The sequence below is a fragment of the Sabethes cyaneus genome, chromosome 3 (assembly GCF_943734655.1).
Source record: "Sabethes cyaneus chromosome 3, idSabCyanKW18_F2, whole genome shotgun sequence".
In the NCBI taxonomy this organism is placed as follows: domain Eukaryota; kingdom Metazoa; phylum Arthropoda; class Insecta; order Diptera; family Culicidae; genus Sabethes; species Sabethes cyaneus.
In genome coordinates, this window is record NC_071355.1 from 209,355,174 (window position 1) to 209,477,069 (window position 121,896).

At 40.5% G+C, this 121,896-nt stretch overlaps 4 protein-coding genes across 6 annotated transcripts; 3 read left to right on the top strand and 1 right to left on the bottom strand.

The window, feature by feature from the left end:
* The first annotated feature begins 50,834 nt into the window (after positions 1 to 50,834).
* LOC128744616 (protein held out wings) lies at positions 50,835 to 103,101 on the top strand. Of its 3 annotated transcripts, none has more exons than XR_008412399.1 (4): positions 50,835 to 51,703; positions 51,776 to 52,850; positions 90,654 to 91,356; positions 101,767 to 103,101. XR_008412399.1 is itself a non-coding variant. In XM_053841753.1 (3 exons), the coding sequence occupies exons 2-3, from the start codon at positions 51,879 to 51,881 to the stop codon at positions 89,250 to 89,252; spliced, it is 1,029 nt and encodes a 342-aa protein (XP_053697728.1). In that variant the 5' UTR covers positions 50,835 to 51,703; positions 51,776 to 51,878; the 3' UTR covers positions 89,253 to 89,266. The 3 variants fall into 3 exon arrangements, 1 of the variants encoding a protein (XP_053697728.1); XR_008412400.1 differs by having other exon boundaries at positions 90,672 to 91,356; XM_053841753.1 differs by lacking the exons at positions 90,654 to 91,356; positions 101,767 to 103,101 and adding an exon at positions 89,196 to 89,266.
* A 5,965-nt stretch (positions 103,102 to 109,066) lies between these two features.
* LOC128743075 (protein cornichon) lies at positions 109,067 to 110,310 on the bottom strand. Its single transcript, XM_053839593.1, has 5 exons — positions 110,201 to 110,310; positions 109,943 to 110,125; positions 109,767 to 109,879; positions 109,541 to 109,684; positions 109,067 to 109,482 (listed from the first exon to the last, which is right to left on the bottom strand). Exons 2-5 carry the CDS (start codon positions 110,090 to 110,092, stop codon positions 109,455 to 109,457), a joined length of 435 nt encoding a protein of 144 aa, XP_053695568.1. The 5' UTR covers positions 110,093 to 110,125; positions 110,201 to 110,310; the 3' UTR covers positions 109,067 to 109,454.
* Positions 110,311 to 111,899: 1,589 nt separating this feature from the next.
* Positions 111,900 to 115,558, top strand: LOC128742677 (SET and MYND domain-containing protein 4). The gene is made up of 8 exons (XM_053839112.1): positions 111,900 to 112,081; positions 112,381 to 112,799; positions 112,862 to 112,955; positions 113,009 to 113,185; positions 113,252 to 113,579; positions 113,638 to 114,150; positions 114,210 to 114,378; positions 114,446 to 115,558. The coding sequence occupies exons 1-8, from the start codon at positions 111,957 to 111,959 to the stop codon at positions 114,844 to 114,846; spliced, it is 2,226 nt and encodes a 741-aa protein (XP_053695087.1). The 5' UTR covers positions 111,900 to 111,956; the 3' UTR covers positions 114,847 to 115,558.
* A 2,437-nt stretch (positions 115,559 to 117,995) lies between these two features.
* LOC128742916 (MOB kinase activator-like 3) lies at positions 117,996 to 119,383 on the top strand. The gene is made up of 3 exons (XM_053839412.1): positions 117,996 to 118,355; positions 118,416 to 118,910; positions 118,977 to 119,383. The coding sequence occupies exons 1-3, from the start codon at positions 118,236 to 118,238 to the stop codon at positions 119,094 to 119,096; spliced, it is 735 nt and encodes a 244-aa protein (XP_053695387.1). The 5' UTR covers positions 117,996 to 118,235; the 3' UTR covers positions 119,097 to 119,383.
* The last annotated feature ends 2,513 nt before the right edge of the window (positions 119,384 to 121,896 follow it).

A 121,896-nucleotide genomic window follows, 5' to 3' on the forward strand; every position in this document is an offset into this window, starting at 1 on the left:
TTTGGAGGAGTTTGTCTTTAGGTACATAGCTTAGGTATATTTTTTTAAAAATAATTTCGTACTCTGTGTTGAATTAGAACATTTTTATGGGAAATTTATAAATTAGAGATTCTAATAACTAATGCAAACATCACCTTAATGGACTTGTAACTTTCCACGAACAAACGATTTACCAGCCGTGCTGAGCCGTCGATCGGTATGTGCGATACCGGTAATTGATGCGTTAGCGCCTGCTGTAAGTTACTCTGTGAGTCGAGCTTGCGCAATCATCCCGAGACACTAATGCGATAGCCGTACGACGCGCTAACACTGCTGTATTATTCATCATGAAAGCAATCGTTAGTGCTGGTTTCTAATCGATGTTCAAACATGCTCCTGTTTTAGTAAATCTATGAAGCTGGAAGACTGGGCGGTAGCACTGGGCAGCAGCAGCAGCAGCAGCAGCGAAACCTAGGCTGACAGGCGTCATGCCAAATCAGGCGCAACTGTGCGCTAAATACGTCCAGCATGCGGGTGTCGTCCGTCAGGCCAGCAGCAGCAGCCGGCCACGGATGTAGGACGTTCAGCATTTAGCAAGCGGAACATCGATGGAAACGCCGCTCACTCGCTCGTTGCATCGGTTGGTAATATCGTATGCCTACACGAAGAAACGCACGATCGAACATGTCACAATCATCCCTTGTATGATACATTCTCATTATGCTTATGAAAAAAAGCTAAATTGCAAGATATCGTTATGAATATGCATTTTCTCGATTACCGACAGCAGACTTTGAAGAAAGGTACATGTTGAATCAAAAATATTCATAATTCATGTTTCAGTCTAAGCGCAGCAGAGAGTCAAATGCAACAATGTCATGCATACGATATTATCGCAAAATAGATTCGCAACTCTAGATTGGAGTTTTTTTATTCAGTATGTTACTTAATTGAGCGTCACTATATGAATGATGAAAGTTTTAAAACTTTAAAAATTATAATTGAATAATTGTAAATAAATGCAACGGACCTGTTACGTGGATTGACGCTTAGCAAGCGATAGCACTTCCAACGCGCTCGTTAGGTTAGTAGACATATCTGATAATTCTTAAGTCGACTTCATTCATATTTGCAATAATATTGGCTTGCAAATGAATTCCCAAGTTCGTATGATTACTAAGTTATTACTATTATAGTATTTTAGATCCACGAGATATAACGCTTTATATGGTTTGGCGCGATTTACGCAAATGAATCAGAAATATTTTTCAATTAACGGTGACAACAATTGAAGGTAATGCATGTGATAGATATTAGTTTTGATTCAACGGACGCTGGACTTTATGGTTTAACGCCATGCTAGCATACTAGTAAAAGAAGGTATAATGTACCAAACAACTAAAAAACCTTTGTTTTTAGAACAGACATATGACGTAAAATTTTCGTGTCCAGTATGCAAATGTCCGAAAAGCATAACATATGCGAGCACACAAGCGTTTCGATTCTGCTGCCATAAATCAGTTTGCTGGCTAAGAAAATACGTCCACCTACCATAGATATGATTTACATAATCCACACACTCCCATACCCATTTAAGGAGCATTGGAACCTAACAACGCATATTTTTCGGCATTTTATTAGCAAACTGGCCAGATTTGAACAAACATTAGTGTAAATAAAGCGCTCCGTTGTACGACGACGGCACAAAAGGCTCCGTGGCTGATGTCACCACGCGATGTGATCTCCCATCAGTCATCATTCATTAATCTATCAACTTAACTCTGCACACCACCGTGATGATGGCGTTTGGAGACGACGGCGACGACAACAACGGCCGGAGATAATCGTCAATCACTGCATCACAGCTTCTGGACGGGAAGGTGGAGCCGATATTCTTTGAAATGAACTGCTTGGTTTGCCATTATTGCGATCGCCGCGTTATGCCTAACAATGCTTAAGGTGTACGTGTACACAATACTTACATTGTCATCACCGACGACGCCCGACGACGGACAGGTGCGAGAGATCGAGAGGTGATGCAAAGCTGTTAATATCACCCCTTTTGCTTCAAAAAAAAAATCGACAACACCAAACGATCAAACTATTGACACACAGGCTCATCAAATAGTCGTCAGTCGCCCGGTACGGTACGTTGACGACCGGTACGGGATCTGCGCCATTTGTCATTCACTTTAGTATGGGTATTACGAACACTTCGCGGTGGTGACGATTTTAAGATAATTTATTCAAAAAAATATCGCCGCGAAAATACGGTCATTTGGCTTAGAAAGGATATTTCACTCGGATACCAGAGTGTTGCGTTGTACAACCTTATTTAAAACTAGGTGCTAATAGAAGATAGGTTTTATATACACAATTTATAACTGTCACTTAATACTTTTCTGTGTAATTTCACTCCGCATAGAGGCATCACACTGAAAGGTCATTTTGGTTGTAATTTTTGAAAGTAATATAGATAATTATCTACACTCAAACAGCTTTTCTAAAGCAATGACAAACACGAAATGCATTAAGGTTAAATTTACGGCTAAGTATTTCTACCCAGTCAACCGAAGGTTGCTTCACGTTGTACAAATAAGACAAATCGAGTGCGCGCCGCGCCGTTTGAATTGGTACGGGTTAAAAGCAAAGTTCATTAAGTGGATAATCAATGATATTCAATTAGCCTTACCAGCCTTTTTGGGATGTAGAAATTGAAAAATGTCATTGACTTTTCCATGTTTTATTGCAGTCTCATCAATCACCACAATTTTAGTTTTATATTGAGTCGATGCATTTTGCAGGCTTATCTGCATTTTGATTTACATTTACATTTAATGGGGTATTTCATCTGACATAAAAATTGTCTTAATGAATAAAATTTATAACAAATTACACCTCTTCAATATCTGTGCAAACAAGTGCGATAGTTCGCCGAACTCAAACAGTTCCTCCGCCTTTGTAAAAGTCCGAATGCATTCCGTGATTGGTTCGTTATATCCAAATGCTGTTCGATGAAATGGAGTTTGTAGTAGGCCCGTCGATCGTAATGGTCGTTGTGATACCCGGAAATTCAGCAAGGACAACAGTTTTAGAGAATTAATTTCACCATTGATTAGTTTAGCCACAAATATCGCCTGATACATTTTGCGTCTGTGGTCAAGCGTGTCTAGGTCGATTAAACGACATCGGTTTGCATACGGTGGCAAGTTATCGGGATGACGCCAAGAAAGATGTCGCAAAGCCATTCGAACAAATCTCCTTTGCACACGTTCGATACGTAGATTCCAAGTGATCTGCTTAGGAAACCAAACTAAATTACAGTTCTCCAGCAGTGGGCATACTAGCGCGCAATACAAGGATTTTAAACAGTGGACATCCTTAAAGTCTCGTCCAATCTTAGAAATAAACCCAAGCTGTCGAGATGCCTTTGAAATGATCAATTCACGGTGTAAATTAAATGTTAATTTAGCGTCCAGCAAGACACCCAGGTCACTAACTCGATCCACTCTGCGCAATTCAATATGGTCAATTGTGTAATTAAAGCAGATAGCGTTTTTGATGCGGTGGAAACTAATAACTTCACATTTTGGTATGCTCACAATAAGCCAGTTCTGTCTACACCAATCGGCAAATAAATTCAGTAAACCTTGTAATCGACGGCAGTCGTCTACATCACTTATCGCAGCGTATAGTTTCAAATCATCGCACAGTGGGGAATCGCTGGCCAGCAGCCAAAAAATGAAAGTTCATTTCGACTCTCTGTTGTATTTTTCCTGTGATTCTATACTATTGAAGTGTTCAAATCCAAAATTTTAGATCAATATGACAAAATTTGAATTTTCTATGTGTCTTGAAAGTATGCTATCTCAGCATGTTTTAGCGTTTTTTTGAAAAATAACCCAATATTTCAAAACATGCTAGAGGTCTAATGGTAGCTCGGATTTCAACGGTGTCTAAGGAAAAGTTCTTCAAAAAATAGTGCTGAATAAAGCCCATTGATTGAGTATGCAGTAATTTTATCATAGTATGCCACAATTTTAATTATCTTTATAAAAGTGCCTTAAAAGTTTTGAAGCCAAGGTTCGCCACTATTGACACTACCGGTAAAAGTTAGCGTAAAATATGAGCTTTCAAATGGATATAGTCTCATTTAGCGCAGAGTAGCGCAGAGCATAGATGTTACGCTTGTAAGGCTACTATATCAGAATTCAACAATATAGACAAAATGCAAACACTCAAAGTAAACGTAGGATATCTTAATTATGGGATATCTCCTTTACATAGTTGGATAAGCTGCTTCGAATGTTTGGTCCATATTGCTTATTGACTAGATTTTAGACGTTGAAGGAAATCTGGAGGATACAGCGATAGTAATGACGGAAATACAGCTTATGCCAATTCTGGTATTAGTTCTGAAATCAGGGGTAAACATGTGAAATTAATTAAAAGGTTGAGAAATTTTCTTATAGCAATTTCTTGAACATATTATTTCAGAAAAATTCGAAACATATTGTTTATATACCAAAAACCTTTATGTCAGGGTATAGTCCTCATATAATGCGTCCACTGCAATACAAAGAATTTGAATTCGCAATCATAAATGAATCTAGACAATTATATTGCTGATAGGACGAATGACAGAAGAATCACAAAAATAAGTTTTTTTTTTGTTTAATTATAGTCATTTTAACAACTCGGGTCATTCGTGACTTCTGCGGGGTTGGGAATTGAACCACGATCCTCGGTGTGAGAGGCGCGAATGCTAGCCACCCTCATTAAACCCATTGACCCTCATTAAAATAAGGTTATTGCCTTATGCTAAAAATAGTGATAAAAATACAAGACAATATTTTACATGCAAAAATGAGCGTGAAAATACAAATCGTGATAGAATTATTCGTCTTCTTATTTCTCCGGATAAAGCATATAGCTTCTTCGAAACGGAAAAATGTAATTAGAAAAATCTTCCTGAGAACGCTATATTACTGTAGAAGACGAAACGATAAACGAGGGATTCTGGAGAAGAAGAAGAAGAAGAAGAAGAAGAAGAAGAAGAAAAAGAAGAAGAAAAAGAAGAAGAAGAAGATAAAGAAGATTAAGAAAAACTAAGGGGAAAAGTTTTGATTTTTGATTAATATTAACTTATATGGATTTTGTGTTGATTATTAAAGCTCATACTTGCTTTGTATTGTTTTATATAATGTTTTATCCTATAAAAATCCATCTGCAATAGTTTTCTAAATGACCCTCATTTCTTATACGTCATTATACTTAAAAAATACTTGAAAAATAGTTGAAAATTCTCCTTAACACAAAAAATATACGTTCTAATGCAAAATAAACCTGAAATTCGGGCTCAGCACCCCAAAATTACTTAAGAACCACATATTATCCTTGATTTAAAGAGATTTTTTTGCTTGGCCAGCATTTGTATGGAGTCGCCCCACTGTGCATCGGCGTAAACTAACTTGCTGCCGGATTCTAGTAGTAACGCCACATCGTTGAAGAACAGTAGAAAAAGCAATAGACCCATGTTGGCACTCCAGATTTATTGGAAAATATTTTTCAAATCAGCTTAGCTCCACTAATCCCATTCCTAGTTCCGGCAACGGGCGTCGAATGCATTATGCGGAAGTAACAGGCTATCAAATATTAAGTAGGCTATTAAATATGTGAGGATTCGGGTGAACCCAGCTATTTTTTTTGTCAAAATTGAATTGACGGATTGGTTCCAGGCCTTATGAAGAAAATTCATGATCCCCGACACAAGGCGTACAAAATCAGCAAAGGTCATCGCTTAATAGAACATAAAAAGGAGATAGCTATAGAGTCAATCGAAGTCGCAGGGTCGGACATTTTGTTTTAAAATAAAAAAACGCCGTGACTCGCCACGACGAGTCGAGTCATTTAGGTGACAACCGTGTCATCTAGGTAACAAACCCAGGTGACAATTCTCACCTGATTCTCGGGGACTCCAAAATAGTCACGTCTCTCGTCTCGCAGAATAAGGGTGACTGACTGACATCTCACAAGATTTTGGAGAAATATATGCTTCCTAATGAGCGAGAGACTGTGGCTCAGACAGCTAGGCCGTCTACAGTACGCCGAACTGGAGAGGCAGGACCTACGCTGTAGCATGGATTGGCAATACTGGCCCGTTACTGGCTGACTGGTGGTAATTGTAAGCTGTAAAAAGGGCCTGAATTTCATTGAAGCACTAGCAAAATATTCTAAAGGGTGTCCCACATCAAATTGCATCACGAAAAGAAACGCTAAAGAAAATTACCCATTGGGTGTTTTCTTTTGAAAACTTGAGTTGAAGTAGTTTACAGTGTATTGTTTACACTGTATTTTTATCGCTGTCAGTTTTTCGAAAATTGGAAAAATGGCGTCACCCGGAGAACAACGTTGCAAATTGATTTTGCGCAAGCACCTGGAAAATCCGCAGCTCTCTCATCGGGACATCAGAAAACAACTCGGAGTCGTGCAGTTAACGGTGAGTCGTGTGATTAAACGTTACTACGAAACTCTTCTACGAAGGCTCCAAATCGTGACGAACGGTAAATTGAATTAAATTTGAATTAAATGGCTTGCTGTACTAAGTCAAAGCCTGTTGAACAAGGTTTCTCCATATAACTCGGTTGTGGGCTGCCGCTCTCCCAATTCCTTGGACACCGAGTACTCTCCGCCAGATCTCGCTCCACCTGGTCTAACTATTTTGCTCGCTGCGCTCCTGGTCGTCTTGTTCCTACCGGATTTGAAGCGAACACCATCTTTGCAGGGTAATTGTCCGGCATTCTTGCAACATGCCTATCGTATTCGTACAGCTTTAGTCACCTTTTGGATACTGGGTTCGCCAAAGAGCTGTGCGAGGTCATGGTTTATCCTCCACCTCCAAACTCCGTTACTCGACTCCACATTACTCGGTCTGGGGCTGCCGCTCTCTAGTCGCCCCTAACACCTTCTGTTCCTGCATCCTTGTCAACAGCGCTCATCCTACGGGTACAGGGTCTGCCTCGAAGCCGTCGGCCTCTGTCAGGTTCTCTGCTTAATATTCGCCTCGATTCCACATACCAATCGGGCTCGTTCCGATCAGAAACGTCCCGATCAACGTGTGTTATAGCATACGTTGTATTCCGATCGAAGCACAATTTCTGATCGGATCCGACTCCGATCGGTATGTAGAATAGAGGCGATTGTTTTCGTTGGTCTCTCATCCGGCATCCTTGCTACGTGACCAGCCCATTGTAGCCTGCCGTATTTTAATCTTTTCACAATATCCGCATCTTTGAATACTTGGTATATTTCATGCTTTAAGCGCCTGCGCCACATTCCTTCATCTAATATGCCGCCAAGAATTGATCGCAGGATCTTATGCTCGAAAACGCCAAGAGCTCGTCGGTCGCTCTCTTTCAAGGTCCACGCCTTGTAGCTGTAGAGTACCACCGGGAGAATTAGCGTCTTATAGAGCGCGGATTTTGTACGGACCTCAGCTGGCTACGTAATCCGTAGAAGGCCCTGTTGGCAGCCGCTATCCGCCTTTTTACTTCACTAACGTACCAAGGTAAACAAATTCTTCGACCGCTTCAAAACCCCCGAAGGGCTACCACGCTCTCTACTAGCCACCATATACTTTGTTTTGGTAGAATTCATGATAAACTCTATACTCGTAGCTTCCTCCGCAGCTTCCTACGCAGATGCGTGTACGCTTCCTCTACAGTTTTACGGTTAACATCGATGATGTCGATGTCATCCGCGGAAAACCATGTTCAAGCATCATCTGCCACAGTTAATTTCGTTTAACTGAATCGTACGCCGCCTTGAAGTCAATAAACAAATGCTAAGTCTGCAACTTGAATTCGTGGAATTTATTGAGGATCTGTCGCAAGATGAACTTATGGTCCGTCGTGTAGTGTCCCTCTCGAAAACCGCACTGGTATTCGCCAACAAAGGTTTTCTTGCAACGGCCTCAATCTGAGAAACAGGGTGCGGGAGAGAAATTTGTATGCAGAATTGAGGAGAGTAATGGCTGGATTCGAGTCGATGGCCCTTTTTGTAAATAGGGCATATGAGACGTTCCAACCAGTCCGTAGGTAATTCCATCTCAGTCCATACCTTTAGTATAACCTGAAAGATTGCACAATACAGCCGTTTGCTCCCGACTTTCAAAAGTTCGGCGAGGTCGGGGAGGAAGCGACGGTTACGAACGAGGAACTCATTAAGATTGCTAAATCCCTAAAGGTGAGCAAGGCACCGGGTCCAAACGGAATCCCGAATATGGCCATTAAAGCGGCTATTCTAGAGGCTCCCGAATTATTCGGAGCAGTAATGACTAGATGCCTGTAATAATTTTTTGAGCTCATTGATAGTTCACAATGACAATGAGTGTACTTCGTTTGAAAAGTTTTCTTTAATACTTAAAAATATGAAAGTTTTTGTTACTACAGTCACAGTGAAGCACAATCACATATCTACCAACACGATGCAGTGAATGACTTCAACCAAATAAGAGAAAACTTTCGCAACTATGTAGTGCACAAAGTACAGAAACCCAAAAGGTGTCGTAAAAACTGAAAATAACTCGACCATATATTACAAACGCTTGGACCTATAATCATTATCTTCACCTGAAGATTCGTGGGAGTTAATCCACATGAAGCTGATTTTCACAGAGCGATGAGTTAACCCTTTTCTAACCGTTGCAAGAATTTATTGCTCAATTTGCATGAACTAATAGTAGTGGCGGAAATTTTTATATACCAAAATTTTGTGCGGTTACTAAAAACTCAATTCTTGTAAGTTTTTGATACATGTTTTAAATTTTTAAATATTCCCGTTTATTTTTGATTACTTTCCTCTTTTCAAAACATGAACACATTTTAATTTAAATACTTTTGTTATTTTCACAATGTCGAAAAACACACTCACGATAAAAATGCATCAACAGGTAGCATTTTTCTACTCCTTTGGTCAGAAATGGGTTAATCTGCTTTCACTCGCCGATCCTGCCTCCTGCCGCAGTGCTTCAAAGTGATTTCAAAAATAATTTATTTTATTTCCCGTAATTCGGTACACTATAGAACACATTCATAATGGTGTGATTTGCGACACATCATTTACCGTAAACTAGAGGCTGTTGGCGTGCACCACTGACCGTGCTTGATGGTGCGGCTGACGGTACGATGTTTCTTCGGCACTTTTGTAGCCCCAGCCCAGCATGCCAGTTAGGGCGGGAGCGCACCTGCGATTTGACTTTTAACTTTTGAGACTATGCCTAGGTATTGCCTGTTTAAAAAAAACTTGGTGCTACGATTTGGTAACCGCAAGGTATACCTTACACTTGCACAAGTCACTTTAGTCGCACTCTCTCCTGGTTGGTGTCACCAAGTGTACGGTTGGTGCAAAATTTCAGCAGATCACAGTTTCGCTCGAGGTTCGCCCCCGCAAACAGATTTAAATAATAAAAATGGGTTCAGTTCGCGGAACCGACAGGTAAAGTTATGTTTACCTGCACCAAAATAAGTGTCTTGCATTTTTTTAGTTCGAATCTTGATTGTCGGCTGTTGATTTTCAACGGATCTCCAGATGATTCTTGAATACTGTGAATGCTACTAATCTCACAGAATACTTATTTTCTGCTGTCCTAATTAGATGTTTCCTCTACAGAGGAATCCAAAGTCTGTGGTCCTGTTGATTGTTTAGATTATCAGTGAGATATATCGCATCCCCAAACGTCATACCCAGTAAGTCTTTCCGTTGGGTCAAAAATTTAGAACTAAAAAACAAAAGCAATGACACCGGCTGATTCAGAGAAAAAGCAAATAACAAATATGTTGGCAAGGCAGTTCAACTTGTGAAGTGAACGAAAACCAGACAGCAATAAAAATTTGTAGTAATTCAACCAGTAGAGAAATGATGGTTTTCTCGGTCCAATTGGGTAAATGTTTACTTACATCAGTCGTGCATTATTCGACATATTTCGAAAAGAAGGCATAAACGAATCCAATACTATTCCTGGTATCTAACCGAAAGTAAGTGAAAAAAGAAAGCAACAGTTACAGCAGTCATCGTCCATTCCTAGGAATATTTTGGGGTTTTTTTCCGTGCGGTGACTTAATTTTCGTTCTATGTTTATAAGCGATATGGTCATGTAAATTTGAAATTTTATTTTAAGGTGTAGCTATATTTAGCACGTGGTGGCAGCAGCGTGTGTCTTGTGTATGTTTATATATATTTTCAATTCTTACTCTGCACTGTGGCACATGGTTTTCCACCCGTCCGGGGTATCAAATAACATAGACTTTACACAACAGGAGGTAGGATGTTTTATGCAGAAGCATCCGTCGTCAGTGGAATTGTAATGAAGACACTGTTAATATTAGTCATTCGCTCTAATTTCATTAGAGTTTTGTAAGATTTTTATTCAGTTAAAAAGTGTGTCATAGATTCGCAAACATATTTGGGGTAGTTTGCCAATTATTGCACACTCTTCGTAGTGCTTGCATCTTTTCTCGGCGGTTTATTATGTTAAATGTAATTTGACAAACATCGGCTATACAATTTCATTATCCATCCAATGTTACGATTATTTTTTGTAAATCAACGTGATTTTTAAGCGTAATAACAAAATCTCTTACGCGCGTCCCAATTTCGCCTTCACCAAACAATTTTCCTATCAAAGTTATCCAGAAAGTTAATTTACAAAATAAGCTTTACTTTGGAGTAAGGAGATCCAACGACGCATTCAAGCTGGAAATCGAGCCTACTTTTCCCTTCGCAAGACGTTTCGATCAAGGAGCATACGCCGCCGCACAAAGCTGACGATGTACAAAACGCTAATCAGACCGGTAGTCCTCTACGGACTTGAGACAGTAACTTTACTTACGGAAGACACACGTGCACTTGTCGTTTTTGAACGAAAGGTGTGGCGGACTATTTTTGGTGGAGTACAGACGGAAAGCGGAGAGTGGCGGAGACGTATGAATCACGAGCTACAGGCACTGCTTGGAGAGATTCCCATCGTACACCTGGCGAAAGTTGGGAGACTACGGTGGGCCGGCCACGTCGCAAGGATGCCGGACGACTGTGTAGTGAAATCCGTTCTCTTCAAGAACCCCACCAGCACCAGGAAGATGCTAGATGGCTCGACCAGGTTGAACCCGACTTGCGTGTGTCGAGACGCGCAACGAATTGGCGACGAGTAGCCCAGGACCGAGTACAATGGAAAGGAATTCTTGATACGGCAAGAGCCACCCCGGCTCTCGACTGAATAAGTAAGTAAGCTTTACCCGAACGTTAGATGCATATAAACATGTTCTATGGGTTTCATAGCATTGATAGAAACTTAATATACTCAATAAGTGAATAAAATTGGGTCTTTATGACACAAATTGCAGATAAATTCGTAAGTTCAGTAATTGGAACTACGTACGACACTCCTTCCAATTTTATTGCACATCTGTTTTACTTGTCCTAACCCCTGTTTTTCTGCAACGCACGTTCGACAGTTCTCTTCTCTACGGTGTTGCTTTTTGTTTATCGACGCAAGCGGTTGGAGCCATAGTTTTTCGTATCGCGATTTTCCCGTTTTTCACTGCTCATTGCGAGGTTTTCAGGTCCGTAATGGATGCTAAGGTAATCCTAAAGTATGTATATGTAAGTGACTTTATTCACAAGTAAAACAACTTGGCAATTAAGGCCAATGTAATAATGAGGAAAAATCAAAACAAAAGCTGTGCAACAATTGAGCGTTTGATGTGCAATAATAAAATTTGTGGGTTATTTTGGTGTGCAACAATTGGGTGCAGAGTTGCTATGCATAGCAACGTATTTTACACAATTTTGTAAGGAATTCCACGCAACAGGCTATGGGAACCGATTTTATATTAGTCTACCGGCATAGTAAGCGGTTTTTCCAAAAAAATCTGCTTTCATTTGTTCAAAATCATCAAATTGCTGTAGACGAGTGCTTAGCTGTGCAACAATTGGCAATTTACCCGACACCGTAAGTTAGTTCTAAGGAATCTCGACAGTTTGGCTTTATCATTAATATTGAACGAAACTTTTACAGCCAGCTGTTAGATTGCGAGATAATTGCGGGGCCAAGTAGTATTTATTTACCCTAATCGCCACTTTTAGTCAAGATTTGAATGTACAACGACTGGCTTATTAGACCAGTGTCGTATCTTGGAACCAACTGGGAGATCATTTCCTTATAAAAATATGTTAAATTTCTTGAATATTGTCCCATGGTACAACTATCGAAATTAAAGTCTTTCGATTTTTTCGCAATTTGTGTATACACTCAAGTCGTTTTTTACGCGAAGGATACGTTCCGCGTAAATGAAAACCGCGTAAAAAAACCGCGTAAATTCCGAAAACCGCGTAAATTCCAAAATTCGCGTAAAAAAACCAAAATTTCGCGTAAAAAAAACTTTGTGGATTTCAACACTACGCGAAAAAATAGACATTTTGAGCACATCCGCGTAAATTACGAAAACCGCGTAAATTCCGAAAACCGTGTTAAAAAAACCGCGTAAAATCCGAAAACCGCGTAAAAATAGTCGCGTAAAAAAACCGCGTAAAAAGCGACTTCAGTGTATGTTGCTTTTCGAAAAAATTTAGATCAGTTTTTTTGGCGCTTAAGGTGCCCCTTACTGAGTTACTGAGATGGTCATAAAAATCGTTATTTTTCTTCAATCGTTTTTTCCTTAAAATGTCAAAACTTTGAACCACGATTTTAATGATTTTGATAGGTACCAAATAAAACATATTGGAATGAGATATTCAGCAAAAATACTTGATTTGGCGATTGGCGGAACATTGTTATGTTAAAGGACTTCTCACCAGGATAAATAAGCCTTCGATAACATCAACCACCAAATCGGCTTAGCCAAATTGGGAAACTGAGGTTTTGTTGGCACATTTGGTTACGTTCGTATTTCACTGGTCGCCAGTTGATGAATTTGCTGCTTCATCTGAGAATTCTCAAGGTAGCCGCTTTGGACCGTTGATATTCCTTTTATACTTCAATGATGTAAACTTTATACTGATAGTTTTTCGTATGCTTCCGACGTGAGTTAGTTGGCCTAACGTCTTATAACAAGGCTTGCATAGTATAATTTCTCCATCTGTTTCGGTCCATGACAGCTGGTCTCCAGTTCCGCGGGCACATAGTACTCGCCAGATCTCGCTCCACCTGGTCTTACCACCTCGCTCGCTGTGCCCCTCTTCGTCTTGTTTCTACCGGATTCGACGAGAAACCCATTTTTGCAGGATAGTTGTCCGCCATTCCAGCAACATGTCCTGCCCAACATATCCGTTCAGCTTTAACCACTTTCTGACTACTGAGTTCGCTGTAAAGACGCGCGAGCTCGTTGTTCATTTTTCACCTCCATACACCGTTCTCTTGCATGCCGCTAAAGATGGTTCTTAGCACTCGCCATTCGAAAACTCCGAGTGCTCGCAGGTCCTCTTCTAACAGTGTCCACGTTTCGTGCCCGTAGAGGACAACCGGTCTAATTAGCGTTGTGCACTTTGTACGGGGCCCGTAGTAGGCCCGTCTTCCGCTAATAATACGCTTTTTAATCTTACAGCTGATATTGTTGTCCTCTGTTGCCAGTGAGCCAAAGTGTATCAACTCGTCGACTAGCCGGTACTGCCCAAGCGGGCCCTGTCGCGCTCGATCCCGCCCGCCAGCATATACCCTTCCGAAGTCCCTTGTGAGATTCGAATGGGTCCGACAAACCACCCGAGATTCTCACACAGCACCCATCCCATTCATCGTACCCATGATAAGTCTAGTACGCAAAAATTTTCCTTATCTCTTGTCGGTTTACACTATCATATGCTGCTTTGAAATCAGTGAACAGCTGATGCGTCGAGACTCGGAATTCGCGGCACTAATGGAGAATCTGCGGCAAGATGAAGATTTGGTCCGTTGTAGACCAACCCTCCAAGAAGCCGGCCTGATAACTTCCCACAAATCTATTGGTTACTGGCGATAGTCGATGGAAGTTGACTGGGGACAACACTTTGTAGGCGGCATTCGGAATAGTGTTTCTGACGTATGGCCGACGATTTGCAAATCTTCAATCAAATCAGCTCTGTCGCCGACGTCCGCATGCTTCAGCAACATTTAGATAGCTTTGTAGATTGATGTAGCACAAATCGAGAAAAAAGAACCTAGGGTTTATTTCTAATTCCCGTCGTAATAAGTAAAGCCATTCTAATTTTCATCATTTGTTGGATGGATTTAACGAACACTCCAAAAGTTCTTGTGCTGATTTGACTAAAACACACTTACCTTCCGATCCGTGAACTTTGAAATCACCGAAAAGCGATTATTAAAGCATATGATTGAAATTACGTAACTGACTTTATTTCTTAAATTCGTCGTACTGTTTTAAAATCCGTCCATCAAAATTTTTCATCGTCCGAACTAAATATCACAACAATGTTTACGAAGCTAACGCGCATGTATTTGTGTAGGACGGCATGACAAATGTTATTCTGCAAAATTTCTGCAGGTCAGGCAAGTTTTTCTGGCTGTAGAATAACGACAATGCCTAGCGTGAGTTATGTTCACGATTAGTCGACATTTTCTTCTTCTTCGCTCGAAAAAACGTAGGAAATTTGATTGGTAGGACTTCTTTAATGATAAAAAGTATTTAAATAGATCTCAGCTCACTTTGATTGATCGCGTATGATAGACAATAAACTAAAATATTAGGGAACAACTTGTTTTGCATTGTGTGTCATAAAAATGCTGATATTTTTATTAATTTATGTTGGATAGGACAGGAATAGGCAATTACGACGAAGCAGCAACATACCCTATCTTTCGTCTACAAGATCCAGCTGTGCCGAAATCTTGGCGTCCGTTGGAGTGGCATATTTCATACGGAGTCGGGAATATAGATATAGAACGTGAGATCTTTCGAAAATTCAAGCTCTGAGGCTGACACCATAGGTGACTCCTACCTAATTCCAGACTCAAGTAATCTTGCATTCAACTTATGGAACGTGGAATTATTGTAGTTTAAGTGTAGGTTGTGTTAAATATAGCTGTAATTTGATCAATTTATGTTTCTCATTGAAATGAAACGTAGTTTAAATTTATTTGAAATAAAAGAGATAAGGAAGCTTCTTTATTATTTGTAATAGATAAATTATTTATTCATATTATATATCGGTCAATTTGAGAGTTTAATGAACACATCAAAATGATTAATTACCTGTATTATTTAACATTGTCAAATGCAAGACCTTGTTGGCGATAGTCACGAGATGGTTCTTCAAAGTTAAAATGTAAAATCATGTAAGCGATGGAAAAGTTGGCATCGTTGAGTAGGAGTCTTCTTGCAGTATCATTCTGAGTTGCAGAGCTCCCCAGCCTAAATATTGAAGACAAATAAAGCTTACGAAGCATGTCTACGTCGACTCAAGGCCCACCAAACAACAACAGTCTTCATACGCTATTGAATATTGCTGATCTCTTCACGGAAGCTGCATTACGGAAAAAAACGTTGTAGAAAATTACCCATTGGGTATTTTTATACTTGTGTTGTTTATACTGTATTTTGATCGCTGTCAGTTTTTCGAAAATTGGAAAAAATGGCGTCACCCGAAAAGCAACGTCGCGAATTGATCTTGCGCAAGCACCTGGAAAATCCTCAATTCTCTCAACGCGACATTGGAAACAACTCCGAGCATCGAACGGAAGGAGAAATGCGGTCAGAATGGATGTTCTATTAATGATCAGGATCACAAGCGTGTCGTGAAAGCGTTTAAGCGGAATCCCAATGCTTTGGTTAGGAATGTGGCCAAAAAGTTGAATCTGTCCAAGTCTTTCGTTCAGTGAACCAAGGACCGGGAGGGACTGCATATGTACAAAGTGCAGAAGGCTCCAAATTATGATGAACGGCAAAATACGGCGGGAAAGTCACGGGCCCGGAAACTGTACACCCAGATGCTGACGAAGCCGTATTGTCTCATCACGGATGATGAGACTATCGTCAAGGCGGACTTCCGGCAGCTTCCGGGGCTACTGTTCTACACCGCCTAGCCCCGCCCTAGCCCCGCCTACCCCTAGCCAAATTTGATGTTCCTGAGGTAATAAGGAAGCAGAAACTTTCAAAGTTTGCCAAGAAATACATGACTTGGTTAGCGATCTGCTCATGTGGCAAACGGAGTGCGCCGTTCGTGACTGCCGAGACAGTAAAAGGGCAAATCTACCAAAATGAAGAAGCACACTTCAGATCGATTCGCTATTTCACGCAGAACGCATTTATATTAATTTTATGATCTAACGAAATTAAAAGAAAATCATTCACATCAAGAATACCTGTGTACGCTTAATTACTAAACCTTCAACCGTTCAGCTGCATCCATTCATAAATCATTTTTATTGTCCACCGATAAAAAGCAACACGCAAAAAGTCTTCATCGGCCGATAATTTCCCGTGTACTTTTTGTTGGCCGGTGATTTATTCTTCATGTAATTATGAAGTGCTTATGCAAAACTCATCGGTAGACAACTGATCAAACTGATTTGTGCACTACAGCTTCTAGGACTCGTTGAAATGAAAAGTACCAAACCAAGATGTAATAGCTACGATAAGTCTCCTTCGCTGATGATCGTCACTTGATTACAGAGAACGTACCGACGACGCACCTTGCCAGCCAGCGCAATCAACGGACGACGTGGACGTTAGAGAGGCCAAACCGGTTAGCTGTTTGTTCTCCCACGATATCATGATGATGAATACCCGCTGGACAAACCCTTAAAGATCAGCCATGGCTATAAGGCTAGATATTCGTGCGGTTGCCTCCGGGCTCAGTAGCGAAATATGCGAAGGGCTGCCATGAGAGTGCATCATCATCTGCTTTGAAAAGAAAAAAAAACTATTGGACCAGTGGTTTGTGCCAGCGATCCTAAGCCGAAATGAAAAACATATGTGCGGTATATTCCGTGACTGCAGTAGGTGTCTGCAGTAAAGATGCTACTTATTTATACTCACATGGTGCACAGAGGTGCCTAAATATACATTCGAATATACATGTTTTCTCGGGAAAGTAACGTGAAAAGATGGATAATTTGTCATATATTTTTCAACGTATCATCTACTCTACATTGTATGAACCTTTTTCTGCATGATGGAAAGTGAGAAAATTTTGAAAATAAATCTAATGATTGTCATTACGATGTGTTAGCTTTGGCGATGAAACTAAAATGTTCTTGGTTTATTATAATTATGATGAGTTGTAATGTATCGCTACTGTTTGTGGAAACTATTTAAACTAATATTTTTTTATAGTTGGCCATAATACAAATCATCTATTAATCAATCGAATGATTAAAACTGTAAAAGAGTTTCAACTAGTATCAACTATACTAGTATCTAACACTTTCACAGTAAGTTCAAACAATTCTTGTAGGTTGAATCGTATTATTTACTTGGTATAGAATAAGACAAGATACAAACGTGATATTTTTTTCAAGTATTCTTTTGATCGGGTTGCCACAATCAAAAACATTCCATAATATTTCTCACATTACAATGCCCGAATAGATAACTTGTTAACATTATTAGAAATAACTTTTTGTGTTATTTTCAGCCTACCCTCTCCTTTTTATTATGAAAGCCAGAAGGATTCGTTGTCAACCTTTGTTTTATTATTATTTATAGATGAGTAGTATTTTTTTAATCATTTGATTTACCAAATACTCCCAGAGGGGTCAGTCCCGGTGTAGCGGTTAGCATTCCGTCTCACGCCGAGGACACGGGTTCAAATCCCAACCCCACAGAAGTCACGAATAACCCAAACTGTTAAAGTGACTATAATATAACAAAAAAATACTCCCAGAAAATAATTGTCTTTACTGATAAAGCTGTATGGTTACCACTCATAAAATTAATAACTTAAATTAGTAAATTAGAAAGTCATATTAAATACCATTTATCTGTAGTCGTGACCTTTACGAGTTATTCATAAATTGGATGAAACCAATTAAATTTTCATTTATCCCGTTGACCAAAGCTTCCTAAGTGATCAATTCACACCCAACCCGATGCACACAAAAGCATTAGTTACCGTATGTCATTCTTCGATAGCTGGCAATTAAGATTAATTATCTAGCTATTTTATTACCGAATAATATCAATTTATAAAAGGAAACCGTATTACCAGGCAGACTCTCACTTCCTTGCTCCCAGCCGAACCGTGCTAAAGAAACCTGTGTGACCGACAATGTGAATAGTTTTGTTTCACTGAAAATTTATGAATCATTTTTACATTACATCAGCTAGCAATGTTGCTGGCAAATGTGTTGTGGAAGCAAAAGAATAATTATATTTGTTCGCGCATGCGTCAACGTTTGCCAACAGCACCGGCTTATAAACGTGATCTCCTTTGCTAGAAAACACCTCCGCACTGTCAAGATCACTGCTTTTTTTTCTTGCTTGCTGTAGATCCACCCAATTCAAACTGGAAAACTGTTTTTTTCATGGCTCTCGCTCTCGAAACCAATGCGTGGATGAACTTGTTCCGATACCTGACTTCATTCCTTCATTCATTCACAGCAATTCGGCTCGCCTTGGCGATTGACGATCGCCGCAATCTCCGATCGCCATGTTCAGTTTGAGATCATAATAATAAAACCATTGAGGTAAGGAGCTTGTTGGCGCAGCAGCGGGCAGAGAACTGACTCCATTCATGAATATGGTAAATGGCAAATTGCCTTGTGCACTACCCACTGTTTCCCGTCCCGATGGCGCATGGTCGGTCGTCATATTGATACACAATTCCTCTGAAGCGATAAAAGTATTGTCACCTTGGATTCACCTATATCCCTCACCTCCTACGGCCGCAGGATGTTACAGATTGTCTAAGAGTGTAAAGGCGTTCTTGATAAAACATTTCATTCTAGTTTTGTACGTTAACAATAGCATGTTCAAGGAACCAGGGCCTCACAATAAAAATTAACTAGACTAAAGTAGATTTTGAGGTACGTGGGATGACGCTTTTATAGGGACAAGGTTTTCTGTTGAACTGATTCATTTTGATTTGTTTTTCTCGCATGATACGCTCTTATAGTGATTTTTTTTTTGTTAAATCTTTTGATAAAGCAGCTTACTTGGGTATGGTTGGTATACTTTGGTTGACATTATGGTGAATCTTATTGTATTCACCATAGTTGAAATATGATTATCTCAGAAGCTAATCAAAGAAATGAATTTAAAAAAGAATAATTTAAAAATGCTTTCTTATTTATGGATTTCTTCATTCACATTCAGTTTTTCGACAATTTTAAGCAGTCATTTCTTTTCGCCACTTTTCATTTTATCAAGAGTGTCTTGATGCTGGGGCTTAAGGAAAACTAATAAGAACTAGAGGTCGGTAAACCTAGGAAAGGGCTTTGCTCGCATTATCGTATGCGCCATTTAAAAATTCAGAGCAAGTACCCTGAAATCACTAATCGATATAATATTCAACTTGTCGTTGCAAAACCAAAAGTTTTCTGAGGCCTGGAAATCGTCGGATATGTTTTCTGTTTTTCCTAAAAAATATCTATGATCTGCTGTTATTTTGTGCAAAAAAATTATTTTCATTTCGTCACATAGTTTTTATCCTGGCCATTCTCCCATTGATTAGAATTTACCTCGCTGTGTCGGTGCACCATAAAACAGGGCAACCAGATCCGTGCAGTTTATACTAATTTGAAAGCAGCATTTGATCATGTCGACTACCAAATCCTGTTAGCCAAACTTCACAAATTGAGAGTTTTATCTAGCATGATTTCCTGGTTAAGCTATGCATAGGGGTGTATTTCGAACGAATCTTTATTTCGTTCGACATGTTTAGAACGAGATGTTTTGCCCATTTGATTTCGCTGGCGGAAATTTCGTTGTCGTTGTCTTTTCAGGTGTCTGATAGTATCATATCTTCTAAGGTGCTCAGCAGATTTCCCTACTCGTAAAAAAAAATGCAGGCACCGTCCGCTTTCTTGATTTATCCTCAGCCTTGTGCGAGACAAACTTCGCCTTGACAATGATGGGCTGATTTGGGATGTGTCCCGTTCCCAGCAGTTTGAAGTACCCGAATTTCACTAGATCCACAACCGGCACCTTGGTCTTGTCCTTCTTGCACTCAATACCACTCACTCAATATGACCTCGTACCTTCCTGGTCTTCTTTCTTTGACGTAAATTCATCATTGTGGTGGAAAAATCGAAAAACTTTACGCTGATTCCACTGAAATGTGTTCGACATCAGCTAAGTTCGCCAGAAATGTACTTCCAATAAAATTCTGTTGGGTTCATTTGATTGTCCTGCTGTTTTTATCTAAGGTTATTATGTTGTTTATTTTTAATGTATTTTATCTTAAATTTTTGTTTGCTGTAAACAATATATAAAGTAAATTGTCAATTCTTGCACAGCTAAGCACTCGTCTACAGCAATTTGATGATTTTGAACCAATAAGAGCAGTTTCAAAACCGCTTATTATATTGATAGACTAATATAAAATAGGTTACCATAGTCATCGGTATAGAATTCCTTACAAAAACCGTGTAAAATACGTTTTTTGCATAGCAACTCTGCACCCAATTATGGTACACCAAAATTGTCTTCAAATCATATTATTGCAAACCTCACGCCCAATTATTGCACAGCTTTTATTTTGACTTTCTCATTATTACAATTACCATTACAATAAAACAACTTTATTTGTGGACAAAGCCACTTACATGTACATACAGCAGTTCCCCGAATAACGCAGTGGGTGGTGGTGTACGCCCACGGCGATTTCTCAGTTGTCCGTTAATCAATAAAGTTGATTTTTGGTACATTGTTAGTATGTAGTATAACCAAGTCAACCACCAAAAATCAATTTTATTGGTTTATGGACAACTAAGATATCGCGATGGGCGTACAGTACCACCCATCGTGTTGTTCGGGGGATTCCTGTACATTAGGATTATTATAGCATCCATTATGGAGCTGGAAACCTCGCAATAAACTGTAAAACGCCAAACGTAGCTTTGAAGCTCTCGTGTACGCGCATATTTTTGTAGAAGGAATCATCGTTCTAGGTGGTAAGGATTTCGTGATATAAACGTCACAAATCTGAAAAAAATCGATTCGACTAGCTGAGTGCCCCATCTTACTCGGGGCGCCTCTGTCTCACAGCCACTTATACATCAGTTATTGTAGCCGAAATGCTTATAATTCAAAAATATAATATAACGCTTGTTCCGCTTTTGGACGTTTCTTCCCATTTATCAGCATCTCTATTGTCTACTCAGCCACTTGCACATCTGTTTCTGGAAATCCCTGTAAAACCCTATAAAGAAAGAGAAACAAAGACATATTTCCTATTTGCACCTTCCGCTTTTAACAATAGCCACCCCACCCATAGGAAATGAATAGTTTTGTTATTGAACTTTTTTAACCACAAATTTTCATTTATTCATTAGCTTAGTACTAATTGCTATCCTACACTCAAAAAAATCGACACGTCGCATCCACGTGAAAAATCATGTAAACTTCTGTACAGCAACTTACGTGAACTTCATGTACTAGTTAATGGGAAAATTGATCAAATTTACCGGGATCGCACGTAAACTGGTTAGTATGAGTGCGAGTTGCCAACAATTCACGTGAATGTTACATGAAAAGTGTGATGGATGAGAATTACCTATGTTTTCACGTAAACTTGTCGTGCTGATTTTTTTTAGTGTAATAAAAAAACTAGAAGCAGGACAACCATACGAACCCGACAGAATTTTATTGGCAGTCTAAGCTATGAAATCCTTGCAATGCTGCTCAAGAAGTGCAATGCAAATTAGCTGACAGAGATCCTCGTAGGGTGGAAGATTCATCAGGTTTTTCTAAGGCAACAGTTCCTACGGATGAAATATTCTTGAATCCACAAGTATGCACAAATTATACGCTGAGCCCACTTTGGAACATGCCACATAAAGTTGACTATGAGAAAAACAGGGTGGTCTCAGATCAACTCCTCATTGTTTGAAAGATTGCCACTGAAACTCAAATAGAGTCGGCCAACAACACTTAGTACGTTACTCCATCGATCCCTGTATAGACGTGGCTCTGGGTGACGATGTATCCAAAATTAAAAGACTGTTGGAATACCTTAAAGACACAAAATTACTATACGAAATATAAATAAGATTTTATTAGACTTACTTAGATTTAAACGTATTGTAAATATGCTTTTATAGACGCGAATAACCACTATTTGGTTAAAACGTCTTTAATAAAACTAAAAAAAAAACAACACTTAGCACTAATGATCGAACACTTTTTATACGTGTCACTTTGATTTGGTACATAATAACGCTTGACAAATCTACAACTGCGAGTATTGCGGTTTAGTGTTTCGTATCCTGATTTTTTCTGTTGTACGGATAAATTGTTATAGTCATGTGGGCGTTGCTCCCCCCTTCCTGTCAGCAATCTCTGGTCATCAGCTCCCCCTTTTGTCCCACCGTTACTTATGGCAGACCTCCCCCTGTTATGAACCCCCTCCATTTTAGTTTTGATTACCTTATGTCAAGGAACATGTATGCCAAGTTTGATAAAGAACGGTGAAGGCATTTCGGAGTTATGGTCTTCCCCCCTTATTAGCCCTCCTCTTTGTCAACCCCTGGTGCCGATTCCCTGATGTCAATGAGCATGTGTGCCAAGTTTCATAAAGAACGGTCAAGGCGTTCCGGAGTTATGGCTTCCCCCCTATTCGGGACTCTCCCTCCTTCCTATTAGGGAACCTCCCCCCCCCCTTTTTTGTTAACTCCCCAGTGTTGATTCTCTAATTTCAAGGAATATTTTTGCCAAGTTTGATGGAGATCGGTCAAGGCGTTCTGGAGTTATGGTGGAACATACAAACTCACGTTAACTTTTATATATACAAGAAGATAGAAGATGTGGTTTTTGGGTCTCGGATTTCTTACGAAAACTTTATTTGACGCTTTCGGCTGACGTTTCGAAGATTTATGGATGAAGACATCTTTTTGTATTGTCTCCGCCAATTTAGTATGCCTCTTCCAGACTGCTCGAAAACCCTGCATCCTAAGTCCACCTCTGAGCAAACTGTTGACAATAGAAGTGATTTTTTTTCCTTGTTGGGGACCTTGGACCACTGCGACCAGTTCTTTGATCTATTGTGGTGACAATAGAAGTGATAGCTCTCCAAGTCTTCGGACGGAGAGATCACTCTCCGGGGAAAGTTTACTGCCATGCGGATTGCGAGTATCCATCCCCGCGCGAGCTGTCATCTGTGTGGTGACAACCATTCTCAGATGGAATGGGTGACTCTTAACGATATGGGTGACCTGACAACACTCCACGTTTTCGGACGGAGGGATCACTCATACACATAAAAAATTTATGTCGATTTATAGGGATTACCGAGAAGTCAGATTTACAAGTGGTTGGGGGACTACAAAAAGGCAATTGACAAAAGGAGTAGGCACATTCAAATGACGAATAAGGGTTTTGTTTCTTGTAATATGAGAATTTTCGTTACTATAACAGATGTACAACTGACTGAGAGACAAAAGGGGGCCCTAGCAAGATCGGGCAATCAGCTAGTAACAAAATAAAACCAACTTTTCTATATTTTCTTGGTAATTAGGAAATCAATTTTATGATTTTTCAGATTTGTGAACAAACCACAAGCTTGTAAAGAAAAAGAAGAAGAAGAACGAAAAAATGCAATATTTTCCTTTTTTTCAGGTTGTGTTTTGTTTATAAAGCTCCAAAGTTGTAGATGACTTCTTCAAACGTTTGCCCAAACTATTCGACTGGCTGAAGTTTTTAGAGCGTCTATTTTTATTTATCGCAAACCTCCGGTGCAGTGATAGGTTAAGAATGAAACGCCAAAACAGTTTTCAAAATACAATATTTATCAAAATATGCTGATAGTGCTTCGCAATCAGAAGGAAAGTACTGAAGAACGAAATTGGTAAGAAAAACTTATTACATTTTTCCTGTCTATTATTTAAAAAAAACTAATGAGTAGTTAAGGATTTTGTGCTAGACTCTAGATTTAATCGTTGTAAAAATAAACAAACAAAAAATCAATGTAAAATCATCAAACACCCCGACCCCGAATAATCCCACAACAAGCCGGGCACACAACTGAGTGGCACATTGTACGCCGCCGCCCGCTGCGGAACCTATGATGATGTAGGTAGGTACACGGTTGCCACAGAGTGCCATGTGCTGCGCTCTGCTCGACCAGTGAAAAACAGCTGTGCATTGCGAATACCGCCGAGAAATGTCGTTTTTGCGAATCTCCAATACTGCCCTGCCCGGCGACGAGGAAAGTTCCATAAAATTCATTGCAATTGCTTCGGTGCAGAAGAAAGTGCACTTCGAAACCGTGCGCTCCCTGGGAGGAATCTTGAATCTTTCGCACAGATGGAGGTCCGCGTTGGTCGCGGCATGTTTTTTTCCGTAACCGTATTTGAGTTATGTGGGAAGCCTCCGTAGGGTTAGCGTGAAACGTGACGAATATAGTGATGGCCGTAGGTGGGATGGTGCTGGTGGTGCCGGTGTGTAGGAGGCAGCCCGCTTGGATTTTCAAGCTATTTGCACTTGCTCAATAGAGCTCATTGTGCCGTGGGTGGTTAGGTTGGCGCTGTTTCATAGTTTCAATTTTCCCTTTATTGATAGAAGCTTACTACGGGAGCTGTAAAATGTGGCGGATTTGTTCAAATAGAGGTACCATAAAATAGAAATCCCATTATGATAATTAAGAGTTTTGAGTTATAACAATTTTGAGGATGGGTAAAAGTCATAAGACGTGGGTATTCTGTAATATCTGTAAAGTCCGAAATTACAGGACGAGTTGAACACGCTTCGGTTTACGGTGCAAATCGCACAGCCATACGCTGCGCATGTTGTGCCGCAACTGTTTCGCTGCAAATCAGAGAACTCCTTTGACGACTTTGATATGGTGTAATGAAGCGCTGCCTCTAGGCACGGTTGGTGTTCGTTACAAATTTTACACGCATCATCCGAACCGGTCGCCCCTTTTCAAGTACCCTGCAACACATCATCATTTAAATGGTACATCTTGATGGCGTCATCCGATGACAATTAAACATGCGCTTGTGGGCAATTTATGTGGCTTTTACTTTTAAAATATACAACAAATTGTGCACTTGGAATGCGGCTCGTGTGTCGTCCACTAGCTAGCCGTGGTCGCCGTTGTCGCCCTCATCGCCGTCGTGTCGTATCCGAGGTTGGGTAGTACACCAGAAGGTAGTATGGTTTGCGGTTTCCTTTGTTGATTTTAAAACGATGATACTAGACATCTGTTGCAATCATGTTTTCTTCCGATCACAGCATGGGAAAAATACGAAGGCGTTTTTGTCGTGCCAGAGCAGATGTTTGGAAAAATGCGATTTAGAGTAGATTTTTGAAAGCTATAGTCTTTACGCACACTAACAGGAATGTGAAAATGAGGAAAACTCACAAAAGGCCATTGCTTAACATTTGAAATATATACCCCATTAAGTTAAAATATTTAACTGAACTTTAAGAGCCATAATTTTTGAAAATGGCCTCTTTTACAATATCACGTCTTTCTTGTAAATAAACATGAATATAAGACTGTTACTTGCTGTATCAACTTCGAGACATCGAGAGTGATTCCAAACCAAACCGAGAAATACAACAGAACAGCGGAATCGAAAGGAAAAAAATCACGCCAGCATATAAGTTAGAATTAGCTTTTCCTTCGGCGACCTATTTTTGGAAACCCAATGATCACATACTCACACACTTGAAAACAACGCCCCGCGGTATTGATGGAACTGCATTGGTACGGGGAAGAAGAGCTTGTAGTTAGCCAGCAAGCAAGTAGATAGGCTGACTGAGGATACCAGTGAAAACGTATTGACACGTTAGACAAAACCCGACCAATAAGTACCTACCTACCATCTGAAAAAGCATACTGAACGAGCGCACCCGGCAAGGCAGCAGTGATAGACGCGTTTGACAGATAATTTTAGTCTGCATACGGCTGCCACACGTCGGTAATTTACTACCGTTCTTCCTTTTCGCTTCGAAGACGGACTTCCGTTCATTACCCGGCATTTGCCAGCGGTCGTCAGTTGCCAGTTGCCACCACAAACACCAATCGTTATTCGAAAAACAGAACTGAAAACAAATGGAAATAGCAAATGCGTTCGGAGCGGCCGAGTTGTTGTTGCAAACAAACGCAATGATTAAGCGTGTCCAGAGTGAGGTTAATGTCTTCTAGCTTTGATGCGTCTCCGTAGTAATAAAGACGTTAAGTTGTTGAAAAAAATTACAAGAATTTTCACTATACTTAGTTAGATTGTGAAGCTGTTAAGGACTGTTGAAACTCTAGGCATTACAATAGCATCATAGTAAAACATCGATAACACTTTAGTTAAAGTTTAGTACGTAATGTAGTAAAAAAATCCACTTTGACTCCTTCATTCCCTTTCATTCATTCATTCATTTGTTCTTAGTGGTCTTAATTTTTATGTTAAAACACAACTTTAAACATTCATTTTGCCGCTCAGCATCTGTGGCTCGAGAATTACGTTACGTTACGCATTATTCTTTCGATTCTAGGGAAAGGTTTAGACTACATTTGGACTCTAAGAAGAAAAGAAAGATTAATTACTGCATGTACACTGGTATTTATAATGGTAGTGTAATCTGTAATCTATAGTCTCTGTATGTAATCCCCATTATCTCAATGGCATTGATCGGTTAGAGAAAATACAATTCATTCAAATTTCATTCGGTTTCATTCATGCAAATTCATTCGGTTCGCCCTCCGTCGCCTGCCTTGGAACAACCCACTCCAATTACCAAGATACGATTGGCTAATTGGACTGGACACCCTAGTAACCAGGAGAAATCTGTGCCGAGCATTCCTTGTAGCTGATCTCCTAATGGCGAGGGCCGATTGTCCATGGCTTCTCAACCATATCAGTCTACGAACTCAACTACGACCTCTTAGTAGAATGTTCCTCCAAGTACCGTTTCGAAGGACAAATTATGCAGCAAACGGGGCCATCGTCGGGCTACAATGAATTTTCAGCCTGTCAGCTGGGTTCGACTTTCGTCTAAATCGTAGGACCTAACCTTTTTAAATATTTTTCGTGCTAGTTAGACTAAATTATCATTAGGACAACAATATGTCTATTGGTATAAACAATAAATAAAAAATAAAATAAATGTGGGGCGTGCAGAATTAAGAGCCATGCACAGAATTGGGCGCGCCTACGGTTGCTAACAACATTACAATCGTGTAAATATAACTGGATAACGCGTAGCATCATTGCCACACATACCTGTAGGCATAAAATAGGCCCCGTAGTGGTCCTCAGCCTCTTATCCGGCAACTCCTATCCCTAACCTCGTGGTACTAGCGGGAATACGAGCAAGCTAAGCGAAGATCGAGGAACCAATTCCGGTGGAAACTAAAGTCATATACCGACAGGAAAGGAGGTACTTATGCTTCCGCTGATTGTTGGCAAAAGGAATAACCTTGCTAGCCGTGAGCGCCTGTCTCCAGGTTAGAGGCGGCTCATGACGATGATCCCACAGCACGGTGGATCGTTGTTTCCTTACCAAGTACGCGTTTGGATCCTAGGTTATGCACGGCGCACAACAACGATTGATCCGGAGCGGGCGACTGATTCATGCAACGCTGTGCCAATTCTAAGACGACAGACCTGTCTGTCAGACTAGGCATCGTAGTCCTAGTAAGGCGGCATGCTAAAAAAAATTCAGGCTACAAAAAATTTAGGAAACGAACCACAACTAAATAATCGTTATGGATCTAGGCAAACCAAAGAACAACGATTATTGGAAACTTGGCACTTGGAATATCAGGACTCTACTTGAACCGGCACGCACGGGTATCTTAGCAAGAAAGCTGCAGTTGAAGGTCCAGGTTGCAACCATTACGGAAGTACGATTGACGGAGACGGGAGAACGCGAATTCCGAGCAGTAGATCCTATTGCGGGTACGACAATTAAGTATCACATCTACTACATTGGCTGTAATAAACCAGAGCTTAGAGTTAGATTCCAATCGCATGAAAAACAAATGAAGTGTGTCATTAGATGGACGCCCATTAATGACCGTTTCTTAACTATAGCCTGATAAATGTGTATGAACCGACGTACGACAAACCTGATGAGGTGAAAGAGGCGTTCTATGATCTTCTCGAAAGGACATATGAGTGCCCAGGCCATGGCATAAAGATAGTCTTTAGAAATACAAAAGCACAGGTCGGAGGCGAAGAGATCTTTCGTCACGTTACTGGTAGAGAAAGCCTACATCCTACCACAAACGACAATAGCCTAAGGCTAATCAACTTCGCTGCAGCCAAAGGAATGGCTATCTGTAAAACCTATTTTGCACGACGAAACATTCGGAAGCATACCTGGAAAAACCCCAAATAGAGATGGCTGCGTTCAGATTGACCATCTTCCAATTGATGGCCGACACTTTTCTGATATGGGAGACGTGCGGTCCTTCCGGGGACCCCTATCTCTTAGTAAGCAAGACCAACGAGAAAGATACTCTGAGTATCAGCGAAAGGAGTTACTGCAGAGTACTCTCGAAAAACTGATGAGTGGATCGGTGAATAATTTGAAGGGAACCTGAACGAGCAGTGGAAACACATCCACGATGCGATCAATACTACAGCGCGTTGCCCAAGTAGCACATTTTAGGTTCAATCAGTTGAAGCAACCGGACTACGACTGAAATTGGACATATTTCGGTTCCCACAACAACTTTGCAACAACCGTGCTACCCAAGTAACAATTCTAAAGCCACTTGGTTTTACTTGAATTTTATAAAGGTTTTATTGCGGTATTAATCATTACTTCTGGGTTTATTGTGGTATTGCGCAATACCAAGAGGATACGAGTCCAAAGACACTTATAGCTAGCTAGAAACCCATAATAAAACTGTTAATAAAGCAAATTTATTGTGGTTGCTTATATTACCACGTTAAAACTAGTTGGCTGTACCACGTCTCCTATAAACTTTCCATAAGTGCGGCGTAACAATACAAAATGGCGCATCAATCAAAATTGATCTTATCGCGGTTATTAAAACGGTAACACCCTGACCAAACAGTTTTTTTGCTGCTATTATGAAGAATACCAAAGTTCAACACCAAAATCATTTTTTTATGCGAAGTCATATTGCCATATTCTATTATTTTGTTTTAGCTCGCAAACAACAATTCATCAAAGTAAAGTGTTTTGCAGAAAAAAAGTTATTATCAATAGGTTTTCCTGTCAGAGGAAGCAACTAAAATGATTTTGCCAAAAATTGAGATTGACTAACTGAATATTTTCAATTTGTTAAAACAACCAGTTTCCAAAAATTGGAAAATTTCAGTGGCGCGCTGATTTTATCGACCTTTCATATCAATATGCACGATGAAATTAAATGCGCACAGGCTGCAAGCCAATGAAATTGCTTAAAATTTAATAAAAATTCTATGGGATATTTTATTATGGTCGCTATAAACCAAATCGTTCAGAATGATATGTCAGTAAAACCTAAACTCAAATTAAAGTTTAGGTTTTACTGACATATCATTAAACTTTAATTTAATATTTTCAAGTAGACAAAGCTAGTGAACTTATTTAGCTTTGGCCAGAAAAGCGAAATGCGAAAAGCGAAAAGCTTTTTTAAATTATGGCTGTGGCTGTCAAGCAGCGAAAGCTTAACCGGTTTTATTGCTGCTTTGAGCAGAGCGTGATACGACTACTTGAGCTTATAACCTGATTCTTATAGCGGTTATGAAAACATTCTGAGGAGTAGGCCACTTGGTCAGAAAGCAGTTTTATAGCGGTCATCAGAAAGTTCTGGTGCAGCGCATAGTTTTATTAGCGGTTTTATGAAATTGGTCATGAAAACCACTATACGAACATAATAAAACTTGAAATTGTTACTTGGGTAGTATGGTAGGTAGTACTGTGGCAGCCACTACCAGTGAGTGGTTGGATGGAGATGACTGATGAAAAAAATCGAGCCAGAAGTCACATATTGGCTGCAGCTGTTACACGCCAAAGCAGAGAGAAATACCGAGATGCTAGAGCTGCCGAAAAGAGACTTCACCGTCGCAAGAAACGCATGCACTGGGATCGCGTTCTTGTGGTGGCGTTGAATTGATTCGAGAGGTACGATACGAGAAGTTTCTTTAATACAATCAACGGAATCATGAAACGGACCATGCTAACTCCTGTTACGTGCAACGACAAGGAGATGAACCCGATTACCAAAAGATCGGAGGTGGCGGAGTGTTGGAAACAACATTTGGATGAATTATCTAACGGCGAACAAGATGGAGCTGTCAACAGAAACAGGATAACGATTGAGGACAATCTGTTGGACGAGGTTGAAAAAGCAGCTAGAGAGCTGAAAACGGCAAAGCAACTGGAAAGCACGGCATCACCGCCGAACTTTTGGAATTCTCTCCCGCAACCTGTTTTATACACTGAGGCCGTTGCAGGAAACGTTTGTTGGCGAATACCAGTGCGGTTTTCGACAGGTGCGGACCGAATTTTAACTATGCGACAAATCCTCGATAAATTCCTAGGATTCAACTTGCAGACAGCATTTGTTTATAGACTTCAAGGCGATGTACGGTTCAGTTAAATGAGCTGTGGCGGATTATGCTTGAACATAGTTTTCCAGCCAAACTGACTAGGCTGGTACGTGCTACCCTTGATGGTTCAAAATCAAGCGTCAGCATAGCGAGCGAGGTATCAGATTCATTTGTGACATTAGATGGTTTGAAGCCAGGTGACGTGCTATTGAACTGATTATTCAACATTGTATTGGAAGGTTGAATTCGAAGGGGAAGCGTGCAAAGAAGCGGTACCATCATTACGAAATCTTATATGCTCCTAGGGTTCGCATATGATATCGAGACGTACAAGCATCTTAAGGAGGAAGCTGCGAAGACAGGGCTTGTCATAAACTATGCCAAAATGAAGTATATGGTGGCTATCAGATAGCTTCGGGTGTTGGAACTGTGTTGGTGATAGATGGTGATACTTTTGAAGCAGTCGGCGATTTGGTTTATCTTGGCACGTTAGTAACAAGTGTCAACGAAGTGAGGCGTGCAGTAGAAAGGTGGATAACGGCTACCTACATTGCCTTCTATTGATTGCGTAGACAGCTGAGGGCCCGTGCAACTCCGTACGAAACTGACGCTCTATAAGATGTCAATTCTCCCGGCGTAGCTGTAGATACGAAGTGTGGATGTTGAAAGAGAGCGAACGATAAGCTCTTGGTGTTTTTGAGCGTAAGATTCTGCGATCAATTCATGGCAGCATGTAAGAAGATGTAGTGTAGCGCAGGCGCATAAACCACGAAATTTACCAATTATACAAAGATGGGGATATTATGAAGCGAATAAAACAAGGCAGCCTACAGTGAGAGACCAGCGAAAACGATATTCTACAAAGAGACGGATAGAGGCCCTCGACTTCAAGGCAAACCCCGTACCCGTTGGATAAGCGCTGTTTACGAAGATGCTAGAACAGCGGATGTTAGGGACGACTGAAGAGTGCCAGCCCAAGATCGAGAATCATGGAGACGACTCCTAAATTCGGCCTAGTTTCGGTAAGTGGATTGTTGCCGAAAAAGTAAGTAAGTAAGTACGCTACTATAGATCAAATCTTCACTCTCCATCTCTAGAAATGTAAGGAATATATCGTGCCGACGTCTCATATTTTCGTGGATTTCAGGGCAGCATACGATAATGTCGATAATGCACGAGAATGGTTTTTTTGAACCAAACTAACGCGGCTGATCAAAACAACCCTGGAGCGAGTGATGTGTTACGTACGTGTTTCGGGGACCCTCTCGAGTCTTTTCAAATCGTGCAGAGGATTGCGGCAACGGGATGGGCTCTCCTGTATGTTATTGAGCATCGCTATTGAAGGTGTGATCCGGCGAGCGGGCATCGAAACAACAGGAATGATCTTCAGCAAGAGTAGCCAACTCCTAGTCTACGGAGCTGACCTCGACGTCATTTCCAGTGACAAAATGAGCCAAAATAAAAAAAGCTTGGAGGATTTTGTTACAAATCAAAGCGTCGAAAACCAAATATATGTTAGGAAGAGGTTCCAGAGAAAACAACGTTCACCTTCCACGGACAGCAACTATTGACGGCGAAGAACTGGAAGTGGTTGATGAATTCGTTTATTTGGGATCTCTGGTCACCGCTGACAATAATACGAGGAGATTAATCGACGTATTCAAGCTAGAAGTCGAGCCTACTTTTTCCTCCACAAGAAGTCTCGATAAGAAGCTTCACTATGCCCCCGAAAAGCTGACGATGTACAAAATGCTAATCAGATTGGTAGTCCTAAAAGGACTACAGACTGTAGCTTTGCTTGCATACGACATAGACATACGTGCACTTGCCGCATCTGAACGAAAGGAAAGCGAGAGGTGGCGCAGGCGTATGAACCACGAGCACTACTTGGAGAGATTCCCGTCATGTACCTGGCGAAAGTTGGAAAGTTACAGTGGGTCGGTCATATCCCAAGAATGTCGAACGACTGTGCAGTGAAACCTGTTCTCTTCAAGAACCCTGCTAACACCAAGTTTAGACGGGTCCAAAGTGCTAGATAGTTCGACCAGGTAGAAGCCGACTTGCGTGTGTTGAGACACTCAACGAATTGGCGACGAGTAGAGTATCGAACTGGAGAGGAATTATTGATACGGTAAGAGCCTTCCCGACTCTATGCTGCTAGAAGTAAGTAAGCGTGTTGTGATGAGAAAGTAACATCAAGCAAAGGAATTTGTTTATGTTTTACACTTAATTTATAAAGAGAAATTATTATCACCCTTACTCTATATTCCGGCGGATCTTAATTTCGGTCGAATTGATCCATTTGATTTTACTGGCGGAATGAAGAACATAGGTAGGTACAGGCATTTATCCTTAACAAACTGTTAAATTTAGCAACATTACTAATTACGAATTTCATACTCGACGGCCGGTTTTTTATGTTTCCAGGTGTTAGATGCAAATGCACATATTCTGTGGGTTTCGTAGCATTCACAGAAACTAACTATACTCAATAAATGAATAAAATTTGTCTCTTTATTATAAAACATGTCGATAAATTGGTAAGTTCAATAATTATTTCTTCTTCTTCAGTGCTGTTTCAAGCACTCGTCTCCATTCAACTCGGTCTTGGGCCACTCTTCGCCAATTTCCTAGTCGTCTCAGAAGTCGTAAATCGCTTTCGACTTGGTCGAGCCATCGTGCACGTTGCTCCCCCCCCCCCCCCTGTTCCTGGTGCCAGTGGGGTTGTTGCAGAGGACTATTTTCTTCGCACTGTCGTCCGGCATCCTTACGACGTGTCCGGCCCACCGTAGCCTGCTAATTTTCGCTAGATGTACGATGGGAGTCTTCCCAAGCAGTGCCTGTAGCTCGTGATTCATACGCCTCCGCCACTCTCCGCTTTCAGTTTGTACTCGGCCAAATATCGTCCACAGCACTTTCCGCTCAAACACGGCAAGGGCGCGTATGTCCTCCGTAAGCAGCGTCACGGCTTCAAGTCAAGAACTACCGCTCTAATAATGGTTTTGTACATTGTTAGCTTCGTGCGGCGGCGTACGCTTCCTGATCGTAGCGTTTTACGAAGGGCAAAGTAGGCCCGATTTCCCGCTTGGATGCGCCGCTGGATCTCCTTACTAGTATTGTTGTCCGCGGTCACCAGCGATCCCAAATACACGAACGCCTCTACCACTTCTAGTTCGTCGCCGTCAACGGTTACCGTCCGTGGGAGGCGCGCATTTGTTTCCTTTGAGCCTCTTCCTTTCATGTATTTGGTCTTCGACGCATTTATTTTTAGCCCAATTCTTCAATAATTATTATTATAATTATAATTGGATTTATTGCACACATTCTAACCCCGTTATTTCTGCATCCCGTATGTGATGTGACAGTTCACTTCTCTCTGGTGTTGCTTTTTGTTTATCAACGCAAGCGGTAGAAGTCGGAGTTTTCTGTCTCGCGATTTTTTCCGGGTTTCACGTTGTTGCGAGGTTTTCAGGTCCATAATGGATGTGAAGTATATGTAAGTTATTTTGTCCATAGATAAATCAACTTGGCAATTGGAATATTGAGGAAAAGCCTAAACACAAGTTGTGCAACAATTGGGCGTGAGTTGTGCAATAATAAGGTTTGAAGGTTATTTTGGTGTGCAATAATTGGGTGCAGAATTGCCATGCAAAAAACGTATTTTACACGAATTTTGTAAGGTATTCCAAACAGATGGCTATGGGAACTAATTTTATATTAGTGTATCGGCATAGTAAGTGGTTTTACCAAAAGAATTCGGCTTTCATTTGTTCAAAACCATCAAACTGGTTTAAGGGGGCATAGTACTTTTTCAATGTAAAAAAATCGAAATTTTTTTTATTGATTATTTCGAAAGATTAACATTTTGACCATATGTGTTTCAAGTCATTTCGATGAATTCCAAAAATTGACAAAGTTACAGCTATTTGTACCGCGCATGTCTGGAGCGATTACACAGCGAATAAAAACTTCAACGTCGTTTTTCTCGAAACCAGGTTTTGAAAGTCGGTACCATAAATATCTCAAGAACGGCTGAAGCAATTCTCATGATTCTTTTTTTGTTTCAAAGCTAACAAAATTATCTAGTGTTTGACCCATCCTTTTTTCGATATTACAATTTTTGTATTTTTTAGAAATGTTTAAAGTCAATTTTTTCGGCTAAAAACTTTACTTTTATGTTTGAATGTCCTCCATTTTGTTATGCGTTCGAATTTTAAAAAAAGGATGGGTCAAACACGAGATAATTTAATATTCTTTCATGTCGTATTGGATAAGCCCCCCAGCGCCAATCCATGGTACCGCAAATCATGTTTTTTTCGAATGATCATGTTCAAGGAGCCGTAGGAGAGAGGGGAAGAGGTTCACATATGCAAACAAAACTGCAAATATTAGTATAAAGTGCAATGTTTAGCAAGCAATAAACCCGAATCGATTCGCTTTTCGCGTTATCGAGAAAAAAATATTTGAAATAAGGCAAAAAATACGGTGTAAAAAGTACTATGCCCCCTTAAACGAATGCTTGATTATGCAACAATTGGTCAGCAACAAGTGTCAAAAACGTTGAAATTCTATTGGAGTTATAAAAATTTACCAGAAATCAACGAAGTTTTACAAATTGTCTAGTATTTCGGTTTACTTTGAACTGCAAATATTCATTTTAACGGATCACTTTTAAGTAATCTTTATAGAAAGTAATATTAGAATATCAAATATTTTGCTTAGGTTTGCATTTAACTTGAAGACATATTCTTGGATTTTTTCTCGGCTTAATTAGTCTCAAAAATGTCAAAAACGAGTTTGTTCTCTTCAAGACATAGTTAGCTGGTACAAGATCGATGTTAGATGCCATATTGATGGTGGTTGTTCAGTATTTCAGCTTGAAACACAATATCATTCACAAAATCGCTTAAAAGGCTAATAAAGAGTACTTGGATTAAAAGTTGCTTGATATCATCTATATCTACTTGGACGGAACATAGTTTCTTTAACGGCTATCAAAAAGTTAGATATGGATAGTACCGATTTATAGAGCGAGCAGAGCTAGTCATAAAGATGGCTAAAGAGCATGCAATAAAAATTAAATTATTACCTTAAAATTCACACTTTCATTTGTGTGTAATCAAACTCGTAATCATGTTGAGAGCCGCTTACCTCAAAGTGACATAAATTTCAATGAGTAAATTAAAAACCTTTTCGTTAAAGAAAAAAATTTTACGAGCTCAAACCCAATGTAATGAGTAATTTTAATAGTCCAGCCTTATCGTTTTAATCACTATTTCTCGATGATTAACAGCTTGTCGTATTACCTAGACTTTATTGGAACATAAACCGCACATTTATGCGTTTATTCATGCGTTTTAGATGTAAACATGGTTGCATTACGATCGAAATTCGTTTACGCAACTGTCATTAACGTTAGCCTCCGCTTTGGCGAGGTCTCACTGTTGTTGACCAATCATTCCCTCGCATCGTTTGCCAGATTCGGCCATCGGATATTATTGAAAAATGTCCGTGCTTGTGACCCATGGTTGGCGCACAAAGAGATATTTTCTTATTTAATTATCGTGTAGGAAGAAGCTTGTTGTTTTTCCATATATACCGAGAGATACCGAGTTGGAGTTTTTGTGCTGATTGATGTTGGCGTTGGTGGCGCAACCGACCGGCGGCTCGCGGCGAGCTGTTTCTGTAGCCTCTTAGAAAATCGCACATTTGACGACAATCCGACGACTTACTGGTGGTATGGTAACTGCCACCAACTGCCGACCGAGTGTCCAAACCATATTTGGGCCCCTTCGATGGCGTTCCGAAAGATTGTATAAATTAATTCCCGCTCCGACTCTATATGGAGAAGTCATATTTGTACATTTTGCGAAATCCAGTCATCTAGCCCATCATCTATGGGCGATCGCTGGCGGTTGGTGGTTTCAGAGGGAGTGCTTCCTGGATCGGCCAACAAGGGTTCGGCCAACCCACTATCGGCTTGGTTGCTCTGTCTTAGTCGCTTATTGGCGAACCTAAATGCGACAGGAATGGGTAGTTCAGGGTCATACAATAATTATAGCTGCTTTAGCAGCGAATGCAATGTTTCACAACAGGAACCGATGCGCAGATTGTTTTCCCAAAATTAATTGATCTAAAATATCGGAAAGAAGTCTACCAAATTTAACTCATTTGTCTTAGAGAAATACAAACCGACAACATCGCAACTGATGCGATTGGGTTTGCCGTATGACTGCCCGTATATTTCCGAGGCAAAGCCTTGTCAATCACACCCTGCACACCGTTCTTACTCTTGATTGAGCCCGTAATCGGACCCGCTTTGCCTTCATTGCCATCGTTCTTTCCCATGCCACACAGCCAGCATATAACGCAACCGTGCAGGCAGCAACCGCAGTGCGCAATGCAATGCGTTAAATAATGCGCTGCGCAGAATGACTTCGCTCCCACCGGCAGCATTCGCTCAGCATAAAGCACCCATTATTCTGTTGCTGAACCCGCGTTCGTCGTGTTCCTCTGCGCTGCTTTCAGAACAAAATCATTAAACCAAAATGAGCACAAAACTGCGTTCGCATAGCATAGTAGTACCAAGTACCAACACATACACTTTTATGCTGTGTTGATTCGCCGCACTTATGTTGTTGCCACTGCTGACGGTGACTTGATAAACATAGAAAAAAAGCAAGACTGATGATTCGGGCGACTCACCCTTCTTCCGATGCAGTGCGATGCGCTGGCGTATGTTTTTGATGTTATTTTCGTTCTTTTTCCGCCATTCGGTTACGGTGCTACGGCCGTTCGATCGCAGCGCGCAGTTCAACGTGCCGGGCCGGAATATGGTGCGACGGAACAAGCCAAGTCGTCGGATTACTGGCACTAGGCAGAGTGTGCATAATTGAAGGAGGACAATTGTTGCGTTGAGCTAACCTGCGATCATCGTTGAACTTGTAGGAGAGGTGTTTCAAAATCAGGTAGAACAAATTGCTTCAATCGGGGTAAGATGGTTGTTTTCAATGTGTGAATGAATTAATTGCAGGACCAATAGATGGTAATGGTAAATCGTCTAGTAAAGTCTAATTGCTTCATATTCAAGACTCAGAACATTTATTTTAGAGCGAATCAAGAAAATTCTCGAATTTTCTAATGAGTATAGATTTTGTCTATTCAATTCTTTCTACGATGAACATCAGGAACACTTGGATGCCCAGGATTGGGCGCATTGTGGTAACTCCCAACAAACATGCTTGTTTAAAAGTAGTTTATTTGACTATTGTACAGTTAATACCTGCGGAACAAGCGCTTGATAAGCTGTTATACAACAAAAATGGTCCTTATACTGTTTAAATAAATCAGATGACCAGGTGGTTCTGATGATTTTCTTCATGTGTTTAGTTCTACCAGTAGTATAAATTCTATACCAACTATTCTCGACATAACAGACACTTGATTTTGAGGCTGTAACGAAATCTGTAGTACGTACTAATTGAAACGTTCGTCGTGTCTTGGTCACACGGCAGGTGAGATATGGACAGCAATTTTGAGCAGATTAAAACACAAGTAGCATAGGCAAGGTGTGCAGTAGTACGTAGTGCAACCGAGCTTACAACGGTACAAAAACTCGACGGTATAAGGTATGTATGAGCAGCAATCATTGGCGGTAAATGAATCTCTTGCTGAGCCGCACACTTGAAGAATGAACGAGCGGCACCACATGCGTGCGGGCTAACAATCACGTCTGGCAGCGCAAGATTCGGAAGGGATGCTGCTGAGTGAGACCTCATTTTGGTCTCTTGGGTTACCGTAATAATCATTTCGGTGTGATCGCACAATAGCCAGAGCCGTGATGCCGCTTGGTTTGGAAGTGGAGAAGGGTATGTATTCCGCCGTCGTTGGAGGGTTTCGAAAGTCTCCTAGCGTCCTATACAGTGCCACTGACGGAGGTGGCCTCGGTTGATCGTGGTTTTGTTTACATTCGCAGTTTTCTCTTCGTATTCGTCAAAGCAGCTATAATTGGCAAAATTTTCGTCACTTTCGGCACATTTTTATGCTGATTTCACTAAATTCCGAACTAGCTCGTGCCAGTATTATGACATAATGCTCTTTACGCCCTTCGAACAAACCATATGTTTATGTTTGACTACGATGCCTCTGCAGTCACCGCCACTAACTGTCATGGTGAGCTCATAGCTAGTAGGCTAAGCTAAATATTGAATTTATAACGAAATGATTTCAAATATTGCCTTCAGCGCGATCTGGAAGTCATACGAGCCAGCAACAGGCAAAGGGAAAGTCAGGGAGCAAGTGTGAAGCACACCACGATGACGGAATCCGGATGGGAGGGTATGTACACATATCTGCGTCGAGTGATGCTGGCAGCATGCTGCGGTTGTGCTCGTAGGGACGGAGGAACATGCGGGACTATAAAAAAGTTGAAATCAAAACAAGAGTCATCTACCCACATTTCGCCACAGACACACACGCACACAGACAAGTGAGAACGCCGCCTATTTGGAATTGGTGGAAAAAGTAGCTCACGCATTGGGATCAGAAGACACTATATTTTGATTATGTTTCGAAACATGAAAGTATGTAACATAAATAGCACTCCTTACGCTCTTCTCATATTTGATACAATCTAGATCTACAGATTGTTAAGGAAAATAGGTAAATATTTATTTTTAGGAGTTACTGAAGAAGTCACTGCTTGAGCATTAAATGAAAGCATAGCATGTTAAAGGTAGAGACGCAAACCGAACGAATTAAATAGCTTCACCGTAGGTATCCTGCTGCTGCTGCATACGACACCTGAACGATGCTCACGGGTCTTTTGCTTTCGACGGGATTTGGATGCGTTTTTTGTGTTTACACCTTCTATTTTTAACTCTCGATTTCAGTTTTTCGTTAGGGGGAAAAACCTCTTCGACGAAGATCTTTTGCTTCATATGATCGTGAGAACATGATCCGAAGTGTTTGTAGCGAACGGGAGCGACCCGTGACAGATAAAGGGCATTCGGCTTAGCATGCATTGTGCTGCACTGCATTGTCCTTTATGCTTGTTGCTTGAACAAGTGTGTAACCAATACTTGTTGTGTGAGCTGTTGATTGTATGATACAGATACAGGCCTACGACAGGCTTAATCTGGGTGCAGGGCAAAGTGTTGTGAAGAAATTTAATTTTGAGCCGGGGTAATTTAGTGTAAATTTTTACATTTTTTTGTTAAGGAATAACTTGTATCAATTATTCTGCATCGGCTTTCGACATGTGATTGATTTAATTAAACGAATGATATCAAAGTGCTCTCAACTATAACCATTAGTTGATCGAGAGCATAATAGACCCTCGGCTGGTAAACGACTGAATACCCAAGTAGCACTTGTAACTGATTATAAAAATAAAAAAATAAAAAAAGGTTGCACAGCAGTTACATTTAGGATACTTGTAACGAGTTAGGTTACATAAAATTAAAAATAGTTACTTTTTAGTTTTCTAGTGACAAAAATCTCAAAAAGTTACCAGGTAGTTACCAAATGACCAAATTGAAACCTTTTTTTCGAACTGTCAACAACTTGGTCGTCGCAAAACAGTCACCTTTCAATTACGAGTTACCAAATAGTTATCAAGTGACACAAATGAAACCTTTTTCCAAACTGTCATCAACTTGCTGGTCGCAAAACAGTTAATTTTCCATTACGAGCAGTTACGAAGTCAAAAAAAGTCGGCTAGTAACATTTTCGCAACCACTTGTTCACTGTTCCTTGTAAACACAACGGATTAAGCAAAAATTAGATCTCAAGAATTTTACTAATGGTAAAGATAAACAATTCGTACACGGGTTGTAAAATGCTCTTGTAAATGCGTTTATTTACTTAATTGATGGTACTTGGAATCTTCTCCGCACAGACATTGGTATTAAGTAAACAAATTTTGATTATTCTCAAACGTCAAAACGATCAAGTTACATCGAAACGAAACCGGCAATGAAACTAGGTTACAGTGTAACTTAGAAATGACGACATAAGAAATATTTTAGTTACTTGGTGACCACAACAGATTTAATATTGGTTACCGTAACCAATAGCTTAACCAGGTCAAAGGCAAAGGTTACGTGCAACTAGAATGTGACTGAAATGTAACCTTCTATGATTAACACTGCTGGTAAATTGTTTTATTCAAACTGTAACTATTGTTTGATATTAAATTAACACTTTCTTTTCACAACAATCACTAAAAAACACCTTTTCCCGATATCTATTAACAATGTGCTAAGCACATCTGCTTAAAATCATTTCATGTGCAATATGCCGAAAACGATACAAAACTTCAAGGACGATGGTGTAGTAGTTAAAACCAAAGGCAAAATGGCTATGAATTTTGCTAAGTGATAATGAAAACAATTTATTTTTTAATGATTTCTAGGTGAATGCTCCACTAATTCATTATTGCTAAGAATAAATTTAAAAAATCAGTAAGTTAAAATTCAAATTTTTATATTTGTACATTTTTAAAACAACAAAAAATCAATTTTTTAAAGAAGTAAGTAACGAAAAGCTAGATTAAATAAGAGCGCGTGAATTTTTCAAAGCTAGAATCAAGCATTTCATCATAAATTTGCATCTGCATTAAAATTTGTGTTGAAATAACAAGTGAAATTTATACACTCTTCTATATTCAACAGTTAAATTTACTGCTTGACGTTGACAGCCATAGATTGAAATAATTTTCTTGTATTCTAGCAATATTGTAACCTGCTGCATTGTTTTCGCTATGCAATAAAAGTTTCAATATAACTAATTTGCCACCAATTGAAAGTCAGTTTACAGTTTAAATGTAACTTCAATAGTAACCATTTTGTAACTATACATGTTACATATTGGTTATTGAGTAACTGTAAATGTAATCATGTTTAGTTACATAAGTTGCGCTATTTCGGTTACACAACTGTTATATTTTAAGTTACTGTAACCGAAGTTTTACATTTAAATTTGTCGCATATCAGCCGCTGCGACTCAATTCTGACAATGCGTGCTACTTGGGTAATGCGTACAGTCGGTGCCTTGTGCGCGTGTAGGCATAAAATAGACCCTACAGTGCTTCATAACCTCTTATTCAGCAACTCCTATTCCTACCTCCTCGTGGTACCTGCCGGGATACGAGCAACTTTGGTGGAGATCGGGTAACTAACCCCGGTTGAAGCCAAGTTCGTATGCCGACAGGAAAGGAGGGCTTTTTCGAGCTTCGTTGACCCTCCGACGAAACAGGGGGTGGTGTAGAAGGCTTTGCATGCCATCATCATGATAAATACTAAAGCACGGAACGAAGAACAAGCATATTCTTACTGGAACAATCGAAATAGACCCACGCGATGAAAAAGGACTATGGATTGGAAACTCGGGACGTGGAACTGCCGATCTCCCAACTTCCAAGGGAGCACTCAGGAGGTGTGCTGGAACCTGGAAGAGCTCAACAGTACATGCGTTCAGAGATGGACATACCAGCTACCAGAGCTGCGGAAACACACACGAGTTGGGTTCGGCTGTCATAGTGATGGGCGAGATTTGGACACGGGTGATTGGGTGGTGGCCAATCAATCCTCGAATGTGCAGGTTGAGAATCAAGGACCGACAAGCATCAGCAACGTGCACAGCCCTCACCTCAGAAGTACCGATGACGACAAGGATGAATTGTACACGCAGTTGGAGAGTGAATACGACCGCTGCCCAAAACATAATATCAAGATCGTCATCGGGGATTTCAATACTCAGGTCGGCCAGGAAGGGGAATACAAACCGGTGATTGGAAGCTTCGGCGCACACCAGCGGACCACTGAAATGGGCCTAAGACTTATCGACTTTGCCGCCTCCAGGAACATGGCTATACTCAGTACCTTTTCCCAGCACAGAATCTATCACAAGTACACCTGGAGGTCACCAAATCAGACAGAATCACAGATCGACCACGTTTTGATCGACAGTCGGCACTTCTCAGACATTATCGACGTCAGATCCTTTCGAAGCGCTAACGTTGACGTAATAAAGAAGCCTACATGAATGTAACACACGCTATGATATTTTATATTGTGAAATAACACGTAGTTTGATATGATTTGCGATGTTCAATTTATGTGTATGTCAAAAGACGTAAATTTACAGGATTTTTTTCGGAGCGTGTGGTGTAAATTTCGTCAAAATATTCCACCACGTTGCCTAGCAGTACAGAATAGAACTCGAACGACGTAAAAAATCTTACTTAAACACATGGAAAATCCAAAGTGGTCTGGATCAAAGTTAGCTAATGTGCTTGATATGCCAAAGTCAACAGTGTGTAATATTCTGAAGGGCTATGCAGCTTTCCACGAGTGATAATGGCGGCTGATGGGTACAACTTTCTGAAGGGCACAGTTTGGTTTTGACATTCAATGCAGGAGCGGTTACTGCTGCTACTGTGGCAGCCACTACGTTTGTTTCCTGTTCGAGGAAATTTGAGGAAAAGGAAATTAGTTGAAGGGAAGCGAATTTTTGTGCTTTCTTAGCTATCATTTTGTGAAAATAATCCTTGCATTGGGTTAATGTGACAATATTCCAGCAAGGAATAGCCACAAAACTGCGCTTCCGTATAACTAAATGCCTTTTCGGCTGGTCTGCGAAAACTAAACCATGTTTACATTTTTCCACTCAACCGGCAAACAACCGTAGTGACTTCCATAGTAACCGCAGTGACTGCTCCTGCATTAAATGCCAAAACCGGGCACAGTTCAGAAAGTTGTACCCATCAGCCGCCATTATCGCTCATGGAAAGCTGGATAAGGGAACCTAGGTGTGGAGAGGTGGCAAAGAACCTTCAAGAAAGCCGGAACTAGGAACCGAAAGCTGAAGAGGACGATATTGAGGTGCGTTCAACGCAATCCTGGCATCTCAATCCGATATATGGCTAGAAGATACGATGCCAACTATTAAACCACGCGTAATACGCGGAATGTTATAGGTCTTACAGGGCCGCAGTTATAGGTCTTAAAGTACCCAATTCGGTACTTGAAGCAGAATTTGGTAGCCAAGCAGTGTGTTATGCGTTTGTGCGAGCATATTACGACGAAATTCAACGGATGCATTTTGATAGGCGACGAAACGTGAAAATGAATTTCAAGTTGCTTACCGGTCAACAATTTTACATCGCAACCGGGTGTGGCGACGTGCCAGGTAAGTTTAAGTTCTTGTTTGCTGATAAATTCGTTAAGAAGGTCATGCTCTGGCAAGGAATACGCATCTGTGGACTGACTGAAGACAAAATCTTTCATCATTTCCTCAACAATGCATACATGGTAGAACAAATTGTGCCATTCATTCGTTAACTTAAACGTAATTGTGTAATTGTGGGGGTTCAAGGCCCTTGGTGCAGAATATAGCTTATCCCAGCATCAGAACAGGTCTCGCGCAATATATTATCTCGGCAGCGATACATTGTACTACCGTTGCGATAAATGAGAATAGACTCAGAAGAGTAGGTACAACATCGTATCGGTAATCATCGATGTTATCTAGATTCCGCGCAAATTCTGAGCCGGGTCAGTCGTCTACAGCTGGTTAAACGAGTAAGACTTGGGCGATTTTTCGTGGCAGTAATTTGGGCTTTCATTACGGCGATCGTGACAGGGTGGTGCATAGTTTAATACAATCATACAGATTCTTTTTTTTTCTAGTTTGATTGGGTTTTCCCGCGAAAGAATCGCCCGAAAAAAACAGTATCTCAGAACCACGTGTGTAAAAAAATGTTACGTGTGCGATAATTCATATGGGATCGTGTTTTGTTTCAGTTTTTGTGCATTTTTCACAGAACGTGCTGCAACACCGTGTTGAAGTAGAGTGGGAATCAGTCATTGACCGCTTCGTTAGTATGTCTTCACCGCGATTAGGTGCTGAAACTGTTTGACTTTTCTGAAAGTCCACTGTGCTTGTTACTTCAAGGATTGTTTGATTTGAATGCATAGGTACATTATAGGAAAATTATGTTTTATTAGCACAGAATGGGTAGGAACTATAACTTGAATAACTAAATTTGTAGAGTATGTTTTATAACGGTTGTTTATTACTGTGCTTCCTTCCATTCTTGTACCATCTGATGAAAGACTTGGTCCATTACTCCGAATGTAAAATCGATGCTTTGGTTCGATGCAACCATAGTTAAATTAAAAAAATAGTACGGTACGGCCTTTGGTAACTGAAATATTTCCGTGTGCTCATAAACTTAAATGATTCGGTTCGATTATTTTTGGATGATGTATATGGTTCGATACGACCATAGATGATTCGATACGATCATTTTTCAATGCCCAGCAAATTCAGTTTCAAGGTGCACTTGAAGAGATATTTAGCACTTGCTGTTTAAAACTAAACGTAAAGCTTGTTATTTTTCAAAACTCCGATAAAACGACCATAAGAGATTTTATAAAACTAGACAGGCCAACACCAAAGAAAGTTCTCGAGAATATTTTCAAAGTTCCTCTTAAAACTTGGAATTTTTGTCGACTTCTACATATATAGTCTTCCAAGAGTTGCCTTAAACTATTATAAAACCACCACAAATGTTGACGATTTTATAGTTCTCCTTTCAAAGAACACTTGACTTGACATCATAAATTTTTCACAGACTTTATTTCCTGAACCGGTTTATTTTTAATTGACTAAGTATCCAAAGATATTCCTATAAATGATTTATTGATATAAATGAAAATTGATTCTTCATATGTTCTTCAATCATACTTCAGAACTGTTAATCGAATAAGACAAAACTCACTTGAGGAAACCCATTATAAAAGCTGACAGACTCGGCAATGCTCTGATAAAATTACTATAAGAAATGATTAAGACCAATTTGCTGTTTTAATGTTACTTGGGTGATGTACAGGGTTTTGTACGATCATTGTCGAACTGATGACTTTGATCAGTGTGAATCAAGTACCAGATTATATGCATGAATAGTTATATAGGTTTAACCTGTTGATTGATTTGGATTTTTGGCAGATGAAATAGCTAATCCATTTCAAATAGATTCAAAGCTGCATAAAGGTTGACGAGACGTGGATTAAGCGGCTAGAAAAGCATTGAACAACTATTTCACATTATAAAAACAGAATTGGCAGTATTACGCAAACCCAGCTATTTAAAAGCGCGGAAAAGCCTCTATTAAGCTCCATTGCTGTTTCGAAAGCAACCACTTAGAAACCCAGAGCTTGATGAAATTACCAGAATTAGATGTTTAGGAGCTAAACGAAGGGTTTTCATCTGTATTAAGAAATCTTAGCCCATACAAAGGTGGTATATCATCAGCTTTAAATCCGTTTGATCAGTCTGAATTTGTTACTTGGGATACGTTGCGATGCATGGAAGTTCATGATGGACAAGAAGACAACAGCGATCCGGATAAGGAGGGAGTCCAGCAAACCACAAATCGTATAATAATGTGTGAAAATCATCTTAAATATCGCTAAACAAACTCGAAATCGTACATAAAGCTTAATAAAGCGCACCCTAGATTACATTTATTCGTACAAAATGATAGTAACTGATTCACATACGATTTTCGTCACAGAATTGTATAGCATTATGGAACTAATCATGTTGAGTCGGATTTCATCGTATACAAATACTTATGAATGTGAATGGTTTTCATATAATTTGCAGTACGTATATCGCCTCCAAAACAGTACGCATATGCTAGTTTCGTGCATCGAATGCGATTTTTCTAGATATATATCGGTACATATATCATATTTGTTACTTTGATATACGTACGAAAATGTTTGCTGGGAGGTTGTTGGGATCTCGCCAGGGTAACTCCCTTAATGCCAAACGTAGAAACCTTCTCTGCACACGCTCGAAGTTCCGTATGAGCTGGTGTGGAGTCCAAACCTCGCAAGCAAAGTTGGCATAGTTCCCAGACAGAGAATCCTGCAAGTTCGACGCAATAAGCAATTAACTCTACAGACACAATAAAGCTTGTGAAGAAAAATTTACTTAACAGACTAGATGTAAGGGTAATTTTTCACATTGCTGGAAATATCATCTTAGGCTTACCATACGGGTCGAATCATCTTCAATCTTGTGTTTCCCATTTGAAAAAAGTGAATGATATGGGGGAATACGCTAGGACTTCCGTTTGTGTTTACCATTCAAGCAGCAATGTGACTTTTAGTGTACTTTTTTGCGGTTTTCATGACCAAATGTGGTCTTAAATGCCATCATAAGAGTGTAATAAAACCCAATTTGGTACTTGGGCAGGTACACCTAACCATGTTCCAGTAAAGTAATGCAAGTAGTGGCATTTGACCCAACAGTTGTTGCTTCTGATCAGTTATAGTTATAGGAATTAACCTCCGCAACAAACTCATCACAATTTTGTAAGGAAGAGCTATCTTGAGGATTCCGTTTGGTTGGGAGATACAGTTGGATTTCGAATTTAGCAACAAATGCGTGTCGCCTATGTTGCCAAAATCGAAACCGTGCCAAAATCGAGACCCTTTTTTAATATGAAAAAATTGAATGTAAGTACGTTAGAAATTAATTAAATGTTATTAATCAACGATTGCAATCTTTTTTTATTTACAAAATCCGCCAAGAGCTATTCGTGCGGTGCAAGTAAGTTTTTGGCGATTTGCGGTAAGACGTAGTCCTACGGCAATAAAAATATTATTGTGCGAAACCGCAAACTTTTTTTTATGAACACACTTAGGGTAATATTTTTTCGTCATTTAAAGTATGTATGCGGAAACTGACTGATGTTTAAGCATATTTTTGGAAGTAAAATATTTTATGTTGCCAAAAACGGATACTTTTGTTGCCAAAATCGAGGCATGCCGAAATCGAACCATGCCAAAATCGAACCATGCCAAATTCGAAATCCCACTGTACCAGTTAAATGCCTAACAAAGCCGGCTTTTATCTTCAAATAAATATAGGGTAGACGCACCAGTAGTAGTGGTACTACCAGTAGTGGTGGAAACTTGAATTATTCCATTATTTTGGAAGATTTTGGTACAAGTTTGATAAGTATCGAACTACCAGTAACAGTATTATTTGATAAGTATCAAACTTGTAGCAAAATCTGCAAAATAGTGGAATAATTCGAGTTTCCACCACTACTGATACTACCACCACTAATGGTGCGTCTACCCTAATAAATTCAAATTCGTCAATAAAACTAAGCGTGTAAATTAGACATTTTGTCCTATGCTCTAATTTCTAATTCTTCTAATGCTTCTAATTTTTTATCATATTTTATCTTGTGAGAATATGAGAGATGCGGGGGTTCAATGCCCTTGGTACAGAATATCGCTTAGCCCAGAATCAGAACATATCTCGTGCAATATACCTTTTCGATAACGATACATTGTGCTACACGCAAAATAATCCACACGTCCTTTCCACCTGAAAAATCACGTAAATTTCTCTACAGGAAGTTACGTGACTTTCAGTTAAACATTATTGGAAAATACAATAATATCTATCTGATTTACTCGTAAATGCACGCATACTAATGCAAACTACGTTAAATTCACGTAAATAGTACGGAAAAAGCTGGATGGAAAATATTCACAAAACTTTTCCTGTAATTTCGACGTGAAAATTATTTTGAGTGTGTCGGTAATTATCGGTATTGTCTTTTTAGATTCTGACCGCGTTCAAACTTCAAAGAGCTGACTACTGAGCTGGGTCAGTCGTCTGCAGCAGGTTAAACGAGTAAGACTTGGGCGATTTTTCCTGGCAGTAATTTGGGCTTTCACAGTAATGTTATATTCTAACCAGATTTAGCTAGCTGTTACAACTCTAAAGTGGCGCTAGGTATGCAGCTAATAATATCGAATTTATGCCAATAGAAATGCACTCTCGAAATTGTCCGGAGTTTCGACCCTCTGAAAAATTTTGGGCAATTGTCAAACAACGACTTCAATGAAGTGGGGGGAAAGTGTTAGTGTTGTAAAGAACTGCGTTCAAAGTAGTAGAAACATGCAGATTCAGTTGCATCTTCAACTGCGCAGGGTATGATGAGTTCTATTAAGAAAAAGGTTCGAGATTTTATCAGAACCAGAGAAATGCAATGAAGGTTGCAAAAATGCAACCAGATGATTAAAAATTCTGCAATGCTGTCATTTATGTCTTTTTTGCGACACTGTAGTCTCGAATTATAGAAGGTTCTTTTAGGAAGGAACTTTTAGGCAGGCTTTAAATTTAACAGTCAAAAAATATAGCAAGTTTCCTCACACTGCATGGATTGAAACATTCTTAGTCGCCGTACGTACAACATTAACAGATAGATCCACAGCTATGCACATATGTATGCCCGTCTATGTTCTCGCCTTCTTACAGCACCACAAATCAGAAACAGTGGAAAGAGACGATTTTTTTCCGCAGATCAACCGATGACCTGTAACATGCACTGTATTGAGACTGTGGGGAGGCTAGCATAAAATGTTTCTTTGCAATGTGGACATTATATTTATATTTTCATCATCGCATCATAACATTGATTAAGGCAAATTTTACTATTCAAAGCCAGTCTTAAGAATTAAATTTTGGTATAGTAAATGACTTCTATTTTGTAAACTTTAACACGCGGTGTTTTACGCTTCATTCCCCCCGCAATCAAGATGCGATAAAGTCGCAGAGTTGATTTCACTGTTTTCCACACTTGGGTGTTGTTGAACGGCAGGGGACTAAGTGCAGCGGAAAAGCCGAAAGAATGCTGGAACGAAATGAACAGTCAAACATTATGCTTCACCGGTTCGCCAGAGCGATCGGCGCGGCGCACCCTGCTGAGAAAAATAACTCGACCTCGTACATACCGTCACACATAAAAGTCCATGGAGTCCATAGCTATAGCCCGCCGCTCCGCGTACCATCCATCGCATCGGTGTAAATACAAACGTAGGCCTATATTGTGTGACTGCGGCCCATCCCTGATGGTAAAAAAATATCAGTAGCAGCATAGATTCACTCCCGAGCGGAACCTGTAATAGAGAGCAACATGTACAAAAGCTACATGCTCCTGTCAGCGAACGCCAGCATAACATTTACGCCCCCTACGGGTCGTTATGGCAGCACTGGTTTCGGGAGCGCGCATCCAGCAGATGAATGAGAGCGCGTGAGAAAGTTAAGCTGTGCGCGCGCTCTTTCTCTTTCGGTTGTTCTTTCATCGCAGCTCGTAGCGCAGGCAGCCCACAGGAACCGCGCCGCCTGTGTGTTGGTGCATGCGTAGGAAGCTAAAGTTAATTCAAAAGTGCGATATACACATCGACGACCCGTCCGATGCCGAAGCTGGTGCCAAACAACGGGATCGCTAGTGGTAGTACGTACAACCGTGTGGGATGATGTTCGCTCGGTCGCTCGCTTGTAGTGGTGAACAGTTCAGTTCCATTGCGGCTCAAGCTCTGTACCGTTACACGGTGCCGAATAGGGATGGGTCTATAGTTTTTTAAGTATTCAAATTTTTATGAATTATTAATTACGATATTTTTGAAGAGCAAGATCGGCAGTTTAGTAAGTCAACTATTAAAAAATTAAAAGTGTAATGTGCATTGAATAAATTAGTCTTCCACGACGCGTTTTTTGCTATTGTTTATTTTTTAAATATTCACTTTTTAAAGTAATTATTCTTAGATTGAAATATTTTTTTTAGTATTTGAAAATAAAATAAAAAAAATCAATTTTTTACAAAGATATGGTTTTATCATTCAGATTTTGGTTAAGTGCCATGATTTGACGACTCCCTTTTATTACTTTCTTAGTTATCAGTATTAAGATTTTCATCATGAAAAAAATCCCTCCACTGAACGGTACAACCGAGTACAAGTGCGCACCAAAGCAACACCTCTAGCTCTGGTTTGCTTGCTTGAGTGAGAGAAATTTCTGCCCGGTGCGAGTAGTCAAGGTAGTTTAAGTTAAGTACAGTTACAGCGACACTGACTTGTTGCTCGACGTTCGATGGTATGTGTGCGTAAGCGGAAAAGCACTGTCTTCCCTCTGCTCTATTACAGTATAGGGTTTGGTTCGTGTGGCTTTGATGCTGGTGTCTATCGTATATCAATACGTCTCTACCTAACTTACCGCTGCTGGCGAGCTGAGCATGTGTCTATGCTAGCGATCTGTTGAGCTCTCTGCGCTCTCGTGGCCAGTTCCGTTTGGTTATTGTCATCTAAACCGTACGTCGGAGCAGTCGAGATTCTTTCGGGGCTCTTAAAAGACTATACGAAAAATAAGCACATAGCATTCACCGGAGACTGGGCGAAGCGCAAAAAAAGAAGAAAACAGTGCACAGTTGTAGCTTTTCCCCTTGTACTTAAGTAACGCATAGCTAGGCTTAAAATTTTTTTGCTCTCGTTTTCGGAAGGTGGACGTTGATCGTTTTCGCGTTCTGCGTTGATTGAAAGTGAATATTCCAGAATATTGTTTCGCGAAAAGTTAGCAGTTTAGTGATCGGTTCACGTTCGTAGAAACTGAATGAGTGCTCGTTTGAAGGAATTTCCGAAACAGATTGAGCTCTCTGCGCAGCAGGCATAAAGTAGAAAGATACTCCTACAGAACCGTCGACGACGAAGACACGCCGATTGCACTCGAGGGGGGGCCTGTTGAGCCGCAAAAAGCGAAGAAGTGCGTGAAAGAGGAAACGCAGAGTCACGAGTGTGTTTTATGTGGCCGAGCGAGCACAGTGAGCCGAGAATTCGAGCACGGGTGTGACCGAGTGTGTTGGTGAGGCGCTTCCAATCGCGAGTGTAGTGGCGAATTTTTGAAAATCGTTGTTTTCCGATTTTTTATCATTGTTTTTTTCATTTGGAAGTAAAGGGTTGTTTAAAACGAGTGAAGAAAGGAAGAAACCGAATTACTGAGCGAATGCGCTAGAGATAGGAAAAGGCACGTCGAGTTGAATCACGAAAATTCCTCTACGTACACTAGTACAAAGAAAGTGGGTAAATAGTGTGGCTGTACTGCGGCCGCAATCGAGTATTAACTAGGAACGTGCAGGAATTGCTGGAGGGATGGAGATGCGCTACTAGTTTACAAAAATAAACGAGTGTGGAACAAAAGGTTGTAGCCCGAATAACAAGTCGTCGAATAGAGCCTAAAATTTACTATCTTCTCTCTGTTTCTTCAATATAGTGCAAACGTGAACGATTCAAACAGTACCCAAAGAAAGAGAGAAAGAGAAATACAGTAAGGCCAAGTGTTCTGCAGCATAACAGGACCTCGAAGATCATTCAAAATGAGCACGTATTGCAATAGTGTCAGCTCGGACAATAATTCCCAGACCACGCAGAGCATTGCGGACTATCTGGCGCAGTTACTTAAAGATCGGAAACAGTTGGCCGCCTTTCCGAATGTGTTCAACCATGTTGAACGCTTGCTGGATGAAGAAATTTCTAAAGTGAGGGCTTCGTTGTTCCAAATCAATGGAGTGACCAAAGAACCCCTGCAACTTCCAGAGGCCGAAGGGGAAGCGATCACGTTGAACGAGAAGGTTTACGTGCCCGTAAAAGAACACCCTGATTTCAACTTTGTTGGACGAATTCTTGGACCAAGAGGTATGACAGCGAAGCAGCTCGAACAGGAGACTGGGTGTAAGATTATGGTCCGGGGGAAAGGCTCGATGCGCGATAAGAAAAAAGAGGAAGCCAACCGAGGCAAACCGAACTGGGAACATCTTTCCGATGATTTACATGTGTTGATCACAGTTGAAGACACGGAAAACCGAGCTGGAATCAAAATCAAACGTGCTCTGGAAGAGGTCAAGAAACTGTTGGTTCCCCACGCCGAAGGAGAAGACGAACTCAAGAAACGCCAGCTTATGGAACTCGCAATAATCAACGGTACCTATCGGGATTCCAGCACGAAGGCCGTTCCCACCGAGCTGAACTTCGAAACAGCGTACGATGGCTGGAAACAACTGGCCGCTGAGCAGCGCCTCATGAACCCTGCAGCCTTTACCGGTTTAACGACGAACCATCTGGCTGCCGCTGCAGCGAGAAACGCTGCCAACCCGCTCGGTGCTCCGCTGATCCTGTCACCAAGAATCTCTGTGCCAACCACTGGCGCCAGTTTAATCACCGGTACGGCTCCTCCGACGATCGATCACACCACCGGTCTGATATACACCACCACGCCGTACACCGACTACGCCAGCTACGCCACCCTAGCCGCTGGGAACCCGCTGCTTACGGAATACGCCGATCACAGTGTAGGTGCAATGAAAACTCAAAGAAGGCAATTCGCGCCTAGAGATCATCCTTACTAAAACCGGGCAATGGGGCAATAATCAGCAATCAAACAAACACGCATAAAACACACATAATTTATATATATATTTCTATATATAACTCTATTTTTATAACTTTTTTGTTTTTAATCATTGTTAATTCTGAAATGATATAAAACTGCACTCACATCTAATAATTTAGAAGATCTTACATCTGATATAACACGATAGAAGTGTTTAGAACTCTATTAAAACCAACTTGTCAATAACGATCTAAAATCAAACAATTAAAAAACAAGTCGAAAGGAGGAAACCCATACCAATCTTGCTATTTTATTAATCATTGTTGATCATTCTATCCTACTCTTTACACACCCTCCTTCAGCAGCAACGATATAATCATCTAAATGAATGTCCGAATGACTAACACATATAAACACACTAGAAATTTACTAAAGCAGCCATAGCATAGTAGAAACAAACCACCACTAGCGACAAAACGAAATTTTACTTTATTACCTTAAAATAGCAGTATCCGATGGGAAGTATTCTTGTCAAAGCTTCACCTTTTGTCATCCCCAATTGCAAAACACGTACACACACCCGTACATATATAGTTGCACACCTCTTCCAGTAAATAGTAAAAAAAAAAACAAACAATCGTTTGTAAACATACAACATTAAATCGAAGTATGTCTTGCGAATGAACTGAAGCATATGATTCGTTGACTCTTCTCGTATTAACTTGGTGCCATGGTAGTCTCGAAATATTTACAAAGTAACCTACAAAAAAAGGAAAGTTGTTAGAAGGAAATCCCCGATTCTAAAGGAAGGAAGTTAAAGAAAATGAGAGCAAAGCTTTTGTTCACCTGAGTGTCTTCCTGCTGACAAATTGTTTGAGCGACAAACTTTTCCATAAGTATTCGTTATTTAATATACAATAGTGTCCCCCCCCCCTCGTCCATCGCCACTGTTTTGATACACAAATGTGCAACATGGTAGCGTGAGGACGGCATCAAACGGTTTATCGATAAGTTTTCGCGTGCAAGCACTGACGATTTTTTTATTAGATGGAAAACAAATCAAAACAAAAACAGACCCCCATTTGATTGAAGCAATCCGGAGATTTTTATCTTAATTATTTAACAATAACAAAAAACTCTTTGATAAAATGTAGAGTCCTCGATTCTCACACAATAACGTCCTTGCTAAAAACAAAAAAAAAGTGGGACAAGAATAACACGTAATCTCAGAAATTATTAATAACTAGATGTGTTTTAACTGTTAGAGGTAATTTATACATTGTATAGAACGCTAAGTGTATAGATAAGAGCAAAACATAATTTTATTTTTTAGTATGATGAAATGAAGTATATTTTATTATATTAACGTATTAACAAGAAATCAATTGCAAACAAAATTGCAAATAAAACAATAACGTAACTAGCAAAAAATGGAATAGTAACACAAAGCAGCAAGATGCAAGATAGAAAACAAACAAACCGAAAATCAAATAATAACTCACCTTTAAACAAAAACTAGAAAACAATCTCTTCTCATGTTGTTATTAATGAACGCTATCACAATCTCTTGATTAATACTTTTTTCTTCTTAACTTCAAACGCTCTACCATTCAGCCATCGGAATCGATGCAAAGTAAAACACAAATCGCTCAAAATCCGCAAGTCGCTAGTTGTCTCGTTCGTTCTGCATTAAATACTAAACAAACCGCCTCCAGAAGCCAGAATGTGTCGTCTCAGTAAGTTTGTCCGATTAACAATTCTAATGCTTCTTAGAAGAAAACAAGAAATAAACCCTGTAGATTCAAATGCATACCGTTGTCTTCTTTACTAAAAAAAAGTAAAATTTGAATGTCAGTAGCACTAATAGGTCGATAGGCCAGCGCGAAAGGCGATGCATTTGAAAGGAGCACCGAATATCAATTTGAAAAGATATGTACTGGAAAACTTAACCCATCATTAACATGTAATCACTCTATTAATATGAATTAATATTTTTGTTTTTCGATCAATATTAATGATTTTTTAACAAAACAGAAAGCGCAAATTGTTCTTGCTATAAGAATGGAATAATTCTAATTTTTTTGCTAACCAGAATAGGTCGTACAATAAATCATTAGTTGTCAGCTGAGAAACTCAATACGTTATTATTAATAACCGCTATCTTTTATCATTATTAACGTTTCTTAGTTTAATAATACAAATGCACTTCTAGTAATAATATTTGAATAAAGTTAATACTAAATAACAATTATAACTCTTTTTATTTATTCACCACTTCTACTCACCACTTACTTATTCTCCACCTCTTACTATCTTCTAATCGATGTAACAACTCACAGCTACTGTAATTAATCCCTTTGATCCCGTATGTTACCGAACTACATTTTTCCAGTATCGTTTCTAACCACCTACGTAACTGACCCTCACCAAACAAAACAAAAATAATGTGCTTCACTCGTTGGAAAGAATAATCCTTCCACAATTGCATCGGAATCTAATCAACCAACCCCCCGTTCGTGTCGGAAGTAACCCACCATCCTCTCTGAGCTGGATCACATCAAACTCATTAGCCTAATGTTGTCGCCTGTTGCCTGATTGGTAAAATTGGTTTGTATTCTTATTCATTTTGTGTTCGACTCAACGATGACGATGACGACGACGACGGACAGGGGACGGGGCATGCGCCAACATTTTATGCTGAATGCGAAAAAGGTATTTTGCTGTTTGCATTTGCCTGGAACCCTGGCTGATGCATCGGGTCGTCGTGTAAATGTAAATATTCTATAATAGCTAGGCCGCCTGAAGAGGCCACCCGTTTCTTGCCGGACTCGGCCGCTACCTGTGTGTGACTGGTTGTATTGTAAATACCTAACATGTTTGTGCTTGTATGTGCGTCCGTAACACTCTCAGTACCACTAGGAAATATGTCATCAAGCTTACCTCAAGTTCTGTTTTGCTGGTGCTGATTCGATGGCGATGAAGTACAGAAGTGCTGTGGTAATTACATCTGCAAACAAATTTTTAGCTGAAGCCAAAAACTTATTGCTTGTGACGGTGATCGCGGCTGCCGCGGTCTACCTGTTGATACTTTTGGGTAGAGCTCAGCCTGTCGCATGAATGACGAGTGTGTTATTAAATATCGTTTGATTTACTGTAAATAATGTGTGAGGGGGATCCGGGGCAAGATGAGTACCTTAAGCACAGTTTCACTTTTTGCTATGGAGATCCCGATTTTCTTCAGCCAGTCGTTGCTTAAAAGTTGTTCTGTCATATATCTTGTTTTCCTATAAAATTTTGATTTGAAATATTTGAAGCTATAGTTAAAAGAATGTGAAACCTACCGGAGGAATACGAGAATCCCCCGGACAAAATAGGCACCTATGTGATAAATGATTTATTTGCTTAAAATTACACTACTATTTTTTTAAAAACCTCTAAAATTACTAGATATACCTTCCAAAGGCATAGTATTTCTTAACAAAAAGGCAGGAAGTGATGGCATTTTCAAGCTGTTCGAAAGATTTCCTTTAAAGTCTCGAGCTTAAGTGATTAAATTTTGTTGAGCAATGCTTTTAAAACTTGCTGAGCCAGTCTTCTGCGAAAACCGCTGCATTTTTATCAAATGAATAAGAAATATTTGCTGGTTTTGCTAGCTGATTAAATGCCAAAACTTCAAGAGGGCTCCCGTACGAGCGTATTTCAATTTCAAACATATGATGGATTATCTTTTCTCTGATTTCTGGCTAAATATAGTCTTAAAAGGCCTCATTCCACTTAGCTAAATTACAATAGAATTAATTATTTTTTTCCTCGATAAGAGATAAACCACGTCGTCATCTCAATATTTTCCTATAATTTGTTCTAAACTGTAGCAAGTAAATAGGCAAATCAAGTATGAATTACGTTTGTTTCGCTCAACCGCATTGCTTTGAACCCCAGAAACTTGGAAAAATGGCGAGAAATAAAAGTAACACGTTACGTTTTCCTCCAAAATTAGACTTTGTTTTTCAAAATTTACCATGTAGAAGTAGTTAATAATTCCTACGGATGACTTCAATCAGATGCGATTTCATAGATAAAACCAAGTTTCAAGGGTTTTCTGTGAGATCTCTTTCCAGCACTAAGTATGAATACAACGCTTGAGCTGGTTTACGTAGTTAAGCTGCTTGTCGCTTTGGAAACATGCCGTGCAAAGATAGACCAGAGGTTTTCGATCGGATTCGGATCCGGAAAACAGGTTATCCACTCGAGAACTTTGATTTCTTTATCAGCAAACCACTGTTTTGCCAGTTTTGACTAGTCTGTGAATTGCAGTTTTATCTTGCTGGAAAACAAAATCTGAATCTGAACCCATCAATGCCTCGCCGTGTTCAATCAAGCTCATCTTCAGCGTTTCTACGTAGTCCTTCGACTTCATTTTCGTTTTAATCCATGCCAAAGGTAGCTTTCCTCGAAAGGAAAACCCTCCCAAGCACTTGACTATCCCCTCATTACTGCGCAAACGTCCCTGTAGCACCTACGGCCAGCCATCTGGTCCATCAAAGTTGAACTTTTTTCATGCTAAATTATAACATTCTTCCATTCATCGGTCAAAATTTGAAACGGTTCTGCTTAGGTCGTTCCCTCGACTTGGGGTTTCCAAGAGAAACCTCATTTTCTCATTGCTTGAGAGAACTTGTGGTACTCGACTTGTAGTGATCGAAAGTTCCTATTTTACACTAGTTTGTGTTGCGGTTCTTTTCTGGTTCATTGCATTCTACGAATTCTTCCTTTATTCTTTGGGGAGAGTTTATGCTTTTCTTTCCATGTTTCTTGATACTGTTAAGTTTATCACCATTTTTCAGCTAGCATTTAACAGCCGAGTGTACTCAATGAATTTTACTCTCGATTTCTCTGTTAAAGAGGCCTGCATCATGGTAGGATTTGATATTAATCTTTCTCCCGAACTCGAAGAAGTTTTGATCGACTTATACTAACTAAATAGCACGTGAAAAAATCGATCTTACTCTCAAGTAAACACCCTTTGACTCAAGTTCTATTGTTGTGAAAACCAAAACAAAAAGCTGTCAAATGAAAGCCAAGGTAAATTTTTCGAGGTGGTGCTACTTTTATTTCGCTCAGTATTCTCAGTTCTTCGCCGGTTCAACCATTTCGAGATTTCGTGCCAGAAATTAGCTTTTCACGCTATAATTTGCGTTTTTTTCCAACCTAACCTTCAATCACCGCTTCGATGGCAGCTTTCAGATTGGTACTAATTCATCGTTTGTACCCAAAATGACGCATATGCGAATGAATTTATTTATTTATTTACTATTTGATGGGGCTTGGGGATGGGGCGAATGAAAACAATTAAATTTGACGGCTTTATTTCATTTTTGCAAGCTTTGTTGCCATATTTTATGGTGTTCATCTTGCCCCTGAAAATGGTGCCATTTATATTTCATGGAATTTGTCTAACAAGCACATGACATTTTATGTTCAACACTAAAATATTACATTGATTCGTGACAATTCAATAAAATATGAGAGTTTTCTAAGTAAAAACTTTTTCACAGCTGTGAAATGGAGGGGTGTACAATGGTCCATTTTGCCCTATTATCCCCAAAAATCACGGTGAAAGCAAATTAAACAGTATAAAAACTTACTTGCCGCCCGTCAAATGAACTGCGCAGACCAGAACCGGAAAAAATACCTAATTCCATTAAACTCCTTGAAATCAAGGGGAAAGAAGAAAGCGTGGACCTCCCGTACCAAACGCTTCCCATATACATAGATAATGTTTTATTTACAGTCGTTGGGAGTATCTTTGCTAATAAAGGTTAAGTGATACTCCGGACCCTCAGGAATGAACTAATGGCATTTAGACCAGAAGCCAGGCTACAATTGGCCAAGGATATAGCGCCTTATTTTGCTCTCCGAAAATAGATTAGTTTGCTAAAAAATATTAGTTTAAATCATGTAACACTTGAAAATAAAGTCGTGTGGTTTAATGGTTGCCTAAAACTACATTTGTAAGGTTAGGAACTGAAAACCGCACGACCCCGCACCTCCTAGCTTGGCTACTCAATTATATAAATTGAAGTATTTCCAGGTATGGCCACGTAGAGGCGCTAGTAGGGGCTTGGGATGGCTAGAGCTATGTTGGGCGCTTTTCCTAGTTGCCTTCCCCATTTCATACCCTTACATAGGAATAGGTATCTTGTAAGATTCCAAATTATTGGGATTACTTCGGCTTCTAATTATTGGGATTACGAGCTCGTTTTTGCCCATTGTACGATGGCGAAAGCTACTATAGTCCTTCGATATCGACTGCCATGTGCGCGATATAATAGACTTCAGGGGTTTCACACCAGATTGTGAAATTTTACAGGCTTGTGTTTCAATCTACGCCCAAATCGGGTAATCCAGCAACCACAAATCCTTCGGCCAAAACTTCATATTTTCCATCAGCCTCCGTTGGGTCCGATTTGACGTGAGACATGGCATTGCATCCTATTGTAGGACAACGTATTGATCCTCAGAAAAGTTGGCCTTCACCCAAGGAAGCCCTTGGTCCTGTAGAATACCGATATCACTTAGGTATTTATTTTAATAACAGCATCAATAAAAACAGGCGGCATATTCAAACCGTTGAACGTTACCAGGCTGTTGGGCACAGTAAGGATGCTGAACAGCTTTTCGTCGCAGAAAACATTTCTTCGGACGAGTCATTCGTAGTTTCTTTATTCACCCTGTGATTTAGCGGCGTTTCTCTCTAACTCTGACAGACGCTTGCAAGTCTTTCTTAATGAATCTTCGGATGAAGTTTTCAGAAATGTTGGCTTCCTTGCCAAATTTCCTTATGGAACGTACCAGGTTGCGTTGCGAGCAATTTTTGCAAACGGCGGACCTATCCACTTCCCGGCTTCCGGTGCTTAGGACCATCTTGTAGAGACGTTTTCATGCAATAAACTTTGACCAAAAGACATCCTACCACGTTGGCAATCTCCTTCGGCGTCTTCTTGGTAAGCAGCAAACTCTTAATCACTTCTTTGGCGTACATTTTCACAAATTTGCAATAAAACAATTCCGAGGTTCTGTTCTACTGTGTTCTGCACTTGCAAGTAAACGTAAACAAATACACTATCAACAGGAATAAATCATTAGTTACAAAAATCAACCCAATATCGAGGAGCAAGACACTGTTGAAAATATATTACTTTTTCCTATGAAAATATTTTTTCAACCTTAATATATTTACCGTTCCCACCCTAATATAACCTAAAGCCATATAAAGCTATACCTTTATAGGGCTTTAATAGGGCCTAATATATTAGTATATATGATAATATTATGAAGTGTCTTACCCCTCGCCCAATATTGAAGTCTAAACATTTTCGCATTTTTTTCCTGCCGCATCCTGAGAACAATTCTAACGATTATATCCAGTAAAAATAGATTGATCTAAAACCAGTTTTAGCTCGTGTTGAAGTGTACTTTGAAAATCAGTTGCGGAGTTTGTTAGAACCCAAATCATATTTCCAACAAGTACAAAGCATTTTTGTGATACCGACACTATTTTGAGTCCATCCAAAACAAAACAATAACTCAGAAATCTCCCTATCAGTGTGATGAATGACCTAGGCGAATCATATTAGTACTAGTTTCCAAAATAAACAGATGATCCACATTTGACTGTAATAATTGTGATGTCATTTGGGAGTAGAAAAAATCTCTAAATTCATCTGTTCAAAGCATTTACTAAGCGTACGGCGTAAAACTCGCCCGGATTTTTGTTTACCTTATTCTTCCTACTCTCGTACGTAGAGAGGTAACTCATGAATGATTTCAAAGCCATTTGCCAAGTTTGAAAATTGGGTAAACAACAACATCATGCTCGCTCTAGCTTGAATGAGCAAAACGGAAATTTGTTTTTCGAGTATTTTCGACACTGATGTAATGCTTTCGAAATATCTAATAATATTTCGATAACCGCTGCACGTGTTGGTTTTTTCACGAAATTTTAAAAGTGGTATAAAAGTTAATCCACCGAAAGGAACGTTTAATCCCAAAATTAAAAATTGAATTGAATTATTCACTCAAAATTCATATTTTTATCGAACAAATTTATCAACTAATCGTCTCCAATGGAGTTATTTTTCTCGTGAAACCTTTTGATTAGCCTAGCAGCATCGCACCATCCGGCAAGCATACGCAACCGGTAGGTTTCGACTTGTTGAATTGTCATCAATATATCGTCGCCGATTTTTTTCATTTTTTGTCTTCCATTGGCTCTGTGTGACTTAACTAACTCACACTCGCGATCCGCGAGTGCTTTTAAAAGGCATTTCTGGCCTGTCTGAAAGGAACTGGTTTCCTCCATCTCGGCGGCGAAACACCCTCATTAACATATCGTCAACTGCGCTGGAAGTGTTACTTCCCTCCTCGCAACGACCACACCGAACACGAATGGGAGAGAGCATGGCTTTAACCGATATCTTAACAGAGGTGCTTTTTTTTTTCTTCTTGGAACCGAAGAGTTTTAGCTGGAAATGAGGGTCACCTCCAACATCCGTGCATGGGTGTTATTGGAATGGCGTTAAAAGGATTGAGATATGTACTTAGATCCGAGTTTGCCATCCGGTTAGACTTGTACATCAAACAATAATCTGTTGGAAGCGACTTTATCGAAAAATCGGAAACCAGTTTAAAGATCTTTTAAAATAGCATAAAATTTTAATTTTTTGAACAGCGAAAGCTGTAGCCATCTGTGATGTTGATAGGGCGGCATGCGTTTGACGAAGTAAAAAACATATTAAAAAATTCGCAATTTGTAACTAATAAAACTTAATTCATTTTATTGCTTTTTTAACTATTAAACTTATTTGTGTTTTTTGTCCAAATTAATCTCGCGTGTACCTAAGGTATGTACTTATTTGTCAAGTCCATGACATATCAATGTTAATTACTTACTTCCGCTGCGTGCTTTTGCACATTGTTGTTTTAATAAAAGTTTTTCGCACGCAACTCAGCTTTTTTTAGTAGAGCGTATTCAAGGCAATCCTTGAATGCTAAAGTTTAATTTGGTTAAGCTGCACATAGCAACGCTGAGGTTATCTGCTGTTCATCTAAGCCCGCATCATCACTCAAAGAGGTTGCCAATACAAAACCCCGCTCACCATTCAGCTTGTTCATTCGATTAGAATACCATATTGATAACACAGCCTCCGTTATCATGCCAGACCTTCTTCCATTCTGACTGTCGGCAAGATTTTATTGACTAGTTCTTTTAAATACTTTAAAATACAAGCTATTAGTTTGTAGAACTGTCTCACCAACACCATCGCATTGACATCGATTTGCGCGAACTTACGACGCCAGTTGTACTTTGGTTCATCATCATCATCATCACCATCCAGCATCACTGCGGCTGCTGCTGTGCGTGTGTATGAACGAAGTCGCGCTCTGCGCCGCGCTCCGTGCGACCATCGGCCGGCGCGCTGTCGATTGCTCGGCTACATAGCTGCCGTTTAGGGTGCACTGCCGCCGCCGCAGCGGCACTACTAGTACACGCTGAATCAACTTCAGCAAGCACCACGATAGGACGTGTCGTCCGCTTGCTGCAGGCGGCCGTCCATCCATCGCATCGTGGTGGACGAAGTGAAACCGCGAAATTATTTATAGCCATGACAACGGCGCGGATCGAAGCTGGGGATGCAAAGCGCTCCCCCACTCCCTTTCACCCACGCGGCCAGACCCCCCCCACCCTTGAAAACATTAGAAAACATTCGTGCACAGGCTCGCGTCGATGTGCCGATGATGATTACTAAAATAAATAGTCCGCCGAGTCTGCCGGAGAAACGGCTTCAGCTCCGCAAACAATGGGGCACGGCGTTCTGCGCTAAGCCGATGGAGCTTAGATTTGGGATAAATTATTTTTTTATGGTTGCCCCAATTAAAACCAGCGCGTATTATTTCTGAATCTCGAAATTGGAGTTTCAATCAATTGGCCCTCCAGCACACGTTCGTAAACTTGAAGAGTCTTTTTAGGCATAGTTTCAACCAAGTCCCTCAACATTTCTATTTTAAAATCCTCCCGCGTTTCCGAATTTGTCACTTTCAACTAAGCAATGCTATTTAATACTGTTTAATGTTGGCATGAATTGGTTGCCCAATGATTTCTCTCCAAAGAATTTAGCTCGTGACTATGGATTGGTCACCACCAATTGTAATGTTACAATTTTCCGGGTTTCGAACTAAAACTTTATAATCGTCCCTTTGTTTTGGTAGAATTATTTTTTTTTGGAATTGGTATTTCACTTTGAACGGAACCGAGTAGCTGTTCCAGACTTATAATGATGATGGATTCAGGTTAAGCATCCTAGACACAAAATGCAATCAAAACCATTAAAGTTGCGAGTTGAAAAGTACTCTGAATCATTTCTTAAAGGGAAATGTGCAATCATTAGCTTTTCGGCGGAAAGTTCAATTTCGAAAGCAATCTTTGGGCCCAAAACATGGACTCTGTTTTTAGAAATATATTCACTGAATTCCTTTTACCAATCTGAACACAGAGATTATATTTTCATGATTAGAATTTTTGCTTCAAACATTAAAACTGCTTTTGAAATTGACAGAATCAATGACGAGTCATTTTTCCTCAAACCTCATCAGTATCCTGTTAAGCCGTCAACGAGGCCAAACAGATTCAACTTTTTTCGATCCAAAGCAAATCCTAAGTGCTACATTCCGTGATCGAAACTTGACCTTCTGTTTTTATACGTCATTTTTCGTAGCTAGCTGTTGATCAGAAAATTGCGTGGCTAGTGCTACGATCTTATTGACTCTAACAGCCTCCCCCTGCCGAGATTCGAACATTCGACGACTGACTTGTTAGACTAACGTCGTCGGCCTGCCGGGAGGCAACTTTTTTCGGCCAAAAATCTTAATTTACAGTGGAAAAACAAACACCAAAATTACCATAGTATAGTTTCAAATAGTTTCTCACCACTTTATCCGATCTACCAAGCCCACGTCCGATTTCTCGAATTGATACACCTGTCTTCTTATAGTCTTCAACTATTTGTCAATCCAAATCGAAAAACTTTCTTTTCGAATTGAACTTAACCGAAGAAAAACGTGCCACAAAACACTCTTTGTGGCTACAGAACGATTGAACACCTGATTTATTGAAAACACGTATTTTTGACAGCGTTGCACCGAACACACGATCACAATAACTCATGGAAAGCGTAAGTTGCACTAATACTAACAGAAATAAATCGCTTTTGATTTGACCGTAAATATCGTTTGTGTATGAAAATGCCCTTAACTTTCAAGAAACATTGACTTCATTTGATTTGATATGTGATCAATTTTACACATCAATAGAATGATGTTAAGTCACATAAATTATGTACGATTTTCTTCGTCTTTATTTATGATAAATTTGTTATGGAATGAGTTATTGCACCTGGACTCGAACCATTACCAGAACTACAATCATTCAAGCATACTTCAATAAGAGCAACTCATTTATTGACAATGTGATTATTTTTTGTTGGAACTTCCTACAATTATGTGTGATATAAATACATAATAAAACATAAAACATAATTATGCTGTACCTATGTATGTTTTCGGAAGTACTAGTTTGTACGCCGGTTGTCAATTTACCGTATACCTATTAATTGGATTTTATACTTTTGAAGATGACATGATTTTATGGCATCATAAACACACAAATCTGAAAATATTGTTGTTGGCATATTAAACTCTGTATTTTGCAACACACTTCAATCAGTGTAAAATAGGTGTGAACTAGATCTAAACTTGAACTAGGTCTGTTTAGTAAAGGGTGTCCCATATCAAATTGCACCACGGAAGGAACGCTGTAGAAAATTACCCAATTGGCCGATCCTTTTCAAACTTTCAGACAACAAAATATAACCCATTAGTAAGCTTTTGGCATATTTTTTCATTCAACTTCAATACCATAACCGTTGCTCGCTCCTTACGCTTAACTCCACTCAAAAAGTTTTGTACAACCTACTGTGTTACCTGACTCATAACGAATATACGTTATATACGGGGGAGGGTTTCGTAACTCACAAACTTTGTGGTTTTTCGTTTGATTGATCATAAATTCGAATAGAGCATACAAATATCCACTATACAACTTAAGAAATTACATGTTTACTCCAAAAATAAAAGCATGAGGGATTTTAGAATTTCGGAAATAGGGGTTCGTTATGAGTCAGGTAACACAGTAGCTGCAGCTTCATCTGTATGGAAATCCACTTTTTCTACATGTCTTCCACAGACTTGATCTCCTTGGGATGCTCCAGTAGCGCCTGCTACTTAATAGTCTAGTATTTTTCGATGGGCCTTAGTTCCGGTGCGTTGGAGGCGATCATGTCCTTGGGTACGAAAGTGACTCCGTTGGCTTCGTACCACTCCAATACATCCTTTGAATATTGGCACGAAGGTAGATCCGGCCAGAAGATCGTAGGCCCTGGTGTTGCTTCTACAGAGAAATCAAATGCTTCTGTAAACACTCCTTGAGGTAGATCTGCCCGTTTACGGTCCCGGTAGTCACGAACGGCGCACTCCGTTTGCCATGTGATTCTTGGCCAAATCATGTATTTCTTGGCAAACTATGAAAATCTCTGCATCCTTACTTCCTCCGGAACATCAAACTTGTGCTGGGCGGTGAAGTGCAGTAGCCCCGGAAGCTGCCAGAAGTCCGCGTTGACGTAAGTCTCATCATTCATGATGAGAGAGTTGAGGATTATACAGGGGCTTGCGCAAAATAAATTCGCTACGTTGCTTTTCGGGTGACGCCATTTTTTTCAATTTTCGAAAAATTGACCGCGATAAAAATATAGTGTAAACAATACACTCGAAACTACTTCTACTCAAATGTTCAAGAGCAAATACCCAATGGGTAATTTTCTACAGTGTTTCTTTCGTGGTGCGATTTGATGTGGGACACCCTTTAGTATGAAAGAATACACGCTATTCAAAAGACTGTTATTAAAAAATAAAATAGGCCATTAAAACGGCAAATGCCAGTTGGTTTATATTGCCATCATACTACACCTCTAAGCAAATTTAAAAAAAATCATTCGACGAAATTTTTGAGTTGCGCCCTTTTTAAGTTTTAAACAGCAGATTGCTCATCTGTTTTCTAGGGTCACGTTGGTCATATCTGGACATGTTCGGGGAACCTCTCAAATGTCCTGGGTCTAGCTACATTTGATCTTATCATCTGGCACGCTGCACACCTCTGTGCCTTGTTGTCCGGCATTCTCACAACATGTCTCGCCAATTGGACCTTTCCAGCTTAAGGAACTTTCTAAATACTGAGGAACCTCGTGGTTTATCTTTCTCCTCCATACATCGTCATACAGTGGACCCCCGTTCGTTTGAACGATTCCTCATGCAAACTAACGGGGTTAGTTTTTAATTTGAACAACTGGCAATTCTACATATACTGGTACTTGTGTGATCTGGTCGCCCTACTCTTTGTTATTGTTTTGGTTGTTTGATTCAGTTGGAAGTTGGAAGCAGCGAATATTTCATTCTCCGATCGGATTTTTATTATAATCGTTGGGAACGCAATGTGAAACAGATTAAACACGCTAGATCAGGACAAACAAATCGCGTTTATGCGCATTGTCTGCATAAGCAAATGATGTCATGTTGAGAATGACATATGAACCACCCAGCCAACACCAACTCGTATATCAATGTACGAAAATTATCGTAAATATCTCTTGATAAACTCGTATTCGTAAATAAAGTCATATAATGTGCGCACAAGTTGATATTCTATCGTTTATAATGCTAGTAGCTGACAAATATACGATTTTCAGCACAAAGTCGTATAGCTGTATGAAGCTTGTCGCGCTTAATCGGATCTTATCGTATTGAAATACCTATATAAGTGTATCGCTCAAGATTATTCCACAGTGCGTATATCGCCTCCAAAATGGTACGGATGAGCGGCTTTTGCGCGTCGAATACGGTTTTGTTGGATACATATCAGTACGTAATTCTTATTTGCAATCTAATTATATATATATGAAAATGCTGACTAGGCATTTTTAATTTGCACGTTGTGCAAACCAACGGGGTGCAAATTAAAAAGTGTTCAGATTAAAAGCGGTCAAACGAACGAGGGTCCACGGTATTCTTCATAATAGCAGCAAAAAAACTGTTTGATCAGGGTGTTACCGTTTTAATAGCTCAATTAAACTCAATAAACAGATTTCTTGCGGTTTGACAAGCAACCGCGATAAGATCAATTTTGATTGGTGCGCCATTTTGTATTGGAACGCCACACTGCAACCCTCTAACGGGTAACACTGTAAAATCGATGCGATCAAGCAAATGAGTATTTTGTCATGAAAGTACACTCACAAAGTTCTGATTTTCATGCAAAAATAATTATCTGGAGGAGCGCCAAGTAAGAAAAAGTCCAATTTCTCTTTTTCTGTTTCCCTGCCTAACGCTCTACCCAGATATTTTTTCAATTCAGATGTATTACAAAATTAAAACAATACATGAAATTTACTCATAGCAATTTTTTTTGGTCAATCATTTTGTTCTAGATGTCCGTTTCCTTCAAAAGTAAAAAAGGGAATATTCGCGCATTAATTATTTTCGGAATTTTTGTTTTTGAGAAATGATAACTTTTGAATGCAAGGTCAGAATGTTATGATATTAGTATCAAAATGTCAAGAAATCTGTTCTGAACACATTTTGTATATTGCCAATCAAAAACAAATTTCGTATGCGGCTCTGGAGCTCCAAAAGCGAAGGCCGTCTACAGACGGTCTTACCCGCTAGAGGGTTAACGTGGTAATATAAGCAACCACAATAAATTTATTATTCAGTTATACAGTTTTATGGTTTTCTAGCAGTTTTTATGGTTTTCTAGCTAGCTATAAGTGTGTTAGGGCTGGTATCCTCTTGGTATTGCGCAATACCACAATAAAACCAGAGGTAATGACTTATACCGCAATAAAACCTTTATAAAATTCAAGTAAAACCAAGAGGCTTTAGAAATGTTACTTGGGCAGCCTAATGAAGGGCATGTTACCTTACTTTTTTCGTTTTCTGACGTGGCTAAACCGAACCCATTATAAAAGTATCTTCCTTTTTGGGGAAGAAAATTGAATCGAAATCCAGAGATATTTACATTTTTCATTGAGTAAATCTGGGTTAGTTTGTGAGGCATTAAATCATTTGGCATAACGTTCTTCGGTATAACGCCATTTGGAATAATTCCTTTTGGCATAACAGTCTTTTAGCATGAAATTCATTTAGCAAAACGAGTTTTTGACATAATTGATAATTTAGTCAGGTATGGTTGTTTAGTGCTTGCTTATTTAGTGCTTTTGACACTTGTTAATTTAGCCAGAAATTGTGGTTTGGTGTGTGCGGTGAAACGAATAACCGTAGTGTAATGGTTAGCATTCACCCCTCTCACACCTCTAGGACCCGGGCTCGAATCCCAAACCCGCAGATGTCACGAATGACCTAAAAGTGTTAAAGGAACTATAATCCAACAAAAAATCATCGTGATTTTGTCTGGACTCTTGCAATGATTTCAAGCATTTAACTTATTTTTTATAATGGCTATCTCTAACAATCGACCCGACACGAATGCACTAACAGGTGTAAAGTATCGCTAATAAAAAACAACAACAAGAACATCTAACAATCGACGAAGGGAACGGCAGAAGAAAGCAATGAAACAAAAGCTTTGATAGTGTCTCCAAGGCGTGACAAAACGTGAAAAAAGTGCGGCAAATTAGGCAAGGGAGGGCCATTGCAGAAACGCTTACTAAGTTTGTATAACGTTCCTCTTTACCTAAGCTGAGGGGTCCCCGGATCGAACCAAGCTATACTGCCGGTACTCGCATAACAGTCCAATTTTTATATAAAACTTCATAGAAAATGGGACTGTTATGCGAGTAGTGGCAGTATAGTGGGAGTCAATTATAAACGGATTCGAAGCCAGCACATATATTTTTATGCAAGTTTGAGAAAATCTTCTTAAGGTGATACGGTACTGAATCCCAACATGGCCGGAAAAATGGCGTCTATGTGAGCATATTGATGCTATCGATTCGACCATGTTGGCCTCCGTACCGTTTCACCTTAAGACCGCAACTTTACGGTGTTGTGTAGGATTCACAAGGTGTCAACTTGCGCCTACTTACTAAAAACTCTCCTACTTCCCTTGTTCTGAACCCCTCCCGGAATTACCGTTAGGTTTTAATTCTGGAGGAAGGATGTGCCTAAGCACTCCACCGTTGTTGTTGTTAGTGTAGGTTCAAACAACACTCTCTGTCATGTCATACTGCCGGACTCGTCAGCCAGGACCTGGGTTTTCCCCTCAGCTCTTTATCTGACCCTAGCTAAGCTAGGTCAGACTTCGTCGTTCTACCCGTTGCCGTTGCAACTCCGTCACCGTTACGTATCGACGGCGCCTCACACATGGCCGATAAATAAATGGATATCGGTATGTCCTTCAGCTCTTTCGTGGCTTTAGCAATTGGCTGTTTTACTGCTTTGGCCACGAAGTTACTGGACTAGATTTGCCATAAACGATTCGGACGATTAAATCCCATGGACATTCCATTCTTGCTGATTGTTAACCTTCTTCGGGAACTTGAACTGCGAGATATATTTAACATCATCGTTTACCTTCTTGGTGGAGGACGTAAAAAACTCGGTCCATTGCGAATCGTTATCGTCCAGGATCAAGCAGATTTTGTCATACATTATGACCACGACGTCGCGCTTGGCCAGAAAGATGTTTTCTTCAGCATCATAAGTCGCTCGTGCATGCTGCTCAGACACGACAGGTCTCGACGGATGTTTCTGCATAAAAATATCCATTTTGGCCAGGTACTTCCTCAACGTTTGGCCGGTAGCTCTGTTCTCGCGGTTCTTGGCACGGAACGATAAAGCCACCTCTCTCTCGGTTTTCTCTTTAGATTCTACTATACTTTAGGGGTCGCGCAGAGCTGCCAGGCAGTGGTTGTAAATGTCGGATTGGCAATATTCGGCCGAAACGAATTCCAACTTCTTCGCTCCGGGGTGAAGCTGGTAGTACGAACGAAGCATCGAGTGTAGTTGCTGTTGTCGCCATGGCCAATAGAATTACTGCGACTTGCGATGCATAGGTGAATTCACCAGGGGAAACAGGAAAGTCGCAGGAAAAATTAGCTCCGTGCACAGTGCTAGTTTTTTTTTCGAAAAAAGAAGATATTTGTCTCAATACCAAATGCCGCTAGGCTACATTCAATCTTTTGATGTAAAAAGACTGGTATAGGATACTTAAGAACTCTAATGGTTTATTTTTTGTTCATGGTACGTGTCTATTTATAACAGTTTGATCCAAATGTAGGGTATTTTAACCTATTTTGCTCGCTGAACAGAGATGGAAAGCAAAGCAAAGCCTAGGTGCTACATTCCGTTATCGAAACTTGACCTTCTGTTTTCATACGACAGACTTCGCAGCCAGCTGTTAGAGTACAGGACAATTGCAAGGCCAGTTGCTACGATCCTATTGACTCTAACAGCCTCTCCCAGCCGAGATTCGAACATACGACGACTGGCTCATTAGGCCAGCGTCATACCTCGAAGCCAACTGGGAGGAACAGAGTATGCACAGATTAATATTTCTGAAATTTGCCGGGATAAAGTCGATTTTTTTTAGAGAAAATGAACCTTTTTCATGTGGAGTCTGATGGTAGATTCTTTAATTGCGGCAATTAAAGGTATTCTACTCTGTTTTTCTCCATTACTGTCGCACAAATTAGAATAATGAAATGTTTCGAATTTCCACTATTACTGGTACACTCACTATTACTGGTGCATCTACCCTATCGTTATGTTTTCGAAGCAGTGTGTTTGATTCTTGCACTAGCGGTCCTTTTTCTTTGTGTTTCATTCAAACCAACTTGTAGCCGATCTAGTTTTGAACATTCATTTTCATTTGTTCAGCTTTAAGTGCGCTTTACCTACCGATAATAACCATCTAAAAAGCAGCTAATAATGAAGTCGGCTAGGAACCATTTCAGTAGCGGTGCAAATTAGATTTTTCGATAGAATGCCTGCCAAATCATGCTTTCGAGAATGTGTGGCGCACTGGGAAGTGTGAAGAATAACACCGAACGCCCACACCACTTGGCAGCTCTCTAAGCCTCTAAGATGGTTGATTTTCTCACCTTCTAAACACAACCACCGGCACCGACCGGCCGGTTGGTTGTCGTCCACGGTGCGGCGTGATACGGCACGGACAGAGAATCGAAAATCGCCATCACTCAAGCCGAGATAAGCCGGTCAGCTAATTTTGGACCATCGAACCGAAGCGACCTGTCTGTGTGGCGATGAGCCGCTGCTGCTACTGTCGTCGCAGTATGATGGGCATGCTTTAAGCTTCTACCTACTACATATATCGAAGCAAAATATGTACGTACATATGTTGCATCAAATGGTTTCAGAACATTCGTTTTGCTCATACCCTTTGGATGTGTATTCAGGCGAATTAGTTGATCATGAGGGTTAGATCTAGCTAAGGCGAGAAATTGATCGAAGTGTGGAATGATTGGTTTATATGGAATCAATTTTTTTCTGGAAATTAATACATCCTTCAGAAATGGAGGTTTATTTAAATGCCTACCATAAATAGATCAGTTGATGTGCTCTGGTGTTACCTCACGTTTGTTTTTAAAAACCACGTAGTTGAATTCAATATTTCTGATATTCTCAAAAACTCGCCGATTTCGGGAAAAATGCAAGGGCTGCTAAAAACTTAGTTCAAGTCAGTTCAAAGCAAACCGAAAGCACATCAACTCTCAACCCGCACGACCTGTAGAGATAGATAGATGTGTCATGCCCCTAGTGCTGTGCTACACAGTAGCCGTCTATAAATCTTCGTCAATTGAAAACTATTTAAGCGACGATTGAAGGCAATACATAAATGAATTTTCATTGTACCATTATCATTATCGTTCACGGAACCACCAGCATTGCGCCACCCGTCACGTCATATACTTATACCTACAGTGAGCGTGCAGTGAAACAACACGGTGCAGTATTTTACGCATTGTCACTAGTCCATTAATTCTCACGTCCAAACATAGGGACTAGCAATTATTACGATTCTAGACCGCGACAATGAACTGGCGTTTGCGTCTGTGTGTATGCTTGTGTTGGGAATACTCACAGTAGAATGACTGAAACCGTTTGTGATAATTGTTTGTGTTTTTTACTAACGTTGGGTTTTTTTAATTGAAAAGTTTAGGTGATACTGTGAAGCAACCTTGCACTGTATGTTATGAGTTACTACGCTTTATTAATCAAGGAAAAACTTACTGTCCATTATGGTCCCATTTGCACAACTGATTATGCACGCTCATTAGTAGAATATATCCGCACAAAAATTAAAACTGATATTATAAAGTTCACACCGAAGATATGGAATGGGATATTGGTTGTTTTAACTGATGTTTCTTACGGAAACTTTTACGACGGTCCTCAACTAGGGCATTTTTTCATCCATAGTTGTATTTGCTTGCTCATTCAGAAGATATATATTATCCACATCTTGCTTTCAACTACTTCTGGATTGTTACTTTTCACGATACTTCAATTAAATGACTCAGAACGTTCAATTAGTTGCCATTTGTGTGCAAGCAGTGGTTTTTGAATTCCTGCAGACTCATACACATACCCCAGAGTTCTACCAGGCATCCTGTGTAAGGCTAGAAATAAATCAATCGTATGCATTCAATGCTGCAAAATAGCTAGTTCAAATAAAAAAAAAACACTCAAATTAAACGCATAGTTTTCGCAGTCATTAAATTGCCTCTGCCTCCACAAATAAAAAAACAGAAAGCGATTAATCCGTACTCACCTCTGAGCGATTTTACTGCTCTGGCTAGTTTCGCGTGATCGTTTAGTCATTGGCAAACCGTTTGTCGTTGACAGCGAGTCGCCTCAAGGCAAAACAAAAAAAAACACCCGAAGAAATGTGCTATTTGTTGACTCTAGTCTATTTTGATTATTTATTTATTTTGAAACCATAGACGCTAGATTCATTGCTGCTAACCCGATAGCCATCGTTACTAATTAAGGTATCTGAAAACAATAAAAAAGAGGAGCATGCACTCTTTTCACAAAAAAAGTACAATGACCATACATTTGGTTCTCGAATATTATATAGAAAATACTATGAATATTAAAATTGTTAGGAATGATGATGCCATACACTCGAACTAAACCTGTTAATTCTCTTTAAAAAATCATGACATGCAGTTAACTATTAACTAGATCAATTTAAAAAAAACTATCGTATTTCCAAGAATGCTCCTTGAAATTATGTATAACTATAACTATCAAATGACCAGTATATGCAACTATTTGCTTACTTATAATGTAATACCACTCTTGAACGTACTTTATAACATTGTCAATAACAAACAAAGTCCAATAATAAAATAAACCAAAACTTACACCCACCTAGTTTCAATTCACGACCTTTCTTGATTACTCTGTGCCTAATCTTTGTGTAAATGCTCCACCGAATCATCACTTACTCTGACTGGCAAACAACAATACTAATGTCCTACGATGGTTGCAGTTTATTTTCCACGTTTCAGCATAACAAAACAACTACGAACAAAAATGGAAATTCACCGTGCTTAGCCGTACACCACCGCCAGAAATATTCAACACTATAAACATAAGGCATCCTATGGAACAACGGAAGTTGCAAAGTCAAATTACTTTTAACAAAACATTTTTTATGCTTTCAAACTCAGTACTAAAGCTTTGATAAAATGGTATTTAATGAACCAAAACAGCAAGCTCGGCCTATTTAGGTACTAACTTTTTAAAACATTAGGAAGCTTGGATTTTTTTTGGTTCTCCAACAACATGATGGATGATCAATTTCTGTTGCTAACGAGCTTAAATTTCAATTTCGTTTCTCACTCATCACATGGTCATGAACACGTGAGGGATTGCAGCTTAATTACGGTTCACTAAGGCTCATATTGGTCAAAAATTAATTCATAATTTAAATGTTTGAACTGAAGCTCACAAATCACCACCTTTGCGAACAACGAGCGATTCAAATTTGCTTTACAATTCACCGCAAACATGCGTAGAAAAATTTTTTTCAACGTAGAACTTACTACGTTTTACGAAAAGTTATTGAGGTAAAATTTTTATCTTAAATTGGTTTGTTAACTCGTATATCTCGAACTGTTAGAAATCACTCGGGAAACTTAAACTGTGCTCTGGATCTCTAAAATATATAAACAAATAAATGATTTAGTGTTGTGCTGCTGCAAACCGAAGTAAAGGCAATATCACTAGTAGGAATCATTTTAACGAACTTCAGCAATCTGCCAATTAGAATTGAAAACCGCAAAAATAATACTCTGCATTCGACATTGTACTAGCATGAAGAGGAAACACGCCGGCATTCGCTGGTTTCAAGGAACCTCGTTGGGCGTCAGTTTTGTTCGTTACTACGGCAACCGAATAGAAAATGGATTGTATTCTAGCTTCAGCGAAATGTTGTAGTTCATCAAATTCGAGAACTGCTTTAAAGTCTACATAAGTCAGTTTTTTGTATGGATATCATCACTACGACCAGCATTTTGATCTATTATAATCTTATCCGGGTGTTGTTCCGTACTTCATTATTTCTACAGAAACGCTATAGAATGAGCGAACTGCTTATTATCCGTGCTTAATAGTGGGTGTTTTTCATCCCGTTTTTTCATTCCGCGCTTCTTACTATGTACTTTTCAACCAATCTGGCTCTAGAACCAGGAAGGAAGTGTGGAGACTAATAATAATTTGCTCTTGGACAAGAGGCTTCATTCGCACCTCGAGCAAGTATCATTCTCATAACCAGCCGCGGTTAGAGGCTTCATGGTCGGTGAAGCAGAGTTCAGCAGTGAGGGTGTGTATGTGTGTATGTGTTCCTTACTACTTTTGCATTACCAATCTCGTTGCTAGAACCAGGTAGTGGATCAAGTTATAATTTGCCCTTGAACAAGAGGCTCCTTTCGCACCTCAAGCAAGTACTACGCTTATAACTTGCCCTGGCAAGATCTTAATAAACGCAGAATTTAGTAGGAAGGATGTGGAGGGGTCTGAGAGTAAACCCATGCTAAAGTCACTTAACATCGAATGGCCTGATTCTACTAAGATTCGAACCCACGATCACTCGCTTGTCAAAGCAGACTCAGTAACCTTGCGGCTACAGGGCCCCGCTAATTTCAGCGTACTTAAGAAATCAGTAGGCATGGTTCCACTAATTAAAAAAAATGTTCTGGAATAGTTACTGCATGAAACGAATTGTATAATTCAGGTAAGCATTGAAATGAAAATTTAGTATAATTGTAGTTTATCCTTTATATGCGGCGTATATCATTTAAGCACAAACGCTATTCGTCCTACTTGCATTAAAGGTACGCTTATCTAATATAGATTCAGCTAATCGATGCAGGCGGACTTGAAGAACGCCGACGAGATTTGCGACGATGTTGCAAATTTGAAAATTGTTACCGTAAACCAGTTCACATTTGACTGAAGTTTTTGGAGCGTCTTAGTAGGATACGAAACCTGGAATTAAAAAAAAAAGAAAACTTATCCCATTTAATTATACTATGTATATTTATTCTTGACAGATACAAACCTCAGGGTTTGTGTTCGAAAACAGACACTGAGGAAGCCTGCAAGTCGTAGGCGAAATACGTATCTGTCAAGAATAAATATACATAGTAGAATTAAATTGGATAAGTTTTCTTTTTGTTTAATTCCAGTTCGCATTCACCATTTTATAAATTAGCTACATCGTTAAACAACAAAAAAAACAAAATAAGTCTAAGGTTACTACCTTGTGGAACTCCGTAGTAGTTAGAGAATTTATGCGATGAGGAGGTATTAAATTTGACTTTTTTAATACAAGATTTTAGCCAAGCACAAAGCTACCTGGAAAACCATAAATGTCGAAGCTTTTTAATGACAATGCGATCATACGCTATTTTTAAGTCCGTGAAGATCACTTCCGCCCATGTCCGTTACCAACCGCTTTGCAACAGTGAGTAGTAAACTCCATCAAGTTTGTGTTCACTGGATGACCAAACCAGGCATAAACCTATGTTGCTGTGAAGAGATGTAACCGTATTTTTAAATAGAGTAAGGAGGGGCAAAAGTACGATGCGGGTAAAAGTGCGATTGAATGATTTATCGGTGCAGATTCCGAGTAAATTTACTACATTGGCATGGATGGGTGACTACTCTGACATCTTGAATCTAACGTAAACTTTGATTGCTCACGAAGCATAGTTGCTGAGTTATGTACAAATGTTATTTTAGGGCGGTTTTGATGTAATTTTTCGTTATACGGCAAATACGATATCAACAGGAGGATATTACTTGTTGAAAATTTGTAGCAGCGTTTTACATCACTCACATATCTGTTTTGAAAATACGATGAAAAGAATTTACAAAATATATTTCACTTTTCCGTAATTTAATCTAACCGCGTCAAGCGACTAACGGGGTAAAAGTTCCATTCACGGACGGGGCAAAAGTGCGATTCATGGAGGAGGCAAAAATGTATAGCTAATTATATAAAGCTTTAAGCACTATATTACAGATACTAGAAATGAAAGATTTGCAGAAAACTGTGTGCTCTACAGATGTTGGCTGAAGAAAAACAATGTGTTTCCGCTGATGAAACAAAAAACAAACGTTTAGAAAAGTTTCGATCTAACGGAAGCTGCAATACACCAGCGCAAAATAGAAAAGGTGCAAATTGAGAATATTCCTTACCGAAACATAACGCAGATTGAAGACAATATGGTTTTTTTAGCTACTGCTGGGCTAATTTCACGGTACACGCACTTTTGCCCCGCTAGTGTGGTAAAAGTGCGAATCTGCACTTGATCAGAATAAAGAAGAATTTATTTTGCAAAACACTATTACCGCAGATGATTTATAGTTGAACGTAAAGACAATGAGTTACTGCATCACTATAAAATATATTATGTTGTTGTCCTTCGTTATATCTCACGAAAATTGATGACAACTTCAAACATCGCACTTATGTCCCGCCCTACTCTATACGTGAAATAAGATTGACTTTTTTCATTCAGAGACAAATTTCATTTGCTCAAAATTTTCCAACGGCGGTGGTGAACTCATTTTTACGAAACTTCAAATTTTTAGGCAATCGCAATCTCCTTTTCCGCAAATTAAAATATTTACCCGTCAGTCCCGGTGTAGTGGTTAGCATTCACGCCTCTTGCACCGAGCACCTGGGTTCAAATCCCAACCCCGCAGAATGACATAAGCTGTTAAAGTGACTATAATCTAACAAAAAAAAAATTACCAACTGCGACGGATAAAACAAAATGGAAGGAGCTGTGCCTCGGAGCATAATCGCGAACTTGAAGTAGAATTGATTATTTTACTCTATTGTTTCGGCGACATTCCGCTTATCGAATCTGGAGTCATCTCCACGCTTACGGGAATTCAGCTGCTGCAGGTTGCGGGAATTCAGCTGGCTACGTAATCCGTAGAAGGTTCTGTTTGCAGACGCTATACGCCTTTTTACTTCACGGCTTACATCGGTGTCATATGTCACTAACGTACCAAGCTAAACAAATTCGTCGATCACTTTAAAAGTATCACCATCTATCACTACCGCAGTTCCAACATCCGAAGGGTTACCACGCTTTCTTCCAGCCACCATATACTTTGTTTTGGTAGAATTTATAATAAGCCCTATCCTCGTAGCTTCCTGCTTAAGATGTATGTCGCCTCTTCCACTGCTCTACGGTTAATACCGATGGTATAGGTGTCATCCGCGAACTCTAGGAGCATGTGAGATTTCGTGCGCTATTCAGACGCTTGATTTTGAACTATCAAGGGTAGCACGTATCAGTCTGGTTAGCTTAGTTGGAAAACGAAATTTTGTTTAACTGAATCGTACACCGCTTTGAAGTCTATAAACAACTTGTGATCTGCTAGGTAAATACTCGAAATTTATCGTGAAAAGTCCCTTTCGAAAACCGTACTGGTATTCGTCAACAAAGGTTTTCTGCAACGGCCTCAGTCTATAGTCGGTCTTAGTTACGGGATTTGGACCGGATTCCACTCAATTCATGCATCATTATTATGCTGCTACAGAAAAAACAGCTTGTTTTTCTGTAGTCACTCATTTTGATAAATTACTTAATAAATACTCAAGATGTGGTCCACGGCTTGTTAATGCAGATTACTTGTCAAACAAGGAACTTGTTCGGAAATTTCGACTTCGTATTTTAAATTTTTCAGGCTGCCGAGAACTCTTGCGGTCGAACGAGGAGTGGAATTCTGGGCTATGAATTGCCACTTTTAAATCCAAAATTGCAGACTATTATTCAGTATTTTGCATGAAAACTTCAGCAGTAAATGTTATTTTAGAGGTAGCTGTTAGAAATCAAAAATGGATGTTTGACGATAGTATCCAAGATGGTGGATTGCTATTCATGATATTTTGATTATTTTACATGAAAATCCCAATATAACATGGACTTTCCTGGAATCGGAAAAACAGTCAGGGATCAAAAAATCAACTTTTGAGTCCAATATTAACTCCAAAATGGCGGACTACTGTTTAGTACTAGCTGATTGCCCGATCTTACTCGGGGCCCATTTATCTCTTGGTCACTTGTACACTGTTATTGTAACGAAAATTGTCATAATGCAAGAAACAAAATCCCTTTTCTTCATTTGAATGTGTCTACTCTCTAATCCCTTTGCTAGTTTCCGTCCTGTTTTCCTCCAGCCAGCCGCTTGTAAAGCTGTCTTCTTCTCGGTAATCCCTATAAATCGACACAAAACCTTTTTTAAGCTTTTGATCCTCCCATACTACCCTTTTTAGAAATCCATCATTCCAAATGCAAGAGAAACGCACCCCTTCACCCATTTGAACCTGCCTCCTCCTTGTAAGAAGCAGGCTGATTCTTTTGTGTCAAAAACATGCGTTTGACAAACGACGTTTGATGAAGAACCGTCCTGACGTTCCGAAGTTATTGCGGGGCATACAATCATATTCACGTTCTTCGCTTCTTCACCTCCGTTCTTCCTTCTGCTGTGCTCTGAAAAAATCTCAATTCTCGGCGTTTTACTGGCGCAAAGCTCAGAATACGAATCGATTTGCTTTCTTTCAGTCGACTGTTACCTTCTCCAACAATCGAAGAGTTGTTTTGCTTTTGCAGTACTTTTGTGCTTTGCTCTGCCCCCGAATGAGCGACAGTTTTTTCATCTTTCTCTTTTTGCCGAAGCACTCCCGAATGCATGCTCTCAAGGTCACGGAGCAAATCGTTTCAGTCCGTATAATTGCCTGTTAGATATTCTCTTTGGGACGCGGAGCAAATGGTCTTTTGTCTCCAGTGTGCGAAGAAAAGATTAGCTCTGCATGTAGTTGTGCTGCTTCTACGCAAGATGAGTGGCTATAAGAGACAAACATTATTCAGGCATCATTCGCTCTTGGACGTTGTGAGAAGCAGATTACGTTGCCTCTGTGTGCTTAAGGTGAAATTAGTCGTCATCGATTCTGCCAATTTCAAAAGCAGTTTTTTTGTTTGAAACAAAAACTCTGTTCATGAATATATATTCGCTGTGTTCAGATTGGCAATAAGAATGTAGTATTTGCATTTTTATAAACAGAATCCCGCTTTTGGGCCCAAAACCTGCTTCCGAAATTGGGCTTTCCGACGAAAAGTTAATGACTGCTAGTTTCCCATTAAGATGAGCAAAATCAAGCCTGTTTACCAGTCAGCTCCCCTTCTTATACATCCCTTAATTATGCATCGATTTGCTCTATGAAAATCCCTATAACGGAAAACAAACAGGTTTTTTTTTCATATAACCCTCCTCGGTGGAAGCCGCTCTTTTCTCACAGGCACTTGCACAACTGCAATCGGTCTAAATGCATGAGAAACGTAACCCTTTTTACTTATTTGGATCTTCTCTCAGGAACCCCCTCCTTTTGTCAACCCCCCAGTGCTGATCCGCTTATGTCAAGGAAGGAATGTGTGAAAAAATCTCCCATTAAAATCAACAATCATACACGCGAACTAATTCACAATTACGGAATTAAAAATTACCAATATGACTTGAAAATTGAAATAGATGTGGAATAAAAACTACCAGTCTACCCATGCGACAAGTAATCCAATACCTTCCGCTAGAGCGGCATAGCATTATATGACTCAGTCGGGTTTCATTCAACCGATTCATCAATCAACCCAGCCGCGGCCAGCGTCGGAAGATAAATGTCCATTTCTAAGTCGCGGGCATCCGCAGGCAACGCTTCCAGTTGGTAGCGTTGCGCGTCGGTTGCTGTGTGAATCGATTCATAAAACCGATTAACCGGGTACCCTCTTGCCAAAAGTTTCTGTGAATGAATGAACGCAAAAGCCGCGGCTCTGCTGGCGTCATTCTGCTGATCCGGCTGACTCATACTCAAGTCGGCCGTCGTCGGTCATTAGTGTCGTGCCAAAACTCAAACCCCCGTAGACGGACAGGATCGCTCGAGAGACCGCACGATCGATGCCCTGGTCACAATCTGTCGCTGTCCTTCTTTGTACCTACATCGCCATGAGTGTGGGTCGTGGATTTCGTTGAATTATACAGAAATCGACAAAACTTACAATTTTACCTTACACGCTTGGGGTTGGCTAATGATCAGTCCATGCGTCCTCTGAAGTCGCGCACGAGTTATGGAATCGAATATGCGCATGGTTGAAGTCGCTTCCCACGCGACACCTTCCTTGCCGCCACCATCCAGGTGGTAGGCGTCCGTTCCGCGCCGTACGCGATACGACAACAGCCAACCAGTTTGCGCTCAATTGGTTACATTCGGAATACTAATTTGGATGAGCCGAAGCCGACATCGATGGGGTAATGAATACGCCACTTGTCGATATGGCCGCGTCCTGGCGCGAAACCCGCTCTGCGGACCATTTGTTCCTCGAATCACGAAGTGGGATTTATTGAAACTTCCACCGCATACGCTTCGAACTGGACAAAAGGAATGTACGGAAAACAACCGGGCGCTAGTTCCGCACGATTAGTCGTGTGGGTGCATATGTATGTGAGAGTGCGTGCGTATATGCATACCCGTGTGTGGGCGATTTGATTTACCGCATTACCTTTTCTTCCTCCTCAGGCCGCAGTAGCCTAGCCGGACTGTGCTGGTGCTGGCATCGGAGTCGTCCAAAATTGGAGAGCAGACTTCTTTTGCGCATGGGCGTTTTGGGCGCCTGAAAGGTCGTTTTTTAACTTAACTAAAGTTAATTCGCCTTCGTCCGTGAGTCGATTTACGGCGCTTGGCGTGTGGGAAAATAGAAGTTTCAGACACTGGAAATGTACTAAAAACTGCAGTTAGACGTGGGAGGATTTGATTTGATATCCATTGAAGTGGGTAGAAAGTCAAGTAGTTGGCCGGTTTTATGCTGATTTTTTCAATGACACTATGCAAATGAGAGCGTAGCTTAGACACTACGCCTTGAGTGATAGACTACGTATTCTAATAGGTCAATTTCAATAGCATTGGGTTTTGGCTGCATGCCACTATGCATGTCGATTCGGCGTATGTTAAACATTTGGCATAAGTCCGACTAATCCATACATAAATCCGATGCGTTTTCATTCAAGGAAATTTTAAAAACATCGTCATTGCATCAACACACTTTTATTCACACATTCAACCGACAGAAACAAAAAATCTTTGAAACATATGGGCGGATCAGATGATTGAAGTCAACCCAATTTCCCAACAAAATAAATTAGAACTCGTAGTCGAGTTTAACGAAAGATAAATACGGACCGTGACGATGAAATCAAACGGAATTCCTACGCGCGCTCTCCGGTGCGCACCATCTGTTGGCGTGCGGTGCATATATGCAGTTGCGCAACCTACTGGCCTGGCCGCCTGTTCGCGAGTCTAGCTGCTGCAGCATGTCTTTCCGAATGCCATCAACTACCCACCAAAAAGGGCCTCGTTATGGCCCGGCTGAATGTAGTAGGTACCTTGGCGATAGCAAACGGCGATGGTCTCCCGTTTAGCTTAGCCTAGATCGGTTGCTCAATTCCACATTCAAATCAATCTTCAAAGAAAGGCGGTCGCATAGTAATGCAGTCACCGTGTGTAGTGCAGTGCGGCGGCGGTATGACAAAAGCACAGTTTCAAATTTGAATCTAATTAGCTCATTCTAGGCGGGATGGGTGGGTTGTGTTTTGTTACGCAAAACAACTCAGGTAGTCTCACCTACGCACGCGCGATACACGCCAACCGATGCGGCACACGTTCGCCGTCGGGAATAGTGTAGATATATCTGTATTTTGATATCGATGCCTTGGTTGATTCCGGTGATTTGACGCCCACTTGCTTTCGGATGTTTGTGGAATTAGCAATTAGTCAAAATGTTAATTCAGTCGTAGTTCGAATTGCGGTTTCGAAGATATAGGATTAGTGGACACCTTGTTACGTGAGCAGGTGTAATATGGATGGGTTATGATTAGGGTTATCTAAAGAGACAAAATGCCAAATACAGCGTGTATGTATTTTCGCTTTCGAATCATAAAGGATTTAAATTTTTGACCGAAAAGCTTAGGTCATACGATAAACATGAGAGAATAACATGATTTTGCAAACTATTTTCTTATGACGGAAATTTCTACTTGTAATTTTTTCTTTACTGCTTAAAATAGACCAATTGTATCCCATTTATAGGAGCAAATCTTCTATCCTGGTTATCATTTTATTCCAAGCTCAATTGATTATGGTTGAAAACGCTCTGAAATCCAATGCAAAATACGAAAAAATGGTGAATTTAGGATAACCGTTTAATGAAATTTTAGTCATATGAGCTTTTTTTTGCGTTATGATGGTAGTTGGGATGGTCGAAAGTTGTTTAAGTGGACTTGAGTTCCCGCTTGTTTGGCAGCCAAATTCAAACTTCTTCGCCAAATTCTAACTTCTTCTCGTTACTTGCAGTTCCACCCTTCTTCTTCTGTATGGTTTTCACAATCAACTAGTTATTATTCCGCTATCGACTTTGACTCTGTTTAGGATGTTGACCTTACGGACTACAGTGACACCATTGTCGTTCAACTAATAAACAGGAAAGACGGTGCAACCTCTTCTGAAGGCACTACTTTTGATGAATTTCCTGGTTCATGATTTTAGAAGTAAGGGATACGTCGCTTCTCAGTCTAGAGCTGCATTAATCTCATTTTTATTTTGCAGTCTTTTAGGGCATTCTACCGTACGAACGGATATAAAATTCTTGTTCAGGGCTTGGTACGAAAACGGCCTTGCAATACCTTTTATAACCCATAACGACAGAATCGTATTTTGGCAGCAAATTCTCGCAGAACTTTTTGAGTATTTAATTATTTTTAGATTTTGTTTCGTGCCACGATGCTGTACAATTTGTGCCTTAGAGCTTCTCAAACTAACTTTCTTCAATGCTTTCCGGATATAGAGTTGCGGAACTGCTGCCATTTTTGCCGTATGTTCGGGTTTCGTGTGAAAATAGCTATCACTTTTTTATCCAGTGATCGTAAAATTGTCAACCTGGCATGAAGCCGTATATAAAAAGCATTCAGCGCATACAGTGTTACCCCTGGTAGTATTCTTCTATCTGTCAGCCCATGGACGTGATTACTGAACTGCTGACAGTGTTTGTCTTTCTCAGTTTCCTACCCTTCAAAACAATTCATTCATAAATTACATTTCTGAATGATTGCTCGACCAACCTGTCAGTCAATTTTCTTGCTCTTGACTGATATTGTAGATCTCAATGTTTAGTTTTAGAAGGAAATTAATTAAAACTTTGGAGCAGTGTTTACGTTTATTGAAATTTTATTTGCCGTTGTCTGAGTTCAACAGAAATGAATTCTTCACATTCGATTTTATGCACTATTGTCGAGAATGAATGAATGTAGAGAATAACCCGAATATGAATGCAAGTGATTCGCACGAATCGCTTCATCAAACAACACAGGTCGTGATAAGGTCGTGGCTATTCTCCATTCTATGCGAGATTCCTGAGAGCTGATAAAACTCTTCTGGACTGCTAAATGGGCTACTTTTATTTACTAAATGTGACTTAAGCGGTTTTTTACGAGTAGGGAAATCTGCTGAGCACCTTAGAAGATACGGTACTATCAGACACCTGAGAAGACGACTCAGGGAGTGGGGTTTGGTATCCCGACCCCCCTAATGGGTCGTGAGGATCCGGGACCACTAAAACCTTACTCGAGTCTCCAGTATCCATCCCCCCTGGCACCACCTTATCGGTATTACTTCAGAGAGGGGCTATTGTGTTTAACTCACCCTTTTAGATAACTACTGGACTTTGGTAGTTAGGCTATTTATTCGCCGTTGATCGCCTCTCCAGCGGTTTTGTAGCTCAAGTGCCATCTGGGTAACTGCCGCATTGACCGCTCCCCAGACGTCCGAGCTGGAACACATCCTGTCGACTAAGTTATCCGGAGTAGTGTCCTGTTCGCTCACTGCCATCATGTGCTTCTCGCGCCCGCGAAACGAGGGCATATAAAGAAAGCATGTTCTGCAGTTTCCTCAACATCCACGCATTCGAGACACGCGGGAGACTCCGACTTAAGGGCCACACAGAATTTCGCGTCAACATATCCACCAGCTTTATTCTGACACTTTTCCCATGAGTTAAAGGTCAAATTCGTACTGGCGGATGCGTTGCCGTTCTGTTTGGTCCTTCGGGTACCATGGTACTGCGGGTACCATATTACGCTAGCGAGTTTAAAGCTGCTTCTAACAGTACCTTTATCGATTATCAATATAGCTTTTGTATCATTGCCGAAACGGCCAAATTGTCTAACGAGCGAGAGCTGTTTGCAGCTTTGTTTGATCACATTATCAGGCTGTCTGGTAAAACAGAGCAATCAGTCGAAGTTCACCTAGATCACCTAAAAATTTGTACGCTACAATATACTAATCTGGGAAAGTAGTCGAAGATCACGGGGTTAACTCTTCAGGTGATTGTTATTGCTGAGCACTTATCCGTATTTACTTCTAACCCATGGTTTTCGCGATAACTTCTAGAGATGGTCGGTTATGGAAATTTCAGTACCCGAACCCGATTCGTACCCGATTAAGAAAAATAATTAAAACCCCGTACCCGACCCGACGTCTTGTTAGTAATGGGGTCATCGCTTTAACCAGGGCCGGCTCCACGCAAATTCTCAAAATGGCGCCCCCAGAACAAACGAAAAACAGCCAGTGTTGCTGTGTGCTGACATTCTACTACCTACACACTCGCAAACGCACAGTCTCGTAGCGTCTTTCTGCATAACCACTTACGTGGCAAACAACTCGTGAGCAGCCAGCTGCCCGTGAGGGCTAGCGGCACACTGGGATGCAGATTTTGTATTACTTTTTGTTTTCTTCTTCATCGATTTTACACGCGGGTGGGAGAGCGAGTCCTCGCGAGTGATCGGTATCAATTAAACTAAAGCCTGGGTGCTAATTCCGTTATCGAAATTTGACCTTCTGTTTGTATACGACAGACTTCGCAACCAGAATACAGGACAGTGCGGGGTCAGTGCTATTGACCTATTGACTCTAACAGCCTCTCCCAGCCGAGATTCGAACATACGACGACTGGCTTATTAGACCAGCGTCTTACCTCGAGGCCAACTGGGAGGTGATCGGTATCGCTATCAGTTTCTCAGGCTGTAATAACGTGCGAGAGCGACGTCCTTGGCTGTTAGCAAAAGTCGTTACAGTGCATGAATAAACAAGAGCGGAAGTCCGAAAGGAATGCTTATGCCGGTGTGTTCATTAGAACGAGTACGCGTGTGTGAGAAAATTAGCCCACAGTAGTGCGGGCTTCGCAACACTGGTCACAGTCAACCGCCACTTCTTTTGAATAATTGTCGGTTTCTTGAAACCCATTATTAGAATGATAAACCTTCAAAAACGAAAAAGTTCAGTTCATATTTCCTGTTACTTCAGAAACTTCGTCCTCATACCTTGCTGCTTCATCGAAGATGAATCCGCTGATTGCGGATTCTGAAGAGATTCGAAAATCTCAATGTCACTTTCCCACCACGTTTATCTCAGTGTTTTGATTGTTGTGTTTTGTTGCGAATAGATTTTCATCAGGAGGAGGTGGAGCGCAAACGGAAAGCGAAGAATGGTGTAGGTGTATGAACCATGCCCTGCAGGCACTGCTTGGAATGATTCTCAAAGTACACTTGTCGAAAGATTGGAGAGTACAATGGGTCGGTCACCTCGCAAGAATACTGGAGGACCGTGCAGTGAATCTGTTCGGCCAGTGAATCGGCCTTAAAGGCTTCATACACATACGTATATGTCAGTCTGGAAACAAATAAAATGGTGGCGGGTCATTCAGGTCGAGCGACAAGCCCAACATCTTCTTTTGCCTGCTTGGTTCGTGGCGCTCATACACAGGCGTGAGTGTTGACCGAATATGAATTCACTAACATTTTCGACCAACATGTTCGTACGCGTATGAGGGCCTTTAGAAAAAGAGAACCCCCCCCCCCAGATGGCTTGACCAAGTTGAAGCCGATTTGCTTGTGTCCAGATGCTCAACGAATCGGCGACAAATAGCCCAAAACAAGCAAAAGTAACTTTAGTAACCACTTGCCATCCCGGTTTTATGCTGCTAAAGGAGAGGAAAGAAAGTTCTATATTAACCACTTATTTATTTAATGCTACAGTTTTTTTAATGTGGGCGAAATGGCGCCCCCTCGAAGTGGCGCTCCAAGCACCTGCTTGTTCTGCTTAAGGGAAGCGCCGGTCCTGGCTTTAACCCAATCTTTTCTGCTTCGCGCTATAGTCTGGTGTACTGTTCAGCCACCGCCACAGATGTTCTATCGATAATATCCATGTCATCGGCAAAGCAGACGAATTGACTAGATTTGGTGAAAATCGTGCCCCGCGTGTTGATATCCGCTCGGTTCATAACACCTTGTAGCGCTATGTTGAACAGCAGGACCTTGATGAAGCCCTCTATGCAATTTGAATGAACTTGACAATCCACCCGAAATCCGAACACAGCACTGTGTACCATCCATCGAAGTTCGAATCAGTTTGACGAGCTTCCTGAGGAAACTGTTTTCGTCTATGATTTTCCAAAGCTCTTTCCGGTCGATGGTATCATATGCGGCTTTGGAGTCAACGAGCAAATGGTACGTAGGAACTTTGAATTCCCGGCTTTTTTGGAGGATCTGCCGCAGTGTAACTATTTGATACGTTGTTAACCGTCCTCTAAAAAACCCGACTTGATAAGTTCCGACAAATCTCTTCGCTACTCTGTCAATAGCTGTTTTGAGGGGCATCGTCTAGCTCGTCCTTTTCCGGTAGGGCAGCTTCGAGTGAATGCGCGTAGTTTGCGGCGACGTCTGGTTGCTTCAGCTTCGCGAGATTTAACCGAGGCTGGCGTCAGTAGCGAATATTGTTCACAACGGAGAGTTTTGGACACATCTTAACTAGGTAGTGGTTTGAGTCAACGTTAGCGCTTCGATAGAATCTGTCGTCGATAATGTCTGAGAAATGCCGAAAGTCGATCAAAACGTGATCGATCTGTGATTCTGTCTGATTTGATGACCTCCAGGTGTGCTCGGGTCTGTGCTGGAAGATTATACGTACGGCCATGTTCTTGGAGGCGGCAAAATCGATCGAAGTCTTAGGCCCATTACAGTGGTCAGCTGATGTGCACTGAACCTTCCAATCATCGGTTTGTATTTCTCCTCCTGGGCAATCTGAGCATTGAAATCCCCGATAACTGTCTTGATAACATGTTTTGGGTAGCGGTTCGTATTCACGTATTCACGTAGAACTCATCGTTGTCATCGTCGGTACTTTTGAGGCGTGAGCTGTGCATGTGCATGATGATGCTTATGCTGAAGAATCGGCCCTTGCTTTTGATTGATCTGTGATTTTTTTATGGAGGCTTCCGGAAGTAGTTCAATTTATTAAATTTCGAAGATTTCTATAAAATATTACGAATAAAAAATATCAATCTACTCCCATTCAAACTTAGAAAGATAGAAAAGTGAATTTCGGATTACATTAGCCACAAAGTTCTAGGAGTTTTAAACTCATGATGTTGTTAGGTGGAAACAACCATGTGTCTCCATTTCCTGGTGATTCGATGGAGGAACCAGTTATTTGTTTGATTTATGGGTATAACGTGTAAAGTCAATAGATACATAGCAATAACTTTTTATGTGTAATATAAATCGGCTGCAAAGTTTATTTGTGTTGCCAGATTTACAGAACACATTGCCGGTTTCATAGTGCCAGTATCTCGTTATTTGCTGGTAGTCAGTAAGGTAACAATTTCAAACGGTGGTTGTAATATCTGATACGAATTCCGATCAAGTCCAGAATCTTTTTAGTCTTGAATGGTTTTCAACTGGCTTTCAGCTATGGTGTATTTTAGTGCTTTTTTCACAACGTGCAATTTAAAGCAAAATTTACAGTCCGTTTTAGGAATGACTTTATAATATTAGTCGATAGACTTCGTAGTCAACTGTTAGTGTAGGTAGAGGATAATTCCAGAACCAGTGCTACGACCTAATGGGTTCTAAGAATCCCTTCCAGTCGAGATTCGAACATACAGAAATTGTCGTGTTGGACTAGCTGGGCGAGTTGGATCTCGAAGTTAACTGGGTGAAGGTGCAAAATGTACCAAAAAAAGATATCGAAATTTCATCAAATATAATTGATCGAGTCCGCAGAAGACCTCGACCTAATTAATGCACGCGATATTGTGCTGGCTCAGTTTTGCAAAGTTTAACAACCATAAATCTACGCACTTCTATTCTCTTTTCACCAAAACACAGCGCTAAGTAAAGAAGTGGGCCAACAACCCAACAATATATTTTTGAGCATTTCACACATACGCTCTGACGCAAACAATTTGTCGCATTCGGACACTCATTACTCGTTGCGATGTGAATGACATCATTTATTTGTGAAGAAGCTTTCTGCACAATAACCATTTCTAACAATTCTGCCTTTGCTATCTACCTTTTTCACTATTAATTCACACGGACAATTTTTACAACCTATTGAAACATCTCTCGACTCTCGAGTGGCGTTGTCATCGGAAGAATGAACTTTTCTGTTTTTCGCTATCCCAGCCACTTAACGCCAAAAAACCTTCACCGTTTTGTTTTCTCTTTCTCTTTGAATTTTCTCTTCTAGTTTTCCTCCTGTTTCCAACCATTTCCACACCATCATCCGGGACAGATGACAGTTTAGTAGCGATGCGCGGGTGAAATTTTGCGCGAATGCCGCAACGACCCCGCGGCGGCTACCTCAGCGCGGACCATCTCGAATTATATGGTTGAAATTTATGATCTGTGCACCGCGCCGTCGTCGTTTCTTCATTCTAGCCTCTAGCCTGCACGCCAAATCGCGGTCAGCGGTCTCGAAAAATGGCAAACGGTAAATCCGTGAGAATAATCTATTTTTACTGTCCCCTCCTTGTCGCACCGCACCTCTTGTCAAGTCCCAACGCGCTCGCGTTGCATTCACATCTTGCCACCGCACCACGCGCCGCCATCGCCGTGCTGTGTTTTATGTTTTCCTTATGATTTTTTTGTCATAAAAAATATTGTGCAATAACACCTGTCAATGTCGTGCTCATATTCTTGAGTATGAAAAACTAGCAAGTTCTTCCTTCAATGAAAGACTTATTGTGATTTTTTAAAACACATCTAACGCTGTGATATATGTACATATTTTGTATTTTTACTAAAAATAATAAAAAACCTACAGCTATAAGATCTATCTTCCTCGAGCTTCAATAGTGAATCATAAATATAAGTAGGTGGATGACAAGAATGTTTTTCCACCATCATCTAATAATAGTCTTTAATATCTGTCTCAAGACGTTTAACCGGTTTTGATAAAATAATCAAACTAGTCATAACGTGAAAAAATACGTTCGATGACGAAGTTTTGGTGATTCAAAAACCGATAAAGATAGCTTTTCGCTTCCGTCATATCGACTAGTTCTAATATAAATTAATACTCCCATTTTTGTAACTAATTTAAGAGTAGGTCTACTTATTTGAAGAAACTCCACAGCTATTGCGTATAACTCAACTGTTTAATTAAGATCTGGTTGCGGAAGCTCTCAGTGTGCTGAAATGATATCACTCCTGCAAGTTCAAACTAAGTTTGCAGTGCTAACAAGAATAAATTAACACATAAATTCATAACATCTGCCCGGACGATGCGACAGGTGAGATATTTTTCACTGTGCACAACGTTGTTTTTGAGTGCATTTTTTGTGAAAACCGGCCACATATAATGTTAGAAGTTACAGCTGAACGTATTCGATTCACAAATTTCATCACACTAACACACACACCATGGTCATTTGCTTTCGCCCCACCTTTTGAGTAACTATTTGCTTTCAAAGCTAAGATCTGCTCGTTTTGATTAATCCCCCGCCTTCAATTCACTCAGCAATATTCTTAAAGCCACCACAAATTCTAAAATTTGATTTACCCACGAACCAATCCAGTCCAAAATCCAGTGATCCTTAACCGTCATCAGATTTGGATGATCTCGTCCTTAACTCAGCTTTAACTCAGCCAGCAAATGCGAGCGCGTGTGTGTGTTAGCTGTTTTTATAACGCCAAACTATCTTAGTCTCTATCCTTGTTCCAGGTCAGACAGTTTTGATGGACCCGATGGGACAATCTACCGCCGCCGCCGCCGCCGTACTACTCATTCCGTACTGGTACACCCCCTCCCCCGAACTGAACGGACAGGACGAAATCGCTTCCCCCTACTTGCACAACACAAGCCCTGGGGGACGACAACCCCATCGTGCCATCACTTTCTACCCATCCGATCCCGATCGTACCCGTGAGTGAGTGCCATGTGAAGTGCTTGACGTGTCGTCCATTTCACGACACAATTCACAAGTCATCGAATCAAATCGTCTATATTAATCTAGTGAGCTGGTGCAACGGCTGACTGTGAGCACACAGAAATAGTGTGAGAGAAAGAGAAAGAGAGAGAATGTGTGTGTGTATTTAGAAGCAAAAGAAAGCCGCTTCAGTTGTGTTTTCTAGAGTTTAACGAAGACAAGTTTTAGTATTCTATTAAGTAGCTATTTAAATTGATATCACATACAATGCAGTAGAGACACCTACACAATTGTTAGATAAATTATTGCAGCAAATTACCAAGTTTACGATACATAGAGGAATGAACGCGAACAATGTAGTTCAAGTTTACTTATATGCTTAAGGAGGACACGTACTTCACCTGCATTGCTGAAGAATTGTACACGAATCGAATGTGGATGGATTCTTACCGGCAACCGTCATTTTCTCAATACAAAAAGGTAAGTATAAACGAAAACAATGTACTTTTTACGTAGGACTACGCCTTACGGCAAAGTAGGGTGTCATTCCAAAAAATCTGTACACGAAACGTAGTCAAGTAAAAGTAAATATCAAGCTCTGCCAAAAATAAACCAATCAATCAGTCACATGTAAGCATGCTACTGCATTCCAAGACCATGACGGCAGATTTTATGAAAAAAAGTGACAGTCTCCCCCGTCCCCGTCTAACATAGGAGAGATGATTCGTTTCGACCAAAGCTAGACCAATTTAATGTCCTGAAAGTAAACAACGTTGTTAAAGTGTCAAATCACCCATTCCCTTTAACCGATTTTATCGTTTAAACATTAAACTTAGTCCAAGTTGATGTCCTGAAAGTGAACAAATTTGTTAGAGTATGTAATTACCCTTTTTCTTCAAGCGATTTTATTGTTTATTCATTAGAAAATTTGAAAAATGTTAGTTCTGAATATGCCTTTTTGTAAAACTACTTTTGTGAAAAAAAAATTAAGACACGACCACATAGGTGACGTAAGTCTCTTTGTATCATTTCTCGGGTACTTTTTCACTTCGACCTATCTGACAATGGGAGATTCTCTTCGTGTCCCCTCTCTTCCGCTTTTTACGACGATACTAATGTATTTTAGCGCGTCAGCTTTGCACGAATCGGTTGCCGGAGTCACAAGCGAGCTAAATGTTTTGAAAGTTTTCTTTTCAATGCTTTAGTTTCGCCGTAAAAAGCGGAAGAGAGGAGACACGAAGAGAATCTCTCATTGTCAGATATGTCGAAATGAAAAAGTACGCGAGACTTGTAATATTTATTAAAGTAGTATCATTGTATACGTTCAATCTTCAATAGATTGCAGAATTATTTCCACGGCCAGCATCCATATAGAAACATATCATAACCGAACACTACAACCTACAACTATGGCGCATTTTTTCAACACAGATATCAATTTCGTCTAGGCCTAATCGTCTCGCCGTAAATAATTTGTGACCTGCTGGAACAAGGGATTTTTGCTATTTTTTCTGGCACACTTCCACACAGACATCACATTGGGTTAGTTTCATTGCGGTCCTAAGAAAACTTGTTGGGACTTTTCACTTTTTCTAGCGCACTTCCCTAACACAGACATCAAATTGGGGTAGGTCAATCGTGATACGTAAAATATCTTGTTGGGACTAGAAGACTTCGTTACTTTTTTTGACATACTTCCCAAGCACAGTTATCAGATTGGTCTAGGTTCAATCGTCGCAAAGAATCTTCGACCTGTTGAGACGGGTAGATTCTGTCACTTTTTTTTAAGGAAAGAGCACAGTAAAACTTTGATGACATTATATGCAACCAATAACGAAGCGAGGATTTCTAGTTGGACAGTGCTTCATTATTTTCAATTTTTCAAAAATGCTCACTTGAGATTTATCAGCTTTCTTTATTTGGGTCGACGTACAGAAGATTTTCCGATCAATTAGTGCAAAAATATAGTAAACTAGCTGAATGCCCGATCTTACTCGGTGTCCCTATGTCTCTCAGTCACTTGTAAATCTGTTATTGTATTGAAAATGGTCGTAATACAAGAAACAAAACCCTTTTTTCGTTTGGATGTTTCTACTCCCTTTGTTAGTTTCTTTCCTGTTGTCTCCCAGTCACTTGTAAATCTGTCTTCGTCTCGGTAATCCCTAGAAATCAACGCAAAGCCTTTACGTTTTTGAACCTCCCTCTTACTGCCCCTTTCAGAAATTCAGCCACTTGTACAACTGCTATCGTTCGAAATGCAGGAGAAACGCACGCCTTCACCCATTTAAACCTTCCTCCACCCTTGTAAGAGACCGTCTGGCTCTTTTGTCAACCCACTTGTGCTGATACTTTTATGTAAAAAAAACATGTGTTTGGTAAACGAGAATTGATGTAGAAACGTCCAAACGTTCCGGAGTTATGGCGAAACATTCATATCCATTTTCCTCGCCCTGTCGGCTTCTTGCCAGTCCACTCCCCCTTCTGTCACGTAGCTAATTATGCATCGGTTTGCTCTATGAAAATCCCTATAACGTAAACGAAACAAAGGTTTTTTTCAGAAATCGCTTCTCGATGGTACCCCCCTATTTTCTCACAGTCACTAGCACAACTGCAATCGATCTAAATGCAAGAGAAACGTAACCCTTTTTACTTATTAGGACCTCCCCACCTTGTTAGAGATCACCTTCCTTTTGTCAACTTCACTGCGCTGATTTTTTTTGCGCCAAGGAGCTTATGTGCCAAGTTTGATGAAGAACCGTCCAGCGGTGCAGAATTGAAAGAGCGCGGACACCGTTTTGTCCTTCAGCCACTTGTGCAAGAGAACTTATTTGGATTTCCCTCCCCCTTCCTTGTCAAAGACCCCCATCTTTTGTTAACCCCCCAGCACTAATTCCCTTATATCAAGGAACATACTTACTTACTTATTCAGCCGAGAGCCGGGGTGGCTCTTGCCGTATCAAGAATTCCTCTCCAATGTACTCGGTCCTGGGCTACTCGTCGCCATTTCGTTGCGCGTCTCGATCCACGCAAGTCGGCTTTAACCTGGTCGAGCCATCTAGCACGTTGAGCCCCTCTATTCCTGGTGCCGGTGGGGTTCTTGAAGAGAACGGAGTTCACTACACAGTCGTCCGGCATCCTTGCGACGTGTCCGGCCCACCGTAGTCTCCCAACATTCGCCAAGTATACGATGGGAATCTCTTCAAGCAGTGCCTGTAGCTCGTGATTCATACGTCTCCGCCACTCTCCGCTTTCCGTTTGTCCGTTTGTACTCCGCCAAAAATAGTTTGCAACACCTTTTGTTCAAAAACGGCGAGTGCACGTATGTCTTCCGTAAGCAAAGTTACTATCTCAAATCCGTAAAGGACTCGTCAGCTTTGTGCGGCGGCGTATGCTCTTAGATCGAAGCGTCCTACGGAGGGAAAAGTAGGCTCGATTTCCAGCTTGAATGCGTCGTTGGATCTCCTTACTCGTATTATTGTTGGCGGTGACCAGAGATCCCAAATATACGAACTCATCAACCACTTCCAGTTCATCACCGTCAATAGTCACTGTCCGTGGGAGGCAAATGTTACTTTCTCGGGAGTCTCTTCCTACCAAATATTTGGTTTTCGACGCATTAATTTGTAACCCTATCCTCCTAGCCTCCGTTTTTAGTCTGGCATGGATTGCCACCGCCATCCCACGGTTTCTAGTAATGATGTCGAGGTCATCTGCAAAGGCTAGGAGTTGGCTACTCTTGCTGAAGATCGTTCCTCTCGTTTCGATGCCCGCTCGCCGGATCACACCATCAATAGCGATATTGAATAACATACAGGACAGTCCATCCCCTTGCCGTAGCCATCTGCGCAATTCCAAAGGACTTGAGAGTGTCCCTGAAACACGCACGTAGCACATCACTCGTTCTAGAGTAGCTTTGATCAGCCGCGTCAACCGGAAAACCGTACTCGTGCATTATCTGCCATAGCTGTTCATGTTCAACGGTATCGTATGCTGATCTGAAATCCACGAAAATATGATGCGTGGTTACGTTGCACTCTCGACACTTCTGGAGGATTTGTCGGAGAGTAAAAATTTGATCCGTAGTAGCACGGGCCCCCATAAAGCCCGCCTGATACTGCCCTACGAATTCTCTTGCTATTGGGGATAGAAGACGCAAAAAATCTGGGAGAGCACCTTGTAGGCGGCGTTGACCAGCGTAATGCCGCGGTAGTTACAGCAGTCTAGCCGATCGCCCTTTTTGTAGATGGGACAGACTATGCCTTCCATCCACTCCTCCGGTAGTTTCTTTTCTCCCTAAATCCTTGAAGTCGGTCCTTTACGGCGGCTGTATTATTCTTCAGCAGACCGATTTCTCGCCGGATCTTTTCGAGATCGGGAGCCGTTACGCTGTTGTCGTTTGTAGGTACTCCGAGGTTAACTTCCATTGCGTCTCCCGCTGCTATATCACCGTTGAAGTGCTCATCGAAGAACTGTTTCCTCCTGTCGACCACCTCGCGCTCGTTTGTGTTTAGATCCCCTCCCTTGTCCCTACACATGGTGTTTTAGTTTTGGTGAGTGGGCCTTTGGTTTTGGTTGGAGTTTGGTTCACCATCTCGTAAAACTTGCGGGTATTAGCCCGGAATAGTTGTTCTAGCTCCTCACGATCGCTGTCCTCCTTCTGGTGGTTTTTCCTCCTCAGGATCGTGGTCAACTCATTCCTCGCTCGTCGATACTTGGCCAAATTCTCTCTCGTGAATATGCTCAGATAGTTTTCCCATGTCAAGGAACATGTGTGCCGTGTTTAGTGGAGAACGGCCAAGGCATTCTGGAGTTATGGTGGAACATACGAACATACTCATCACGCTTACTTTTATATATATAGTTCGATTAGGAAATCTCTAAGCTATTAGCCTTTAAACCCTGACCACTTTAAAGATAGATTTTTTGGAATGAGCTCCAATACCAGCTAGCTTCCTGAAAGACGTAGTCAAAATTATGTTTAAAAATAGTGGAGACAAACCGATTTGCTATTTGAGCTGGAAATGCTCATATCAAATGAGAAATAAGATGGTATAATAAGGTTCCTTTCACCACTAGGTGGATTACGTCGGTTTTTTATTTGTAGGAAAATCTGGGTGAGCTAAGCATTAAATGTGATCTAAATAAGATAAGCCCTATTCGATTCCACGAACTTCTTTACACAAAATTAATTGGTTTTTGATTTTAAAAAATAGGGAAAATGGGTAAAGCTCATTTCGAACGTATATTAATTTTCTCCACCTAATATATATGCACGATAAAATTTAGTGCGCATATGCTGCACATTTACGGAAACTGCTGAAAGTTATTATTTATTCTATTAGTGTATATTAGCATTCAGATATTTGTGTTTCCTAAACCGAAACATGTTATGTAGAAATAGTGCCCCACCCCTGGGCATGCCAGTGTTTTCCGTTATGCTTCGGAATGTTTCGTGGTGCGAAATAGGTACTACGGATGGCAATTCCTCTGGCTGCAGAGTAATAGTCTTCTGTACCAGTAATCCGGTGAAAAAACACTTCATGCCCTGCATATGCGCACATATCCCCGATGACGATGTTTATATCACAGACAAACAGACAAGACACTCGCGATAATTCCATCGTCCAATCAAAAACCACTCATTTTTCAAAAAAGCATGTTTTGCAACATGGCCACACCGCGGCGCGCGAGTGTTGCTTTGAGTTTTCAGTATAAAACCATTCAAATGTACAGAACCCTACAGCATAAAACCCTGCAAATGCAAGCTACTCCGCAACATGCATGAAAGAGGGTGCTAGTGTGCAAGCAAAATGTGCAGGACGATGGTTTTTAAAGGATTTTCTTCTAAGTGTCATGTCAGTTCGTTAGTGTTTATATCTTGCCGCGGGCATGCTCCGTACGTCTTCTTGAGAAGCTCATAGAAGACCTCCTTCGCTTCATCGTGTGTCTCATTCGTCGATGCGTACAGGCTAATCAGGCTTTAGGTTTGGATCTGCTCGGCTATTGTGAGGCCCAGGATATATGCAATCAATTTATACAATTGAAAGCTGGAAAGAGCGCTCTGAGGATCAAATAATCTATGAGCCTATTGTTTTCTCACGGTTTGTCACAGTGTCAGTTTGTGACATTTTGAAGAAAAGACAATCCCGTGAGAGCAGGAGTAACCCAAGGATAGACATGTCAATTCCCATGGATAGATAGCCTGTGTTCCAAGGTTTATTTCAAGCAATTCTAGGACGTTCTGCTGTATGCTTGTACAGAACGTACAGACATTGAAACATATGCATTATGTGCTACAGTCCAATCAAAAACCACTCATTTTTCAAAAAAGCATGTTTTGCAACATGGCCACACCGCGGCGCGCGAGTGTTGCTTTGAGTTTTCAGTATAAAACCATTCAAATGTACAGAACCCTACAGCATAAAACCCTGCAAATGCAAGCTACTCCGCAACATGCATGAAAGAGGGTGCTAGTGTGCAAGCAAAATGTGCAGGACGATGGTTTTTAAAGGATTTTCTTCTAAGTGTCATGTCAGTTCGTTAGTGTTTATATCTTGCCGCGGGCATGCTCCGTACGTCTTCTTGAGAAGCTCATAGAAGACCTCCTTCGCTTCATCGTGTGTCTCATTCGTCGATGCGTACAGGCTAATCAGGCTTTAGGTTTGGATCTGCTCGGCTATTGTGAGGCCCAGGATATATGCAATCAATTTATACAATTGAAAGCTGGAAAGAGCGCTCTGAGGATCAAATAATCTATGAGCCTATTGTTTTCTCACGGTTTGTCACAGTGTCAGTTTGTGACATTTTGAAGAAAAGACAATCCCGTGAGAGCAGGAGTAACCCAAGGATAGACATGTCAATTCCCATGGATAGATAGCCTGTGTTCCAAGGTTTATTTCAAGCAATTCTAGGACGTTCTGCTGTATGCTTGTACAGAACGTACAGACATTGAAACATATGCATTATGTGCTACAGTCAAGCGGTCCTTAGCGCTTTAAAGTCATGCCGACACATCAAAACATTTCTGGGAATGTAACCAGATCAACATATTGGGAGCTTTAACCAAACTTAAACGCGGTATTAAGGAAACACCGCGCTTGAAGCAAACACCGCGTTAGAACTGCTGCCAGAATGCTATAAACAAACATGTTGTTCACGTAACTGGGTGGCCAAAAGCAACTAAAACTTTATGATTTCTGTGTAATTTCTTCCAATAATATCGAAATCGACCCAGCAAAGAGCATATCATTTTTGAGCAGCGCGGTGGATAACTTTCAATGAAACTCACAATATACCTATTGGGTTTGTAGTCGCTATGCAAACGATGGAAACGATAGAGCTGATGCACTTGTAAGACTCGGATCGTCTCAGCAATTCATAGGGTCTGAGCTTTTCTGCGCTTTACCTGCTTCTACCCCAAAATAAAGCTAAAAACTACAAGGTATACAGCCCTAAGGGTTGTACGAAAGGGTGACGTAGGACTATATCAGATCATTAGATTAAACACTAATGTAAACTGCATTTCTGGCATATGTATGTTTATAAGAATCTGTGAGTGCCATTGTTTAAGTGAATGTTTAAAAGAGAAGAGCGAAATATTCAGATTCAATTCTTCATTGAATGCAATGGTGGCTTTGAAAATACGTGCACGAGGGTTCCTAAGTACAACTCCTGCAACCATTGAGACATAGAGATTATTGTATTAAATATGATTATGCGTAGCTTGGCATGTTTCGATAATCTTACTTTAACTCGCTTGTGGCCTTTAAAAGGGCTATTGGTTACAAATAACATTAAAGCCAAAGCACGTTCATCGCAAATCTGACGTGCCATTCGAATGTCCTTCTCTTTTGATATGTATGGCAACAGGCACGTAAGTTAACGGCGTCGATTCACTGTCTTTTGCTTCGAGAAGGTTTTACTAGTTTACTTTCACAGCTTACCGCTTGTTACATAGCAGAAAATATGGCATATACGCAAAAATTTCTGTGTTATTTGTATGAGAGTCCTTATCCTCCTACCACAGGGGTGAGGGGTCTCAAACCATCATAAAATAAATTCACGCCTCCAAAAACCCCCACGAGTTAAATTTGGTTTTATTTGCTTGATTAGTACTCGAGTTATGAGGCAATTTGTATTACATTTGTATATGAGCCTCCCCCTGTTAAAAGACGAATGGGTCTCAGCCATAGAAAAAAACCCTACATTCTAAAACCCCCGCATGCCAAATTTGGTTCCATTTGCTTGATTAGCTCTAGAGTTATGAGGAAATTTGTATTTTATTTGTATAGGAGCCCCCCTCCCACTCTTAGAAGGGGAAGGGGTCTCAGTACACCATAGAAAAAAATCCTGTCTTCTGAAACCCCCACATGCCAGATTTGGTTCCATTTGCTTGATTAGTTCTCGAGTTATGAGGAAATTTATGTCTCATTTGTATAGGAGCCCCCCTCTTACGCCTTCCTTAAAATTGCTCTCTTTCCCCCCATAAAATTGCTGGTTATTTTATCTATCCAACGACATATAAATTGTTCAGTTTCGTTCAGTAGTTTAGTAGTTATTAGCATTTGAAATCTTTCATTCAAACGTTACACTTCTATTTTCGTTTTCACAAAGTGCTACCCAGTCCCAGTATAGTAATCAAAGACGTAGTCCTACGTCAAAACGTGGGAATGTAACGCACGAAAGTTGAATCGGATTGGAGTAACACTTTCATTGGTAAGAAGTCGAGACGACTAATCTTGTCGTTTGATTGATCTTTCAATGAATGGTAGGTGGTAGGATCCATTTATATAGGTTTAATAACGGGAAATTGTCTGGACTACTATTTACGGGAATGCTTCAAGATAATTATGTCACTTTCTGTGGCATAGAAAAAGATGACTCTGAACACTTGTTATATCGATGTGCGGTACTTTTTAGTAAAAGACTGAGGGCTATTAGAATTCTCTGACTTATGCAGGACAACACCCAGCCGACACAGTCGTCGAATTTGGTCAGCACTTACTCGCAAGCTTTCGAGCACGGTCCTACTATCTCGTTCAAGCAACCGGTTCGGTTGCTTGCTGGCTGAGTGGAACTTAAACCCTTCCGGGAAGCGAATTCTTCGTGCTGTACTACGAACGGCATTCTACCTTTTCGCCATATCACTATCCAAAATGTCCTGTAGACTTTCCTAAGCAGTTTCCAGGGCTTCGATGTTGGGCTAGCGGCTCTCTAAGTGTCGTTCATACTTGTTGAATATATTTACTCCATACGGTGTTCCTGGCTTACTCGTACACGATGGATTTTTCAGATAACTGTATTACTTTAAAGTTTTAAAATCGTCCACTTGAAGCGCTGAACTTGCAAAAACGTTTATTGCATTACTTTTGTCAGAATTACCTAAGCGCTTCAAAATTAATTGGCTACATTTTGAAATGTCTAGTCTCGTTAAATCAATAGTTTATCGTTTTGGTTGAAAATATAAAACAGATTTTTACTACCAACAATCCTTGCCAATTAAAGAAAAGAGAAAAACCATTGAAAAATCCACTGAAGAATTAACGAACAAAACTACACCCAACCGTGCAGTCGCGGGAACGAAAAGTTTAAAAATATCCCTGGAATGCGCCTCGACCGAATGGAAAAGAGAATAAACATAAACTGCAAGCGGACGGGCGGGCCGTGGTTGGTCGGTACCGACCGAAGCAGGATGCCAGGCCGCGGGGGTGCACTTCAATCCAAAGTTAGGTTGCGTCGACATGCGCACTAGCGGCCCTAGCTGAATTCGAATCACGTCACGGCAGCAGGCCATTTGTAAGGGGGGAAACCATCCACCCAGAGTAATTTCACAAGTTGCTATTTTACGGTTAGATTAGAATATTTTAAGCGTTTACTTAATTGCAGCCGAAACATAATGGGACAGAACAGCAGTAGTACAGTTGCACTTTGAATACCGTACCCGGCTCAGTGCTCGTTCGTTGTGATAAACATTGAACCGCTTGATACAAACTCGTCGGAAAAGCAGGAAAAACGTGTTTCAGCGTTTCGACCGAAGCATGCGGCCGGCACGGTACCGATGCGATCGGCGTTGGTAACCAAGAACTGCTGCGGTGTGTGCGGGTAATGGGAAGAAGGAAAATTACACCGACAATAAATCGGTGGTCGAAGGAAATCTGGGATGGAAAGAGCAATGCGAAACCGATTCCGAATGCTGTGCATAAATTGTTGAATACATTAAACACACCCATACGAACCGACTTCGATGCAAAGCACATACATTTTATTGCATTTTACTTAAGATTGGCTTGAGAAAGTGTTTAGTATGAATATCCTCGACTGCTTCCTGGCCTTTGCTCCTCTTGTGAGAAAGGTTCAGTGTGATGCTAATGTGTTGGTTGAATGTATATTATTAGACTTAATCAATCAGTGTGAAGAATGCATAAATTTGCTTTGATTCGTAGTAAACTCGGCACCTTTTGCGACGCGAAGCATTAAATGGCCATTCCGATAGAGATCTTCGAAGTTAAATAGTTGTGAGTGAACCGAAGGATAGTAAATGTGGGGAATTTTTGTTTATTTATTTGGTGCACATGCTTAAAGCTATATTGAAATGTGAAATATGTCAAATAAAATGAACAATGCTGTTCAAGGCCGGCATCCAACAAAAATTTTAGTTAATGTTTTTTTTCGAAATAACTTGTATTAATTGCCTAACATTTAAGGGTCAACAAATTACTTTAATTCGTTAAGGAGTTAATGCCGCACAACCAAACGGCATTTTTGCATTTGACGTCAAAGTATGGGCATACCTACCGAATTGGTTCGATTTTCTCCCTCTCCATATGCAACCGTTTCGTTGAATGTCTAAGATACTATGCTAATGTTGCCTTTCTTCCGTTTAACTTTCAGATTAGCACACCCAGAAACTGCGCCATATAGCCGAACCGTCGTCGTCGTCGTCGTCAATGGTCGTTACCAAGAAAACCGGTTGCATCCGGATGCGCAGCGACACTCGTATATTTCCAATTCGCAACATATTTCGAACCGTTGTTCCGGGTGCAGTACATCTCATTGCAGCACGTTCAACGAGAGACATATTCGTGAGACAATGCAGCGGCGAGTGAAAAATAACAAAAAAGAAAAAAACACAATGTCCAGCTAAGTCGAATGCGCCAGAAAAGAGAAAGGAGCCTGTGCGCGAACCGATCGTCACCGATCGCGCAAAAGAAAGCAATAAAGAGAAATGCAAAAAAGGGAAGAGAAAAACATTCGAGACACAAAGAAGCTACAAAAACATGAATTAACTTTGTGGATGTAGAAAAAATAAACGTAAACACCAGTTTTGGATTGATGAGGAGACATTCCATACAAACCGTTATAAAAACCAGAAAGTTGTGCGGAGTACGTACCGCGTTTAAAACTGGCAACAACAGCAACAGCAACAGCAACAGCAGCAGCAGCAGCGGCTAAAAACTGTCCAAGGTGCTTTCGAAGCGACTAAAGAGAGTGCCCATATCGTATCGCCCCTCCTCCCCTAGCTACTCCTCGACATGACTGACCTTCTTCGACCAACGCGCTGGGAATATGACATACGTCGAGTTTACCGTACTCAGAGTGGTGCATTGCATTGCATTGCATTGCGCTGCTGCAGTGGGTAGTTGTGAAGGCTGCATCAAGATCGTCGAAGCAACTTAGCCATCATCAGCATTCGGCCGGTCGTGCTCGGTCCGGTTGTTCGATTCTTTCGGAGCGATGTAGTGTGAATTCGCACTGGATTATGCTGGGAAAGTAGCCCATCATGCCAGGTACCCCGCTGGCTGACAAGGGTGGATGAGGTGGTGATGGTGGTGGTGGTGGTGCACTTTAAAACGCAATTATAGTCAGTTGTTTACCTATATTCATAAGAAATCGACCCAAAATTGCAGTTTACACAAAACCAGTTACCAAGTATCTGAGATCGTTGGACTATTCTCTTTGTACCGCACTTATAGGTTAGATACATTCTTAGATTTAGTATACTATAAAATATGTGAAATAAACAGACCAGAGGTGAGAACGTTTTATACTCCAGTAAGGGATGACATGGTACTTCCACGACGTTTTAGTTTATAGATTTCGAATAATGTTTCATAGTTGCTTTGTTAGAATGTGGCAAACTAGTCTATATTAAACTTAGATGTCTAGGGACATGAACCGTATCGAACATCTTTTCATATATGTACTGTAAATTGTTTAGTATTTAATGACAGCTTTCTTAGTATTATTAAGTAAGAAAACTATTTATGTATGGAATAATATCTTATCTATCGTATTTGATTCGCTTACTTTGAAAGAAAACGATCCTTAAAGGTTATAAAACATGGAAATGAAAAGTTGAGAGAAGTCCAGAACTGGAAAAGCCGCTCACTACAGAACATATGACCGCCTGTGTAAAATCATGATTCTCAAACTTTATGTACCTTTTTCACTTTTTATATTTTGGTTTTACACCCTTACTTTCCTGTAAGACGTAGTTCTATACGTCAAAAGGTTCAGAAAACAGACCTATCCAAAGCATGTATGAATATCGAGAATTGTCTCATTATTTTTTGATTATTCCTTATTTCTTACTTCTAGTTGCATTGAGCTCGGATGGCTCTTGCTGTATCAATAATTCCTCTCCACTGTACTCGGTCCTGTGCTACTCGTCGCCAATCCGTTCAGCATCTCGACACACACAAGTTCATCCCCAAGCAGCACACTTCAAGTCTATTTAGTTGAAGCAACTGGATTACGACTGAAATTAGTCATAATCCGGTTACCACAGCTACTCTGTAACAACCGTGCTAGTAGGGTCGAAGCGTGTCGCGGAGGGAAACGTGGCCCGACATCCAGCTTGAATACGTCTTCTCCTGAATCTCCTTACTGGTATTATTTATCTGGAGAGTGAAGCCACTTTCTACCATATAGGTACTTAGTTTTCGACGCATTGATTTATAGTACAATCCTCTTAGCCTCCGTCTTTTAATCTGTCGTAAGTTACCTCAGCCGTTCTACTTTCTTACTAATTTAGTTGGCTTGCCGTCCTAAGACAAATCCCGTTGAACAAGGTTTCTTTAATTAACTCGGTTGTGGGCTACCGCTATCCAATTCGTCGGACACTGAGTATTCTCCGCCAGACCTCGCTCCACCTAGTCTAACCATCTTGCTCGCTGCGCTCCTGATCGTCTTGTTCCTACCGGATTTGTGGCAAACACGATCTTTGCAGAGCAATTGTCCGACATTTTTGCAACATGCCATGTCCATCGTATCTGTCCAGCTTTAGCGCAGGTGCTCCTCGAGCATTGTTAAGTATGCCAAGGAGACAAATTCGTCGACTACCTCAAATTCCTCTGAAACGATGGTTCTACAATTGATGAAGGGACGGTAGGGGAAAGAAATGAAAATTTTTTGGTGAAGGAGGGGAAGAGCGGAAAGGAGGGGGGGGGGGGTATTGGTAGCTATGCTTGACAAGTAGGACAAAAGGTAGGAGTCAAAATGACTACTTGTCAAACATAGCTACCAATACCCTCTCCCTTCCTTTCCGCTCTTCCCCTCCTTCACCAAAAAATTTTCATTTCTTTCCCCTACCGTCCCTTCATCAATTGTAGAACCATCGTTTCAAAAAAATATTAATATATGTATGACCTCATTTCAAGGTCAAGACTAAAAACTTGAGATTAGTCTATTACATAGGAACGGGGCCTTCCCTCGAAAACCCGCGCCGAGAAACGCGGCTAACACACGCTGACAGACGAACAACGTCACGTGCAGTACCTTGCAAGTCGTAAGGGCCGGCATAGTGTCGTCGTCCTGAAAGTAAAATAGTAGTTAGATTAAAAACTTCTCGCTCGGTGGTAATCTGCAATTGATGCAGGAAGCGGCACAATATGTGTCGATAACCCAACCAAACGCGTCGCTATGCTTGAGAAGTGGATTTTGCGGTCTCCTTTTGTCCAGCGCCTCTATGGTTCAAAGGTACAAGTACCAGCGAACCGTATGCCCTGGCGGGTGTTGTGGGTTCGAATCCGGTTATAATCTCAGATTACAGCTTGGTTCGACTCATGCACCTTCCAGCATTGGACAAAAGGTAGGAGTCAAAATGACTACTTGTCAGGCATAGCTACCAATACCCCCCGCCCTCCTTTCCGCTCTTCCCCTCCTTCACCAAAAAATTTTCATTTCTTTCCCCTACCGTCCCTTAATCAATTGTAGAACCATCGTTTCAAAAAAATATTAATATATGTATGACCTCATTTCAAGGTCAAGACTAAAAACTTGAGATTAGTCAAATTCCTCGCCGTGGATCATTATACTACTGCCCGAATGGCGTCGGTCGACCTTGGTTCCGCTGGCCAGCATGTACTTTGTTTTAGACGTATTTAGTTTACCTTCAACCCAATTTTTTCTGGGATTTGGCGAGCTTCCTTGATTTTCCATAACTCTTTCCGGTCGATGGTATCATATGCGGGTTTGAAGTCAACGAGTAAATGGTGCGTGGAAACTATGTATTCGCGGTCCTTTTGGAAGATCTGCCACAATGTAAATATTTGATCCGTTGTAGACCGACCTTCGACGAAGCGGCCTTAATAAGTTCCCACAAATCTATACGCAGTGGGTGATAGTCGGCGCAAAATTATTTGGGACAGCACTTTATAGGGGGCATTGAGAACGGGGATCGCTCGATAGTTCTCACAATCCAACTTGTCGCCCTTTTTGTAGATCGGGCAGATAACCCCATCTTTCCACTCCTCCGGTAGCTGTTCCGTATCCCTGGTTCTAACAATTAACCGGTGCATACAAACGGTCAGCTTTTCTGGTCCCATTTTATTAAGCTCCGCTCCGATGCCATCTTTTCCAGCTGATTTGTTGTTCTTTAGCTGCATGATGACCTCCTTAACTTTGCCTATCGTTGGGGCTGGCATCTCTTCCTCGTTTGTTGCACCGTCGAAATTGTGTTCCCCGTCGGCATGGTTCGCCGCCTGGACGCCATACAGGCGTTCGCCGTAGTTCTGCTTCCATTTATCGGACCCCTCACGATCGTCCGTAGGAATACTGCCATTCTTATCCCGATACATTTCGGCACGTGGCACAAAGTCTTTGCGGGATCCGTTTAATTTCTGGTAGAACTTTCACGTTTCCTGAGAACGATGCTGCCGCTCCAACTCTGCATATTCCTACTCTTCCAGGTAGCACTTTTTCTGATATTATATAAAAAGAAAACTTATCCAATTTAATTCTGCTATGAATATTTCTTCACGACAGATACGTATTTCGCCTACGACTTGCCGGCTTCATCACTATCTGTTTTCGAACAGTCTGCGATAACAGACGCTCCAAAAAACTTCTGTTCAGCACTTTTTCTTCTGGAAGCCCAAGTAACATTTTGGGGTTTTTACACTCTTATGATGGCATTTAAGACCAAAATTAGTCATGAAGAATACAATAAAACTTACATTGTTGCTTGGGAGATTTGGTTTTGTAGCATCTTCTTTCGTTTGTGCCTTTCCACGCTCTGACGTGTGGCACTGCGCATCTTTCTCTTCGGGGTCACTCCCGGTATAGTGGTTAGCATTCACGTCTCTCACGCCGAGGACCCGGGTTCAAATCCTAACCCCGCAGTAGTCATGAATGACCAAAGCTGTTAAAGTGACTATAATTTAACAAAAAAAAATCTTTCTCTTCATCCATCACCCTCCTACATTCATTGTCAAACCAGCACGTCAGCAGCACGTGAGCAGTCACGTCAGCTTATCCAGAAAACCGTTCTCGTGCATTATGGCCTTTGGTATTCGCGCTCGACACTATCGTATACTGCCCTGAAATCCACGAAAATTGACGCGTGGGTACATTGTACTCCCGACAGCTCTGGAGGATGTGTTGGAGAGTGTAAAATTTCATCCCCTATAATAAAGCCCACCTGCTACTGCGCTACGAATGCTCTTGCTAATGAGGATAGACGACGTAATAAGATCTGGAAGATCATCTAGGCAACGAGCGTAATGCCACTGTAATTACAGCAATCGACCCGGTCACCCTTTTTGTAGATGGGACAGACGACACCTTCCATTTATTCGTGAGGAGCCCTTGCTCACAAATTCTTGAAATTATTCAGTGAAGAGCCATTGCTGGCGATGGTTCCTTGCCTTTTTCGTAGAGTTCTGCCGGGAGTCGATCTTCGAGATCGGGAGCCGACACGCTGTTATTGTTTGAGGCAGCCCTAGGTTAACATCGCTATGTGTTCTTTAGGAGATTGGTTCACCTTCCCATAGATCTTGCGTGTCATTAGCTCAGAATAGCTGTTCTAGCTCGACATGATCTTTGTGCTCCTTCTGGCGCGACTTGCGCCCTCGTAGATACTTGACCAAGTTTTCCCTCGTGTCGAAATAATGCTCAGATGTTTTTTCAAGCCCTTTTTTTTACTCCATCGCTTGTTAGCATTCCTCGTCAAACCAATCATTTCATGCACTCGAAGTTTCTTTCGTAGCCCCGCAGTTGCGGCCGCATTGACGGCTGAGCGTATTCTACTCTATCCGTCTTCGAGGGTCAAAGCACCTAGCTCCACAGAGGAAGGTAGAGCTTCATCCAGCACGCGCGCGTAGTTCTCGACAGCTCGCAGGTTGCCTAATTGCCGAATATTTACCTCAGGGGGACGGTATTGTCACGAGGAATATACCGTCGATTGTTTCAAGTGCAAATATTCTGCGAATAATGATAGTGATGTACTAGAGAATCGACCATCGATAAAAATATCGTTGATTTGATTTGACATTCCGCGCGAACAGCTGTCGTATGATACCGAACTATTGGGGTTCTAACTGATCGAGCACGACCCTATCGCCACCCACGAAATTGAACGATCTGCAGTTCCAGGTACGAAGCTTCCATTCAGTGTCCTTATTTCATTGCCTCTGTCCATACCGAATGTTCCGAGTCGAATTTCCTAGAGTACAACCACGCACCTGGTTAAGGAATCATCAAGACATCTTGAACCGCCCCTGACATGGGAACAAACGCTCGAGCGGGCTATTCACTGTCGGGCATCCTTAACCAGGCTTCCGTTAAACGCTTTCCGCTTTTTCGTGGAAGAGGATGTTGTAAATGCCAAATTGGCTCTATTCAGCGGATACAAAGTCATGTATACTATACTTTATTATGCCCTACTTCTTCGATACGGGGTGGAGCAGTAAGAACAAAGCATCAAGTGCAGCTGTTTGACTGTTTTCGTCATGGCTGTTTCATGCAAATCAACTGATAACGTGGCATGAAAAATCTCTAAAATCTGTCCGATTGCTAATGGCATATGTTATTTCTAATACTTCACTGAATATAGGCCGTTTCTAGCGCCCTTGGTGGGGGCCAGCCTGCCCAACCGCATGCTACGGCGCTGGTTGTCAGACTTATAACGTTATGCAGTTGTACATTTCGTTAACCCACAAGCTCAGATGCGACCATAGACTAATCCGTCAACCAAATGCCACATGCCAAATGAAATGACGAGATTAAGAGCTGGACTTGTTACAGCCAAACAGAGAGAGCTGCGAACCACTTTCTCTTTTTCCACCATATTCTTGTTTGTTTACAGCGAAAACAGCAGCGATCGCAGGTTACTTCTATGAGGTACACCACAATTACCGCAATATTGCAAGAAGCAGGCTTTCCACGTTCAGCATACATTTTGAGAGAATTCAGGGAATATTAGAGAAATCCCCCGTTCAATTTAAGATCGATTTTCATAGTTGTCATTGTTGTGGAATTTCAGTTCTTCGCCTCCGGACACAGGATCAAGTTGGTTGCTGAATGCTGGCAGAAAAAATTCGATTGAAAAGTGGGAAGTAAACCAGAATTTCTATAATATGTACCTGAGAATATGTACTACCCAGTCACTTGTACAGTTTTGATGAAGCAGTTGGATGTACATTGTTTTATTACATTTTAAATAATATAAAATTTATCGATAGTTTCCCAGTGAATCTGGATGCAAGCAAAGTGGAAGTAGTTTAAGGTTGCAAAGTAGTAGAAAGGCTCCCTGGGTTAGTAGCAGTCCATCTGCTCACCATCGATCGTAATTGTCGTATTTTAGCTTCATCTAACTTGTATCACAATAAAAAGTACAAGACTTTTGGACGTTTTCTTGATGAAAACAAATTTACTGTTGAAAAATAAGACATCACTCTGAAAATCATTCCATGATAAGTTACAGCTTTATTTGACATTTATTTTACAATCCACTAAAAGATAAATTGTGGCAATGCCCATAACCATGGTATGGTTTCGGAGAACAACTTATCACACGAAAACAAAATGAATCGAAGATATGGTGAAATTATGGAATCAAGCGATAAATAAAAGTATAGATGCCAACTTTACCAGCTGAACGTAAAGAAACATTATTCGTACTTTAGACTAAATAACTAGACTAGGATGGATTCGAAGAATCAAGGTTCCATCGTTGGTCGGTTGTTTTGTGTGTGCAGCTTAATTTATCGTTTTAGGCTAACTGTGCTTTCCCTAGCAGTTCAAAGTAGACAGTTTGATTGACTCGTTGAGTAGTTGTTCGAAAAATGACCCAAGATTATTTACGTCGATATGAGTGAATAGATCATACTGAAAATAAGGCATAATATTTCATTAAGCACACAAGAATATTCAATCGCTTACGTACCCATAAAGGTAGTAGAAGAACGATAATAGATAAACTGCCAATTTTATCCAGCCTTCCCGTTGGCACCTTGCTAGCACATCTGCGTTCATGATACTCGTTGGATCATACAAACCTGGTCTGGTCATGACTGGACGATTTTTGTATCTGTTATTATTGCGGTATGCAAATAAATTGGTTGATATTACAATAATGACACTGTTAATTTTCAAATCAAAGCTCGGCTTACCTCCATATATTATACGCGATAAGGGGCATATTTACAATTAACGCGAACCATTCTCCGGCAAACAGGAACAGTATATTGAACAGAGCATGCATGGCGTATTCCGGTAAAACCAACTAATGAGAATAGGATTAATTTAGATTTAGGACAAATTAAATAAAATCACTAGACTACTTTACCGGATTAAGTGAGTTGCACTGGTCGATGGGATTCTTGTAGTCCGTTTTTAATTCATCAAAAGCAATCACATGGAATATAGAGAAAAATATCAGAAATGCATCGATGATTAACGCTACAATATAGCTGAATGCCGAAAAATTGACCCCCATTCTGTTAGGGTTGGTGTTCCGTTTTCGTTAAGCCTGAAATTAAATTTTATAGAGGTGTGTATTTCAAGTTACTCGTACTAATTAGGATTTAAGTTGGTTAATTCTTACTTATTTTTTCCTACGTTGACGCCGCATTCGCAATGGAAAATCTAAAATTAATGCTTTTCCTCTCTTCCTTTCAATAACAAGCTTGACAGCGAAATAGGGTGAGCGTCACATCATCAAATGTCCCAAAAGTCGGATTCAAGCAAAGAAAGATTTGCTAAGGTACCTTATTCGCTCCGACAGCACCGCTCCACTGGACACGGAGAGAAATCTGCACGTTGCTTTAAAGTGTTTTGCATGTGATCCGTCCACTACCGTATCCCAGGTGTAATGTGGTTTAATCGGTTTAACAGTAAAAACTTTGAGATGATTTGAATAAAACACTTTGCTTTACTTTTCCCGCACACTTAAATAAAAGCACCGAGCTCGCCAAAATTTTGCCGAAATCTCCACAGCCACCGTTCGGTAAAATTTTTTAAGTTGCCAAACGTTACTAAAGATCCGTAAACGTCGATATACACCCACAGAGAACAGACATTCATTCAGGAACAAAATTTTCGGGAATTCTTGGATAAAATTTCAAATTAAAATCACCTAATATGCTAGCGACACCACCACTATAGTTTCCCAACTAAATGATTCTTTTGATTTGCACACTGACAACCTTTGGCTCCTCTGGCGCCAATATGTGGACTATAAGCGTTATGCTAGCGCCAGAAGCTAGCTGTAATGAGTTTAGTGTAGAATTTTATGCGCCTATAGCGCAGGGGCTTGCGATGGGTGCCATGTTTTTGTTGCCAACATCTCAGCACATCTCGACAAAGGTTGGCAGCAAATCTACCTGTCAGACGGGCGCTATTTCTTGCATTTTTTGAAATAGCGCCCTTCGTTAAGTGGACTGTCAAACACCGTTCGTTAAGATACGGATAGCACCCCGCTGCTATAGCGACATCATCACTAAGTTTCCCAACTAATTTGACATAAGTTTTATCCAAGTGGGGACCTTTCGCTTGGATGTCTGTTCTCTGTGATACACCATCGATATTTTTACCGAACGTTCAGCTGTTGAGATTTCGGCAAAATGTTGCCGAACTCGGTGCTATTTTTTAAGTGTGCGTGTAAACCTAATGGAAGAAGTAAAGCAAACTCTTTTATTCATACGGTCTAATAGGCCAAGCCAAGCGTAGAATCAATGTGCATATAACAGTGGGAAGGCAATGTAGAGGCAATAATGAGAAACTGATGATTCAAATCGCTAAATTACGAACATGTGTGGGAGATGCAGAAAATAACCACGCAAATAACTTTTGCGGGAAAGTTTATAAAGTGGAATCTCCGCAATATCTTTTCGAAATTTTTAATGTCGAAAATTTAAATTAAATTAAATTACAAAATTTTAAAATTTTAAATTAAAACTTAAATGTCGAATTTGTTTACTCAATCCAGGTTGAAACTGATGGATGAATTTTATCTGTCAGATAGAAGCAAATGAACACAAGAAGTTCATCCAGTTCCAATCCGGATTGAATAAACGAATTCGACAATAAATTTTTAATTTAAAATTTTAAAATTTTGTAATTTAATTAAATTTTAAAATTTAATTTTAATTTTTTGTAATTTTGGTCTATTTTTATCAGTGTTGCTTGTTGTATGAACACTTTTTAATTACCTGGCATCCCTGGAAATGACAGTCAAATGGTGAATATGAATTTCGTTGCATTTGTTTTGATTGAACTAGCAAAAAGAAAAAAAAACACTTTCCTCGTCTTTGCATTGCGTGCGTACTCTGTTGGTGTTTTAAGTGAAAAACCTTATAAAAATGGAAAACGGTTGGGATTTAATGGTGTCACGAATCGTCCGTGTGTACAACCTTGCGAATACTGTCCAGAAATATCAAGGAGAAGTGGAAACTGTGCGGAAAATGCAATCCATTCCCGAGGTTAGGTAAGTTAATCCTGGGATGTACCGTTCTGATTTCGCGAATTGCCTTAATGTTGCTTACATTCGGTTGTTAATGGTCACTTTAGTATAACCTTACGTTTGGCAAATGGGAAATCAATAAAGTGAAAAACAACTATTTTAAGTTCCATGCAAGTTAAACTTAGTCCATCCACATTCTTCAATTGGAATAACCATTGCAGGTTCCTCAGGCTATTTTAGAATTTGATAATAATGCAGTTGAGATAAAATTAAAATTATTTGATAACATTATGGAACTATTTTTCTTTCGAATCGCGATTAAGGAAAGCTTGTCGTTCTTGGTTGAAAAAACTGCCGACCGTGCGTGGGAATGACGAGGAAAAGTCACACCTGTATCGGGAAAATGGAAATGAAATTTTCCGCGGTCGAAAAAGTCCGCACGTAGCGCTTGAGGCGTACAGTAAGGCAATTTTTGCCGCTCCGCAGGGATCGGCCGCTCTTGCAATGGCGCACGCGAACCGGGCACTGGTGTTGATGAGTCTGAAGCGTTTCAAGGAAGCCTACGAAGATTGTCAGTTGGCGCTGGAGGGTGCCTATCCGGAGGAAAATAAACTGCGAATACGCTTTCGGCAGGCAGAATGTGCTCTGAATATTCGGGACCGTGATGGGCTGGAGAAGGCGCTGGACGAAATTGGAAAGGTTTCCGATGAACAGGAGTTGGCTCCCTTTGAGGTGGAGAGATGTAGGATTATCCGAAACAGAATGCTTGCAGGTGTGTTTTAATGAGACTACTAAATTTTCCAGATAAAAGACTGCAACAGCTTGCGGAAATGATTGCCATAACAGAAATACAACAGGATAGTGTCGATACGGAGCTCGTCTTGCCACAGCTTGAAGAGTAAGTGTCAAGTTACCGTATTGAGTTTGTTAAATTCAGTAGAACTTCTGCAGGAAATCATCCGAAGAAGTTGGAAGGTATATGGTAGCGAAAGAAGACATCAACAAAGATTTGCCAATAGTACAGGAAAAGGCAGCTTCATTCGTCCCCGTGTACGACCCAAGGGGTCGTTCAGAGTTACCCCCTTTTGATTGTCAGTATTGTGGTGACGTAAATGTCATTCCTTTTCCGTAAGTCGTACCACTGTGAATGGTAGCAACGAAGCGTAACGATTTCATACATTTTCATGATTTCAGATGTTCTACTTGTGGAAGAGCCTGCTATTGTAGTCGAGCCTGCCGCGAAGAACATGTTCCTGTGCATCAATATGAGTGTCCTGGGTATATGAAACACCTATGGTATCTTATCGGAATAGCCCACCTGGGAGTTCGAAGTTTTCTGGATGGATTTGAGAGTAGTATGCAGAAAATAAGCAATATAGATGACTGTACACCCGATGTGCTGTTCAACAAGTTTTTAGAAATATCGGAAGAGCAGCGGGATAGTTATCAGTACGGCAAGGTTTTTAGGCTCGTAACTAATTTCGAGCGAATGTCGTTATCTGATGTGATCCAGTATTCGTTGGTATGTTTCTAAAGATTTCAATTTAATTGATCTAATCTTTGGTTACCGTTTATCGCAGACTTCTTACATGCTGGCGGTTTATCTAAGCGAGTCGACGAATTTCTTCAAAAATCTAGGAGATAAAACGTCTATGATGTCAAAGGATGATTGGATACTCTACGCTGCCAGTGTTATTTTTCGACATATTGGTCAATTAGTCTGTAACGGACATGCAGTTAGCGAATTGCGTGGAGGCATTGCTTCCGAAAATAACTGTTTGGAAGCTGATAGCTTCAACATACGAGCTGGATTTCTTCACCGTTATTATGAGAGCGCACGTGTGTTTACGGGAATATTTCCGCAAGTTAGCATGTTCAATCACTCATGTGAACCGAATATTCGAAATACTTTCAGCAAAAGTACACTAACAGTTTATTCAGCGCGTGATATTAAAACAGGCGGAGAGATATTCAATTGTTATGGCCCAAATTGTAGGCTGATGAACAAAGCAGAACGCACTTCTGCGCTCCGACAGCAGTATTGCTTTGAATGTAGGTGTACTCGATGTGCTTCGGGGAAAGATGATGCTTACGTAAGTGTAAAGATGTGGGGGGTCATAACCAGACTTGTAATCAAATTCCATATTTTTAGGAGCAATATGAACAATTCAAGTGCCCGTTTTCCAAATGTTCGAAGTATTTCTTGATCAAGCAAAATGTTGATCCATTCGAAAAAGACATCAAATGTCCTTTGTGTAAGCGAATTATCGACTGTTCTTGCTTCCAGCTCATCGCCAGTGGAATGTCCAGTGAGCAAGAAAGTAAACACATAAATGAAAGATTTTACATTTTCGTTCGACACTAACAATCTGTATGTTTAATCCTAAGGTTGCTACGAAGACTTCGAGGACGCAATGAATGCATACAGCAAGTGCGCACTGGTGCTGTCTCAGTACCATGAAACCAAGATAACTCTTGCGCACATGATTTTCATACAATATCTGCCATTCTCTGGATTGGACGAGAGATGTTTGAAGGCGCTGAAAAAGCTAGCCCAAGAGTTTATACACATCCGCGAGCATCGCTTCGGTAAAATGAGTCCCGAATATGTTGTGGGGTGTTTTTACTTGATGGATCTACTGGTGATCGAATCCAAGTGCGAAGGGGAGTTCATTATGGATCCAGAATCGGCTGAAATTATGCATGATTTTAAAAAGGCTATCGAAATATTCGGTAGTAATACTAAGGGTAAGATTCTGCAGTATTTGGAAACTCACATAAGTCATTAAATTGAAAATTAGTATTTCTTTTATGTGGAAAATGTATTTTTTAATGGCTACCATTAGCGCATCATGTAAAAATATTTCAGTTATGGTAGATTTCATTTCACACGATTTTTAAGGTTGAAAACAAAAGCCAAAAAATTTACTCGACGCAAAATAAATCAATTTTTGTGTTTAGTTCAATATTGTATTACGTGTATAATAGCGGATTGATTAGCTTAGTTTTGCTACAAACAATACACGATGTTGAAAACGAAGCACAGCGAATATATTTCTAATAGGAATTAAAATGCTCATCATAGTGTACTATTTCTAAGGACGCTTGACTTAAGATACTTGAATGGCTTAATGTACCTTATTAAGGCTAGCATAATGATAGGAACCGTTCATTGTTACCTATGTAGCATATAGTGGAATATATCTTGTTTTATTTTATATGCTATATATATAATACATATCATAAATATGTTTGTCCATTTTGCATGACAAAGCGTGACTGCTTCAAACAAAAAATGACCGACAGGTACTAAAGACAACCATACCATGACTAGCTGCCATCAATAGTAGACAACTACTTTATTTCATTTCATTACGTTGCAGTGTTTCTCGAAATAAACCTAAAGGTAACCCTCTCGTTATCCAAAGAATCGTACTCTTTTAATAAAGAATGGTAGTATACTAGGGCAAAAAAAGGCTATAATACTAGTGTTCAGTTCCTTACAATACCTTTGATAATAACTTTCGAACCAGTAATAAAAATGTGCAATTTACCCTTTAATGTTCCAATTTTAATACTTCATGCCGAAATCAGCAAATTTTTGGTTCTGAAGAAGACAAGATCGTTTATCAAGGTAAATTTAAAGCCGCAAGTTACAAGTTGACCTTTTTCTCGGCTTCATCCCTGATCCTGAACTGGCCACCAGGGTATGCGGATGCTACCTAAGATTACACAGCAGTCGGAGACCTTTGATGACGTAGTCAAACGACTCTCCAGCTCGCAACGACGATGGCAGAATATCCGGCAGAAAAGAGACAGTGATAGGCTGATACAGCGTCGCTAAACATCAGCAACAAAGATCCTACTAAAAAGAGACCACGCAAACTAACATGCGCGGGTCCTCTGGCACCAAAACCACCTGTCACATACAGGGAAACAGTGGAGACTTTCAACGCTGCCATAATCACAGCTGATTATCTCGCTTCCCTGCTCACTGCGGTTCAGCTGCAGACTGTCCACGCCGCTTTTCTGAATCACCTAGCTGATCAGGAGATTCCAGACATTAGGCCCAAGTTCTGGAGCTGCCAATTCAAGAATAATTACAGGCTTGCTCTAACCAGAACACAGTTAAATGGCTGGAACCAATGACATTCACTCTCGTTCCGTGGGAAGGAGCACAATTACGTGTCTAGGATATGAAGGACCTGTTGAGAGCCCATATACCTTTATAGGGTATTTCCAGGACAGTGTCGACATCGCGGACGAGAAAATTTTGCTAGCATGGCGGATACGCCGTTGCAATGTTTGTAATGGAGATTGACTAAAAGTCAGCTAGCCAGATCGCTGAGCTAGGCTTCATGCTAAACTACAAGTTGGCAGATGTCCGATTTACCCGAACGTAACAGCCTCTGCTGCAAAGTCGAAGACGGCATGGGCGGAACTCTTCTTGGAGTGTCCAGCCACCACCTGGACAATGCAATTCTTCAGCATTAAGGACGGAATGTGCGAAACTTTCCTCCGAGAATGTCCCGCCGCCTCTTAAACAATGCAACACTGACGACTCGGAGGACGTCGCAAAAACCTCGTAAGAGGCGTAGGCAGTAACCACCTACCAGTAGCAGCCAACCGTCAAGTGCGACAGTCGCTCAATTCAGCAAAAACGCTGCTGGCATCCATCTGTCAAAATGCGATCTATTATTAGATCGAGCAAGAAACGACAATCCTACCAGAAAATGAGTTGCTTTCGCTGCATCCAGGTGAACCTGCACCACGCCAAGGGTGCGTCTAGTGTTCTATGCCGGAGGTTTACCTAAGAGCAGTTGTTTGCTGCAATGACCCAGGAATCATGGATCAACGATTCCATGATCCTAGGTCCACCCGGCGCCAATAGTAAGTTGATCTATCGTCACAGTCCAACAGATGCCAAGTATCTATTCCATGTTCTTATTTCATAGTTTTTGTCGCTGCCGAAAGCTACGAGTCATTTTTTTATTTTTGTTGTAACTTTATTTAGGTAGCTTTCCTTACTACAGCCAGCAACAGCGCAACGGAAGGTTCTATTAGGATAGTTGAGAGAAGTCGATGTAATGACTGATTCGATCAGGAGTCCCAGATGATTTTAGAAAACAAGAAGAATGACGGTGGAACGATACGGTGGATGATGAAGATATGCGATCGACAGAAACAAGTGGCTCAAGAACTACTAGCTAGCTGGCTGCACCGACTGATAGTCATTATATGAGAAGCAGAACAGCTGCCGGAGGAGTGGAGGAGTGCTTTACTATATTTTTCTTATAATAGTAGTTTCTTGCAAACATCGGAGAGAACTGAAGAAGAATGTTTCTGGTATTCAGGGGGTACAAGACGTTACGTCTACTAAGTTTGTATAACGTTTCTCTTTACCCAAGTTGCGGTATCCGCGAATCGAACCAAGCTATAATAAGGGCCAATTATAAACGGATTCGAACCTAACTTTTTCCTCAGGCCCTGTGGATCGCAGATATTGGCTAACATTTGAACAACAGCGGCATGGGTAAAAAGGAAACTACAACCTTCTTAACCTGGGTTCGAATCCGGTTAATTGGTTCTCATTTTAGCTTGGGTCGATTCGCGGATTAGATCCATTACGTACTTGACGAACTAATTAAATATTGTGCAAGAGCTGAATACCCAAGTTCTTACCCCCATTCTATTTGATTTGTTTATTCGTATTCAAAAATTACATTCTCATCAACTCATGGCCTCATGACCAGTTTCAAAGATAGAACGTGAAATATTTCAAATGCTTATTATTTTCTTTATTTTCATTCCTATGCGAATGGAGTGCAATCTTGCACGCAACTTTTCTTTACTCACCATTCCTTTTATGGACGCCATTAGTTTGACATTTTACGTTTTCTCCGCAGTTTCTTTTGTCGTAGAGTGTAAAAAGCATCGTAGATATAATTTTTCATTGTTTACTTTTCGAATTTGCATTTTTACCTGGTAAGGCTTCTTCGCGCAAATAAAACGAAGGTGACCGGTGCGACATAATCTACGATAAGCATTTCTATAAAGGGATAATTTCCGCTTATCGTGCAAAAAAGGGGAAAAAAGTGTGCCAGTATCCCTAGCTGCCTATACAGTTTTTGTGCAACAGTGAAAAATGGGAACCAAAACCAAATAAGGATCTGCCCGAATGAGCTGGATGTATGACGCGGAGGAAGTTGCACACTTCAAGCAAATCGCTACCTCGCAGAGGAAAATTCCAAAGATAATGGCGTTGAATGGTTTTCTGGAGTTTTTTCAGCGGGAGAAGGTATACTGTAATTTCGAAGCTTAAAAACTTGGTTTTGATTTGTATTGATTTTTTCTGCAGACTTTTCGTCCCAAGAAAAAGTTTACGCAAGGAACTATACGTTATTCGCTTCATAAGCAAGCTCATGCTAGTCTGCAATCAGGGATCAACCTGAGGGAAGTGGTCAGGCTACCTGCGGGGGAAAATATGAACGATTGGCTTGCGGTACATGTCGTGGATTTTTTCAATAGAATTAATTTAATTTATGGTACAATATCGGAGTACTGCAACGTAACTACCTGTCCCACAATGAGCGGTGGATCCAAGTACGAATATCTCTGGGCTGACGGCGAGATTTTCAAAAAACCAGTACAATTACCCGCTCCACGGTATATTGAATTACTGATGGATTGGGTGGAAAATCAAATCAACAATGAATCACTTTTCCCTGTGTCAACCGACGTGCCATTTCCGAAAACTTTTCCCACTTTGTGCAAGAAAATATTGGCTAGACTATTTCGAGTTTTTGTGCATGTTTACATTCATCATTTCGATCGAATCGTCAGTATTGGAGCGGTAAGTGGAAGAGTTGTTAACCTTGGTGACATCTTATACCAGTTAATGTTTGTTTGGCTCTTGTAGGAGGCTCATGTCAACACGTGCTATAAGCATTTCTATTATTTTATTCAAGAATTCGATCTGATGTCAGCCAAAGAATTGGAACCACTAGCCGCGATGACAGCGCAAATGTGTAAGGATTGAGCTGATAGTGTGGGCTATAACCGAAGAAGCTGAAATATTAAAGAAGCGATGATATGCTCATTCTATTCGCCTTAAAATTGCTTTTCTAGCCATAGTCAAATTCAAGGGGTTTATTCAAATATTGAAACAGTGAGCGTAAATTCGAACGGTTTTGTCGCTTCTTTTATGTTTTAATTTCTTGGAGACAGATGACTTATTCTTGAGAAAACTACGAACATCAATTCTGAACTGTAATATAGGTTGTTGATAGTTGAGGATGAAATGTAATAAAATGAGACTTGCGCATGACAAATAATATTTTTTGCTGTTTCAATTTTGCTATGGTGTCTTGTAATTTTTAAGTTTTAAAGGATTGTTTTTTGTGAAATAATACACCCAGCTCGCCTAGAAATTCTATTCTCAATTTTATCGTCCGTGTTTGAAAAATTATCCCAATAAGAACCAGATTACAGTGGACCCCCGTTCGTTTGAACGATTCCTCATGCAAACTAACGGGGTTACTTTTTAATTTGAACAACTGGTAACCCGAAATATGCTGAAACCTGTGTGAACTGGCCGCCCTACTCTTTGTTATTGTTTTGGTGGTTTGTTTTAGTTGGCAGTTGCAAGTGCGAATATTGCATTTTCCGATCGAATTTCTATCTTAATCGTTAGGAAAACGAAATGTGAAACCGATTAAATACACTAGGTCAGTACAAACAAATCGTGTTTATGTGCATTGTCTTCATAAACAAATGATGTCATGTTGAGAATGATATTTGAACCATTTTTAATTTGCACGTCGTGCAAACCAGCGGGGTTCAAATTAAAAAGTGTTCAGATTAAAAATGATCAAACGAACGGGGGCCCACGGTACTAAGTAATGCTTAATTTAATCAATGAAATATTTTTGATTTGTTGGATGCCTTAGAAATAAGCGCAAGAACGTTAATATATTGAGAAGTCAGCACTAAAATTGGACTCATATTCTTATTTACTTCCCAGGTAACCAATAAGCATTAAAATAAGCAGTAAATCAGTCGTTTATTAGCATCCCTGGCATTTTATACTGCAGGTTGTTGTTTATCAGCTTTTTGACTGCATAACTGTTGTAAATTGGCATCCACAATTCTCTTTAAATTCTTCTTGTTGGTAACTAGCTGCAAATAAGCATTGTCAGTGTAGGGAGTATGACAGATGAGAGAAATAAATCTAAAAAATTGACTGTTTATAACTATCTATGAATTACTGATTTATTGCGAACATTTATTTCAGTGTGTACTTATGCTATGCCTTTTGCGATAGTTCGAATGCATGAGTTGGTATCGGTATGTATAACATATGAGCTGCTTCGCAAATCGTACTAGAATTGTAAAGAATGATCGCTAATGTGTGTGTGTGTTCGTCTTCGGTTGCGGTCTGTTTGAAAATCCCTCGCAGAGAACAAAAGAGAAGAAAACCCGGTTGCTTTGAGTGAGATCGAAATCGCAATCAACTCAAACGAAGTGGCGATGAATGTGTGCGTGTGGTGGAATTCTCTTTCGACAGAACGGGGGTTAATTAAATTGCTCGGAAAGTAAACGAGTCAGTTTTTGGACAGTTGCGCAAGTGAAAAGAGCGGATTTAGGAACGGATAAAAATGGACGGTAATGACCGAGGACACGACATTGGCGCAAAACGCGCTCCCAAAAAGTAAGTATACTTCAAAATCAGTGGCGTAATAGGGCGCCGTGGACAGGTGCCCGTTTTCGCAAACATAATGTGATTTTAAATAAAACGCTTGCGTGCTTACGGCGATCCAGGAAAGGATCGGCAAAAAGTGCTCCTCTGGGAAGGACACTGGAAGAATGCTTTTGAGCGTCTAAAAGTTGAACTCGCTGGTGTGCGTGTCAACATGATACATAACTCCTCTGGGAAGGACACTGGAAGAATGCTTTTGAGCGTCTAAATGTTGAACTCGCTGGTGTGCGTGTCAACATAATACCCCTGTGAGGGAGTGGAGGAGAGCGCTTGTGTGCGTGAATAATTTCGATACACTTGTGCGTGTATGGGGAATGGTCAAAATCGAAAAGGACTTGCGGGTGACCTTTTGATTTATTTTGATTTTGATATATGTAGGGCTTCAAAAACCTTATATTCAAAATGCATTGTATTCGTTTGTGCTGTAGAGAACCGTAGGCATACAATTAATAAACTGCATGTACAATCTTTACAGGAAATCGAATCGTGCAACAAAAAAAGATTTGGAAAAAGCCCTAAATGCTGAGATTAAACGAAACTCGACTATCGCCCAAAAGTTGAAACATGCTAGAGCCGACAACAAGCTACTTCGTGAATCGATTTCACTAATGGAAAGTGGACAGAATGTTAATGATATGCCAGGACATTCGACAATGTATGAGAGACCACTTGGAAATGATAGCAACTCACTTCTTATGACATCTATGAACACCTTGTCGATGGCGACACTAAATATACCCGAATGTAAGCCCGCTGAAAACGAGGAAGAAATTGATCGGAAGTCGTTCGAGATTTGGAAGGAATTATTCGAAGCTTCCATGAACCTTATCGGAGTCACTGATGAAACAACTAAGATGAATGTTCTGAAAGTGAAGGCCGGATTGAAATTGCGGGAGGTTCTTGATAGCACACCGCATGAATCTACACCAGATGCAGTGATCGCTCCGTATTCAAATGCAATAAAACGTTTGACAGTTTTCTTTGGATCTCGCGAGTACTATCAAATGCAGCGCCAGAAATTAAAAGCTGTGGTTCAGGTTCACGGCGAACCAGATGTGAAGTATATTAGAAGAGTGATTGC

Bases quoted from the DNA above. Each gene is read 5' to 3' on its own strand.
- LOC128744616 (XM_053841753.1), top strand. From the start codon at position 51,879: ATGAGCACGTATTGCAATAGTGTCAGCTCGGACAATAATTCCCAGACC. The intron at 52,851-89,195 runs GTAGGTGCAATG...TTTCTCTTCTAG, and splicing joins CGGAATACGCCGATCACAGT to TTTTCCTCCTGTTTCCAACC.
- LOC128743075 (XM_053839593.1), bottom strand. From the start codon at position 110,092: ATGGGGGTCAATTTTTCGGCATTCAGCTATATTGTAGCGTTAATCATC. The intron at 109,880-109,942 runs GTAAAGTAGTCT...TATTCTCATTAG, and splicing joins AGTGCAACTCACTTAATCCG to TTGGTTTTACCGGAATACGC. The intron at 109,685-109,766 runs GTAAGCCGAGCT...CAATAATAACAG, and splicing joins ATCGCGTATAATATATGGAG to ATACAAAAATCGTCCAGTCA.
- LOC128742677 (XM_053839112.1), top strand. From the start codon at position 111,957: ATGGAAAACGGTTGGGATTTAATGGTGTCACGAATCGTCCGTGTGTAC. The intron at 113,186-113,251 runs GTAAGTCGTACC...TCATGATTTCAG, and splicing joins GTAAATGTCATTCCTTTTCC to ATGTTCTACTTGTGGAAGAG. The intron at 114,379-114,445 runs GTAAACACATAA...TTTAATCCTAAG, and splicing joins AATGTCCAGTGAGCAAGAAA to GTTGCTACGAAGACTTCGAG.
- LOC128742916 (XM_053839412.1), top strand. From the start codon at position 118,236: ATGAGCTGGATGTATGACGCGGAGGAAGTTGCACACTTCAAGCAAATC. The intron at 118,356-118,415 runs GTATACTGTAAT...TTTTTTCTGCAG, and splicing joins AGTTTTTTCAGCGGGAGAAG to ACTTTTCGTCCCAAGAAAAA. The intron at 118,911-118,976 runs GTAAGTGGAAGA...TGGCTCTTGTAG, and splicing joins GAATCGTCAGTATTGGAGCG to GAGGCTCATGTCAACACGTG.